Source organism: Hoplias malabaricus, chromosome Y (assembly GCF_029633855.1).
Source record: "Hoplias malabaricus isolate fHopMal1 chromosome Y, fHopMal1.hap1, whole genome shotgun sequence".
NCBI lineage: Eukaryota > Metazoa > Chordata > Actinopteri > Characiformes > Erythrinidae > Hoplias > Hoplias malabaricus.
Window position 1 is genome coordinate 5,069,815 of NC_089820.1, and position 143,768 is coordinate 5,213,582.

Here is a 143,768-nt window from a genome sequence, read left to right on the forward strand (position 1 = left end):
AGGGGCTCACATCGGGGGTCATTTAACATTGGGCTTTAGTTGAGTAAGGGGTAGAGAAGGTGGGGTTAGGCAAAACAAGTGTGTCTTGCTATGGTGGGCACTGTTATATTCTCTCAAAAATGCTTGTAAATATTTTATTTCAAATTTCAGGTATGTTTTTGTTTTTGTTTTTTTTTTGTTTTTTATTATATTTTAGTAATAAGTCCTGTGAGGTCATTATGAGGTCCTACTTCTAAGTGAACATCCAAGTTTGCATGCCCCCACTTACATAATGCAGGGTAATGAGTAATATGTCAGCAGTAATCATCCATTAGCGGTACCAGACCTTAGAATCAAAATGGCTGAATGCCATCAAATCCTCACATCACTGTCTAGTGTAATCTATTGTAAAGCCTTTCCAGAAGAGGTTTAAACAACTGTTTGAGCAATTGAACAGTTGTAAGCAATAGGTACCCAGCAAAGTATTTTTGTGTGTGTGTGTGTGTGTGCCGATTTTACATATGAATGTTAACCAAATATTAACATATTGGTTAATATATAAAACCACATACGGATCAAGAGGGTCCTTGGGAGGGTTCTATAAAGGGATTAAAATCATAATCAAGTGGATTTCTACACTAACCCAGACTCTCTAAATAAAAGTCCAGACCTCCCATTGTTGTTTAAAAAAAAAAAGGTGAAAGGTCACATCCATTACTGAGAGTCTGACAGCTATGAATAAAATATTATAAAAGTACAAGAGACTGTAGCTTTCAGATTCTTAACCCAAGAGATGAGAGAGAGGGAGAGGGGTGAGAGAGAGAAAATCCATTATACCTCACCCCCTGGAACAAGCACTATCACTTTCTAACTTGTTAAGACTTCACATCAGCTCCACCGACATACACACATCTTACACAGAGTAATGTGTCAGCGAATTGCCTGGTGGCCTGTAGCTAGGCAGATTAGATTCCATAGCGTTAAGGTGTACTTTTCACAGTGAACATGATGGACACAAACAGCTGTGGGTTTGCTCAGATCTGAAGCAAGCATGGAGCTTGATTTTCTACTCCCTCTCAAACGTAAACCCTATTCTTTACTGTTTGTTGTTGTCTATCAGGTCTTGCATGGTTATTAAAAGTTCCAAATGGACCTGTGCTCTGACAAACATGTTCTGTTTGATGGCGCTCCATAACTCATAGCCAATATTGGGGGGACAGTACCCATCCAGTTGATGTTTGGTATCGAGCATCATATGTAGATAGTTCAGCATATCCAGTTTTGTTTTTCTATGAAAGTTATAGGGGCTTTATGTGCACATTTGCACACCTGTGTCCACCTTAAAATATGAGTCCACTCATTATAAGAGAATGTCTAATGTGTGCATTATTGGCCCAAACAACATTTAGATCCTTAATAAAAGGTATGTTTGGGACTATTATTTCTGGCAGCCCAGTGAATGTAAATACCAGCAAGTGGCATTTTAATGGCATTTAATGTCAGATTATGGCATAGGCAATGCAACTATTTTGGGTAATGTTAAGTGCTGATTTGAAGCCTGACTGATGCCCTGTAGTGTGTGTGTGTTTGTGTGTGTGTGTATGTGAGGGAGTGTGTGAGTTTTGATCGCGCTGGTCAATGCACACGAGTCGCCATGACTTCATGCCCTGAAGACTGAGTCTAGACACAGCCAGCCAAACTGCCCCGCTGACCTACATCCTGCAGTTACTACACCACTTACCCCATTCATAGAGAGAGCGAGAGAGAGAGAGAGAGAGAGCGAGAGAAAGGCTGAGTGTGAGAGCGGAGAGAGAGGCAGTCAAACTTGAACAGAGTAAGCTACGGGGGAGGGGATGAGCACTGGCGTGTACTAGTCACGAAAAGGAAAAGCAAGCAAGTAAAAAAAGCACATTTTATATTAATATGAATTAATAAATAAAAATAAAGTACAAATCAAATATTTTATATAGATGAAATAAAGACATGAATGACACATTTACAGGCCTCTTTTTTTGCTTACCAACATAAACTGCATAGATGTGAATTGCAAATCAGTTTACACATTCATATAAGAATCCAATATGGCGGCTTTCAAGATGGCAGCTATGTCTCGAACATAGGTCCCCTCACCCATTACTTGCTGGGGAATCCAGATAAAAGTGTGTCCTGTCACTTTTGACTCACCCTGTATAACTCTAGATATATTAATATGCCATATCTTCAGTCTTCTAGTCTTTAAGACAAAGTGATCAATTAATAATTGAAATGGTATATGGTAGGTGGCACGGTGGTGCAGCAGATAGTGTCACTGTCACACAGCTCCAGAGACCTGGAGGGTGTGGGTTCGCTCTGGGTGACTGTGTGTGAGGAGTTTGGTGGGTTCTCCTCGTGTCTGTGTGGGTTTCCTCCGGGTGCTCCGATTTCCTCCCACGGTCCAAAAGCACACGTTGGTAGGTGGATTGGCGACTCAGAAGTGTCCATAGTTGTGAGTGTGAGTGTGTGTCACCCTGTGAAGGACTTATGCCCCCTCCAGGGTGTGTTTTTTTGTTTGTTTGTTTGTTTATGTTGGTTTTAAATTCATGTTTAATATAAGTATATATTCTGCTTTTTTTTTTGTTAATAATGCTACAGTGGAGGCTAACCTTTTAGCTGTTTATATGCTCCATCTCTGATGCCTGAAATGGTCAGGTTCTATATTTAGACAATATTAGAGTTTATAATAAGTCCGCACATAGGGCTGCATTTGGTTGCAATTTTGTTATATCGCAGTTAACTTAAATTTACTAGCATTGCCTATCTAGTTGTAGGAGAAAGTATTGGGGGTTTCTATTTGCATAATCATGCATATTCATAAAGCTTTGCATTCTTAATGAGTTTAACGGTTTAGAGGGGCTCCTATGGCATTTTTAATAGTTTAGTGAGTGTGACATGATGCATGACAAATGTAACTATTGAAATTAAATTATTATATATATATTATTGGAATTTTGGTGTGGATACATGTTGGGTACGCCAGCAACCATGCATTTTGTCCCAAAAATATTGTTACTTTCAAGCACTAGTAAGCCAGTCTATTCAGCATAACACAATCTTTTGGAAATTGCCCATCAATTACAATAAAAAGACAGGAAGTTGTTATAAAACTTAGCACAGCTCAAGATTATCCTTCAACTGATGATCTGGTTATTGAAAAAGCTGCCAGAAAACATTGTGGATATGAGTTAATTTACCACAGGGCCAGCTTGTACAACACTAGGTGTCTTGGGCAAATGGTTGAAATGGTTTAAAAAGGTATTTGTACCTCGCCCTTACCACAATCACCTACTACCCTTTCTAGCTAGGTTCCCAAAGTCGAGTAGGTTATATACTGTTGGCAACATTCTGAGCTTACTGCAGAAATGATTTAAAACATCAGCAGTACACAACCGATGAAGACATGCAGCTCCATAATGTTACAATGGTCATTAACCAAGCAAATCTGAGATAAAAAAAAAACAAAAAACATAATGAGTGGTCCTCCTGCTAGAAGAAAACAAATTTCCCCCTATCCCCATATACCAGGTTGTCCTGTTGTCTTTGTCTGATTAGGAATTTCAAGACTAGTTCGCAGTTTTTGTGACAAAAGCAGCACCTGAAGCTGTTGTGCTTGTGTCAATGTACGTATGTATGTGTTTATTTGTGTGTTTAGGAGCATATTCTAATTGCATCTAAAAGGTCATTACCACTGAACAGATTATAGTATTCTTCCTGCTGTCTTATGCTAAACTGCTTATGAGCATAATCTTGTACGTGTGGGGTAAGAATTGTTGCTTTTTGTGATGTTTGGATGGTGAGGAGCAGCGCTAATCCCACTCCTAGACTCAGGATTAAATCCAGCAAGAGCTGGGGGAGTAGAGAGGGGGAACAGGAGCTTTCATAACCCCCTGATATTGCCATACCCCCTCTCCATAAACACCCTCTCTCCCAGGCGTACAGTAAGGGCGTCATCTCTGCATTAAGGCGCTTAATAGCCTGTTGGTGGGTGGGTGGGTGTTAGGGAGGCATAAGAGGATAGAGCATGACCCTGGGGTCCTGGGGGGCACTATCTACCACGAGGATCCATCATCAGGGATCTACAGCAGACAGCAAAGGTCAAGGGGCAAAGCCTAAAAAGCAGAGTTTAAGTACAGCTGCTCTAGATTGGGTGCAAAGTAAAATCAAAACTATTATCATGAGCTTAGTTGTAGTACCATCTGATTCTGGCTCACATTTATTAAGTGTGACTGGAAAATGACATTGAACAAGACAAGAATCCTGTCCAATTACATTTTTACAATTACAGGATGAAAGGTGATTCCCCATTTCTGCCTATTCTTAGATATAATATTATCTGAGTTTAACTGTAATTATGATAGGGAAACCCAAGACACAACTTTCACACATACATTCCATTGAGTATTAAATGGAATGGTGCGAGCAGAGATATACATTCAGTGTCAGATTCAAATTTTCCCAGTTCTACCTTCTGAATGACAGTCAAAGAATATTTCCTCCTGAAAGGAATGTGCATGCAGTCATCTGGAAATCCAGACCCTCTTCTTCAAAGAAGGCATCTCAGACTGTTTATCATTTCCCAGTAATCCCGGAATCTACATACACGCTACTGTAACTTCTCCCCCAGTGCTGGCAACAATTTCCCCTTTGTTTCCTCTTTGGCTTGTAAGACAATCGGTCTGTAAGGCCGTCTACGCTCTCGCGGATGAACAATGGGGGAGCTATGGTGTGTCTTTTGTGTCTGGCTCTGCTTTGGCATTGTACTGCTGCCTTATTTGTCTTGGTACACTCACTCTCAGCTTGCATGGGCTGGATGCCCATCAATTCATTAACTTAATCTGGTATTCGCCAGGGAAAGGGCGGGGATGATGTGGCGGGTTTAAGTAGAAAAAGATTCTCTTGTTTGCCAACCTCCTAAAAACCTGTGGAGTGTACATTTAATGCCTAAATGTTTGTAGACATCTCTTCTAATGAGCAATTCAATCTGCATTAAGGTGCTCCCATTGCACACAGCTTGTATAGTCTCCACAGAAAAGCCTCGCCAATAGAATGAGCCTAATGCCTTCATTCCCAATGCCCAATGCATTGCATTGGCTAGAAGAGTATAAAGCCCACCAGCATAGCACTAAGCTGTGGAGTTGTGATCTCTATAGTGATGTAGTTCCATTTTATACCTTTATGATTATTTAGAGTGTCAGAACTATCTTGTGATTGCAATCAAATCCTCAATGCAGTGTTCCAACATTTAAAGCCAAGCCTTCCCAAAAAGAGTTGTGACCTAATAAACCCTTTCATATCTAAAAACATTTAGGCACATAGTGTATTGCTTTACTTCAACTATCTGTAGACTAAGAAGTAAAAGCCAGGTCAGGAGAGGTCAGGAGAAAGAGTAAAATGATAGGAGAGGGTTGATTAAAAGAAAGAATAAGATAGAAAACAAGGAGATAAAGGAGAGTGACAGAGAGAAAGAAAGAGAGAGCCTTGTTCCACACATCTTGTAAGAATGTGTGTGTGTGTGTGTTGTCAGTGGTTCTCTTAAGGACAAGGTGAATAATTCAGCTGGTGCCGACGCTTGTTCCATTACCTCATCTCGCTGCTTCAGTTCTAGAGACCCACAGGTTACTGCTGTTCACTTGCTCAGTACTAGAGGCCCCTAGATTACTGTTTCTACTGCATCCCAGCAAAAATTAGCAGGATTATAATGAGCAACTGTCTGAAAGAAGACCCCCATTTGCTAATCATGTCCTTAGAACATATACCTGGACCATGTGCTCCAACTCATACCCCATCGGCAGGTCCACCCATTAGGTTCCTCATCCCTAGCTTGGTTTTACAAACAAGAGCTGTGAAAAAGCCTACACTGATCAAATATGTAGGTGTAAATTATTAAGTGCAAATTTGTCATGAGATGAATAAGACATGGTGAGTTAATGGCAGCGTTCCACATGGGCCATGAGCTTCTGAGAAGAGCCTCTTGCTCTTTGAACTTGGGGTTATGTAGGGCAAAGAGTTTTGGCGGTAGTTCTGGTTTGGTGAGATTTGCTGAGTTCAAATCCTTTTTGTATCAGAAAGGCGACCATTGAATCCCGCCACCTGAAATGATCTTCCAAAGAAAACATGTAAAACATAACTATTAGGAGCTAGTGGAATTATTTCTATAATTAATTTTATGCCACAAGGGCCCTTCTCTGAGTTCCTTCAGGAGTTTTCTATCTTTCTATCAAATTTAGTAACACATACAGGTAAAGTAATACTTGTTGAAGATCTTGATGAAGCACAGGCTCCACTGAGAAAAGTATTCCTTTCAGTTACAGACTCAGTTGGCTTTATTCTAAATATAAACTTAGGGTGACCATATTTTGGTCTTCAAAAAATAGGCAGAATAGCAGAATTGAGCAGACGAACACCTGCAGCTGCACTGTCCCTACATTTGGCCCTGAAAAACAGAATAAAAAAAAGCAAACAGATCATTTTCTCAACCAGAAATAATATAAAGAACGGGGCATCACTGGGAACTAGACATTTATGTAGATTTTTTACATTTCATGGCTCATGGGTCACCTCCACATGCACTCAGAAAATTTGTCACTGTGGTGGTACCTTTTCTTGTCTCTGTGGTGGTACTCTCAAGGGCACATATGTGTACCTTTAATTAGGGAACATAATTGTACCTAAATTTATTATAATTGTAAATTTTAAAATTGTGTTGATTGATATGCCCCATTTTATCTCCAGGACTTTTATTATGTTTTTTTTTTTATATGACACTGTTCTATAAAGAAAGATTACAAACATTTATCTCTCCTTCCGGAGAAGAGAATTTAATGTACTTTTAAGGAAAAAAACTAGATTTTTAAACACAGTTTGTACCTTTATTGACTAATAATGTACCGCTACTGTACCTTTATTTCTGAGAGTGTGTGGAAAACAGATTGTAATAAATGAACCACTTTCAACATATTTCTGATTGATACTCTAGTAAAACACTGTAATGTTGAGCAGATCTCAGCTGAAAACCACAGTAAAAGGTGTTTAAGTAGTGATATACACAAGGCACATGAAGGAAAGTCCCAATTCTCATCAAACATCTTCAAAGTGCACACTTCAAGGAAGGATTTAGGCCTTAGGGCAGGAATTGAGAATGGGGGAAAGCCTGTGGACAGCAAAATGTCAGATATATTTGACAATTTGGAAATCCTGAATGGACACATTTTTTTAGCTTGGACTACGGACTACATTTTATTCAGAATATGTGCTCACCCACATAACCCATGTTCCAATAGTGAATCCCATTTCTTAAGTTTAACCCCTACCCCTTGTTTTCAAGTATCATCTTGACCCTTGGGGCTGATTTAAATGGTTTAGTGGTTATTATCTTCCCCTACAAAATGGGGTGGCCCTTCAAAAGACTGATAGGTCATCACAACAAATAGCTATTTGGCTATTAGTGGTGCGCTGTAGGCAGCTCTGCAATGGTCTGCAGTGATATTAGTGGAGCGCTGCAGGACTTTAGATACCTTTAGGGCCTTCAGAAACATTCAAATTCTTATATGATCGCCCACTGCTAACTCTTCTGTGATTTAAGATTAAATTCAGCTTTTTATTTAGCCAATTTTTTTTTAACTTCCAGTAACACCATAAATGTTGTAGTAGCCTCAGGTGCTAAAAGGTAATTGCTTCATTATTTAAGGTAGAACTGGAAATGAACTAGCAAATGAGACATCAGCATAGTACTAGAACTATACTGCTTTGTTATGGAATAAAGTGATGTAATACATTAAGACTATAAAAATAATATATTACAATGTTTATCATAGATTTTAAAAGAGAAAATACTGACATGTGTGGGTTTCTTCCATGGTCCACCTTGCAGATGTAAAGTGAGAGACAGTAGTCCATCTGTTGCTTCATAGTGTGTGCTGGTCATCTTTTAACCCTTTATCAGTGAACACAGGATGCTGTCGGCTACATATTTGTGGTTGGTGGACAATTAACAGTCCAGCAGTGACACTGAGGGTTTTAAACATTCTGTGTCTGATTCACTCATATCAGTGCATTACATACTAACACACCACCACCACGTTAGTGTCACTGCAGCACTGAGAATGATCCCACACCCAAATCGTACCTGCTCTGTGGTGGTCCTGTGCGTGTTCTGACCATTGGTGGAATGGGGTGCACAAAGTATGCAGAGCAAGAGATTCTGTTTGTAATTGTAGAACAACAAAGAATGGATTGTGAGTGTAGAAACAAGGAGGTAGTCATGAAGTTCATAAAGTTATGATTGATTGGTTTTGTATAATATTTGGCAAAACATAGTGTTTGTGGGTCTTGTTGTTGCATTGTAATATATGTTATATTAGCATGCTTGAATTGGGCCGATCTGTCTGGAGTCATTTACAACTTTAACTATGGTATAGCATTAAGAGTTGCTCAGGCTCATTAAACTGTACTATCATCCATTATCCTACACCAAAGGTCACTATTAAGGAAGCACTTAGCTAAGGAATGCTCTTTTAAAGAACACCCTCAGTGATGACCAGTATTTGTATGGTTTTTTTTTTTTTTCAATAAGAAACTGACCAGCTCTGATTAAACTGGGAATGTCCAGACAGTGCTTTTCGAAAGCAGCCCCCCAGAACATAAAAGCTCTGGGAGAGCCCGGATTTGATTTGTTCATGGATTCATCATCAACATTTATTAAGCTTTGCAAACTAAATCAGTGCTACGTTTATTTTGAGAACTTGCCTCAGGCCGCACAAGCATATTTTAATGTGTTTGAAAAAAAGGGGAAAAAGAAAAAAAAGAAACCTTCACCACACTCAAAGCAACAGTAATATCTTCATGGCCTCATTTGGAAAAAAAGAAGGGGGGTAAAAAAAAACTGTGAAAAAACATGGATTATGAAGAAATCCAATTATAATCAACTGATTGGCTGTCTGTAGTCATAATTTGATGAAGAGGAGGCAGTTCAATTTTGGAGTGATTGCCCTTATTAAAAAAAAGCTATGAGGAGAAGAATGCTTATTACTCTGTTTTGATACAGATGAGATGAGGAATCTATAACTTTATTAATTTCCCATAATATTAATAATAATCATGTTATCCCTCTCGGCTGCGCTGGGTTTGGTCTATTTGAGCTACTGGGACGAGCTACTAGAATTATTCCTTGATGAAAATATCCCACACTTGGGATTCCTAAAGGCAGTGCTATTTCCATGGTATAATCTGGGATTTTAGAGCAGGAATAGAAGGTTTTCACAGTTTGGACACCGCCATCTCTTTTTGATGTAACTTCCAAAGCTGTCACACATAGTCCAAATCACAGAACCGGATCTAGATGTCTAAACAATATCCAGTCATTTCAAAACAGTTCAATAGAGCGGGGTATATATTAGCTTGGGTATAAGGTTTCTAAAGCTGGAGTCTAAATGTTATTCTGTGTTCTGTTTACTTCATAAGTCAGATGTGCAATGTTCATGAATCTGGAGGAAAGTTTTTGGAAAGACCATTTTATATGTAAATTACACTCAAGTTTGCTTGTGTTTTTAAGAATGTTTCATGAATTAGGACCATTGTCACAGTCCACCACTGCATCAAGAATTGCAATGAGTTCTCTGAGCCTGAAGTCATCTCAGATTGACATTAAGACAGAAGAAATGTGTTCACAAGACCATGTTTTACTTTGTTTTGTTTTTGTTTTTTCGGGGTGGAAGGGGGGGGGGCAAAATGGATGCTGGGCTGTAGGTGCCAAAGATAAAATGTTTGGTACATACATGAAAAAAAAAGAATCAGAATTCTTACCAACTAAAAGTGCAAAAACTAGCTTCTGAGGGAGCAAATACTAGCATGGGGGGCATCAGTGCCCACCGTATCGGTGAGATCTGCAGGCATGTCAAGGTACTATGTTTATTTCAGCAGACCAATGGCAGGCCTCATTCTGTATGAACTACAAAATAAGCTTCATAGACAAAGAATGCATGCTTGACTTAAGTGACTGCAGTCCAGATCTGTCTCCTATTGAAAATGTATGGCACATCATGAAGAGGTTAATTAGACGCTGACAACCACAGACTGTTGAGTGGCTCAAGTCTTGTAAACAGCAAGAACAGGCAAAAATTCCACTGCAACAGTAAGTATCTTCAATTCCCAAACAAATAAAAAGTACTGTTAAAAGAAAAAGTGATATGACATTTTGTTTTTTGATAAACACATTTTTTTAATTTGTTTACATTTAAAAATACATTTAATTTCATAACTGAAAACACTGCAAATATTTGTCTATTGTTGTTTTGTCTGTTAAATAAATGTTTAAGTGAATCAAAAACTTACAGACTTTCATTTGTAGATAGTGCCCCAACTTTTCTGGATGTTAAGTTTGTAATAACATTTTCACTGATCACATTACTGTCAAGTTATTTTCTCCCATCTTGGCCATCCCTATAGGCAAAATGCTTTGTCTCTGTGATGTGATTGGTAATTACATTAGAGATTGAGCTTAGAGAACAATTTAAATTTTTGTAAATTTCAAAGTCACTGCTCATCCCAGTTTATACTTTTCCTAACATAAATAGAAGGTGAAATTTAATAGAGAACCATGATCATTTATCTGGCAATTCTTGTAATCGATTTTCAAGATGGTGATCTCAGCCAGTCTTCAACCACTACAAGAGAAGTTGATCATTCCCTGAGCCTGATTTTTAGAACACTGAAATTTTGCAATCCAATTTATTCAAAACCTTAAAAATACTGCTGTACAACAAGTGTAAAAAAGTGCAAGAGAGAACAGAATGATATGGAGACTCTTCAAGGGGAATTGGTTCAACACTGCAGCAGGAATTGCTCTGGCTCTGTTTTGGCATACAGATTAAAAATCCCAAATCACACTAACCAAGCCTCTGTTCCAAATAATAGACTGTTTTCTTCTTCCAAAATAGAGCTGGAGCAGCTGTGGCATAATGGCTACAGAATCGGGCTTGGGAACAGACAGTTGCAGATTCTATCCCCATGACTGGCAGGAAAATTGGGACAGGGAAATTGAAGGAACAGCCCTGTCTCCTTCCTCAAACCTTTTCTGAAGTGCCCTTGAGCAAGACACTCTACCCCTTACTGCTCCCTCGGCGTGGGAATGGCTGCCCACTGCTCCTAGTGTACCAGTATGTACATGGGGTTAATGCCACTGATGAGTTAAATGTGGATGACACATTTCATTGTACAGTAACAAATAAACACATGTTTACATTTCAAGGTAATATTTATCAGAATCTTCTTCAGCAATATGCATTTATTATCCTGGCAAAATATAACATCCTGTTGGCCATTTTGATACAGGACAATGCCGCTTGACACACTGCAAACCAAGTAAAACACATCCCTTAAGATGTTAACACTGAAATAATGAAATGGCAAGCCCAGAGTCATAAGTTGAACCTGGCAGAGAGTCTCAGGAAGACAACTTGCAAAAAAGTATTTCTACAGTTTCAGGAATGTGAGACTGGAAGTAAAGTGGGGAAAAAAGTGTTCCTGCAGGTGCAAATGTCAAAGCAAGATATTCTCCCTTATATATTTATTTCTGACAGCTGTAACCATCAGAAATTTTACTTGTAGAATATTTTTGTTTAAATTATCATATTTTCTTTTTTTTTAAATATTGTGATGTATAAAATATTATTTAAATTATTAAATATGCTTCACCCTCATCCCCTCTAATCGTTTAAAGATCATTTTAAACTATTCTATTGTTCTATTGTTTTCTCTGTTGTATTTGCTGGTGTGCAGATTTATAAATAATACACAGCAAAGAGTGTTACTGGATAAGTCCATGAAAGAAGACACATTATTTAATTGCTGTGTGAGTGTGTCTGAATGTGTAATTTGGTGATCTTTTCTTCTGCCATTTTTCAAGGTGACACCGCAGGGTCCTTCAGGGCTTTCTTTCCAATCCTACTCGGGATTGAAATTATGATGGAGTAATTTTTCCGCTGAAAATTGCCTCTGTCACTTGTGGTCGGTATCTCTCAATATAAATTTCTCAAGTGTATTTCTCTCTTTCTCTCTCACCCTCTCTCTCTCTCTCTCTCTCTCTCTCTCTCTCATGATCCCTGTCTACTCATTAAACCTCATTATGATATTTTGATTAATCATACCATGTACTAATTGTTTTTAGGCAGTATGGTGGTGCAGCAGGTAGTGTCGCTGTCACACCGCTCGCTCCAGGGTTCTGGAGTTGTGGGTTTGAGCCCTGCTCCAGGTGACTGTGAGGAGTTTGGTGTGTTCTCCATGAGTTTCCACCGGGTGCTCCGGTTTCCTCCCACAGTAGAAAAACACAGGATGGTCAAAAGTGTCCATAGGTGTGTGTGTGTGTAAGTGAGTGTGTGTCGCCTTGTGAAGGACTGGGGCACCCTCCTGGGTGTGTTCCCAGTAGATTCCGGGTAGGCTCCGTACCTACTGCGACCCTGAACTGGTTAAGCGGTTACGGACAATAAATGAATGAATGAGCGGCACGGTGGCGCAGTAGGTTAGTGTCGCAGTCACACAGCTCCAGGGACCTGGTGGCTGTGGGTTCGATTCCCACTCTGGGTTCAATTCCCACTCCGGGTGACTGTGAGGAGTTGGTGTGTTCTCCCCGTGTCCGCGTGGGTTTCCTCCGGGTGCTCCGGTTTCTTCCCACAGTCCAAAAACACACATTGGTAGGTGGATTGGCGACTCAAAAGTGACCGTAGATGTGAGTGTGTGAGTGAATGTGTGAGTGTGTGTGTTGCCCTGTGAAGGACTGGCGCCCCCTCCAGGGTGTGTTCACGCCTTGCGCCCAATGATTCCAGGTAGGCTCTGGACCCACCGTGACCCTGAACTGGATAAGCGGTTACAGATATTGGATGGATGTATGAATGATCTGGTTACCTCCCACAGTCCAAAAACACACACTGGTATGTGGATTGGCCATGCAAATCCAAAGGTGTGAGTGTGTGATGCATGGACTGGTGCCCTGTCCAGGGTGTGTTCCTGATTTGAGCCCAGTCTTCCAGACACACCATGACTGTGGGCAAGGCAGTAACTCACCCTGAACAGGATTCCAACCCATCACAGTGTGTCACACACTCACACCCATGGACACTTTTTGCTCCACCAACCCACCAACCAACATGTGCTTTTAGACTGCGGGAGGACACCAGAGCACCCAGGGGAAACCCACACAGACACAGAGAAACCACAGTCAGTCAAGGTGGGGTTTGAAAGAACAACCCCAGGATCCTACAGTCATGTGGCAGCTCAAGCACTGATATTGGATGATTACGTTCTGGCACTACAACTCATCCCAAAGGTATTGAATGGATTGACATCATTTTAGAAAACGCAGTTCCACAACTCCAGTGCCTAATTCTGAGGGGCTTTATACCCCTCTGATCAATGCTTGGCTTTAGGCATGGTGACTGTTGTGGCTCATGTGCAGCTCCTCTGTAGCATTCTATTTCATTCAGTCAGGTTTTATGTCAATTATAGAAGCCTGACACAAGTGTCCACAATATGTGCACCATAAAGAAGCTGCATTCAGTGATTGTAAGGGGGTAATATATAGAGAGTACTTGTTTATGGAGAAAAATAAACATTAATAGACTGGAGTCCTTGTTTACAAGCAGAAAATGTGCCATGTATGATACATCAAACCTCTCACTGTCACTGGAAAAAGCCTCACTTGCACAAACACCTGCTTGTTTCCAGAGTAAAATAAAAAGGCTGGTGTCATTGGAGAGTTAAGGGGAGGTCCCTCAGAGGAAATGTGCCCTAATTTCTTATTTTCAATAGAAACTTATCTAATTATATTGAAGTTAACTTCCTGATGCTTGTTTCAAGGGCAAAGGAATGACACAAATGTGGTTTAACCTTAAAAGCAGGGCTTCCTATAATAGTTCCTTCTATTTTTTACAACATAGTACTACACAGATTGAATAGATATTTAGAAACTATATCCAAAGATTTGTGGACACTTCTCCTTATGTGGAATTTCCACTACACAGTTTGTCCATAGAAAAGCATTGACCCTTAGAATCAGCTGCTGTAGAGCAGCCAGACAAGAGTCTAAAGTCACCATTCTCAGTGGGATAGAGGGGTATAAAGTCACCTAGTGTTATGGAACCCTGTTCTGTGGAGCAATGGAACTTCATCCATTATACAGACTATGGACAAATCACTGAATTCAGGTGTTTCATTCAGTCCCATTGCCACAGGTGGATAAAATAAAGCACCTGGACATGCAGTCTGCTTTTACAAACATTGTGAAAGAATGGGTCGTTCTAAATGGCTCACTGAATTCGAGCAAATTTCTTCCCTCCTGGACATTCGGTGAGCCACTGTGAGTGGCATAACTGAAATATGGAAGTTTAGGAACCACAGCAACTCGGCCATAGTTGCCTATGCTGACAAAGTAACTGCAGAGTTCCAAACTTCCTTGGCATTAACATCAGCAAACAAACTGTGTGCTACGTGCTTCATGCCATGGGTTTCTATGGCTGAGCATCTGAACAGAAGACTTACATCATAAAGCATAGTGCCAGATATTGGATGATATGAGGTAAAGCACACCACCACTGGCCTCGAAAGCATTGTTGGGTGAGTTTGGTATGGAACAACTTGACTGGACCACACTGAATCCTGACATCAACTCTATCAAATACCTTTGCCATGAGGTAGAATATAGATTGCAAGCCAGGTCTTCTCATCCCACATCAATGTCTGAACACACAAATGCTCTACTGGATGAATGGGCAAATATTCCTACAAAAATCTTTCAAAATTTTGTAATAAAGCTTTTCCAAAAAAAGCAGAAGCTGCAAAGGGGAGACCAACTCTATACTAATGCTTATGGATTTAGAGTGAGTGGTCATTAAAACTGCTGCAGATATATTGTGTAGGTGTCCCAAATCTTTTGCCCATATAGTTTATTTAGGTTTGGCTGAAACTGGCCTCACTAGTTTCTAAATGCTATCAGATCCTCACAGCAATGTACCTATTGCCATCAATTACCCGTTAGTTTTATATATTGAATGGTGTAGGCTGCTTTGCTTCTGCAGGACCTGTACCACTTGTCATAACAGATTATAGCAGGAATGATCAGAACATCCTTAAGGAGAATGCCTGCCCTTCAGTGACTTAAAGCGCCAGTGCAGTTGAGTCTTCCAGCAGGACATTGATCCAAATCATGTAAATCCACCTGTGAATTATTCAAAAGGTTTTGGAATGGCTGAGTCAACGTTCAGACTTTAGTGAGGCTCTAAATGTGAGGTTCTTGCCTGAAAAAGCCTCCGGTGTGACAGAAATTGAACAATTAGTTAAAACTCTTCCAGTCACACACTGCCACAAAGTGAGACCAGCTTTTCAAATTACACTACTGCAACATGATTGGATATTTCAACACACTAGGAGGAGAACACTAACTGCCATATCTTTTACGTCAACTAATAAACACTCACAATGGCTTGCATCCTGCTGAGGGCCTGCTACATAAATGATAAAATGATTTTAAATTAAGGTTATTAAAATGTAGTTACCCCTTTGCTGCAATAATTAGACTTCTTGAAAGCTTTTAGTGTAGATATTGGGACATTGCCTCTGAAGACCTTAGTGTGGTTAGCATTGGATTATGAGTTCTTTATCGAAGCACCATTTCAGCTCATATCAAAAGGACTGGTTGTATTTAAATCACTGCAGAGGATACAGAGTAAGGAAGAGAAGAGAAGAGAAGAGAAGAGGAAAAAACAAGAAGGGCAAGGATGAGATGTAAAGAGAAAAGATCAGAATAGGAAGGGTGAGAAAGAGAAGAGGAGAAAAGAGAAAACAAGTGAACAGACGTGAATAAGGGAATGGATGAGACAACCCCCCCTGCATTGATACACATGGTTTTACAGTACAGTAGGGCCCTGGGCCACAGCAGATTCCTTTCTGCTTGGGTGGCTTTTAGGCACCATATGGGCCTCAGCAATCTTTGAATCATTCATTTTCTAGCTGTAATTCTCTTTTGCATACAGAGCTCTGTACAAACACATTTTCATAACTCCCCCTAAAGTGTGGGCTTGTAAATATTAGCAGTTCCTCCCTGATCGCCTTGAGCTTGAGGCCTTTAAAGAAAAGCAACATGAATAGAGGATGCCACTTTGGATTCATAAAAATATAAAAATGACTGCAGACAATAACTATTCAACTTTACAGGTGAGGTGACACAGTTTTTTCCTTTAATGCCAAACCTCAGGCCTTGTGAATAAGGGGCAAACAAAAAAGCTTTTTTTTTTGCCCCCTATGCCCCTCCAATGTGAGACAAGTCTAGCCAGCATTAAGCATCCACAACGTCCATTTGACCGGTCAGGCTTATTGTCATTTGGTCATTACATCACAATTATGAGGCTGCTCTTGGAGGGAAAATAGGAAATTGAAAAAAGAGAAAAGACAGAAATGTAGGTCACTGGAGATGTGCTCGCGGCGATCCGTCTCTACCCCGGGATGGGTCCATAGCTCTGTCTCTCAACCCCCAACACTCTCTGTCTCTCTCTCTCACTCACACACACACACACACACACACACTTGGGAGATGGGTAAAGAGACACACCTCCATTTTCTCCTTTAACACAAGCTGTTTTTAATAAGACAAGGCAGGTTACCAATTATGGACAATGCACACAGATAATTACAATTTGATAATACATGCTTTCCTTCCCTATAGCCCTCAAGGCAGGGCTTAGCTGCTGTAAAAATGGGTGCTGTTTTACAGTAAGTTCTAGTATACTTTTTCAGAAACATACTCTATAAATTAGCAACATTTGGAATAATTATTACCCTTTCTTCTATAAGGTTCAGCTCACACGAGATAGTGCCTGAATTAAACGGTTTATGCTCCTTGGAAAGGGCCCTCTATGAAGGTGGCCATGTTTGAAATGGGTAAGTATGGATTATACACCCAGGTCACTATGTGTCAGTACAATGTTGATGTAAAGACATTGTTGAAAGACAAAGTCATTGGTGAAATCTGATTCTCCAATTGATTACTTCTTTAACATCAGGCTTTTTCATTTTGATTTTCTAAAAGTTATATTATGGTGACATAAAGTACAGTACCTGTGTTACAGTGCTTAGTGACTTGGCTTTGTCTTCTCTTGAATGATATACCACATTTCTCCCCTTTTATTACCCCTTTAAAGCAATGGACTTGACCAGTTACTGCTGCTTTAAAAGTCTGCCCAGCATTTGACTTGATACGAACGTGTACGTTCTAGAACTGTTCCTTATAGCTTACTCTGTTTGAGCATTTACATAATATTAATCATATTTTATAATGAAACTGCCTGTATAGGTTCTGACATTACAGAGTAATTAAGATCTGCCATTTATTAAAAATAATTGATGTTTTCATTTTTTTTAATGGTCACCTGAAACATAAACCATTTGATGTGTTACCCACACTGCAGCACTTCTCAGTGCAGACTAGAGTAAGATTTCTATTGCTAGGCAAATGAGAGACCTTGGGTAAGACTCCTAACATTTGTACATATGTAACATGATTGAAGCTGGATGTAACTCTAGAAAAAGCAAATATAGAGGCGACATATTCATTTCCAAGGAGAACCCTCCCTATGTTGTGCACTACGCTAATCATGAAATTACTGAATAGAGATCTTAATAGTGCGTTATATATTTCTAATACAGCATCATTTATATGTATTTATTTGTGGGAATGTGAAATATAGTGCTAGCTGCCTGTACATTGTAGTTTAATGATTATTGTACTATATAGGGAATGAGGAGATATTTGCATTTCAGCCATAAACAGGCTAGCACAAAATATCTGTTTTCTTTCATCCACAGGAAAATAGTGACAATGGCTTTTTCAAAGATCCCCAACCTGGAGAGCCCCACTTTGGAAACCTACATTTTCATTGACCTAAAACTTTTTTTTCATGTAGACAGGAGGCTAAAAGGCAGATCAAAACCATAGTTTTTTAAAATAAACATATCCCTGTGAACGGGGACTATATAACTCATATTTAGCAGGTTACCAATCACCATAAGGGGGCACTGTTAACATTAAATTAGGTTTGGGTGCTTTGCATTCTTATAAATGGGTGTGTTTGCAAATAAAAATGTGTTTTTCTGACTTTAAAAAATATTTGGGCTTTGAAACTTGAAATTGAAACAACCTGTTTGCTACCCGAGATCCAGCTGCAAGTGAATATCTGCCCCAAAAATGTTTAGTTGGTCAAATCATTGAGAATGTCTTGCGTGGCTTGCAGTCACACACTAAACTCAAGTATGTGTTTCCTCAGTCTGAGATGTAGTTCACAGATTCTCTTTTTCTCTGTTTCTTGTATTTTCATATTGTGATAAGCCATTATTTACATTGGTGCATATCTGCTTGGGAAATCTCACTTTTTACTTTTTTTTTTTTGCCTTTTTACAGTATTTTCTGTGATGATAATATTGAGATTATTGATAATTACCATTTATTTTATTATTAAAATGTTTGTAACTTAAGTAATTTATGTATTGATAAACATCAAAAGCCAAAGTTAGATGTCATGGCATAAAAAAATGATGGCTCTCCTTTCTCTTAATAATAATATTATACATACTGAGAATTTACCTTATTATTTTAATCAAGGGTTATATTTAATTATATAATTTTGTCTAGATGAATTTCCTTTCATTTGGAGCTCATTCAGATACTAGGCTTTATGAATATGGATGACCCTAAAATAAACAAATTCAATAAAACAAACAAACAAATAATAGCAACAGCAGCACAGAAATTCTGATTTGCTGATTCACTTGCAAAGAAAGAAATTAAGTGTAAGCACCCCTGGTTAACTTATGTAAGTGAAAATACGTTATTTCCTCTAAAGAGATTTTTTTTTTCTGCTACTGCATATTTATTTAGTTATTATATCATACTGTAACACACTACAACGTTTGCATAGACCACATTTTATATTTTGTTTTCCCCAATATGATAACAAAATCAAACAAACAGTAACTCTGTTTTTAAACGTACAGAAAACAAACAAACAAAACATATAAACAGATGTTCCAAAACATTTGCACGCGACTGTATTAAAATATTGTAAATATTAAACGCTGTGTAACGCTGAGGTGATTTCATCCGCATTTCCACTTCTACAGTGCTCTTGTACTGTCTGCCCAGGGGTTTCCGTCAGTCAATGGGCGGGGCCTACAGTCTCTGACCAATCCCAGCTCTTTGGTCAGCAGAAGTCGGCGGAGTTAAGATGATTCGTCCAATCGAGGCTCTCGGGGTCTCTCGTGGGCTCCGCCCAACGCCTGTGCCTCGCGCGAACGCTGAAAACCTCCGTTCAGGTCGCGTGAGAGTCCGCAAGCTTGCGCCGCGTTTACGGGATGATCACGCGCGCGAACCCAACGCGTGGGCCGTGAATAAGAGTTTGTTGTTATTGTTGTTGTTGTTGTTGTTGCTGTTGCCAGGGATCTTGTTGCTAACGCCACCGCTGCTGCGGCTGTTGTTTTTGTTATTGTTGTTGTTTATTTTTAACCCCTTGTTTGGGTTGGTTTTGTCTCTACATGACTGGGAGCGAGTCGCCACCACCAACACCATGCGAGGTAAGAGCACAACTGTTACTGACAGCCTTATTTGAATAATTAAATTCCTACAAAAAGCCATTGTGGCCGGTGCTTGCAAAAGATAGGTTTCTGATCCACAAATGGGACCTCAGATCGCGTAGGATTTCTCAGTTTAGCCACATCGTTTAAGGTTAAAGTCAACCTTGTCTAGCAGGAAAAGATCTGAGGGACATGCCTACTGAAAAATCTTCTGTTTGTGGTTTGAGTTTTATTATAAATAATCCTGCTTTGTAAAATCGTAGTAGGACTGACTCCAGGACTGAAGTGTTTGTGTCCCAGTGATATTCTCCCTATAAATATGTGTATGAAGTAAAAACAAAGCCTGTAAACACGAGAAAAGCGAATGTAAGTGCACGTTTCAGATCAATTATTTTACCCAAAACCTAGACCTCCACAACTAGGCTGGGAACTTTGAAATATGACCATACAATGTTTTTTTTTACAAATCTAATTATATTCCATCAGGATGCGCGTTACTTGAAAAGCCCAAAACTTATACAGTTATAAACTGAAATATATACAACAATTATTGCGTTGATACTGACTTCACTCAGGTGCTACCTGAGCGCAGTGAGATGAAATATTCAACAGGGATTTCCTACATATCACTAATATTTTCAGCCCCAATACCGTCAAAGAAGCACAAAACTTTGTAAAAAGTGATATGTATTTCCGGGGTTCACATATCTTTGAACTTTTTTGGGTAATTTAGTTATTCTAATTGCTACAAAATGCTACGAAATAACGATTTTTGGGTTTTTAAGAAGTGCAAGGCCAAAATGGCACCTCAGTACGGCAGAAAACGGCGCGCATTTCTGGATGTGTTTTGAGATGTAACTTACATTTATTTTTCTGATCGCCTCAGTCCTCCTGTTTGTGGGACATATTTATGTTGATGTGCCATTAAAAGCCATCTCACAAAAAGAGACCATCTTATGCAACTGTGGAATATTGACGAGATCGCAGTGTATTTTAACCTTGTATTTGCAAAAATCGAACTTTGGGACGCATTAGGTTCACGTGCACTTATTGCATTTGTATATAAGGAGTTCACTGTTGTGTAGCACAGGTGGGACTCAGTGTCATGCACACGCACGGGAGAATAAGAACGCTCGCGAATAGGAACATTTTCTGCATCAATCTTCTGCGTTAACGCGGGGCATGATTTTTTTTTTTTTTGGGCGGCGCGCTCTCCTCTGTCCGCTCCACTGACCCATTTCCGTCAGTCAGGCGCCGCTTCGCGCCCAAAGCGCCGAACTGCAGCATGCGGGAGAGCGCGAGACACGCTCCGCCGTGCAAAAGTTTACGCACCTTTGGTGAAATTAGCGCTGTGTTGATATTTTAAAACGCTCTGAAGGAACATACTTCTATACATTTTGATCCACAATTACGGTTAAGTTACTTACTTACCACTGGAAAATAAATATGTCCAGTGTAAAAGTTCTGGTACACGACAAACCTTTTATTTTATTACATACAGTATGTTAAACCCAGCAAGAGTTATTTAAGTTATGAACTAAACTTAACTGAAAGTTAACTGCGAAAATCGACAAAACAATTCAACACACTTTTACAAATGACTTTATTTAGTGCTGGGTTGAGAATTAAGCTGCTGTTCGTGACTTAAAAAAGCACCTACTGTACATTAACAGTTTTGTTTTGTGGTTGAATTTAATAATAAACTATTGGTTTATAAAAATGTCTCACATTTTTAAAATTCCTGTACTCAGGTAAATTTAATTACACTTTAATTAAATTAATTTGGGGAATCAGCCAATACCTTTCACAGACTGAAATTTTGCTAATGTAAAAGTGAAAAGATTAACTTGTATAAAACAAGAAATTCATAGCTTATATATAGTTTTACAGTTAATTTACAATCTGGCTCATTTTTACATCAGCAAACATGACTAAACAATCTGTCTAAGGACTCTGTTACACATGTTCACTATATATCCTGGCTAACATGCATCCCTTTGTTATGGATAAACGCCTCATCCACACTTAAATATTTTATGAATAAAGAGAACCTTACGTTTGTAAAAATGATCGAGAAATTATTCTGTATAATTTTGTGGCTAAAAAGTAGTTTACTGGCTAAATATATAGACTTTAGCGGCTCAATTGTGGCTATAAACAAGAGCAACTTCATACTTCGTCATAGCCCATTTACGCGTGACATCAGTCTGACGAAACGTGTGAGGTGAATATTGGATAAAAAAGGTAAACAAAATAATTCGAATTTTCTATGTAGCAGAAAACGTATCACATTGATCCTGATACACTTCACACCCCTCTACATCCCAACAGTCTCAGATCAAGACTAAATTAACGTTTAAAGGATATCTCAGTCAGGTTTCAGTTTTAATATCCGGTATCTGGGTTTCTTTGAAGTTATAATAATGCAATAATGTCAAGTTCATAATTTAGCTGAATTATTATAATTATACTTTACTAGTGGACCGACTTATCAACGAATTACAAAATCTTTTATAACGTTTTAGAAATGTGTGAACATTGGATTATTATTTGAACATGAATTATTAACTAAGTGGTGAAACACAGTTGGTTATAACAAGTGTGCTCAAGGTTTGGATGAATGTTATCGTTTTAACGGAATCCCTTACATTCACCTTAATAAATATTTAAAACAAGAAAGTGAGAGCTCAACAGTGGACTCTCAGTATGAAATGACAAGTGAATTAAATTCTTTTAAATCAAAGGATACAGATTTCCTTTCTCAGTTAAAAAATGTTTAGAATAATTACAATTACGTCATAATTAATGGTCAATGAAATCGTTTAGCACAGACTCGTTAAAATTGGACTACATATTTACTTTTTCTAAATAAAGAAATGTATATACGTTTTCAGAAATAGTTTCCCTTCCCTTCTTATTTTGACTATTAAATTATTATTACCTAGATGTTTTATGCTTATTTGGATCATCATTAACGATCATATTTTCTTTTCAGTTGTGAATAAGATTGCGCATGCCCACGGCAGAAAGTTCTCTTTCCCACCCGTTTTCCAAAATACCACGCCCCCTGTGTTGGGATTGGCCAGTCGTTTTATACTTACAGTCTAAACAAGAGCCACGGTCTAAACTGGCAACGCAAGGGAGGCGGGTTAATACACGAGTCAATCAAATCTCAGGAGGCGGGAGCTGTTAGAATTTAGGTGGGAAAACAACAACAGGCAGGTGGGAAACTAGTATCAGAAAGCCTTAAAGCTCCAATTTACCCTACTTACTGCTTATTATTTCACACTGGACCCTTGTTCTGATTCTGAAAATAGGTTTTAAATAATTACGGTCTATTTTAAGAGCATGAAACACAAATCACCAAAAGAAAAGGAGCCATATTTGTTGCATATTTTTATTAGCATGCTACACCATTTATCTGCTAATTATTTCTGACTGATAATACTTAATTACAGTAGGGTCTGGGCAAATGTTAATTTAAAGTTTCCTTAAAATAAGTGGATTTTTAAAATATTTTTAAGCCCAGACACAGTTTGTGACCCTAGTTCTGAAAAAAGTTGGACATTCTGGTTCGTATTTTTAATCTGTGTATTTGAAGTTATCCTGTGTTTGTTCCTGGACAAATGCATCTCAGTTTCATTTTGAAATATAACTTGGTAAATCTGGGAAACACGTGGCTTAGTCCTATTTACAGTTTCTGAATTGTATTTATTTATTTATTTATTTATATATTTATACATAATTTGGAAAAGCGATCTATCCTTTTCCTTAATATGTTAAAACATCATGACGAATGGACCAGGGACCATTATGAAATAATTACTTAGATAAACATCATGTGCCATCAACTCCCATTAAAAGATAGGAAGGTATTTCTCCCTTGTACGGTTTGTCCAACCCCTTGTCTGCTCTTTTTAAATAGTAATAAGTGGCTCTCAATCCACTGGTTTGTCATTTCTTTGTATGTGTTTTCACATTTAAAACAGAAACCTTAATAATTCAATAGTGGATTTGTCATTAAATGAAATATTTATTTTCCATATAGTCATATTGAAGCCCTACGTTTTTTTCCCCTACATGTGATGAGTTGAGGGTGTGTGTACGCATGTAAGTGAGCGTGTGTATGTTGTTACCTCAGTCAAAACATTTATCAGGTTGCCAGATTGATTAAAAAGTACCTACACCTTATCAAGCGTTCCAGCTCGCGGACCGTGGCACCCAGTCTAGTAACATTAGAAGTGATTGCTTTCCCAAGCTCTTTTACATGTCACCATCCTGTGATACACACACACACACACACGCATGCACACAGTGTTTTATACACAGTTAAGTACTTATATGTAATAAGATTTCCTATATGTATTAGGTATGTGTAGAATGTTATTGTTGCATATAATATATAAAAACATGATGTTTCTCTGTTATGTCATTTTTAAACATAATTTGAATGTGCCAGCTCGTATGTATACATGCAATTTATTAATGTAATCATTTTTATGTAATAAAATTATGTAAAAATCTGTATGTAGCTACGTAAACCTAACCATAAGTTAAGTGCAACTTCAGTAGCCAAACTATTTATGAATAGTATTTTTAAAAAAAGCCTTTTACAAAGATGATCTTGGCTTTGTGATTTACCTCTTAGTTTTCATTTATAAGGTACAATACCTGGATTCTTTTTCTCTGCTGAAACAAGTACACTTTCACATAGTGATATGAGAAACAGAGACCTAGCAAGCCAGAGAGAGAGAGAGGGAGAGAGAGAGAGAGAGAGAGAGAGAGAGAGAGAGAGAAGCAAACCTTACTTCTCCAGGCCTCAACTCTTGGACTCTTTGTCTCTGTTCAAAATGGCCATCTCTTGGGCTGAAAGTGAGTAGCTGCACTCATGGCCTCAGAACTCTGTCCGGCTCTTATTTCCACACCTCTCTTTCTCAGCTGCATGTCTTTGACCCCTGGAGTCCACACCATTACTTTAAGCCCAAGCTCAGCTTCTGAAACTCAAAGAAAAACACACAATGAGCCTGAGAGACAGGCACCTATCCACAGACCCAGTATCACTAAGTCTTGGAGATGCCACAGGTACAAAACCATGAAATTGCAGTAATGGCGCATTAATGGGTGTCTTACGCACTTTGCCATGATACTGGGTCTTGGTGGAAGCATGTGCTAACCTTCATTCTCAAAGCTTGGACACATTCAGTGAAATGAATGAAGATATTGGAGTCTTACTGTTTAGAAAAAAGTTTCCTTCTTGGAGTGTTTACAGTGATATATTTCACACTATTTACATATGTATGAAATTTTAGTTTTTACACAAAAGTTGTTCTTAGACAAAAATATTACAGCTTTATTTTGTAATAACAGCAAATAGAATGGAGGAAAGTGACATCTGACTCTACTGATTACTGTTTCACTAATGTTTTCGCCACTGGCATTTGGCATGAAGATTTATAATGTGGCTCAATCTGACTCAAATACTGATTCCACAAAATAATATACAGTTCTGTGTTACATTTTGGTGCTCTGCTTATTCCCCACCCCACCCCACCCCTACGGATAGCTGATTTAAAATGTAGAATGTTTGACAGAACATCAACAAAACTTGAGACTCAACCTGGAATCGAATGTCTTTTGCACACAATCACATATCAAAGAACGTGGCTTGCAGCACATATATGATTTGTAGCAATACATTATTTGACTCATGTTTCCCTCAATAAGTGAATAAGAACGACTTTCCTGGATGTAGCAAATCTGTTAATCAACTATTCTACAGCTTGTCCAAGCAGTAATCTCCATAGATTTAACTTGAGTGCACTTGGGTATGTACAGAATCTGACCTACTGTGATGGATGGGTAAAAGTGAACACATGACCAGCAATCACTTGAGTATTAATGTATTATCAGTACATAACTACACAGTTATTAGATGCAAAAAAATATCGTTTGCCCAGAGGTGTACAAAATAATGCTTGGACATTGCTTTACCCAAGTAGAAATATATTTACTTCAGTATGATCCCAACTAATGTCCCAGCCTCTGCAGTTTAATTTACTGATAGCATCACTGTGTTTTAGAGTGATTAAAAACCAATGATTAAATACCTTTATAAAAATCAAAAGGACAGAAAAGTCTGGTCATCCTTTCCCCTGAGGCTCAGTGAAGGATTAGTGCTTGTCATTTAGCTCTTTTTTTTGCCCTTGTTTGTTTCTTTTGCCATTTTTTTGACTAATAGCCTTTTGTTACATAATCAGGGGAATAAATAAATAAAGAAAAACTATGTGAAAGATTAAAAAGAAAAGAATATAAAAAATATGAAAGAAATGGATAAACGGAGAGAAAGAGGTTTTAAGAAAGACTGAGACATTGAGGTTTAACGTGGGAGAGAGAGAGAGAGAGAGAGAGAGAGAGAGAGAGAGAGAGAGAGAGAGGCTGTAAAGTGTGTATTTAGGGAGAATGACAGGAAATGAGGTATAACACACAGAGACAGATGGACTCTTGAGGCCATTTTAGTGCAGTAGCTTGGTGCCTTCTATATGATTGAAGCCAAAGGCTAAGCTATTACCATATAGCACAGAGAGAGAGAGAGAGAGAGAGAGAGAGAGAGAGAGAGAGAGAGAGAGCAAGAGAGTGAGAGAGATATACAATACTCTGTGATGTTATGATGTAATTTTTATTTATTTATTTACTTAATTAATTATGGGTCCATCTGAAACAACTGGTCACTAAACCAGTATTAATGCTTGACCCAATGAATGTTCTCATAGGTCAATACCATCAAATCCTCATAGAACTGTTCCAAAATCTAGTTTAAGGACTTCCTAGAAGGTGAGACAAAGGTGGGACAAAGCCTTACAGAGATCCTTCATTTCATAGACATTAATGAGCTATTTTTTACTGAGAAATGTACAGTCATGGATTGCATCATAGCAACATACAGCAGCTGATCAGCCTGGAATTCTACATCATTTAAAGAGTTTAGAATATATGCTAAGAGCATAATAAATGGCTGCTGATTTAGAGAACTCAGTGTAATGGTGCTGAGTGAAGTCTTCTAGATTCAATCTAAATCCATTAGATCATGCTAATGCTGCTGTACACATCATTACCATTATCTAACAATGAACTGCTCTGGATATTACAATTTTGTGTTTTATTTCCTAAACTATCATGATCTATTATGTAATATCTGTGTTTACGAAAGGTACTAAGGTCATTTTAGATAATGTTTGTGTGTAAGGGGTGGGTTGGGAGATTGCAGGGAGTGGGGGTGGGGGTGTGGTGTGGTTGGCCCACAACGGCTAGATATGACACTGTTGTACTGCCCTAAGGCAAGTGACTTACTAACCTACTTAAACAGTTTAAACAACACACACACACACACACACACAAACACAATGTGGCAACAAAATATATTAAACCTCCAAAGGCTAAAAATATTCTATTCATATTTGCCTAAAAAAACCCATACTGTTTATAATTAATATAGTGAATGATCATAATTCTGCTACACATAGATATATAGTCTATTTTGTGAAATCATATTTTTGCCATGATGCCCACCCATATTATTCTGAGTTTTGTCATGTCAATCAAAAATGCCAACTGTATATTAAATATGTAAATGCATTCCAACAGAATAATAACTGCTACACAGTTCCAGATTACCATATAGGGCTTTTTCTCTCTCTGGTGAATGGATAGTAATCAGTGCTGTATAAAAGATCCTGCCATAGTGACCAAAAATGAGGGTGAGAGATGGCATTTCATGGAGATCACATTGTGCCTCATTAGTTTTGAAAGTTCATGTTGTGAAAGTCAGGAAGGTGGTGGAGGTCGCGATCACCGAGATCATGGTTTGTTTCACCCAGAAACAGGTATCTCTCTATTACAACGTTAGTGTTATTATTACATTTGGAAAACCTGGCCCAGATTTACTTCTAAAAATTAGTGCTAGAAGGTTGTAGAGTAGTCGAAATCCAGGCATAATAAAAGTACTATTAATTAAAGGTATGCTTTCAATTAATTAAATAATTAAAAGGTGGCATTCTTATTCTCACGGATGAAAATAATAGAAACTGTAACTAATTTTGGGACGTAAATCCATATAAATTGGACCTAAATCCAAATACGCAGGTCATAATTAGGTACAAATATAAGTATACATGTCTTCAAAATGCCGGTCAGAAATTTGAGACGTATAATAAATATTACAAGCCATATATTTGCATATGCTCTCTATATACTGGATGCAATCCAATAGGAACCCTTCTGTTGGCTTAGTGAATCAGCCAATCGCTGTTCAGCGCCGGAGTCAGCCACAGCTGATGCCAGGTGCCTCTGGCCTTATTAGCGATTACCCATAATGCACCAAGCAGGAGCTGTATCTTATATGAATGCTTGCATACACACACATTTACATACACAGACACATAGATACACAGCCCAGTGAAGTATGCTGACGTACCACTCCAGCACACATACATGTGAATATATGGAGGGAGGGATATAAAGCAACTATAATACTTAATGATATGTTCTGTAGTATGTGTCAGAATGTTGATTCTGTAAAAGCTCATCTAAGCGCAGGCAGCTTCTGTGAAATGTAGCTCTAAATAAATTCCACTGAGTAAGTAAGTAATTAGAATGCAAAAAAATATAGTAAATACTAAGTGACAAAAATTATTCAAATTATTGCAGAAAAGAGTGGTAATAAGAAAAAGACATCTTAAGTATTTTGTGCTCTAAAACTACTTTAAACAAATACGTTGCAAAAAATAGACACCATATTTAACATTGTTTTGGAATTTCACTAGGTATGTTGGACAGTAAATACAATTTCTATTTTAGTGTTGTAGTCACTTTAATCCTTGGTGCTTATCACCACCACTGTAAATATATAGTTCATCATTTACAATCAAATTGGACTAAATTAATAATAATCCTCCATTTAAGCTTATACCGTTATTATGCTATGTAATAACCTCTACTTAGCTCTGTATTCAGCCCAACCTGAACCTCTTCTAGGGCCCAACTTGGATAACATGGTCTTCTTGATGCCTGAAGATACAACATAACAATGTGAACCCCCTACAGCAAGTGTCTGTGAGTCCTTTCCTTAAAGGCATGAATGTAAAATATGGATGAACACCACATGTACATACAGCCTGGGCCCTCTGGGCTTTCTTATACAACACCCCCATGAGGCCCTGGCATTTTGGACAAACTGCCACCTATTGGACTCAAGCTGTCAATTCAGTTCTGAGTGTGTCCTACCTACACTCTCTGTACACACAGCACTAATGGGTTTACTATTGGGAACTCTTGGCTTAGTGGAAAACCAAATTTACCTAATTTGCATTTTACCTAAATGGAGGCAGACAACTACAATTTTTTCTGACAATGTTACACTAGACAAAAGCACACTGCCAAGCTAAAATGCTAGTGGCAGCCATCTTGAAGCTTGATATGTTGAAATAGGCAAATAAAGAGAAATTCAAACACATACTCACTCATGCACACGCGCACACACACACACACTTATTCACTCACTCAATGACATTATTCAAAATGCTTCACTTTTCTGTGCTTTACATCAGGGACAATGTGTGTCCTAGTTATTATGGCAGTTATTTATGGCAATTTTATTCATATAAAGAACACTACAGTTGACCACAGCTGTCTTTGAAGAGAGAGGTGTGCATTTCTTTCACAAAAGAGAGTTGACAGACATCACTGCTTGCTGCAGCTCAAATAAGACTCACAACATTTCACACACTGAGAAACAGCATAAAACCAGTAACTTGATTATGCTAAGGAACAGATATCAAAAAGGCTTCTAAAGTAAGTCTGCAAGACAAAACACGGCAGAATATGGATTTGGGAGCTTGTAAAGGTCAAAATGAGATGGGCCACGCATTAGAAATTGTCAATTTTTACATGTGACTTTTTAAATTTTGTTTTGGTGTCATGTTCAGTGCATTTGTAATAGGTCTGTGCATACAGGAGACAGAAGTTCTTATAAGAAATAAATGAGACGTTTTATTGCATTTTATGTTAAAGTGGTCGGTGTTAAAGAGCTAAAATTATTTGGCTGATGAACTACATTTGAGAAAAAGACAAAACCTTCATCAATACCTTTTAAAAGGAGTTTTAGAACAGTGATAAACTAAACTGTGCAGTGCTATGTTTTTGTAGAACTGGATGGAGGAGTACTGATGCACACCAAAACACTGCATTTGCTTGCATTGCCTGGCCATAGCTGCCATGTTTAATTTGGCTTTGTGTGTGACGGAATGCTCCTCTATGAGGAACACAAATTCGACATGTTTGTTTGTTTGCGTGCACACTCACAGTGGAAATAATCTCTCGCCTACACAGCGCTCTACTGCCAGTGGAACGTCTGATTAGAATATTCATACATGGCTTTGGAATATCACATATCAGGCAGACGGCCAGATAACACAATGTAGGAATTAAATCCATAAAGATGTTAGAAAAACTCATAGCAAGTTTTAAATTCTCGCATTTTTAACATGTCCATACTTCAACAAATGTTTTTTATAGTCTTAATTTTTCATTCACCCTCATAAATGTTCTAGAATAATTAATGATTGGCAATAATGACTTTAGGAATGGGTTGCTTATTAGTATGCTAACATGTTAGCTTTCTGCTATGCATGTCCAAATACTTTTGCTTTAAACCCCCTTGTTTTTTCTACCCTGTTTAAGGATGTTCATTATTAACACTACTAACACTACATGATCAAAGGTTTTTGGACACTTACCTGTTCAAAAATTCTTCTAAAAATAATTGTGTCGTTTTTAGCATTGGGCAGGGTGACGATAAACACACATTTACCTGCTGTAGAGTGTCCCATTTTGTTTTTTATATTATTATCAGGAGATTATAGTAGCTCAATGCACTAATGATAATATATTTTATGCTAATTATTGCCATCATTGCTCCAGGATTTATGAAGAACTTGCTTGACGAATGATATGACACATGGTTTGAAACACTTTTTAGACACTTTTTCCTATTTTTATCAAATTTCTGGATGCTCTTAAGTTTCAGAAGTGCACTTAGCCACTTAATGGGTCTAATTAAAGAAATCTTTAGAGAGTAAGAGTCTCTCCTGAGACACAAGGCAGCCTCAAATCATTTTAAATCAATTACTACAGTCCACGTGCTTCCTCCCATTCCCCCACCTCTCTTACACACACACACACACACACACACACATATATATATATATATATATATATATATATATATATATACACACACACACACACACATATATATATATATATATATATATATATATATATATATATATATATATATATATTGTAACTGTGTTTTAATATTAGCAAGTCTTGCCTCTGCCCTGAGCCCCAGCAGGTTAGTGTCAATGCTAACATTAGAATTAGCTGGAATTGTGGTACTTTTTACAAGCCAATGGCTAGGCTAGCTGCTGCTGCAGTGGTATTATGGTGTCGTCCATCCTTGGCTAAGCCTGCAGGGCTGAGCTCGTATTAAGCATGGAATCGCCAGCGCTGCATTCCCTATCTTACATAACCCACGGATAACCCCAGCGCTCATGACTAACAGCAGCCCTCAGCATACTGTCGGCCTGGGGACATGCCTTTTTTCTCCCTATCACTGACTTTTACAGTGAAGTGCATGTAATCCGGCGTTCTACCTGCTCCACATGGCCTAATATTTTTTTTATGAAATCAGAGGTTGCTGTAAAAGCCTGTACAATTCTAGCAAGTCCTGATACTAGATGTAGGAACATTGCTGTGAGGATCTGATGGTATCCAGCCAGTACTGATTTTGACAGTTAGCACCTGCAATCTGACTCATTGTAGATAGATGTAGCCATTTCATTCCGTTGCTCCACAGCCTTATACTGGGGTCTTTATTCTCCTTCAGATGACTGAATTTAAGCTGAGATGCAACTACCCCAGAGCATCTCATTTAATTTCAGGCTTTTCCATGATGAATGTAGAAGCTGTGTATGTCTATAAATAAACTAAGAAAATGAATTAATACAATTTCTAGGACACACTAGGTCACAAACACCACTTGAAGAGGTCTCCCACAAGCTGTGGGATAATAAAGATATAACCCAGTCACTCAGTAGTTTGGTGTGAAATGGTTCACTGTAGAAAAACTTTGCACTGACTGGATTACATAGAATGTTGGAACATTTTTGGCAGGTGGGCAATTATTCATATTTGTGTGAGAATGTTTCAGCAAAAACAAGACACGGCAGGCATCACCGAGTGGAGACATTACTTTTCTTCTTTTTTGGGGTGGGGGGTGGGGGCAGTGGAGATGGGACATGATGACATCACATCCTGCTGCAATGTGACGACGGTGTGGATGATTTTTGTGACAGGCAGACTATACAGGCCTCCTACCCACAATCCCAGGGAGGCACTGGTCGCCCTGGCAACAGAGACACAGACACGGACGTCTCCTTATTTCTTATGACAGGTCTACGCATGTAGACCCTCCGGCCATTCTAACGCTCACGGACACACACACACACACACGCACACACTAATATTGAGGCTTCCACACTATTTGGCGTCCCTCTACCCAACGGCTCATATAAAACACTTCAGACTGGTTTTTAAAGTCCCCCCCCTCCCCACTTTCAAATGCTGTCCTGCCTCAAGGGAATGACAACCCTGACACTTCTGCAAAACACAGACCACAACATGGCTAGTAATAACATAATCTAGTTATATTTCCATAACTGTGTGTGTCCTCCTACAAACTGAATCCTGTAGATAGAAATTTAATTGATTGATTTATTTCCAGTGGTCTGGAGTCTTTTAGGCTTCTAGAGAAAGCCTGATTTACATACAGCCATTTTTAATTGATTTTCATTTTTAGTATTGTAGTAATAGTCTTGTGCCATGTCCAAGTTTCTTTAAAACTTTTTTAACTTCTTAAACTGCCCAATAGAAAATCAGATGCATATCAGTGTGTATTATATCTAAGAAGATGCAGCCAAGGCTGATCTCCTATGTCAGGCCATTAGGAACATGAAGTGGAGGCTAGATGTGTCAGATTTACAACAAATTAAGAACTGACAGTGGAGTCAATCGATCAAGTTTTTATTATCTATGGGGTAATCAAATTTGATGAGAAAACAATTAGGTCAGTAGAAATGGAAACCATCAGCAGCTCTAGGCCATGGCTCTTTATTAAAGGAGTTACTGTAAAACTGCTACTGTAAATACATTAATGACTTCTATAAGTTGCAAATTAATAAAAAATAATGATTTTGTACAAGCTTGAGAGAATTCCTAAAAATGCCAGTCTGAATGAGTTTGCTTAGCGCTAATTTAAAACTAGCATATTCATTAGCACAAATGGGTGTTATTAAAGAGTTTCTTGCTTTCTTTTGAACTGATTTTGACTATTTTTGGCCTTAAGTGGAAGCATAGATTGGTAACCATCCCACACTGCGGATTACAGCATCAGTGGATACAGACATGAAATCTATCAGCTATCAATACTGCTATGACCAGGCCTATGAGCGTCCTGCTTTTAGCAGGATAAAAATAGGAAGCTGGTTTTGCTTAACATGGTTATACACAACATTGCTGCATTTGTGTGTGTGTGTGTGTGTGTGTGTATACCTACCTTCCTTTCTGCTAGTTTGACCCAGTTTGACTTTGGCACAGGTTGAAATGGGTCAAAAGTGGATACAGTCCAGTGTTCCTTGACAGGGGCCAGTTGTACAGAGCTCACAGTCCTCTGCTACTGCTCTCTCACACAGACACTCATACAAAGTAATATACACATAACGTGTCCCACTTTTATTCTCATGGGCAAATACAAAGCCAGTACTTACTGACTGAAAGCATAAAGCATGCTAGATAAAAGTTTTAGCGTACACTACATGTATAGACTTGTTTCAAACCATGCCGAGTGTGTTATTATGTTTATATAACATAGTAGGAAACAGGGTTCAATACCCAGCTGAGACAGAAATACTGTACTGTCCCAAATATAATACATGGGCAAGACTCCTAATGATATTAGCTCATTATACACTTGCTTATGTCGTTTCTGACATTTATGACAATTATGTATTACTGTGTGTAAAAATAAGTTTTCCTAGATAAAATGTATTAGCAGCTAGCGTGGTCTGCCACATTGTCCATTTTGTTATCAGAAAGACATAAACAAGTCTGTCTAATATGAATTAACTCCATCTGCAATTCTGATTTTATCTCGCCCTTGTCCATTTCACCTCACAACTCCCCCTCAGAGTAATACCTTACACCATCTTCTGGGTTGTTCCATTTGTGTATGAACTGAAGTGGTGTGCTAGATTAGCTCTCAGAGGGGCAAGGGAACAAGTCAACACTGATGTCCACGTCAGAAACAGAACTTGCCTAGAATGCAATGTGACCTAATGCAATTTCCATAGCAACGGCAAATACAATCTTGGACAAAAGTAGTTTAGAAGTGTAAACATAAACAAACCAAATGCTTAAAATGTCAGAAAAATAATAATATATTATCACAAAATATTTTACAACATAGTTATATCATAAACATTAGAGAAAAAATACTCACTCTATGTTTACTTCTTGTGATCACTTTGAAATCTTGACCTTTTCCTTGAAATGACTGTGTAGACACTCCCTAGCAAACGTAATTTTTCAAATTACAAAAGAAGTCAGCTCAGCAGATGCATGTTTGTGTTTGATCCAATGGGTGAATATGTTCCGACTGAATGCAGCTAATTTATTAGCACATTTGAAACAAAGTTAAATATATGTAACAATTTCTACATCCTTTGCAAACAATATTTCCTCACATTTTACACTAATGCCATAGTGTCTCAAAATGATTTTATTTTATTTTATTTTGAATAAAATCTAATGTCTAAAGAAATACATCTTTATATAAAACTAGAGAAATCACCCTTCTGGTGATGCATCTTGACTGTAGAATCAAATAGAATTAAAGAGAATATCTAAATTGCTTTGAGATGGATATTAGTGTTGTGAGCTGTTTAAAATTATTGCCATATTGTTAACGCTAGATCTATAGATTTATTTATTAGATTAGGGGCCAGCAGTCAGGACTGGTCTGTATCACAGGGAAATCTAATGATGATGTATTTGAATTAAGCCTAAACATGAAAATCAGGAGCTCTGAAATGCCCATTTAACAAGGGGAAGGCTTGAAGAGATAAAAGTGGAGGTTGGCTGAGGCAGAGAATGGAACAGTATGAAAGAAACAATTTCCTCCCTCTCTAGACTTGTGCAGGGAGGTCTCATTAGAGGTCCGTCTCTAAGGGTCTAGTTGCACTAAAAAGATGTGACAAGTCAAGATACACAGACACAGACTCCCTACAAATCATCATACCGCGTGCGCTCGTCTCTGCATTTATGGAAAATCAATGGATGCTAGTGAAATACTCGTTAAATAGTCTCCTGAGAGGAAGGTCATTCTGGTCTGTTTACAATACAACTGCACTTACCAGTATTCTTCAGCAAGTAAAGGACATCAAAATAATTAAGCTAGACTTCTAGGACCAGGCGTTTTTTTAAAACAACCCATATGAAACAAACTCATGGGTGAACAACTTGCTTTAAAGTGCATACATGCAAGTGCAAATCTTCCTAAACACTGCAAGTGCAACTATACCGATTAAGAATAATAAGAATAAAGGTGATACAAAGGATTCTTTGTGCATTGCCATAGAAGAACCCCTTTTGGTTCCAAACATTTTTGATTAAGAGATAAGTTGAGTGTGAAAACTTTTTGAATGTTTAAAAATTCATCACTGGATCCTAAGGTTCTTTAACGCTTTTCAATGCGTTAGCAAAAATGGTTCTTTATGGAAGTGTTTTCCTATGGCATCGCTTAAAGAACCTTTTGTAGCACCTTTACTTTAAGAGTGTATGGATGTGGGGACAGCCCGTCTTAATGCAATAGCCATGGTCCTTTTAATGTACAAATATTTCGATAGAATATGGGGCTACAGGCAAATATGTAGAGCCTTAGCATGGATATAGGTTTGAATTATTTTGAAATCTTTTCCACATGAAAAACGTATATTACATCAACAGAGTTTTTAATAATATGTAATATGATATTATGTTAACAAAACACATTATATTTTGTTAATGCAGAAATTATGTAAACATTTGAATCAATAAATGAAAAATGTCATTTGAGCAGTAAAGGCTCTGTGTTTGAGATGATGGCCGACAGATGTCCATTTACCCAGGAGCAGTGGACTGAAGGTGACATTGCTATGGGAATGACCCCTAAGGGTCACAATGGGCAAACTCCCACCCCCACTATATATATACACACACACACACACACACACACACACATTCTGGGGAAGATTAAGCTGGAGCAGATTCAGTGAGAGAGAGACAGAGAGAAAGAGAGAGAGAGTACACAGGCACAACCACCACAGCTTAACAAGTTACACTGGACTTATGTATGTGTGTGTGTGTGTGTGTGTGTTAATCCCATTAAATTACTCTGTGTAAACATTTCTAAAACCCACACACATTTAATGCACAGTGCACTTGCACTTAAACCACCTTTTATGCAGCTCCTTTCCCTAAAATCTGATAATAGCTATGTTAAACTATACTGAGATCAGATTTTAGATTATTTGTTTTGGGTCCCAAAGCCACTCCAAATCATCCCAAACAAATAGACTGGAGCCCCACCACAGGACATAGCATCACTGCTCCACAGCCCAGTTTGACCCAGTGCTGGGCTTTATACTCCACAATTCAAAACTCAGCATTGACCATGGTAAGTTAGCTTCATGTACAGACTTTCCACAGCATCCTTTTTTTATTGTTCTATACTTTATTTCATGGAGATTATTCAAAATATTGGAAAATAAGTTGGAATAATTTGGAATATATTGGAAGCTGTAATAAAGGTATAGAATGTGCACAGAAATTCTGAAAACATTATGATACTCTCTGAAAATTAAATGAATAGGGAGTGCCTTGAACTTTGCACAGTACTACATACACACACACACACACACACACACACACACACACACACACTCACACACACACACTCACACAGAGCTTGTCTCTGCTCCAGCTAAGCCAGACTAGCCAGCCGTCCCAAGCATATATTCTCTCACACAGATTATCAGTGTGCTAATATACACCTGCGTACACACACACACACACACACACACAGGCACACACACATACACGCACACGCCTACTCTTGTGGAACATGAACACACACACACTTTCCTGCTAGGATCCCACTGTGTGCTTGTCTCGGGTGTGTGTGCGTGTGTGTGTGTGTGTGCGTGTGTTGTGCCGTCCACAGACAATGAAATCGGATGTTGTAGGTAAGAGAAGGGATTTTGTTTCTTGTCTTTTTTTGGCATGTTCCTTTGTTTAATTTGCAGTCTGCCCCATGAAGTGGCACCAGAAGTATTTAAACACTATTACTTTGGGTACATTTCTTACAGTCTTACATTTAGTGCCACTTTTAACATTTAGCGCTCTGTGTAAAACCCTGGAGAATTATTCCAACCAGACTTCACCGAGGCTACTCTACAGCGCAGTCTGGGGCTGCTTTCCTTACAGTGGCTTCTGTTCACTGAAGGGGTCATGAACTTAGATGCGTTTGAAGGTATTAATAATGGAAACTCAGAACTCTGAAAAGAAACTGAAAAGAGAAAAAAAGCTTTTTAATAAGGCAGCGACCTCCAGAATAATTTAATAAAATCAGACAATTTAATTTAAATAAATTTGCTGAATTGAACACAGGCGTGGCACAAACTTCTGACTACTGTGTGTATAAGGGATGCTTCATCATGATTATAGAGTGCTTCTTCCTCATAATTTTAAAGAGTAATTCTGTTTGGTCGTGGGTGCTTCTGGTCCTTCATCCTCATAATTGAAGGTTTTTTCACAAGTCTTGGTTCATCAAAGTGTTTCTTCCATATGTCTTTAGGGATTGTTTCCCACAATGATTCTCCTTTTATGCCTTGGTTCCTTTCAAAGACTTTTCCCTCATGATTTTCAAGAGTAGTCATTTTTGGTTGTTCTTCCTCATAAACTTGTTTTTTTATTATTATTATTATTTTGAGTCTTGGTTTCTCTGTGTTTCTTCTTTTGAGGCTAGGACCCTCTGAGTGTTTTTCTTAGGTTTTTTTTTTCTTATCATGATTTTAGGGCTGTTGGTTCCTCTCAGTCTGTTAGCATGTTGTCTTCAGCGTACTCATTAGGGTTGGACACCTCATTGCTTTTAGACAATGTCATTTGTAGAAAGCACTGAATATATTCAGATGCCTTAATACTTACTGAAGAAGTAAGAAGACCTTCTGAGTTGAAGTGGCATCAGAAGGATTTGAATGGCTCCGAGAAGACTTGGATAAGCTTACTCATAGTTCAGTTCTAGCTAACCCAGCCGAGAACCTCAGTACCACATTTTTTCCTTGCTTTTCTTGGTTCCTCTGCACTTAGGATGCTGGCACAGTGGAACGTGGGCTTCAGCGTGTAGAGATTAATTGTGAATTGCTGCATCAGATAAGCCAGTGTAGAGCAGGGGGAAGAGCGTGTGTAGAAATAATTTAGGATAAGATTGGGCGGCTAATCTCTTTATAGTGAGTGTGCAGTCTCAGCATGCAGACGAGTCTGAAGCGCACTCTCTCTCACTTTCCCTCTGTGGATCATTTCTCCTCATTTTAATTTCCATTTCATATTGAAACACAGCCCCTAGGACACACTTAGATAAGGCTTGCAAGTAGTGTATATTGTCACGTTCACCAAAGAATAATTGCAAATGTAGTTTTCCAAAGACTATCTTTCATACACGAATCTAAATCTGACCTTTGGCCTTTATAGTGCTCGGACATTTTACAGTTAAACAAGTGCCAATTTTGTTTTGTAATAACAATTCATAAAAACATCAAGTCATTTTCTGCTATATGATGGAATGGAAACCACCATTATGTACTTCCGTTACTCGTCACATTATAACAGAGGTCATCAAACCTGGCCTATAGATCCAGGTTCCAGGCCAGGATTTTAAATCTATACCTGCCCAGACAGGTACATTAGCAATTGCAGCTATAGTGTCATACTGCCATTTTAAAATGCTGGCCTGGGACCTGGATCTGAAGACTTCTGCTTTATAACACACCCCACCTTGTACTTTCACTCACTTGAACACTTTATTAGAAATCCAGCGTATGGGTCTGTACAATTATAGACTCTCTCCCATCTGTTGGAGCACATGCTGCACAATTCCCTGCGCTCAGAAACTGACGCCTGATGAAGCTGGTGAAGGTACCTAATACAATGTGTATAAACAGATGAGCTACACTCTTCCACTCTACAGAGATCTGTACGGTAGGGGGTTCTAATAAAGTGGACAACATTTTTAATTGTACATCAATAAAATGCACCCACAGTTAGGTTGAGCTCATAAAACAGACTATGAGTGGACATTTGTACAACAGAACTGATAAATCCACTCTGCTGCAACACACGTTGTACCCCCTTCATATCCTCATTATAACAGTGGTTAGGCTTATGCCATTCATGTGCACTCAGTTTCTTCCAAGTGTCAGACAGTGTCTGATGAATTATATTATGTTCTAGTAAAACTAAACAATGGAAGTCATCCAAAAACGTTATCACGCAACATCAGTATGTTTCTGTGGCTGAAATCCACACAGCAATGTTCCATAATCTAGCCTCAGGTCTTCCCAGAAGAGTAGGGGCTGTTTCTGCTACAAATGGAATAAACATATTATAGATATAGAAAATAAACATGTTTTCAAACAGTGTTAGCCATATATAGCTTTATCAAACTGGCATTAAGCATTAGATATTATGTGATAAGCGCATGTTAATACTCTGCTTCTTGTTGTGCTCAAGAATTTACACCGTATACAATCAATGCCTCAAGAATTAAATGTGATATGTTCAATTATATTTAAGAATAGTCACAAACATTTGTTTGGTCTTTCACTATGATAGCTTGTTGAAATAATGAAAAATACACTGTATGAATTTATATAAAAAAAATAATTAAGAGGGCAGTACATAATGCCATTCCCACTCATCCCAAAGGTTCCTCTGAACATAGTTCCTCTGCTTCACAGCCCAGTGCTGGGGGGCTTTATATCCTTTTGGTCAACAGCTACAACAAGCAAAACCCCAGACACCAAACCAGCTTGAGCCGATATATTTTTATATATTGTGATCATTGATTGACTATTTACAGATTTAGCCTTTTCTTAATGAAAGCATCTCATGCGAGTTGTAACAATATATTACATTAACCCTGGGTGCTTGTAACAAAGGCTGTTTTTTCCTTTGAGCAACACCAGTGTTAGAGAGGCAACATCACAACCCATGTCTGAGAGGCCTCAGAGGGGGTCCCGTATGAATGAAGCGTCCTTCATTATGTCATGTACAGTCTTTATCTGACAGTCTTCAACTGAATGATTGTGCAATTTGTCCTCTTATGTACTCTCTCTCTCTCTTTTTTTCTGCAGCCCAAATCGAAGTTATACCATGCAAAATCTGCGGAGACAAGTCCTCAGGGATCCACTACGGGGTCATTACATGCGAGGGGTGTAAGGTAAAAACAAACAGAGCTGACCTTTTCTAAGGCACTGTAGACAACACCCTGTCGGACACAACATAAACACAGTCTATGTTTTGGTTAGGACTGGTTTCCCAAACACCAGCCACTTCAGTCGTCACAGCAAGCTACAAATAAGTTTTAAAGCAGTTTTTTAGATACTGTTTAATCGTAATTAATAATTCAAACCTTCTCCCACCCTTTGTATAGTAACTGTTGCGTTACGTTAAAAATAACTTTTAATTTTATTTAAAACACAAAACCTAAAAGGCAAGTAGTTTGAAAATGGCAAGTGATGAGAATTTATTTGTCACTGCAATCATTATGCAAAAGCATGTGCATTTATTTAATCTTTTTTGGGGATAATACTGTATTGAAAAATATGTGTAAGTTTTGGCTTAAATGATTTAAAAATGTTGAAGTAGCAACTGTGGACATAGCTTATTAATTACTTAATATGTTTTTAGTATTTTTTTATATAAATTTAATACTACACAACAGTTACCTTGAAATTACAATAGAAAATGACAATGTTTTAATTTTGAATTACAATTATGTTACAAAAAAAAGTGTGTAATTTTAAAACTTATTTGTATGTCTTATAGATCTACATTTATATTTGTAGAATATTAAACTGCAATAGTACTGTAACTGTATGTTATAGTACTAGGCAAATATATCATTTTCGTAGTACCCACCCAAGCTGGGGATCAAATTTAAAGCTGAGAATTAAACTTAGGTGTAGTGATGTTATCTGTCTGCAAAGCTAGAATGTAACTGCTGCACCATTAAACGAGCAGTGGCCCCAGAATGTAACTGCCATAAAATTAAATGTGTTCCTTTAAGCAGTCCACGTTTTACTGAAGTAACAATATTATGACTTGAGTGTGAGTTTAGACAGTACATCTCTGGTGATAAATGAGGGATGTGTTTCCTATATCAATTAAACTTAGCCATTTACAACCAACATTTTAAGAAAGATTCAACTTAAAAAACACAAATTTAAGAGTGTTTTAAGTAGTTAGTTTTGGACTCCTCTGCATCTGCACATCAAAGGCACAACCAGTGGAAAACTGATGCACTGATTGACATACATTTTCACATTATGGTACCACAAAACTATCATTAGACAAATAACTATAAAAATACTAACAATCAAATAACTATTTGCACTATTTATTTTTAACTATTAATAACTATTAATAATAACTATTATAGCTATTAATTACAGTTATTATATAATAACTATTTATTTTAGTTTTGTTCCTTAAAGGTACAATACATTCTGTTCTCCAGAAGGAGAGGTGAATATTTAAGTTTTCAGAAATGTAAAGTCCTAGAATATGGTACAGTTATGTTCCCTAATTAAAAGGTACTAATTATGTACCCTTGAGTGAATATGTTCCACCACAGTGGCAGTTTTTCTGAGAGTGTACCTGTCGCATATCAAGCCTATAAATAGGCACGCGATTAACCTTCATATGTCAGGCCAGAATCAGCGCAAACAGAATTTCACCCAGGATGAACTCAGCAGTTCAACAAATAAATGGGTGAGTTTGCACAGCCACCATGTTCAGCACCTTTGGCTTACTGTGGGTTACTTATTTGTGTAAATGACTGGGCAGTCAACTGGATTGGTTAAGTGATCACAAGCATAGTAGGCCAATTTTCTCTTTCTTAGCAAAGAACACAGGTATTAATTTACTGCTACTACTCCCATTACACTGGAAAACTGGAAATACTTATGCACTGATATAAAACACTATATTTATTTATTCTCAATCAAACTAAGGATCTTCAACTGTGCTATTGCCGGGCACATTTATTTTTATACGAATATTAGCGCCCTCAGACATCTTTGAGGTAGAACTGCACAATGACAAGAAGTACTTAGTGAGTTACAAATGGGTCTGAATTCTCTTCACATATGACTGTGTTTAAGTAATATGTAAGATACAAAGGGTTTCTGGAAACACTCCTAATTTTAAGAATGTCCTTAACCGTGTCAATAAAGTTCAGAGCTCTAAAGAAAACTCGTATAAATGTTCACAATGTGTTTTTTCATCACATATCAGCACCATCCAATATTAGATTTTTGGGATGTCCATGTTTAGAGTTAATTTAAATAAAAAGCAGATGAATGACATACATATTTCTCCCACATAACTGTTGCTGGCTTTGTGCTGAATATTAGCATGTGTAGCTTTTTGGGAACAAACTTTTTTAGGTAGGTGAAATTTGTTAAGTCAAGGCATTTCATATCACCTCAAACACGGCTGAAAGGCCTCAGACTCCAGGGGGTTAAGTACAAGGTTATTTAAGTACTTAGCATTAAGAATGCTTTGGGAAACCCACCCCTGACCTGTTTGGTTTAGGACTGACAGCAGTTGGTAGTAGCTGGAGTTGATTGTTTATTAGTTTAATGTGCTGTGATTGCAGGGCTTTTTTAGGAGGAGTCAGCAGAATAATGCCTCATACTCCTGCCCTCGTCAGCGCAACTGTCTGATCGACAGAACCAACCGCAACCGATGCCAGCACTGTCGCCTGCAGAAATGCCTTGCCCTAGGCATGTCCCGTGACGGTGAGACTGCTTTCTTACATTTACTCTGAGCATAATCATAAAATATGCCATTTTTTATAAGATTTTGATTGATAATTTGTATTAAAACAATGGTTTATATTGCATAAATATATTTTTATGGATTATGGTCACAGCAACAAATCACAGTTGTTTTATTGGTTACGGTCCCTAACTTTTTAAACAAAGAGTATGAGTCATTTTCTCTCATAGTGATTTACTTCAGTTTATGAAACAGCCAATGTACTGACACCTAGTGGCCTGGAGGTGTCAGAGATTCACTATTAAGTCTATTTTAATGGGCATATATTAAGGAAACCTCACTTTTCTAGTACATGGGAACATTTGGGGATCTAAAGCCCCAACCTGCACAAAAACTGTGACTTAATGTTTTTGACTTTTGTGGTATTTTGACAAAAGAACATCACAGTCAAGACCCACTTGATGAAGCATGAACTGAATTCTCCAGGGACTGCAGATCAGTTAAATATTGGCACTTAAAAAAAACAAATTTTTGGTGGTAAAAATAACTGAATACTCCTTGTGTATGATGTTTGTCAGTGTAGCTGGCCTTACCCAAGCATATGGTCTTTTTTGCCCCTGTCCTGTAGCCGTGAAGTTTGGACGCATGTCTAAGAAGCAGCGGGACTCTCTGTACGCGGAAGTTCAGAAACACCAGCAGCGTCTCCAGGAGCAACGTCAGCAGCAGCAGCAGCAGCAGCAGCAGTCCAGCGAGGCCGAGGCCCTGGCCAGGGTTTACTCCACAGGACTGTCCTCCGGCCTCACGGGCCTCGGACACGACCTAAGCGCCGCTTATGCTAATGGACACATCATCGACATGCCCAAGGGCCAGAGCAATGGAGGCCCCACCCCTTATTACAGCATGGACTCCACACAGCACAGCCCTGACCAGTCCGGCCTGGACATGGCAGGCATCAAGCAGATCAAACAGGAACCCATCTATGACTTGACCCCAGTCCCCAACATCTTCCCCTACAGCTCTTATCAGGACAGCCAACTAGCTCCTGGAGTTTCCATGGGGGAGCTGGGTATGATTATAGCTCTATATTGTTGCAGAAATACAGAGTAACTCTCATTTTCACAATGCTGTGCTCCTATCAGTTAGTGTTCTCCTCCAAGCATGTTGAGGAACCATATTCTACCCTTCCTAATCCCAGTTTTCATCTCTATATTATTTAGGGAGACATAAGTAATGTATAAAATAATTATAGACAACTGTCGATCAAAATAGAACCTCCTATAAACACATTGAATCAATTCTAGATGACAGTCCACATAGTGCTTAATTGCTCTTTCCAATTTGTACAGCAGCTGTAGTCCTCGCATCGTTCTCAGCACTCTAAATAGGTTTAGGGTTTCGTGTAAATATGATCAGGCAGCTTGAATTATGATACACTGTGATTACGCTGTGGATATTACCACACTTGCTCATTATTTATGGACCAGTGGATATTTGAACTGTTGTGCTGTGGCTGGCTTGACTGACAGCTCTAATACAAAATGCATTGTACAAACTGCTTCCTAATCCCTTCATCTGGAACTATGGATAAATCAATGAGTAACAAACTAAAAAAAGCAACCAAAATTTTTTTTAAAGTTATTTAAAGCATTCTTTTGAATACTATTTGTCAATTAATATGAACCCAACAAAACATATTGTTTTTACATTGAAATTCTGTTCATTTATGGTCAAATTTTAGCAACAGATACTTGCACTTATACTGAAAGAATGCGACCAATTGCAGTTAGTTGCTTACATATCCCTAGTAGTTGTAACATAATCAAATTATTAGGCATATATAAGTTGTAAAGCATTTTTGTATGTATTTATAATTGTAATTCTAAATTCTAAGTTGAAGCATTCTCCCACTCTTATCATTTTGTGGTAACTGTTATGTAGTATTAAAAACACCAAATGTCATTTTATTCAACCAGAAAAAAAATTAAAAATTAAGTTTAAAATGTCAATCGAGAAAATGTATTTGTCATTTCTCATTCGTTATGAGTTCCTTGAAGGAAAAAGGACAGCAAAAGCATGTGCACTGATTTGTTCTGTTTTAGGGGATAATATTGTATCCAAAATTATTTATGTTTTGATTTAGATGATTTAAAGATGGTGATTTCAATGTTAGCGATCGTGAGCATGGCATGCTAACACACCATTTTTTTAAATGACTTTTTAAAATCATTTTTAACAACATGTTTAAAACATTAACCATAAAATGACAAAAACGCAGGAGAATGTTTGAATTACAATTATATGTTAAAATTTTACTTTACTTGTAAATGTAGATGTAAAATACTGACTACAGTAAAGCCCCAAAAACAGCTGAAATAGAACAAGTGTTTATCAAAGTAACTGCTCCATGTAGTTACCAACACTTTTCTTGTACTATACAACATTTAATTCCCACTGTACAAGCTGACTAGCTGAGAGGAGTTATGCCTGTCTTAATAACTGATACCCATAGGTGTTTTCATAATAATGACTCATTTAACACTGCAGCTAACCATTACTAATGTTCTAACAGTTATCTTCACCACATAAATAAACAGAACCTTTATTCTTTACATCTATTAGATAAAATTGGATTTTTTAGCTTCTGAGAAGCATGACAGGTTTAATCAAATTTTAATGCTGTTGTTAAATGCATGTCTTTGGTCTCTTTGCACTTTAGATCTACTCACTTGTCACTGGAGTTTGGCTCCATGCTGAACATTGTGTTGCATTTGTCATACTTTTTTGATTGAAGTGGCAGTATTAACATGTATTTGATAGAGTGCATGGAGCTTTGTAAAAATACATTTTCAGACCTATTCTATAAAGGGTTGGCAAGGTGGTGCAACCGGAAGTGTCTCTGTCACACAGATTCAGGGTTCTGTTGTTGTGCCAGGCTATGTAAACAGGAGAGACGCTTGCGGTTTTTTTTAGCAGGAACAGTTTTACTTTAGAGATGTTAACGTGCAAAATACACTGTAAAGAGAGAGCAGTCACAACAAAAAGGGGCAATCCAAAGAATAGTGAGGTACAGGCTGAGGTCAAAAACACAACGTATCAAACAATAGCAGTCCGGATCCAAAAAGACAGAGTCAAGAGAAACGTAAGAATGGGTCATACATGGGTTGGCTTTCATAAACAATGTTCGCTCAGTAAGTAACAAAGAGTTATCAAATACTTCGCAAGTGGCAGATGCAAAAGCCTGAGTTTCTATAGTAACTGAATGATTATGTCAAATACAAAACAGCTGTAAGTTAAAACTCAGGTGACCCGGAGCGCACCAAAGAGTTCTTATTGATTGAAGGAGTCATGTGACCATCCGTTGAATCATGGGAACTGAGGTTCCCAGAGTAATTCACAGACTCAAGTGGTAATCCGGCATGAAGAGAGGGAGGAAGCGAGGCGTCCACAGAGACAGGTGTGACAGGTTGTGAGTTCACACTCTGCCTCAGGTCACTGAGTGTGTGCCCAGTGATTCCAGTTGGGCTCCAGACCCACCGTGACCGAGAACTGGATAAAGCAGTTACAGAGAATTAAGAGAAATTAAATTAAATAAAACAAAACGAAACTATTCTATTATAGTAATAGAACACTCAGGGTCATAATTATATTAACAGATATGGACCTTCGTTTTGTAGGGTATTAAAACCACCTAATGCTACATTTTTCTAATTTCATAGGGCACATATGCAATATATTACTATATGCATATGTGTCCTATGAAATGTGTAAACTGTGGCATTTTTATAGCTTAAATAACTTTTAAATTGTTATTTCATTACATTTATTTCATTAATAACTTTAACAAAAAAATACACCATCTATTTTTTATTATTATTACTTATTATATATGATTATTATAATAACATAAGGTTTCATTATTATTATTACCTAAATAATAAACCAATAAAAATAATTAACACCCACAATTGTTCTGATTATTATTGTTGTTCACTATGATGAGAATATAATTAATATTTAAAAAGTTCTTTGCCCCCCATTCCGCACGCTCACAATCACGAGAAATGTATGCCACCGGCTCACAACTTTAAAGGGAATGAGAGGAGTTCATCTGCTTGGATACTGAGGCTGCTACCCACTAACCTAACTATCCACACATACTGATCATGTCTAAGTCTATGCCAACGTTTTTGTATTTTTGCCACCCTGCTCAAGATTAGTACACTTCGGCCGGTCAAAAAACATTTTGCCATTGGCAATACATGCCTGATTATACCTTTTTTTTCTCTGCTTGTTGTGTCCATGATGTTATTCATGAAACACATGCTCTATTTGCTTTACTGTTTAGTCCCAGAAGGATATAAGCTGTATGTCATGTTCAGTTAATGAAAAAACAAACACATTCCTATATCTTGAAATGTTTTTTTCTGTGTTTCAGACCGGATTGCGCAGAACATCATAAAGTCTCACCTGGAGACGTGTCAGTACACAACAGAGGAGCTGCAGCAGCTTGCCTGGCAGACACACTCGTATGAGGAGGTCAAAATGTACCAAAGCAAGGTAAGATTTGATCTAATTTATTCTCTTACCCGTCTCCATAAGCGAGGGCCATATGGCAAAACATTAACATCAGTAGATATCTTTATTTGAAAAGTCTCAGGTGTCTGCACTTCCAGAATTAAACATTCTGTACAGGTACATTATGGTTCACTGAAGTTAGAGCGTAAATTTGCCTTTAAAGGTACAACAGTAGTTTTAAAATCCAGCCGAGTCCCCTAAAGATACATTATATTCTCTTCTAAAGAAGGAGATGTGAATAGAACTGTGTCAAATAAAACAATAATATATTACTGCTGGAAATGTACTGGCATTTTTGTCGATTATTAATTTTCTACATCATTTGAAGACAGAAGTTGTCCTTCACATCGTGTGAACATTTCATAATGAATGGACCAATAGAAAATCTCCAAAATGATTTGGAAAAACTTTTTACATTCACTTCCATTAAAAGTTGAGAAAGGATTTTTTTCCTACTCCTGTAAAGCTACTATTTGGGAGATACAGTGACAACATGGTAGTTATGATCCCTAACTAAAAGTACTGAAAAGTACCCTTGAGGATACCACCACAGTTTTTCTGAGAATGTAATATAAAGTGGCCACTGAGTGAAAGTATGACATTAGAGTTTCTAATAAACTGGCCAGTGGATATACAATTAATTTCATTTCACATCAATTTCATTTCACATAGTGCTTTTCTGAATGTAAGCATGTGTATTTGTTAATGCTAATGAAAATGAGAAGGAAATATTGATATCAGTCTTATGTGTGAGGTCATTAGAGTATCTCTCATGGCTCAGGCTTAGCAAAACCCAACTAACTGATCTTATCCTGTAATAATCAGCTCTGATGAGAGAGAGAGAGAGAGAGAGAGAGAGAGAGAGAGAGAGAGAGAGAGAGAGAGAGAGAGAGAGAATCTAGCGGATTTAATAAACCACTCTAAGCAGAATCAGGGGAGGAGGACCAGAAACATCACAAGCCCTCTTCATTTCCCTGTGTCAAATGGATTATGGGTAATTACGGCGCAGCCCTTTGAAACATGGCCTGTGAAGATTCCTTAACAGGAGAATTGCCGAGCACACAAAAGCAATTTGCTGATGCTATAATTTTTCACTATTTGCTGTTCAGTCCTAATCATAATGGAAAACTTTATGAACTCTATTTTTACAAGGCTTTGCCATGAGGGAAGTGTCTTAAGTGTTAAGTTAAAGGTTGTGGTTTATTGCAAATAGTAAAAGACAAAACTAAACAAAATAGGAGTTTTCCTGAAATTTCTGTTGGATAGATCTCGCTGCTCAACGTGATGGATCAATCACAGTCGGGATGGGGCGTGGTCTCAGAATGAATGACATAGTGATTAGGACTAATCTCACTCTTAGAATGAATTTAGGATGAACAATGCACTGATTAGTGGTGCTTCCAAAAGCCCTAAAAGTTACTGTTTTTTCCTGCTGATACTCTCCTCTCCTGTGTGACCCGTAAACTGATTCTGTGACACCATCTTGTTGTCTGTCCAAATACTGGAGGAGACAAAAGAATCCACTTAAAGTCCCCAACAAAGCAGTTTCCAGTGAAGTATACATGAGAGTTTACTACTTAGGAAGTCCTTTAAGGATTTTTATAAGGACAACACTGCTTGCACGCCCAGAAAGTCACAAATACGCAGCAGGTATAAGCAGATAAGTAAATATAAGCAGATGATAAACATTCACAATTCAATTAAATGGACGGAATTGCCATGCTGGCTTTGTGCAGCAGCTGTGATTGGCTCTGGAGTTTTAGGGGTGTGCTGAAAACAAGTGTTGTGATAGGCTCAGGTCTTCAGTCAGTATCATAGTTGAAAAAGTTCAGCTGGCCCATTTCCCCAATTACTGCTCGTTCTCTCCATTCCTCCTGCTCCTTTGCTGGATGGAACGGACTCTAAATTCAGGAGACCGCTAATTGCATGAAACTAAACACAGACAGAAAGAAACATATCCACAAAACCAAGCAAATCGAGTTACCACTTTAAATTAAGAGTACAAATATCAAGGTTTATAAAAACCTGTGGAAAACATGGTATTTAATAAGGTTGTAAACACCTTAAATGTTATTAATAATCATTTGTAACAGAGATAGGAAGTGACAGTGACCTCTTTTTTTTTTGTCTAATACTGAAAGTGTCATAAAACTTCATGAAAATTTTAAGATTAAGAATAAGTGCAGACTTCAGACCTGATCACAGTCATTTAATTGTAAACAATCGTAAAGTGGTAATTGTAAACACTATATTACCACTGATATATAAAAAGACACTCTGTTGGTGGCTAATTCATTAAATTCATTCATTCATTCATTATCTGTAACCGCTTATCCAATTCAGGGTTGCGGTGGGTCCAGAGCCTACCTGGAATCATTGGGCGCAAGGCAGGGAATACATCCTGGAGGGGGCGCCAGTCCTTCACAGGGCAACACAGACACACACACATTCACTCACGGACACTTTTGAGTCGCCAATCCACCTACTAACGTGTGTTTTTGGACTGTGGGAGGAAACCCGGAGCACCCGGAGGAAACCCACGCAGACACGGGGAGAACACACCAACTCCTCACAGACAGTCACCCGGCACGGGAATCGAACCCACAACCTCCAGGTCCCTAGAGCTGTGTGACTGCGACACTACCTGCTGCGCCACCGTGCCGCCCTAATTCATTAAATGGTTAAACTTATTAACAAATATGTTCTGAGAGAGGGTTAATATTGACTGAAAGTGAGGTCAGTAATTGGCACCTGGGGTTTAACAGTGTAGATCGATGTGGGTTCACTATTTGGGAATTAACAGGTCACTGTTGCCTTTTCTATCTATGTGCTATACCTGATTATTAATGACTTTTAATGTATTAATATCATAATTAATCAATGTCAATAAATAGGTTTTAAACCATTTATAAACCTTTATATGAGTAGTCATTCTAGAGTGGTACCCAACTCGAGTTATAAAGGAGTTTCTGTGGTAATTCAAACCACGTACAAACAACAGTCGTTTTTCATTGAAACACACTGTTCCACCTTTAAAGATGTGGTGAATAGAACGTATACAAACCAGAGGGAACAGCATTTCCCCACAATCATAGATGTTGCCTTTAAAACTGTATGTTAAGAATAAATCAAAGAGAGTGATTATATTTTTGTTTTGGCTTGGTTTTAAGGAATCTATCCTTCAGCAGATATAGGGTCTAAAATTCTATACTTCTGCCAGAGCTGCTCTTCTCTGCTATGCTAAAAACTTTTCGAAAGCACAACAGCTATATTTATTTTTGGCTTTCTTCTGCCTCTACTGCTAGAGTCTTTCTGAATTGTGTTTGTTCTTGTGTGTGTGTGTGTTTCAGTCGAGGGAGGTGCTATGGCAGCAGTGTGCGATCCAGATAACCCATGCCATTCAGTATGTGGTGGAATTTGCCAAGCGCATCGCAGGCTTCATGGAACTTTGTCAAAACGACCAGATCCTTCTACTCAAATCAGGTTAGCACCTAATTTCAACCTCACCTTAGCTCCTTCAATTTGTTGAAACCTCTCTTTTACCAATGAAACTACACTCTATGACCCGCAGTTAATCAGTGAATTCAACAGCTTTATGGCACATTAATATTTTTGGTCACAGACATTCACTAGTTCTTTTTAGATAGGATAATCACAGTAAATGCTTGAAGGACAGGACACCATGCTCAATGCCAAGTGTCAGCTAATGAGGATATATATTGGCTTTGAAGCAGTGGAATGAGTTATGATTATGTCACACTACATCCTCATCCATGACGGTTATATTCGGTTCAGATGCTGGAAATGTGTTGGAAACAACAAAATTGCATCCAAATGGGGCTACATTTGTGTAGTGTGATACCAGCAGAGTGTAACAAGTGGTACCAGTGGTCACTAACACAGACCAGCCCCTTGAAATCTGAGTAACTGCTGGGATTGGACTGTATATGCTGCCTCTGGAGAGGTGATGGTTATCCCTCTGGGTTAAGCGTTTGGTTCATACGGAGTGTGAAGGTTTCCCACACTTAACGGCAACATTCTGAAGATGATCCTGACTACTGGCTAACTCTCCAGTCTGTCTGCATTCGTGCTTGAAACTGGGCTAATGTGTTTAAGGCCAGAGCACATAGACCAGACGAACATGAAGGAACACAAACAAGCATGCATATACGTTTGTGTTTGTTCAGACATTTAAGGTCGAATTTGATGTGTAAAATTTGTTTAAGTTCTGCAGTTGGCCATGACTTATAGATATTCCATGCCCAGCTGCGCATCCACTGCGTCCCCGATTACCATAGCGACCAGTTCCAAGTTCCATAGTTTAGCTTGTTTTACTTCTTGGCTGATATGTGGAAAGACATAATGGCGCTATATGACATTTAATATCAGCAGTTCTCAAACCAGAACTGTTGGTAAGTAACATTAGCCTCTATCTATCTTTATTAACCAGTTACATAGATTTTAAATAACACTAGCTACAGCAACAACAGAAGAAGAGTCTCAATGCCATCATCAATATCTATTTTTCTAGTAAAAGATCTGTCATTTTCTTCAGTTTTGTTTGTTTGGTGGCCACTGACAGTTATTTTACAAAACATTCTAAACATTAGAATCTTGGGCTTTGTCTTAAAATGTTTGGTTGGCGTGCTCCTGTCTTTAAAGCAAGGCTACCAGGTTCCTGGAGCTTCCCCTTATGAGATATCCCCACCTTTCGAATTCCAGCATTTCAGGAGTTCCTCACGGTGCCAGAACCTTCAGTAACCTTCAGTAACCGAACCTCATTAATCATCTTGAATTGAAATGAATGAAATCAGGCCTTCCCAGAAATATTCCATCATCTCCTCTAAAGCGTTCCCAGAAAAGTAAAGAGGGGCCAGACTCCATATTAGCACCCCAGATTGCAGTGTATTTATTGTCGCTAATTTTTGCATGCACTTTCTCAGGTTGCCTGGAGGTGGTGCTGGTGAGAATGTGCCGGGCGTTCAACCCCCTCAACAACACAGTTCTGTTTGAGGGGAAATACGGAGGCATGCAGATGTTCAAAGCACTTGGTAACAAAGCTGTTTTACTAACTACATTAAAATTTCTAAACAAGGTTTTCTTTTAATGATAGCTTTTCTCCAGTGTCTTACCATGATGCGTCTTTCACTTCCGTAGGTTGTGACGACCTTGTCAGTGCAGTGTTTGACTTTGCAAAGAGTTTGTGCTCGCTGCAGTTGACAGAAGAAGAAATCGCCCTGTTCTCCGCAGCTGTTCTCATCTCCACAGGTCAGTGGTCCATGCAGAGAAGCTACCGATCAGAATTCAGCTTTAACTTCATCCATCCAGAGATATAATTTGTTTTAGCTAGTCTCAGTTAAGAAAGCAGAGAAATAATCATGTATTTTTTTGTTGTTGCTGTTCAGATCGTCCTTGGTTAATGGAACCTAGGAAAGTACAGAAGCTACAGGAGAAAATCTACTTTGCTCTCCAGCACATTATGCAGAAGAACCACATGGACGAGGATGCACTTGCTAAGGTAGGACATGTCTTTCCTTTCCTGTGGGGTACTTCTTCCCATGGCCAGCTTCAAGGAGCAATTTGAGAATGTTACTTGGTAAAAGAGCTCAACAAATTAGTCTTTAGTTGTTGTGTTTCTGTGTCTTGGTTTAAAAGAGCAGAGCTTCTGAATGTAAACAAACCAGAGAGAACAGCATCTACCCACAATCAAAGACGTCTTAGTTGTGTGTTGTTACTGTTTTGAAAAAAGACATTCTTTGCTCCTCACACAAGGACAGCAGTGACATCAGGCAAGATGCTTCCACTGAACAAAATAGAGAAACTGCTCCTGTGTATTCCTCAGCTTGGTAAAATATAGAAGATATACATTTGTTTTCTTTTTGTTAAAACATTGTAGTTGATGTGACTACATGTGTTGATGTTGAAATAAATCACTAATACGTCATCAGAACACAAATAAAAAAACAGCTTCACTCCCTGGCTATTAGCAGCACTCTCTAACCAGCACGGCCAGTCTGCAGTGATATCAGAGGAGCACTGCTTGACTTTAGTTACATTTAGGGCATCATGCCTTCAGAAGGATTGGACAATCATATCAGCCACTCCTAACGCTTCTGTGATACTATTCAAACATCTTTTGTTCAAACATTCCAGTTCCACCTTAAATATTGCAATAGTGTCAGGCAAAAAAAAGTACAAACCGGATTCCAAAAAAGTTGGGACACTAAACAAATTGTGAATAAATATTGAATGCAATGATGTGGAGGTGCCAACATCTAATATTTTGTTCAGAATAGAACACAAATCACATATCAAACATTTAAACTGAAAGAATGTATCATTTTAAGGGAAAAACATGTTGATTCAAAATTTCATGGCGTCAACAAATCCCCAAAAAGTTGGGACAAGGCCATTTTTTACTACTGTGTGGCATCCCCCCTTCTTCTTACAACACTCAACAGACGTCTGGGGACAGAGGAGACCAGTTTCTCAAGTTTAGAAATAGGAATGCTCTCCCATTCATGTCTAATACAGGCCTCTAACTGTTCAATCGTCTTGGGCCTTCTTTGTCGCACCTTCCTCTTTAGGATGCGCCAAATGTTCTCTACAGGTGAAAGATCTGGACTGCAGGCTGCCATTTCAGTACCCGGATCCTTCTCCTACGTAGCCATGATGTTGTGATTGCTGCAGAATGTGGTCTGGCATTATCTTGTTGAAAAATGCAGGGTCTTCCCTGAAAGAGATGACGTCTAGATGGAAGCATATGTTGTTCTAGAACCTGAACATAGTTCTCTGCATTAATGGTGCCTTTCCAGACATGCAAGCTGCCCATGCCACAAGCACTCATGCAACCCCATACCATCAGTGATGCAGGCTTCTGAACGGAGCGTTGATAACAACTTGGGTTATCCTTGTCCTCTCTGGTCCGGATGACATGGCGTCCCAGTGTTCCATAAAGAACTTCAAATCGTGACTCATCTGACCACAGAACAGTCTTCCATTTTGCCACACTCCATTTTAAAAGACCCCTGGCCCAGTGCAGACATCTGAGCTTGTGGAGCTTGCTTAGAAATGGCTTCCTCTTTGCACTGTAGAGTTTCAGCTGGCAACGGCGGATGGCACGGTGGATTGTGTTCACTGACAATGCTTTCTGGAAGTATTCCTGAGCCCATTCTGTTATTTCCTTGACAGTGGCATTCCTGTTTGAGGTGCAGTGACGTTTAAGGGCCCGGAGATCACGAGCATCCAGTAGAGTTTTACGGCCTTGACCCTTACGCACAGCAATTGTTCCAGATTCTCTGAAACTTTTGATGATGTTATGCACGGTTGATGACGATAACTTAAAAGTCTTTGTTATTTTACGCTGGGTAAAACCATTCTGGTATCGCTGCACTATCTTTCTGCTCAACAATGGTGGAATTGGTGATCCTCTTACCATCTTGGCTTCAGAGAGACACTGACACTCTGAGAAGCTCTTTTTATACCCAATCATGTTGTCAATGGGGCGGCACGGTGGTGCAGCAGGTAGTGTTGCAGTCACACAGCTACAGGGGCCTGGAGGTTGTGGGTTCAATTCCCGCTCCGGGTGACTGTCTGTGAGAAGTTGGTGTGTTCTCCCGGTGTCCGCGTGGGTTTTCTCCGGGTGCTCCGGTTTCCTCCCACAGTCCAAAAACACACGTTGGTAGGTGGATTGGCGACTCAAAAGTGTCCGTAGGTGTGAATGTGTGTGTGTCTGTGTTGCCGTGTGAAGGACTGGCGCCCCCTCCAGGGTGTATTCCTGCCTTGTGCCCAATGATTCCAGGTAGGCTCTGGACCCTCTGCAACCCTGAACTGGATAAGCGGTTACAGATAATGAATGAATGAATGTTGTCAATTGACCTAATTAGTGTTAATTGGTCTTCCAGCTGTTCGTTATATGCTCAATTTCCTTTTTCCAGCCACTTATTGCTACTTGTCTCAACTTTTTTGGGATTTGATGACTCTGTGAAATTTTGAATCAACATATTTTTCCTTTAAAATGTTACATTTACTCAGATTAAACTTTTGATCTGTCATCTTTGTTCTATTACGAATAAAATATTGACATTTGCCATCTCCACCTCATTGCATTCAGTTTTTATTCACAATTTGTTTAGTGTCCCAACTTTTTGGAATCCGGTTTGTAGTTGCTTCACCATTTAAGGTGGAAATGGGCCTCTCCACAAAACCTACCTAGAGCTACCAGAAATGTCCCTCCTCTTAATAATCCTATAATCCTAATAATCCTAAGAGAATAATTAGACCATTTTATATCTAAGTGCTTATGCTCGCACTTGAACCCTATATTTCATCACTAAATGCCTCCTCCATCTCCTCCATTCTCAAGTAAACCTGCAAGAAATACTCCTTTACCCCAGGTATGACAAAATATTCCCCCACGTCAGTTCTATTTTTACTTTACCCCATGTCCACAGGTAAAACTTATCATGTGTGAAAAGGGCTTATGCACAGTGCATAGTTGTGCAGAAATTAAATGTTATTTGAATGCCAATCATTTTGACAAACCTAGTATAAATGCAGATGACTATTCTTATTGTCATTATATCAGATATGAAGCCCAACTTTATCATTTTACCTTGCTTTCTATTCCACAGCTGATTGGTCGGATCCCCACGTTGGCGGCGTTGTGTACCCTGCACACAGAGGAGCTTCAGGCTTTCCAGCAGCTACACCCGGAAACAGTCAATGTTCTATTTCCCCCACTTTACAAGGAGCTCTTTAACCCTGATGCTGCCAGTGTCATTCCCAAGTGACATCCACTGCCCTACACTCACACACATTTCCAAACTGGAAACACCCTCCTTTTGTGAATGGACAGGAATGTGGCTAATGGGAAGCTTCCCATGGCCAAAGGGGGAGCCTATCTACCTGGGTACCTCGATGATCGCACAATGTACAAGGCACTATCCGGCAAAAAAAAAAAAAAAAAAAACAACTACAACAGCAACTACAGGAATGTCCTGCACTTCATTAACAACGACAAATCTAATTTCACCGATTCAGTCAGAAGAATGTATATACGCACCCGTTAGAGTGGGTGTGCTCCAGGACTGACCAGAAATGTACAGACTTTGGGACTTTAGAGCAATTTTAAGCTGTCTTTTGATGGGTAAGTTCGTCCAGGTCTTTGACCTATATTTTTTTTCTTTTTTTTATAAATATATATATACAATATTGTAATATTTGAAAAAGGAAAAATGGGGCCGAGGGTCGGATTGGAAGACTTAGCAGTTCCCTAGTTTGGATCGTATTCCAGTATTAAATCTACTTCTCTTTATACTTTAGTCCTAATTTATAAACAGGACAGGAAATTTTGTCCATGTACATTTTTACTTTTTCTCTTTTTTTTTTTTTTTTTTTTTTTTGGTAGTTTGACTTGTGCATAATTTGTGAAAGCTTAGTTAAAGTGTACTAGGGGGAGCTTTTTCGCTTTTTTCTGGTATGTTTAAAAGCCTTGTCTGGGCCATGTAGATATGTACAGACGGTGCAATGAAGTTCACCATAGAAACTATGGAAATGTAAAGGATTTTTTAAGAAAAAAAAGAGTTGATTATGGGTTCCAGTTTTGTTTCTATATGAAATATAGATATATATATTTTACAAATGACTGATCACCAATCCTGTCACTCAGCAATGAAACTATTTTGTTTGTGGACAATGGACTGCTGTTGAACAATCTTTCAAATCCAAGGGATAGTCTGTAGAAGGGACTATTTACAGTTTTAACATCCCTCCCTCTCTTTCTCTTCCTATCCCTCAAAAGCCCCTCAGCATTACATCCAAAACCATCCACTTGTCTCCCTATTTAGTGGTAGCAAGTAAAACAAATCAGCCCAAATAATGTATAAAGTGTACAAATAAGTTTTAAAGCATTATAGTGCAAAATATAATTGTATGTCAAACTTCAAACATTCTCCCCCTCTTGTCATTTTATGCTGTTGCATAGTATTGAGAAAAAAAAAAAAAAAAGGGGTGCCCAAACTTTTTTCAAAGGCGGCCAAATTGGAACATATCAAAATTCTTAAGGGCCAGTCTCTCTTTCGCCGGTTTTCACTGATGATGTATTCTTAAAAGTGATGCCGTAGGCCAGTTAAGATTAAAAGCGCATTTTGCCCGGGTGCTGGACTTTTTTTGGACAACCCATATCTATATTCAGAAACATCAACGCTGGAATCACATCGTTAAATCGTTTCAAACTACATCATTTTTTTTTTGTTGACTACAATGAATATTGTCATTGTTAATCCTATCTAACCATAAAAGGACAAAAGAGCAGGGGAATGTTTGAATTCTGAATTATAATTATATTATACACAGAAAAACCTTAAAATGTATTTGTACATCTTATATTTTGTAGAATTCCTGTGTGAAAAATAAGTGAAGACTCACCTCTACAACACAACTAAACTTTTGCATATTTAATGCACTATATCTTGTACTGTATATGCTATTTCTAACAGACACTATATGGCAAAAAGTTGCTACCTGCTCAACACCTTGTTGAGATCAAGGTGGACATTATTGTGACCTTAGACTCTAGCTGCTCAATAGTGTCCCATTATACTGGCCAATCATGCACAAAGTTTATCATTATTTTCAGCAAATCAAAGTAATCACAAAGTCTTGTAGAGGTTGTGTGCTTACTGTCACATTAACAATCAGCTAAACCTGTAATTTGAGTGACTTTTTGCACCCTGCCATATCTCTCAATTTGAGAAAGAGACTTGGTATTCCCAGTCTACTCCCAACAGGTATTAAGATGTAAAGAAAGATGGTAGGGAAGAAGGCTTGGACATTGAAAGAGCTTTGCAATGACTGGCAACCCAAGAATTCACAATCAAGCTTCATGCAATACAGTTTGAATGGTTGAAGCATTCTAACACTGAATCTTGTTGAATTAATGGCAATACACTCCGCAATCAAGCTGTGAAAGACAATCATTTCACTTTGTATTTCTTTGAAACCAATAACACAGCACCAAACCAGTGCGGATTCCCTCAGCGTATTTTTCGAGTGAATTTTATTGCAATACTGAGGCGATGCTGCCGCTATTTTCGTGCTGACCTAGATCAGGATAGAACCCACAGGCCTCTGGTCTTCTTATTTCTCTCAGGCGAAGGTCCATACCTCAGAAAGGCTTAAAAAAAACAAAGTGACTCAATAACTATGTTTACATGCACACGGTAACTCAACAAGTGTCTTAATTTAAGGAACTAGATAAAAACCAAAACATTAGATTTGCTTCCGTAACAGCTTCAATACTTCTGAACAGTCTTTGCTCTAGATACTGGAAAGTGTCTGAAAAGATAAGTGAGACCTTAAGTCAGGTTCTGCCCACTCATCCCTACAGGTATAGTATGGAGGTCCATCACTGGCTTGGTTCATTAGCTGCCTCTGAGCACAGTGACCTTATGTATGGGCGTCCCTTTCAACAGATTTAACAAGGTGTGCATCATGGTCCTCACTGTGTACACTTTAAAATAGTAGACTCATTCACTCATTACATAGGGTATCTTCAAATATTTGGACATATACGATTTCACTGTCTAAGCTTAACTCAACGAAGGCTTTAGTTAGACACTGACCATTGTATATTGTTGTATACATGAGCATAGCTAAGTTAGACTAAATCAACTAAATCAAGCTATGGGGTTAAGTTGAGCCATTGTTGTGCATGTCAACATAGTTAATATCGTCTCACGCTACAATTTTAAGAACCGATCTTCTTTAGTGTAGTAAAAGTCTAGCCATTCACATACAGCTATAAATCCATGGTGACATAACACACATCACACAGCACTTAATCAATTAATAGTGGAAACTGTTAGTCCTGGTTTTTCCACTAGTATTAGTGTAAATTCCCACAAGCCCCAAAATACAATATTAATTATAAAAATATTAATATAAAAATAAAATGCTATAAACATCTTAAAACACGGATATTTGTGGTATACAGTATGTGAAAATGTGATTTTAGCATATTAATAGTCACAACTGACTGCTCTATTACAGTTCTAACCTACTCTTGCACTATTTCAACTTTTAAAGGCTTGTAATATGCAAAGCATTGAAAAACAGTAGCAACTTTTTAAACTTCTAAATCCCAATTATTTCTCCAAATAAAATTCTGTCTCTGTAATGGAGCTTATTTTTTAAGTTATTTGTAACTTTGTAACTGACTCCTGTCAAAATGCAGGGATCAGTATCACTTTATTCTGTATATACGACACTGACTCAATCATTGATCGGAAATCAACACCACCCTCTTGTGGACTGAGAAAACAATGCACCAACATTGTGGGTTTTCTGTCCAACAATAAGTTTGTTCAAATATTTAGAATTAAACAGTCTGTTATAGAAATTATCAAATGAAGCTACTGTTAAGTCTAAATATCATTGTTTTATTTTTATATTGTTTCTAGTAATCAGCAGTTTAAACATGAGGTTTGATTTCTTTCCCCTTGATATTTTATTACACTTTTACCAATCTTCAGATGAAATCACCCAAGCTCTGGAAAGTAAGGACTAACACAATGCACTGTTAATTAAAAATGTAGGTTATCGCACCATGGAAATACTACAGTCATGTGCAAAATCTTTAGCACCCCAAGTCAAATTGTTTATTTATTGCTTGTTTGTTTATTTTGTTAGAAGATTATAAGTTAAAATCAGCTACATTTCCTTTTTAAAATCCATTGAATTTTCTAAACTCAATAACTTAAATAAATTCAACAATATTTTCAGAAATATGGCAATTTAAGTTTTCACTTAGACAATCAGAACATTTGACCAGGGATGCCAATTGGGTCAGAACTGCACACTACAATAACTGGGCCCTAATCACCAACTGCAAGCTTCAGCGCAGTATCACGTGTCAATTTGAGATGAACTGTTTTGAACAGGGTACTAAGCCATAATATCAGCGTTCAGTTTTTTTTTTTATTTTACAGTGAGGGTGGGTCAAAAAAATTTGTAATGTACATTTTTTCCTTCCCTCCCTGTAACACGGCCTGGGAGTTTACATTCTCAGAAGACGCTCTGTGAGTTGTGCAATTGGAAACTAAACTTGGCAACACTTTATCAGAAGACTTACACAGAGACTTCAAAACATGCGTAAGCCCTTAGTAAAGTATTTATAAAGCAGTACTTAAATATTTATAACCCTAGATGTTATAATACAATAAGATTACTAAGAATAATATATGAAGTAAATAACAATACCATTGACATAAGGGACCTTAACCTAAGGTTTAGACTTGTTCCATTTAAAATACTGTTATTTAGCATCATTAACAAGTAATACACTTTACACAATTAACAACGAGTTAAGTTCTGTTGCTTGCTTTATATTTATGGGACTAATGAAATAATGCACTTCACTTTAATTTAAGGCTCCTTATGTCATCTTGCACTTAATTGTATAAGTTGTTCATAAGTACCCAAGTACTGTTTTATAACTATGTTATACAATGCTTACGCATATGTTATAGATTTGTCTACAAAAAGTAACCAAATAAAATCTTACCCTAAATTTGATGTGAAATTAAGAAACTTAATTTAAGGAAGAACTTACTCTAGACACCATATTTTTTAAGAACACTTCACAGACTACAAAGTTTCACCTTTTTTTTTTTTTTTTTCTTGATCAAGACAATCACTTCCAGATGCCACCTGAAAGCATCTGTCTCAGGGACTTTTTCACCATAGAAAGAGAGTACCTATTTTAAAAAGACGTGGGGGAGCAGGAGGGCAACAAATGCTAGTTTTTAGGGGTGTTTTGCCAAAATACTACCTTAAACAAGACTTACCCAGACAAGGCTTTGACATGTGTGTTTAAACGTGTTTGTATGTGTGTAAGCAGGAGAGATAGAGAGAGAAAACAGAGAGAATACCTGAGTGTGTGTGTTTGTGTAAATGCGTGTACTATAAATGTGAAAGGTTGTAATATGAATTCTGCAGTCTAAAGACTTTTGCTTGCAAAAGGCCCCCCCTGAGGAGACGCTGCATCTGTATATAATGGTATGCCTCAAAAGCACTAGCTAGGGAGAATCAGAGGTAAAATAATAATAATAAAAATAGAAAACTGTAATTATTATTGCATCTCCTACCATGAACCGGATCTTTATGTAAGTTAGATTATTTATAGAGTGTGCGATTACGCTGAATAAGCTCCCCGTCCTTTTCTATTGTAGAGGGACTATACGGTATAAATACATTAAATATTGAAGATGAAATGAAGGATTTCTTTGTGGTTTAGACTGTGAATCAAGGCCGGGAGAGGGGTCAACACTTTTAGATACTTTAGCAATAACCTGATGCATTTACTACTGTCATGTTTGCATTGTAAGATTTTATTTTTATTTTTTATTTGGTTATTATAATTATTATTAATTATTATACTAGCCTATTGTTGTTCAGTTATCCTTGCATGCTGTTTCACAACGATGAAAGAAGAAAAAAAAAATAATGGTGGGCTTTTTGTGTTTTGATCATGTGGTACTTATTTGGGGGAAGGGGGAGGGGAAGCGAGAGGGTTGGGACTTTATTGTGAATGTTACGTGTTCAGTGAGTGAGACTGAATACAGCTCACCTTGCTCATTCTACTGCCGTATATATACACTTACACACACACACACACACACACACCGGAAATTATGTGTAAAGAATATGACACCAAACATTCAAAGAAGCACTTGAAAACTTGGAGTGTTTTGCAGGATTTCAGAGGCTTGAACAATAATTACATTTTAGAATTTCTAATTCAAATGTAAACAGAATTTCCAGGCCGCATTCATGCCTAAGTCCTCCCACTACAACACACAGTACGCATTACACAACACAATCATTGGGAATCCCTGTGAGGTGAAACAATCTGGACTTACACACCACTTATGAAATCAAAGTGTGAAGAGAAAAGGAAAGGTCGGGGTGTTCTCTGCCCAAAAGGAAGCATTAAGTGCTTTGTTTGAGGGCTTGTTTACAAAATGTTTCATACAACTTTTATAGCAACAATGATTAACAAACCATGTACCGTCCAGTCCTGTAATGTAAGTTCCAAAACGGTTTTGGCAGCTATTTTTGTGATTCGTGCTTAGACACTTGGATGTTTCAGAGATGGTATTTTTGATACTAACATTCGTAAAAACACCAAAAGGCCGCAAAAGTCATGCTTCCTGCTCAGATATAGGTGGAGTCACCATGGTATCACTGACCACCAAACTCAGGTTCCAACTTGGAAATCTGTAACTCTACTGCCAACACACACACACACACAAATAAATAAATAAAATAAAAATTCCCAATGATTGTAATGTGCTTGACATTTCCGGCAAGTAAAATCAGTAACTCTAGCCAGAATGCAAAGTATTTCTCATTTGAAGATTAAAGTGAAGATAAGATTACTAAAACCTTTTATTGTATAGCATAGTGAACAACACAGATGCTTTTCATGTGGCAAGCTAGTGTTCAAGATTTAAGATGTGTTGACAATGCAATGTTTTGCGTTGCTTGTAAAGGGAGTTACTGTATGAACAATCCAGAAATGTAGTGCTGCTTTTTCTAATTCCAGATTAACTACACAAAACTTTCAAAGTGTGTGTGTGTGTGTGTGTGTGTGTGTGTTAGTGAATAAGATGTTTGGAGGCAAATTTGTTACTTTTCAAACATTGCTGATGCACAACACACACATGGACTGATATTTTATTTTATAATAATTATTTTTAATGAATTTATGATTTAGAATGTGTCTGCCTCCCTGATTAAAAATAAACAAAAATAATAAGTATTTGATAGCATTTGTTACCAAAACCTCATGGGTAACTGTGAAAGCTGAATCTTCTTCTGTAATGTAATAACAAATGCATCAAAGGGTTTGGTCTTGCTTTGCTTGAACCCTGCACTATAACACAGATATAACCATGTCATAAATATGTAATGACAATGTCATATGCAGTCTTGAGTCTACGTTGTCATTTTGTGTCATGCATAATGTCACTGAAGCTTGACACACTTGGAGAAAAACACTAAACACTGTGGAGCATGAGGGTGAGAGGGAGGGCTAATGGACTCCTGGCCTTATGGTCTCCTGCACGTGACAACTGACCTTACTACAACATATGCAATGACATGTTTATTACATTGCAATGCCAGTGTTATGAAGCAGGGGGTTCAGGAAAGTGTTACCAACTCTTTTTTGTTTTTCCAAGTGCCATAGCTTGGGTGAGGTGGAGCTGATCGGCGCTGAATGAGGAGTAGAACACTGAGAACATGTTGTTTACATGAGAACTAATTTAGTAACTGGAGAGCTGAAAAGAATACAGGGTTTGGATGCATCCTCATGGCCATGATGCTGCGAGAACAGAGTATGTAGCAGGGAGGGGTGGGAGCCCAGAAAAGAGGGGGATTTGCCAAGTGTGTATGTGCATGATCAAGTGAAAAAGGAGTGTGTAGCACTTTGTATGTGTGTGTGCGTGTGTGTGTTGTAGGGATTTGGGTTATCACTACAGCTTTGTGGAATGGAGGTGTGTGGACTTTCCAGTAAATTTGAGCTCTTGAGTTGTACATATAGCAGGCAAAGGACTTCAGTGATTTTTTTTTTTTGTTAAAGTCTATATTTTATCGCTTTTGTAGACATTTCTTTGTGGGAAAAAATAAAGAAAATTTTATGGATGCATTCTGTCACTCATATTTAATACACTCACACATTTTAAAATGAAATGATTTCCCTTTCAACCTGTATTTATAGCATCACATTAAATATGTTCCATATAAAGAGTGATACAACACATCAAAACACTGACAATGACAAACATCAACCAAACAATGTACCTGTAATTGCTGGGTATTACATACATCCCCACACTCACCTTTTCACTCTTTTGCTACAACAAAAATAAAACGAAATCTTTCTCCATATCTCATGTGTAGTCGATCAGTTGCTATATATCTGGGGTATCAACTATTGCACTTGAGCTTTGTGGTTAACATAGTTAATGTGATGAAGCCTATGGACCCAAACTAGCATTGCCTGCCTATCACACTTAAAAATGATGGTTCTACAAGGGTTCCGTATTAAAGAAAATGGTGCTATAGAGAACCCTGAATGCTCAAAGAACTTTTTGCAGTATTAAAATATTCTTTATAATGTGAAGAGGTTCTTCAGATTGATGGAGATTGTGCTATAGATGTGCTATATATAGGGTTGTATATAACAGTAGAAGAACCCTTTCTGGGACCTGTCTTTTCTAGACATTTTTATATAGAACTATCTATAAAACATTCTTGATCAATCTGAAGAACACCATTATGCAAAGAATTCTTCAATAATGCAAAGTTCTCTTTAATGCACATGGTTCTACAAAGAACCATTTCATTTAATAATCATCCAATCCTTTGACGTGGATAATTCATTTATGGTAACCACTTATCCAGTTCAGGGTTGCGGTGGGTCCAGAGCCTACTCAAAATCACTGGGCGCCAGTCCGTCACAGGGCGACACATTCACTCACACACTCACACCTACGGACACTTCTGAGTCGCCAATCCACCTACCAACGTGTGTTTTTGGACTGTGGGAGGAAACCCACACAGACACAGGGAGAACACACCAACTCCTCACAGACAGTCACCCGGAGGAAACCCACGCAGACACAGGGAGAACACACCACACTCCTCACAGACAGTCACCCGGAGTAAACCCACACAGACACAGAGAGAACACACCACACTCCTCACAGACAGTCACCCGGAGGAAACCCACACAGACACAGGGAGAACACACCAACTCCTCACAGACAGTCACCCGGAGCGGGAATCGAACCCACAACCTCCAGGTCCTAACTATGTAATAGACAGAGACAGAGAGAGTGTGTATATTATAAACAAAAGTACAATCCAAATTAAGGGGAGTATAATTTTTACAATTAACATTTTCACTGAGATCTGGATGCTATGAGGTCTATTTTCATGATGCACATTTTAAATTTTTTTATTAGAAAGTTTCCCAAATCGCCCAGAACATACCCGCAAAAACAATGAAGAACCTAGCACATCTGGAATCAGAGGTCAAACACAGCTGGTGTCCTCTTCTGAGCTGGAAGTGGACTTCTGAAGATCGTCCCTCTCCCTCAAATCTGATAAGCCAAACACAAGCAGTGGCAGAGGACATGAATAAATTATCATACGGAGACACGTTTCCTGAGATCCTGAATTAGCTGCGTAGATTCAGCATTAATAATTAGTTTTGATGTGAGGCGCTTCTTGGAAAGGATGCAAAGAAGAAACCACCTTTGAACCATCAAACAAGTGCAGCGCTGGTGTGTTTCACGTTTGTTTGTTTATTTGTTGTTGTGCTTTTTTTTTTTTTTTTGCTTTTTTTTGTCCACACTTCTGAGGAGAGGCCCTCCCTCCTGATACAGAGAAAAAAAAACAAGCATCCCCTCTCTTCCATGAGAGAGCAATTAATATCTAATCAAAGTCAACACTCTCCAACGCACAAAGAGCTATTAAATATGTAATCAAAGACAACTCTCGACATGCCACATAAGAAGCCCCGCCTCTGTCTCGCATGCCTTTGTTATCATGGCGATGCAATCATTTCCCACTCATTAAGGCTCTTTTTTCCATTCCCTGTTGTTGTTTTCTTTCCTTCTGGCGCAATTAGACGTTTTTTTCCCCACTGGTTGGTTTGAAGTTTGGGCTTCAACTAAAAGATGTAAAGTTCAAACCTGGTGTTACTCAAGATCTTCAATAAAGGCTGAGGTCAGATCAGTTAGTCTTTATGGCTCCGACAGTCATGCTGGAGCAGGGAAGGGTCTTCTCCAAACTACAGCCACAAAGTTTGAAGAATTGATTGGCTAAAAATGTCTTTGTGTGCTCTAGTGTTAACATTAACTTTTAGAGAAATCAATAGGTGTAGCCCAATCCCTGAAAACTGGGTTTGTTCTAATGAAGTGAGTATCTAATATCAATGTGAAAGGATAGAGTGTTAAATGATTATATAATGGTAATTACTAATTTTAGCAAATCTTATACCAAATCTTTCTCCCATAATTGACTCTTTTTTAGTTGGTCTAGTGATTAGTGTATTAGCGGTTTTATCTAGTGATGTAAACACTGTTGAGTTCAGAAGGTAGATTACGTTTTTTTTTATGCTGAAATATGTATTAAATATCATAACTCTCTTAACCTTCCTCCTCTCTCTTTCACTCATGTGCGCACACACACACACACACACACACACACACACACACAGAAAGACACTGGAAATTTAACCCACAAGCTGCACTGAAGCATTAATTTTCTATATTAAAGCTTCTGTGTCTGATGTTAAAGCGCACCCTGAAACTTTTACTCTGAAAATGAATAGACTCAAATTCAATACTCATCTAAACTTGAGCTAGTGTAATAAAGTGAAGAATGGTTTCCTCTCGCCAGGTTGTCATGTATTTCACACTATACATTTATCACTCTCCCAAAAATATAAGGAAGTGCTAGCATTTTAACTTAATTTTTGTGATTCCATTACATTAATCTATACACACTATTAATATAAATATAATTCCATTGTGATTTATTCTTTTATTTTACATTTAATACCCATTATTAAATGCTTAAGGGTCAATGGGATTAATTGCGATTAACCGCAGTTAACTGTGAGATTAATTAATTGTTTTTTTTCTTTTAATATATCAACAGCCCTAATATATACATAATTAGAGAGAAGTCGAGAGAGTGGGAGCTCACTTGAAAGGCCCAGTCTCTCGCAGCATGAGTTGCAGGTGTGTTTGTGGATGAAATTCTGGATTGCATCATTCCCTAGATTGGCCGGCCCAAACACCAGATCCTCAGATGAGCTGCAGAAAAGATAAACAGCTTTGTTTATTTTTGTCCTTTACTTCTGCAGAAGTAATAAATAAAATACAAAGACCTCGTCTTGAAGGTTTCGGTCATTCATTTGCGTGAAAACAACTGACGTGAAATAACTTTCTGCAGAAACTTATCTTAAACTTAATAATTATACAATAAACTTCAAATATATAGCAAGCTCACTTCAGCCTAATTTGTTAACATTTTTTTAAACCTACCTTTTATCATCTGCTCTGATCACAGAAGGGTCTGTGAGGTCTGTGCCAACCCCTGAGGGCAAAATACAAGTTATGCATGATGTAACAACCCAGTCAAAAGTTTGAAAACTCATAAGGTGCAGTTGAAATGACTGTTTTTTTTGTGGCATTTCAAACAAAAGTGTCAGCTTCTAAAATTTCAAAATACACTATTTGGGCAAAATATCTGGACCAGCTCATCCAATATTTCTTTTAAATATAAGAGTTTCTAAGAGTTTCAAATCTAAGGATTTGATGGTATTCAGCCACAAAAGGATTAATGAGAACATTTTTAATAGATGATGTTTGTCTAAGGAAACTATAGCATATATTTATGCAAAAGTGAATATATGTCCATTTGTTGTAAAACACTGATACAGAATGAATGGTCTGTCATGTTTTCAAATGATGTCAGCCCATACTAAGTTTTCCTCTGTATAAATCTATAACAAAATGTAAGCATTTCAGCAAAAATAGCTTGGTACCGGGGAAAAAAAAGGCTTTGTACTGGAAGGTTGCTGGATCGATACCCCAGGACCAGCAGGAACATCCACGGCTGAAGTGCCCTTGAGCAAGGCACTGGACCCCCAAAAGCTCCCCGCCGCTCTGGGTGTGTGTTCACAGCCACTAGCGCACTAGTGTGTGTGTGTGTGTGTTCACTGCCACAGATGGGTTAAAAGCGAAGACACATTTCATTGTACGTTGTACAATGACAATTAATTGCACATTATAATACCACTATTATTATATTACTATACTTATAACTGGTTCTATAATTCATTTTCAGTAAAGACAGTACAACTGGAAAACTTAATGCTGTTATAATGGGGAGAGAGTGTAAAGAAGACCTTGTAGGTCGAGGACTAGCAGCTCTTTGTGTGTGTACTCATATGTCCAGTGAGAGAACGCCAGCACTGCCTCCTCTAAGCCACAGGAGGGTGATATTTCTTCCCCCGTGTTATTGTTGTACTTCAAAAACTCTCCACTCATGTTCCCCTCAATGGTCAGCCACTGGCCTTCAGCCGGCCACCACAGTAGGGACACGTCCAGGAATCTATCAAAAGGACATGCACACACACAAACAAACGCATTTGCACTGAGAAGGAGTGTGAGACATGTCTCTATGTGTGTGTGTGAGTGTGTGATGATTTAACTGACCGCAGGGAGTAAGGAATGTTGCTGGGTTTGATCATATTAAAAATCTGCATCAACTTCTGGGCTGCTCTCTGCTGCTGAATTTCCTACAGGGGTTACAACAAAACACACTGTAAAAGTCTGTTAATTTAAAGTCAAATGCAGCCATTAAGTACAAGGATTTAATTTTAAGACATATTTTAAAGAAATAATTCACACCAAAATCTCCAACAACGTTTTTTGCATCATCAAGAAATTAGTAAAAATGTGTGAATACAGTACAGAGAACAGATAGATGTATTAATTTACAAATTACAGCTGATGTACACTATATTGCCAAAAGTATTCGCTCATTTGCCTTCGCACACATATGAACTTGAGTGACATCCCAGTGTTAATCTAAATATTTATTTATTTTTATTAATTTATTTAAGATTACACTTTTAAAGCGCCTTTCTAGAAACCCACGGAGGCTTTACCATCAACACTCAACATTTAATCCACACACACATTGGCTTAATAGGTTAAAACTTAATAGGTTTTAATATGTCAGCCCACCCATTGCAGCTGTAAGAGTTACAGTTTTCCTGGGAAGACTTTCTACAAGGTTTAGGAGTGTGTTTATGAGAATTTTCTACAATTATTCTGAGGTGCATTTGTGAGGTCAGACACTGATGTTGACCAAGAAGGCCTGGCTCACAGTCTCTGCTCTAATTCATCCCAAAGATGTCCTATCAGGCTGAGGCCAGTCAAGTTCTTCCATACCAATCTCGCTCATCCATGTCTTTATGACCTTGCTTTGTGCACTGGGGCACAGTTATGTTGGAACAGGAAGGGGTCATCCCCAAACTGTTCCCACAATGTTGGGAGCAAGAAATTGTCCAAAATCTCGTTACACTGAAGCATTAAGAGTTACTTTCATTGGAACTAAGGGGCCAAACCGAATTCCTGAAAAATATCCCCACACCATAATCCCTGCCTCTCCTCCAGAGTTTACACTTGACACAATGCTGTCAGACAAGTATCGTTCTCCTGGCGACCACCAAACCCAGACACATCCATTGGCTTGCCAAATGAAGAAGCATGATTCATCACTCACACGTCTCCAATGCTCTAGAGTCCAGTGGTGGTGTGCTTTACACCACTGCATTTGACGCTTTACATTGCTCTTGGTGATGTAAGGCTTGGATGGAGCTGCTTGGCCATGGGAATCCATTCCATGAAGTTCTTTACACAACGTTCTTGAGATAATCTGACAACATGAAGTCTGGAGATCTGTAGTGATTGACTGTAGCAATTTGCAGGACGTTGGTGACCCCTACGCACTATGCGCCTCAATGTCTGCTGACCCTGCTCTGTCATTTTATGTGGCCTACCATTTCATAGCTGAGTTGCTGTCATTTCCAGTCGCTTCCACTTTTCTATAACATCACTGACTGTTGACTGTGGAATATTTAATATTGTGGAAATTTCATGACTGGAGTTGTTGCACAGGTGGCATCTCATCACCATACCACGCTGGAACTAGCTGAGCTCTTGAGAGCGACCCATTCTTTCACAAATATTTGCAGAATCTGTCCGCATACCTAGGTACTTGGTTTATACACGTGGCCATGAAAGGGACTGGAATACTTGAATTCAATTATTTAAATGGGTGAGTGAATACTTTTGGTAATACAGTGTATGATCTAATGCTGAAATAATACATTTTGAGCAAAGGTATGTATTGCACACAACATGTAAATATTAAATATGTTATTATTTTAATACCCTTAAGCAGAGATGAAGGGAGGTGCTGCTGGGGAACTCTTTCTGCCAGGTCCGGACCACCTCTGGCCTAAAAGCCTTCACCACATAAACACAGCCTGCTTTCAGCACATCACCCTCAGCCCAGGTGCAAATCACCCTGAGGGCCCGGCGCAGACCCCCGTCTAGCATCTCTTGGTGAGGGAGAGGCTGCAGCATGGCTGTCTTGCTCCTCTGAGACCACGAGGAAGTGCTGGACAAGGTCCCATCAGTGTCAGACTCCTCCAGAGTGTAGATACACACTTCTTCTCCTCCTGAGAAAGTGACACAAGAACATTTACACATAAAAAGACGTGGAATTAGCACTGTCATGATTATGTAAAAATGATCTGATGATAAAGTGTTAAACAATTAAATGGTTAATTGCAATTTACTGTATACCATTAATTGCAATTAACCATTTAATTGGTTGTTTTTCCTCACTGACTGAAGCAAACTTAGTTTGCTAAATAATAAGGAAAACAATAAATAAATAAACAATACATTTGGAAGCATATAAGCTTAAAAAATTAATATATAGGAAAAATAGGAGATTAAAGCATCAAAAATTAATAAGTATACATGGATAGTGTATAAAATAAGTATACAGAAAAATCACCATTGAAAAAATATAAACCCCAGAAGACATTTCACTTTAATGCAGTAAAAACAAACATCTATGTTTTGTTGTTTTCATTGACGCGTTATTTATTGATTCTTTTATTCATTATCTGTAACCCTTATCCAGTTCAGGGTTGCGGTGGGTCCAGAGCCTACCTGGAATCATTGGGCGCAAGGCAGGAACACACCCTGGAGGGGGCGCCAGTCCTTCACAGGGAAACACACACACACACACACACACATTCACTCACACCTACAGACACTTTTGAGTCACCAATCAACCTACCAACGTGTGTTTTTGGACTGGGGGAGGAAACCAGAGCACCCGGAGGAAACCCTAGCGGACAAGGGGAGAACACACCAAACTCCTCACAGACAGTCACCCGGAGCGGGAATCGAACCCACAACCTCCAGGCCCCTGGAGCTGTGTGACTGCGACACCGCCTGCAGCATCACTGTGCCGCCCACACTTTATTTAAAAGATGAAAATACAAAAGAAAATATGTCCTATCATTCCACTGACCAGCACAATTGCATATTGTAAATTTAGAATTTGATGCTTGTGACACACACACACACACACACAAAGGTGGGACAGGGCCAGGGTCACCTCCGTTTACAGCGACTTTCCTTTTTTAATTACACTTCTTTCATTCGAGAACTGAGGACAAATACTAATTGCTGCAGTTTAGTAGGTAAACATTTTTTGTCCTATTTTATCATGATACATAACTTCAACTGCTCAGCAGACAGAGATGGACACTGTCTTATTCGATTCATGATGTATCATAGGAGAGGCAGGTCAGTCGAGCAGTCAGTCTGGGTTTATGAAGCCTTGTTGATGTAATATGTACAGAAAGAGCCATGGTATTTTCTTTCTCAAATAATCATAGACTTCAAAGGAAAAGACATCGCCTTGATGGTAGCACATGTGTCTTTAAAATCCCGATAAGCACCTTTACATCAACGGTACCTTCACACAAATTCAAGTGATCCATGCTGCGGGCACTGATACCCCATAATATGACAGATATGTGACTTTTGCACCTTCCACTGATACTCTGAATGGTCCAGTTTACCTTTGTCACAGAGAAATTCATTTTTTATTTTTCCTCAAAAACAAGCTAGAAAGTTGTCTCTTCTGACCACAGCACATTTACTCTGTCATTCAGAAAATCTTAGATGAAACTGGGCACAGAAAACTTAAAAAGGCAGAGGCCTGTATTAAGTAAAACATAACAGTTTTCCAAAGTACTCCCAAGTCAAAGTGGGTACATTTCTTTTCAATAGCATGACGGTTTCTCATGCAGTGCTGTCTGAGAGCTCGAAGGTCATGCTCATTCAACAGAGGGATGTTCTTTTTCAACTGTTAGACAACTCTCTGACAAGGTGTGGTACAAAATATAAGTGAGCCATAAACAATCTTTGCTTCAGATTCTTGTATTTACTGGATTTTACGAAAAAAATCCAAACATACAAATATTTCCAGAAATGGGATTTGCAAATGGGTGGCACGGTGGTGCAGCAGGTAGTGTCGCAATCACACAGCTCCAGGGACCTGGAGGTTGTGGGTTCGAGTCCCGCTCCGGGTGACTGTCTGTGAGGAGTGTGGTGTGTTCTCCCTGTGTCCGTGTGGGTTTCCTCCGGGTGACTGTCTGTGAGGAGTTGGTGTGTTCTCCCTGTGTCCGCGTGGGTTTCCTCCGGGTGACTGTCTGTGAGGAGTGTGGTGTGTTCTCCCCGTGTCTGCGTGGGTTTCCTCCAGGTGCTCCGGTTTCACAGTCCAAAAACACACGTTGGTAGGTGGATTGGCGACTCAAAAGTGTCCATAGGTGTGAGTGAATGTGTCTGTGTTGCCCTGTGAAGGACTGGCGCCCCCTCCAGGGTGTATTCCCGCCTTGCGCCCAATGATTCCAGGTAGGCTCTGGACCCACCGTGACCCTGAACTGGATAAGCGCTTACAGATAATGAATGAATGAAAAAAGCATTTGCAAATCTGATGTAAAGGGAATAGTTCTATTTTTATTCTTTCATATAAAGAAAAACGAATAATGGAAAACTGTGTTTGTTTGGTTTTTCTTTTTTTTTAAGATGCAGACTAATAAAATAACCATGCTTATGTCTGAATTTAGTCTACAAATGTGTCCATGTTTATAGATATGAATATCATACATGTAAAAAACTTACAGTGACATACAGTGTCAAAATTCTATTAGATAATTCTCAGTGTTTTATTTGTGCTTCTAAAAGACACTGAGAAGGTAAATCTCTAATTGTTTACACCCTCTTAGAATTACATGGAGATTAAGGAATTAAGGAGGGATCCCAAGTTAGCTTGTAATTTGATGAACATGCTATAGTGCAGCAATCCACTGGAGAGTCAGGATCGTGTGGTGGAACCAAACTAATGAGCACTCAGAAACTGTATTTGCAAAATGTCAGTAGCGTTCATTTATTTAGGACTGAAAATCAGCCCAGATCAGATCAACTCTGTCTTTCCACTAAAAACAGGTGCATTACTGTGGCCAAACAGCATGATGCTTAACTCACCCAGCAAGGAGAAAGGTGTGAACGGGATTGTGTGTGCCAGTCTCATGAGGTTGTTTCTCTCCATAGCTATAAAACCAAAAAGCAGATACACATACTGGTGTACAAGTTTCAAAAAAAGCTGACCTTATATTTAATACGTATACAACATATTTCATGTTTCAACTTATCAACTATGCTGATTTTACATGGTGTCCCAATTTATTGTTTTGGGGTTTTTTTGGTAACTGGGCTATGTGCAGTATAAGTAGACAGATATTGTAGAAAGCTCAACCTCTCAGTCAGACCAAAAGAATAAGCCATGTCATACGCACCTGAGTAGTGTGGGTCCAAATCTTCTGTGGGTTTAAACAAGGAACCTCTCACTAACAGTAAGAAAAAAAAATTAAACAGTGTATACAAAGGAATAGCATTGTAATTTAATGTGTATTTTAATAAATATATAAGCAAATAAAAAAGTATTGCCACTTACTCTCGCCTGTCACCCAGCTCTGGGCACTTCAGAAGTAACAGAGAAGCAGGAAAAATAAGAAAAATAAGAGCAGAATGAATAGAAATCACTCTCACTCTTAAGGAATTCCCGAGTGTATGTTTATATACTAATGTGCAGAAGTCTTAGGCACCTAAGATAATTATATTTATTTAAATTAATGCATTTTCAGTAAGTGTGGTGCTTGTATAAAGTTATATATAATCACAGTAAATACAAACAAGTAATAATATAAAATAAATAAGAAATATAAGATTTATTTTCCCATAAAGTAGTAGGTGTGAGTGAGTTTGAAGAACTGTGTTTTGTTCAGATTCTCTTTAATCGCAAGAATTTGTTCAATCAACAGCACACATTATTTAAAATCATTATTTAGTAATCGCTAAAACTAGGTATTGGATGATAACCTTAAATAATAATATGGACTGCCACGAGGAGAGATTTGGGAAAAGTTAAACCAACACATTCTCACACAGAATATAACACTTACTGGAATAATGTTATTTGGGCTTATTCTAATGTTACTTACAGCTCAGATAAATAGCTTTTTAAATCTCATAAACTCTGGTGCCTAAAACTTTTGCAGAGTACTGCATATTTTTACCCAATTTCCTTCCAGTGCCACTGATGTTGCTACTAATACGGGAGGGTGAAGCAGCGCATACTTTCATCAAGACGTGTCAAACACCAACCCGTCTTTTTGAATTGCTTCAATGTTATTAAACACCTCAACACATTTGGAAGAGTGTGCTACCTGTCAATGTGGGTAAATTATTTAATGCCAGTGTTACAAGAGGGAGAACTGAGGGTCTTGAATGAGATCCTTAAAGAAACTTACGAGGACCTGCCACTGACAGATCGAGCCCAGCTGCTCCAAGCTGATTGACTGGGGCTTCTGGGATTCTGGAGGAGAACAAATCACATTTAAGCGTAAAAAAGGCCTACATAAATGTCCTCTGTTATATGCAGTGCAATCAAGCTGGGAGGGGAAATGCAGCACATGCTAATCTAATATATGATAAACACAACTGCAGCCGTTGAATTGTCATTAACACAATATTTGTCTCAGCACACTTGGAGGAGAGCATTAACAAATATCTGCATTTGTGTGTGATGGGAGTGAGGGAGGGCCCAACTAGAATGAGCGAGGCTACAAAGACTCTCACCTGAAACAGTGTTTCTGATTTCTGTACAAAATCCACCTGATCATAATCTGCGGAAAATAAAGGCCTTTATTCACTACTTTCACTCATTATTTTTCCATCAAATACCCACTAATTGCTCATATGTGTCAGGTAGCGACTTACTTAGCTGGGTCAGACTGACGGACGACTGAAACCTGCGCCCGGCCAGGCCCCTCCTCTTCTTCATGCTTTTCCGGCTTGTATCAGGTACATTAGCATTCCTCCTGATCTGTTAGAACAGGAGAGGACCACTGATGTTCACAAAAATTTTCTGGAAAAGTGTATGCAACAGGAAATGATCTATATATCAAGAGGACAAAAGGTCCAAGTTTAAATAATTCAAGGCCTCACACTATTTGCTCGCCCTTCCTTGATTTTTACACACTTCCTGCCAAGTGAATGTTTTTCTTCCAGGTTTCTGGACAGCTCTGAGAGAGAGAAGAATAATAAACATTCAATTGTTTAATGCCTCATTATTAGCCCTAAGGCGGCCCATCAATGTCGGACCTTGATGAGTAGGAAGATGTTATTTGATGTTTGGTGGGTCACATGCAGAGAGGTAGAACAGGTCGTTCTCTCCCGCTCTGATTGTACCGTCCACCATGTTCATTACAAGATGCAGAAATGGAAAAATGAGAAAATGGAAATTCAGATTTGGAGGAGCAAAGATGAATTTGGAAACTGGAAAACCAAATAAAATCCCATTTCTTTTCTTACTATAATAAATTAAAAAAAATGTTTTATGCCCTATTTTATATTTGTCTATTTAGCCAGATCAGAAAAATGGTCAGAAAATTAAACAGATAAATGTTACACTGATTTTAAATGAAAAAATGAGAAAATGAAATATTAAACATAAAATGCGCCAACTATTGTACGTATATCCATGTTCCAAAAGCCAGTTTCAGTAACCGAGGATCAGAACGCCAGGGCCCCCGACCCCGACCGCCACCCGATCCACAATGCACCAGACCCGGATTACTACCTCTCCCACAGGTGGTGGGCCCATGGGAGAGTGGACCCATGTAACTCCTTCGGGCTAAGCCCGGCCAGACCCCATAGGTGAAAGTCCGGCCACCAGGCGCTCGCCAAGGAGCCCCTCCCCCAGGGGAGTACATATGCCAAATAAAAATCTGTAAAAATGCAATAAATCTGCAGTAAGTTCTCCAACCCAGTGTGTCTGTATTTTAGATCAGCAATGGAACAATTACTACCTTTCTGCCCCTGTTCAGTAGGGGGTGGTGTGTCTTTTCTCATGTCGCTGTGACCTGGCTCGTCTGCTGTGGGCATGGCCATGGTCTCGATGCTGGCGGAGAGAGAGCGGGTGTGTTCTAATTCTCTCTCCAAAGCTCTGTATGGCCACTTTTTGCCAAGCTGACTTCTCTGTGGCCTGGCTAAGTCACTATCCCCCAAGAATGCAGGGTTAACAACCCCCATCTTTCTTCTCCTCTTGCTCGGAGGAACGGGCAAGAGCAGAATGTGGCTGGAGGTCCTGGACGTGCTCAGTACATCATCGTCATTTTCCTCTTCTTCCTCCTCCTCCTCCTCCTCCTCCTCCATGGACTCATCCTGGCTAAGGAGGCGACGGGACTCCCGAGCCCAGAACACTGTTGGAGAGCTGGGGATGGATGAGTCAATGGAAGTTCTCTCCCTAAACTGTGCTCCAAAGAGGTGAGGCAGAGAGCCGTGTGAGAGGCGATAACCTGGAGAAACTTCACCTGAACCTCCAGCACTTCTCCGTCTGCCCTCAAGAACAAGGAAAATGTTGAGCTTACTTAAACATTCTATGCCATTTACAAGGGTGTATTTATACTACAGTCCTGTTCCCTTGGTATTATTCATTATTTAATCCTATGTAGTTCTAGTTATGGACTGTAGTCCACCTGTTTCTCTGCACACATTCTTATCCCCATTTCACCCTGCTTTTCAAATGGTCAGGGCCCCCACAGGACCACCACAGAGTGGGGATGATTTGGGTGGTGAATGAGTCTGTGGCCACTGATGAAGAACTAGAGGATGACCAACACAAACCTAGCAGCAACAGATAAGCTTCTGTCTCTGACTTTAAATCTGCAAGGTAGGTGTAACTAACAGTTTGGACAGTGAGTGGACACAGTGTTTAAAAACTCCAGAATCACTGCTGTGTCTGATCCACTTGTAGCAGTGTAACACACATTAACACACCACCACAATGTCAGTGTCACTGAAGGGCTGAGAATTATTCACCACCCAAATCTTACCTTCTCTGTTGGGGTTCTGTGGGGGTCCTGACCATTAAAGAGCAGGGTGAAATGGGGATAAAAAAAAGTATGCAGAGAAACAGGTCGATTACAGTCTGTAATTGTAGAACTACAAAGTGCTCCTGTATGGACTGTGGAGCTGAAGAAATGGACAAAGAATGTACATACAAGGTGGGTGTTCCTAACCCACCCACCAGTTCCATGTATAATCCAGAATGAATCATCTTATTTACACTATAAGACAAAAGTATTGGGACACATTACACATACAGGACCTTTTTTTTTAAAAAAAAATCCCATTCTAAAACCACAGGCATTAAAAATCTATAGTTAATTGGGTCAGCAGGGTATTGATGACTTTTGCGCAGAAGTCTGTGCTCCTCAACACTTTGTAACTTTATGCTGTCTGCCAATTTGTAGCTGAGTTGCTGTGGTTCCTAAATGCTTCCACTTTTTATTACTATAACTCCTAATTCGGGTTTCATCCAAAAATTTTATAAAATCCACTTTTGTGAATAATCCTCAGATGACAAACGTTCCCGTGGTCAGGGGCTGCAACATAACGAGCGAGATTGAGAAACCCGAGTGGGTTTTGCCTTGAAAGATTTTAACAATAATTTTTCTGCTCGTTTCGTTTCATTATTCAACCCTACTGACCAAACTAGATTGTCATTCTATACAAAAAATTTTTGTTTGATTTGGTGTTTTATGGTGTATGTTTACAATTGTAAATTGATGTCTGGTGTTGTTATTGGACACACACCTGGGGCAATTGGACTGAATGAAACACCAGTATTCTATTAGGTGGTCAATTACAAAGTCTGCTCAAATACTTTTGTCCACACAGTGTAATTACTATATCAAATGGAAATATATGTGAATGAATGAAATCAGAACAAACAGCAAGACTTCAAACTCAACGTAAAGCCTTCCCAGAAGAGTAGAAGCTATTACAGCCGTAGGGGAGGCAAACCACCTAATAATATCCTTATTTTTAGAAATAATGCTGTTAGCCCACACACTATTTCACAGGTCTACACATTTATATCTGCTGCACTACTTATTACAAGCATTTATTACTACAACAGAAAAGTTTATAACCAACAACGGAGCAATTAATGATTTCAGTGAGTTTTCCACCTCCAAGCGTCCCAGCACCCACCTCAGCCTGCTATCATAAAGTCCACCACTGCCCCCTGGTGGCCACTCAAAAGCTGGACGCATCTTGCCCGGCACCACTCCACAAAGCAGGGAGGGAGGAGTGCTACGATAGGGCTTTGGAGACAGGGGTGGGTAGGTGGGGGTCATGGTCCCTCCAACCCTAAGGCTCCAGCTATGAGACAGATGCTGGTAAGGGCTAGCAAGAGGCTGGCTGTGGCCGAGCAGGACAGCTTCCTGCTGCCTGTTGTCTGTCGCCGAGAGAAGATTGAGGGTGTCCACGGCTTGTGCAGACATGTCCTGCAGTCGACCCAGGTGACCGTCCAACATCTGGAGACTCTCCTGAATGAACTGGACTTTCTCTGACACCTCTGACAAAGTGTCCACCATCTCCTTTGCCCTGGGTAAACACACAAGCACACGCAGAGCATAAGGTAGTGGCTGTGACCAAAATTGATCTATTTGTATGTAGTATATCAACAAACCATGCAGGTTGACCTGGGGGCAACAAAATGATTGCATGCCATTGAATTAATTCAGTAAAATAAATGATTCTGTAAAAACTCTATAAATTCATTTTTGCATCATGACATATCCACCCACTAATTGTATTAACAAACCCAAATTAGTCGCTTGATTGAGGCTAATTTTGGTTTCCAATATGCAGCCTTCATAAACTGGGGATAGGGAGCAGGGAGTAAGTACAAACATTTGTAGCTACATATACAAATATATGTGAATAAATGTAAAAGAATTTCCAAGGTTACATTTACCAATTTAATTGCTTTTTTTATTGCTATATGCATATTCAATATTAGATGTCTGCAACACACTCCAATGAAGGGCGGCACGGTGGTGCAGCAGGTTAGTGTCGCAGTCACACAGCTCCAGGGACCTGAAGGTTGTGGGTTTGATTCCCGCTCCGGGTGACTGTCTGTGAGGAGTTGGTGTTGTCATGCCCTCGTCTCGTCACGTCTGTTTTCCCCGGTCATGTGCTCTTTTAGCACATGGCTATGTTTTGTTTATGTTCTTGTCTCTGCCCTTGTCCTGCCTTTGTTCCGCCTCCTCGTTATCTGTCCAGGTGTGTCTCGTCTGTGTTGTGTATTTAAGTCCCCTTTCCTCACTTCCTGTTGTTGTTCATTTTGTATTGTATTGTTACCCACTCAAATCATTTCGTTGTCCTTTCTAGTCATGTCGTGTTGTTTCTTTGTTTTGCATTGTTTGTTCCCTAGTTTTGTCGTTTAGTGCATTTCCTGTCTCAAGTAGTTTATAATCCCCGTCTTGTTGTTTCCTTTGTAGCTTGTCTGTGTTTTGTTATATGTTTTGTTATATTAAAACTCTCAGAGTTCTAGCAAGTGCGTCCGCCTCTGTCAGTCCGCCCCGTGATCCGTGACAGGTGTGCTCTCCCCATGGGTTTCCTCGGGTGCTCCGGTTTCCTCCCACAGTCCAAAAACACACGTTGGTAGGTGGATTGGCGACTCAAAAGTGTCCGTAGGTGTGAGTGTGTGAGTGAATGTGTGAGTGTGTGTGTTTCCCTGTGAAGGACTGGCGCCCCCTCCAGGGCGTATTCCCGCCTTGCGCCCAATGATTCCAGGTAGGCTCTTGACCCACCGCGACCCTGAACTGGATAAGGGTTACAGATAATGAATGAATGAATGAACACACTCCAATGAATTTAGCACGGCCTGTTTAACACAGTGTTACATTATATACAGTTTTTTATTGTTAAATGAAAATAATATTTGTTGTTTTGAAACTGCAATTTTTTGCTCAATACAAGAATTCTCCTGCTCAACAGGTTGCTATTTTCTGCTTCTCTCCTTCATGACATGCCAAAGAAGACAGACCTGGACTGCAGACACTGTTGTAACGTGCAGAATAAGGCTTAGCTAAAATAACAATGGAAAAAAAAAGATATCACCTTGTGGGCTGCATGTTTCTTTAAAATCCAAATTTATTCCTCCACATTAATGGTGCATTCACACAAATGCATGTCACCCATACCGTTGGCACTGCTGCAGCCCTACAGTGACAGATTTATTGTGTTTCTGCGTTGAACTGAACACAAAGTTTTCTCCCTGAGTCATAGGGTTTCAGGCAACATTTCTTAATGTAGCTACGGACTGAGTTAAGTGACAAGAGTTATCCAAAATACAACTGAATCCATGTGGCTATATTTAACAAAGTAACACAGCGGTTTTTTCATGCAGTGCCATCTGAAGGCTGAAAGGTCACACATTCAGTAGTGGTTTCTGGGCTTGCCCTAAATTGTGTGTGTTTTCTCTGGATTTCCTGAATCTTCTCACTATATTACGTAGATTGTGGAAAACATAAATCCTTCACAATCTTGCACTGTGATATGTTCTTTTTAAACGGCCTGACAATTATCTCAAAAGGTTTGGCACAAAAGTGGCAAGCCATGACTCATCTTTGCTTACAAAGACCTGTTTATATTGCAAATATATATTACAATATAGTGTAAATATATTGTTCTAAGTTCTATGAACTTCGTTCTGCTTTTGCCCATATCCTTCAAGATATGTCCATCACAAATTCATGACTTTTACTATTGTACTGAATGTCCCAGAAAGGTGCTTGTAATTATCAGTCCGTTATAAACAAGCAGTAAATTAAATAGAATGGTTTTCTTTTGACACAGTGTAACAAAGAGCTGATCATGCGAATGAAGATAAATAATGAATCAAAAATTATTGTAATGTGTAAACGTTTAGCAGAAAGTACATTTTTTCTAAATCAAAATCAAATCAACATCTCCACAGACCTACAGTAAGAAACTTAAAAACGGTACTAAAGAGGAAATGTACTTGTGAGCAGCAGAACGGATCCGGTTGAGCTGACTGCTGTTTTGGCTCTCATTTTTATCTCGAAAATAGCCAGCAACACACTTCTCTTCAAACTCATTAAGTTTCTTCAGATCATCGGGAGCCAGGAACAGCTCTTAAGGAGAGACAGAGACACATGGAAAATGATGGTATTTAACATTATAGAACATCATAATATTTAATGAAAATGTAAATTTTCCCCATATCCTAGATTCTATAAGTCTCCTGATACATATTTGAACAGAAGAAAACAAACAAACAAATAAAACTAAATTAAACTAAAGACAATATGCCACCTCCACCTACCTCAAGTTTTCTTTTTTTTTTTTTCTCAAGTCACTTAAACGTTTACAATTAACAAATGGAGGTTTCACTTGGCTACTGGCATATTCAACTCAGTTATTGGTATTTTTCACTCATTACCATATTTTACAAGTCAGCGCCATTATTCACACAGCTGTTCATACATTTTATTCAGTTACAAGTATATTTCCCTCAGGTATCTGCCTTTTTCACAAGCTGAATCACACGCTGAGAGAGGCAGTAATTTTATTCTAAAAATATTTTTTATGTTGTAGGTTCACTACTAACAATTTAAAAAAAAAAGATAAAAAAAAAGAATATGATTTGACATATTGTGTCCATTATATGTTCTGCAAAAAACAATGATAATTGCAAAGATTCAAGGGCAGGGTCTTTCAATTTCTATGATCAAGACCGCTGCTAAGATACTCACTAAGGCCGGAGTCCCTTTCATGTCCCAATGCTCCTTTATGCTTTCGCCAGGCTGCGCTGACACACAGGGTCATGTGATTGAGAATTATCAAAGGGGGAGGCAGCCATGGCTTCTTCTGATAGGTCATGATGTATCGGTAGCGATTGTACTTCCACAACTTGTTGGAAATGTTTTTCATGTGGATGTAAACATTGCTGTGGGATGGAGAGGGCACTTAAAGAGATATCCATATATATATTTTTATAACTGCATTTTTTTCTATTACTGACACAACTGCACTAGGCTAACTTACTGTTCAATGCACTGTTTGAACACTGTTATTTATTTAATTCATTGACCTGCTTCAGCTCTGTGCCTAATTATCATGAGCGCTTGTTGATATGGATGAGTTGTGATAAAGATGAGAGAAATCATTAACCTTCAGAGAGCTGTGGCCTTTGAAGCACCGTATGTGTCATATGTATATAATCACTACGTACTTGTAGAAGGCGATGAGGAGGTTGACCATGATAATGTACTGCATGAACAAGTAGACAGCTTGAAGCAACGGATTGAGGAAAGACCCCGGGGGACACTCTGGGTTATCCTCACAGGCTGTTCAAAACACAAAGACAAAAAAAATGTTAGTCACAGTCGCATACAAAAATTTAAATACCCCTACGCCATGTTTTGTTTGATTTTCAAACTGTAAATAAGTTAATACTTTTATAATTTTGGCTGAACAATCAAATATTTATCACAATATAAAATGTTTCCATAACAATTATTTGATTTTCAAGCAAATTTTAAATATATTGTTATACATTATTTATAACATCTGTCTTTGAACAACATTTATTACAGGGCGCTGCTGTCAGTTCTTTGCACTCCATTTTAAATGTAGTTTAAAATATTAATATTGGGTGGCACAGCAGGTAGGACCTGGAGGTTGTGGGTTTGAGCCCCGCTCCGGGCGACTGTCTGTGAGGAGTTTGGTGTGTTCTCACCGGCCTTTATTTCTCTATATAAACTAATGCCAGTAATAATAGTTTTTAACAAACGTCATTTTCCTTATGGTACTTTTTTTAACACAGAATGAAGCAGAGGGCTTATTCTGGTGTGACTGAATAAATAATAACACAGTATTAATATTATGATATAGTCAAGTCCTTGTTTGTATTTAATTTATTGCTGCTACCTACGGTTGATTTCTCCAGCGTACACTTCTCCAAACATCATGAAGTAGGGCTGAAACAACACATCCTTCAGCAGGTCCCAGGATGGCTCCTCATCGGGCTTCAGTATGGAGCCCCTGGGGGTCCCGAAACTCACCAGCACAATACCCATAATGATCACGATGTAGAACATGTTGCTCATCTGTAGGATACATGAAGAAAACAAAAAAAACAAAACAACAAAAGGCAAACAGACATTTAAAAAATACTTCACAAGAGTAAAACTCAAAAGGAATCTATGGCTTTTTTAAGGTGCATCCACAGTGGATTCCGTGCAAACACAGTTTGTATAATACTCCACAGTAAAAGACTGAATGGGATGCTCTGGAGCAGCAACATATGAGTTATAGGATAAGCATTTACTCTCAGAAAAAAATGTACACTACAGGTATATTGTTGGTCACTAAAGGTACAAAGAGTGTAAATGTACCGTCAATGGTACAACAGAGGTTTAAGCGGTTCTGTTCCATAAAGGTACATTACATTCTCTTTTCCAAAAGGGGAGGAGAATATTTATAATCTTTCATTATAGAACTGTGCAAAAATTAATAAAAGGATAAATGAAGGAATGAAGCAATGAAATCACACCATCTTGGTGATCATGGTCAGGTACGGTCCAGCTTTCTGGTTGATGGCCAACAGGTCTAGAACTCGGACGAACCAGAAGATAATGTCCAGGCAGTAAATGATGCGTCCAGCTGTGTGGACCAGACCTGTTTGCCAGCGGAGAGCCAGACCGGTGAAGAAGAGGAGGATGGCGATGAAGTCATGCATGTTCCAATACTCACTAAACCACACCTTCAACTTCTTCCTGAACTTCCTAGGCTCAGATACCAACACCTGCCGAGACAAAATGCAAGCTCTTCTAACAAAGGACAGGAATCAAGAGCCAGCTTCACTAAAGCTAGACATCAGCTAAGTTGTTATTATTATATAAAAAGCACTGCTGTGCTGATTTTGCTTAGCAACCAGATGACACCCACTTACAATACATGTATTTGGATATTCAAACTTAAATTAAACAATAGCATTCCACTTATACATTCCATTATACTATACATGATTGAATTAGTTAAAACATTATTATTATTTACAAACTTGTATCAGTGAAACAAATTATATAAGGTCCCTAATATGGAATTTGAGGCAGTGCAGTAGTACTATGGAGAGTCCAGAATGTGATGCATTGAGGAGCTCACCTCTCGAATCTTCTCCAGAGCTGTAGATAATATGTATACAATGATGAGCCACTCTGGAACGCTGGGCTCCTTCTCCATCCTCACCAGCACTGTGTAGCCGTAGAGCAGGAGAAACGCCAGATAGAACATCTTCACAGACCATATAATTATATTAGACAAAAGATGCTGTGAGAAGGACATAACATTCCTAAAATATTTATGCAAGCTGTGTATGCACATCATATACAGTCATATACAAAGGTAGTATATGGGATAAATTATATGTTTTATTGATATTGTGAATGAAATCAGGGAACATGCTGCATTTTTCTGCAAATTCTAATGCACAAAAGTTGACACAGTGGCGCAGCAGGTAGTGTCGCAGTCACGCAGCTCTAGGGACCTGGATGTTGTGGGTTCAAGTCTTGCTCCGGGTGACTGACTGTGAGAAGTTTGGTGTGTTCTCCCAATGTCCAAGTGGGTTTCCTCCCACGCTTCAAAAACACACGTTGGTAGGTGGATTGGTGACTCAAAAAAGTGTCCACAGGTGTGAATGAATGTGTGTGTGTGTGTGTGTGCGGCCCTGTGAAGGACTAGCGCCCCCTCCAGGGTGTGTTCCTGCCTTGCGCCCAGTGATTCCAGGTAGGCACGGTGACCCTGAACTGGATAAGTGGTTACAAATAATGAATGAATGATATCCATAAATGACCTATAAGTTTGGCACAGTCCAAAATGTATGTTAATTTTTCCCAGTATGTTACATTCAGCAAATAAACAGTAATGGTTCATTGAGTGTGCAACATAATAAGTGCTCACCGATTTTAACTTAGAAAATCCATAAAATATAGCTGTTAGGAGTTCATGTTTTGATAGTCTGTAACTCGTTTTAGACACAGAATTGAATTAAAACATTAACATCATTGCTGTACATTTGACAGTACATTACATTAACATTTACGCATCTACGACAACAGTAAAAACCTGTATCAATATTCTAATTGCTTTTGAACAAACAGGTTTAAATTATTTGACATCACTGACATTCCAAATCTTCCACTGTGACTCTGCTCAGTCCACAACCAAATCCCCTTCTGAATGAAATCACACTTTTACACACAAAACCATGTATGAAACAGTGGCTAAAGTCAACAATGCTGTCACCATCAGCACTGTCAGCAGCAGCATGTAAATGCAGCACTGGAAATCAGGAACAGTTTGGAGACTTACCGTGTGGAACCAAAATTTGACCACAGGCGCGTTGTAGAAATCATAGATCTTTCTGGCCCACGGCATCCACCGGGCACTGAGGTTTGACCTGCAAGCTATTCCAGTCCTCCCCATCTCTGCATCACTTTGATCCTTTAAAAACAAGTAAACAACAGTGATCCTGTTATACTGTATTACATCTGCTATAAAACACAGGCAATTTATACTCCAGGCCAAAGGTGCAAATGGTTTTAAAACAATTAAATCATTAAATGCAGTTTCTAACAAAAACGGTCTTGCCCTTTGCTGCAGTAACAGCTTCTACTTTTCAGGGAAGGATTTAGACTAGAATTTGGAATAGTTTGTTGAGGATTTGACAGTTTTCAGCCACAAACGTATCAGAGAGCTGAAATCCCAGAATGATGTTTGATGATGTTGGATGATAACTCAGGGCGGCACGGTGGCGCAGCAGGTAGTGTCGCAGTCACACAGCTCCAGGGGCCTGGAGGTTGTGGGTTCGATTCCCACTTTGGGTGACTGTCTGTGAGGAGTTGGTGTGTTCTCCCTGTGTCCGCGTGGGTTTCCTCCGGGTGCCCCCACAGTCCAAAAACACACGTTGCAGGTGGATTGGTGACTCGAAAGTATCCGTATGTGTGTGTGTCTGTGTTGCCCTGTGAAGGACTGGCGTCCCCTCCAGGGTGTATTCCCGCCTTGCGCCCGATGATTCCAGGTAGGCTCTGGACCCCCCGCGACCCTAAATTGGATAAGCGGTTACAGATAATGGATGGATGGATGATAATTCTAAAACACAAATGACACTCTAACTATTTTTGAGCGCCCAACTCTGATACGCACTTCCAGACTCCAGTAATTGTAATTCATCTATTCATGTAAATCTGCAACGTCATCTTAAACAAATCAAAGTAAAGTTACAAATCAACTTGACAGTGGAATTATTACAAGTTACATGAAGTATCCCACCCCCAATAGCTTTGCATCCCACCACCCTGCGCAGAGAGGGCGTGCTTTGAAAACAACTGCTCTAACTCATCCCAAAATTTTGGATAAAGCTCCATCACTCCATATAACGCAGTACCACTGCTCCACGGCCCAGTAAATATTGCATTCACGCATTTCTAAATAATGCTTATTATAGAGCATGGTGACTTAAGGCTTATGTGCAGCTTATCCAGTGCTTTCCTATGGTGTATTTAAAGCTGTGTTTACATAGTCGAATGTGGCCAACAAGCACCTTAAAGAAGCTGAATTCACTAACTTTAAATGGTTAAAAAATGTGTCCATATAGTGTATGTTAAATTCAGTACTGTAATGAATGTATAAATGGTGTAATAAAGTGATTATGGAAAAGCAAGTTGGCATTGAAAGTAATGTAAGCAATGTATAAAGGTATAGACATTCAAGAGGTTCTCTCACTGTTGGTGATGTTCCTCTAGGTTCTAAAGCTGCAGGGTTCTGTGTGTCTCTTCCGAACTGCAGAGCTTCCTGTGTCTGAGGGATGTGGGACATTTGGGCCTGGCTTTTAAACTCCAGCAGCTGAATGGCCGCAGGGAGAAAGATACTCACAATGATCTGAGCAGTCTGAAATAGAGGGACATTAAGAGGTTAAAAGTACAGTCAGAACAATTTGTTTATATATCAATTAAATATGAGCATTAGACTTGTCAAATATGTAATTATAATAATCAAAAAAAATTCATGCTCCATGCTTGCGTAGCTTAAACAGTAGTTGTTGCAGCAGTTGCATATTAAAAGGCATATTTTTTCTTGTCTATAAATAAAAGGATATCACACAGTGTCACAAAACACATACATTCTAATAGCACATGAGACATCCCACCTTCAGCCAGGAGTTCTTCCTCATGTTGAGGCGGCCCATCCACAGGTCGTTCAAGAGCATCTGGGTGCAGGAATGAGCCACAAAGGGTCTGAGGCCTGAGGCCACAGCCATCTGCAAACACGTGAAGTTACTCCAGTCAGTCATCTCTGAGGTCAGCAGCTTCATAGCCATGCACTCGTTCTCTTTGAAGGCCTTGTCCAAGAGATCCACAGCCAGCTGACCAAACTCTCTGGGCAAAACAGAGCACACTTTGTGTAGGTGGCACCCTAATGAACTTGATGGTCTCAAAGAGTATAGACCCTCCTTTAAATCTGCCACAAGGTGAGATCAGCACCATTCAAAATAGTAATGTCATTCTACCAATTTCATTATGTAGAGTACATTTGGGCTGTAATGTGGACGGTATCTCAAAGTGATTACGTGTAAGGTGTGTCCAGATTCTGTGTCTCAGTACAAGGCAAAATGTGGTCATTCGTGAGAGAGACAGGGAGGTATGGAGAGATATTAGTCTCAAAATACTTTACAAATGCATAAATGTTAATCCACAAATTAAACACAAGTCACAGATATGTTTCACTGTTCACACATGAATACATCCCAATCTGTGTCTCACAGACTGCAATTTGTACAAATACAGTTACATTCATAAATACGTTTTTGGTTTTCATAGATATATCATACTTTTATGAGAAAATAAAAACATTTGTTTAAATTTACATTGCATACATTTTTAAAGGTAGGGTGACCAGACGTCCTCTTTTACCCGGACATGTCCTCTTTTTTAGACTTAAAAAAAATGTCCAGGCGGAATTTTACAAACGTCCGGGATTTTGTTTTTCTAGAGCTTACATAGAATTTCGAGAAGCGTTTCATTCACAAACTAGTCCCGTGTCCTCTTTTTCACCATCTCAGATCTGTTCACCCTAGTAAAGTCCATCCATCCATCCATTATCTGTAACCGCTTATCCAATTTAGGGTCGCGGGGGGTCCAGAGCCTACCTGGAATCATCGGGCGCAAGGCGGGAATACACCCTGGAGGGGGCGCCAGTCCTTCACAGGGCCCCTAGTAAAGTCGAAGTCTCGAATTTAAAATTTATTTGTAGAATCTTCGTTTGTGGATGAAGTCACTCGCGTGTTTTTCGTGACGTGCATTTGTTAATTTCCTCTCGCGGGTGTTTGGATTTTGATATTTTCCTTTTGCATTTCACAAATGTGGCCAGCAGGCGAACATCCTACCGCTGGTTGGCACTGTTGTTTTAGGACGTGTGGGACCATCTTAAATGGAGACGCATTTGCGCAACATTTAATGTGGAAGATCTAACAAAAATCCACCCAAGTCGCTGAAATCAGCTTCACAGACAGATAAGAGCGGGTGATCACTGTGGAACACTTTTGAACGACGTTTAACGATGTTGAAGTCCAGCGGAACTTCCCTAATGTCAATGCAGACTAGGGTCGTCAAATAAAATACTTCAAAATCATCCCGTATTTGGACACTAAAAGCTGTGTTGCGTATTGGACTGATATGGGACACGTTCTGTTGCGTATTTTTGAGATTGGATTGTTAAGGCGGCTGATTTGTTTCAGAGAAATACTCTCCCTCAGAAACCCCACAGCTCCTAAACAGAATATGCGCTTCTTATTGATCATCACTTTAGTTTAACCAATCGGCTGCCAGACTCAGCTGTCCATCATTTACAGCGGCAGCCAATAGAGTCATAGTCCCGCCTACAGGGGGTTGTTTTGCAGAGGCCCTGAGAGCAACAGGTCAGTCCTAAAACACTGGGGGAAAACAACAGTGCCTCCTAGCGGTGGCTTGTTCACCTGCTGGCCACATTCGTGGATCAGGCTGCATTTGCTTTTGGATCGGGTGAAATGTGAATGGAGAGACACAAAATGCAAAAACCCGCGAGATGCAGATTCTACAATTTACAAATACATTTTTAATTCAAGACTTCGACTTTACATATATATGCAATGTAAATTTAAACAAATGTTTTTATTTTCGCATAAAATTGTGATATATATGAAAAGCAAAAACACGTATTTATAAATTTAACTGCAGACCGTGAGACACAGATTGGGACGTATTCATCTGTGAATTGTGAAACATTTTACCTTTACGCATTTGTCAAGTATTTTGAGACTAATGTCTTCATGAGAGTTTAGGTCATCGAAACATGCTCGACAAAAGAAGCCCGACAATGCAGCACATCCATGGTAATACTGTACACCATTTTGAGACTGTATAATGGTATGGAAAAAATAGAAAAAGCCTAATGTAGAGTCATTGCTTGTGGCCTATCAACGTGAAAAAACACGCACTAGGCTTCTTTTATTGTTATAATGTTAGATTGTGAGCTGTGAAGCTATACATGTCTCAAAGGAAGCATGTGATTGTGTTCACCCTCCCAGTTTGGTAGCATTGTGCAAATGATTGATCATCTCTGATATACATTATGTTCTGAGGCTCTTCCTTTTGTAAATATTTTCAAACTATATCTGAGTGCGAGTGAGTGAATCGCACCCTGGTTCCATGTTGTCCTCTTTTAAAGTTACCAAATACAAGTTTCATATTTACATATTTTTCTTTTAATAGAAAGACTGCCATGCAGACTTACAGTGAATATTTCTTTAATTCCTCAGCAGTGCTGTCCCCCATGTCACTTTCCTTGGCTTCTGTAGCCATGGCCCTGTAGAGTCTGCAGGCCACTACTGCTCGGGCCATGGCCTGCTCGCCGTGATGCCACAGGAAGAGCGCCATCTGCTGCCGGCGCTTCAGAACTGCCCACACGAACAGGTCATTAACGCTGTATATAAACAGAGACGAGTCACCGAGCTCCGCTGTAGCTTCTAGCTCTGAGTCATGTGGCACAGACGGCCTCTCCTGAATAGTAAAGCAAATAAAAAATAACCATGTAAATAATAATAATATGTAAATAAATAAATAAACAATAAATATCGTTTAGAGCTGTGTAGATGGACCACATTAGATCCTGACTTTCTTAGCGAAAATGGGTTAACAAGAGCCATAATGGATCTTCCAGGCAAATGTACATTACAAGTAAGTTAATGTCAAATTGACTTGTGTGTTTTCTGACACTATATGTCAGTGTTACAAACATATGTCTAATACAAGAGGTGTCAGACTTAGAAACACCTTATAATTAATAAATTCAGGCATCAGTTGTGCACACACACCTTGCATTATCTCCATAGAAAAGTGATATCATGTACTAAGAGCTCCATCCTATATTTTTGGGATGAATCGGAGTGTTGTTTGTGATCCAGAACTAATTACCCTATGTATCACTATCTGAGCTCGCATAGCTTTCATCATGAAGCGTGATCAATTATTCACAGCACATTTTCAATCACCTGGAAAACCATAGCTGTCATTTAACAGCACAATGGCAATTAAAAAAACTCTTTTTCAATTTATATATAACAGCATGACTGATGTGTAGCACCGGTGGTTTAACCTTCCATGGCTTGTTAACTTCATTCATTCATTCATTCATTCATCTGTAACCGCTTATCCAGTTCAGGGTCGCGGTGGGTCCGGAGGCTACCCAGAATCACTGGGCGCAAGGTGGGAACACACCCTGGAGGGGGCGCCAATCCTTCACAGAGCAGCACACATTCACTCACACACTCACACCTACTGACACTTTTGAGTCACCAATCCACCTACCAACTTGTGTTTTTGGATCGTGGGGGAAAAAAAACGTAGCACCTGGAGGAAACCCACACATACACAGGGAGAACACACCAAACTCCTCACAGACAGTCACCCGGAGCAGGACTTGAACCAAAACCCCAGGATCCTGGAGCTGTGTGACTGCGGCACTATCTGCTGCACCACCATGCCACCCTTGTTAACAACATTAGCTTCATCATTCCAGTAGAAAACTAAAGGAAAATGTTTAGACAATGTTTAGACAATTGGGCATATCTGACATTTTGGTGAACCCATTCATTAAATGAGTAAAAGAGAAAAATTAAATATGAGGAAATCATACAAGTTAAACAGGGAAACTTACTTCAGGGTTGAAAATTAATTCAAAGTCCATGAAATACACTACTAATTAGAGAGAGTATAATCAGAATTTAATAAAGCACCCTTCTTCTGTAAGGCTCTGCCGTCCTGAAGAAGTGGCCACGAGGTTGTCTGGACTCTGAAGGGTCGACGCTGGTCTTTCTGGACTTGGTCAAGGAGCCTGCTCTGTCCTGACGGCCTTCCTATGCAACATCATTAGAGGTCAGTAAAACAGACCTTATGTGACTAAGATATGATTCAAATTATAATGTAAGCTACATAAAACAACAGTGGACTATTAAAGAGTATTCAGTGGGACTCATAAGAGATAAAAACTGCTATTGCTTTGTATTTACTAAATTAATTAGTTTGTGCACCATAGAGAGGGTTCCCTTCATGGAAGTGGCCATTGTAAAATATGAGTATTTCAGAATCTCAGACATGAGGATAAACATTGTTCCACTTTTAAAGGCATGTCAAATGTGTACTATTTCCGTATATACATCAACAATGTACATAAGTGTGTACTGACACTTGGCCCAATTGATATCCTCCCCACTCCCCCGCTGGCCTGTGCTCACACTGCGTTTTAATGTTCCGAGCCCGAGCACGCTTACGTCATCAGTGGCTTTTATTTTGAAAAACTCTAAATTCAGGAAACTGCTAACTTCATGAAAGCAAATGCAGACTGAAACCACTACAAAACTAAACAGCTCAAGTTACAAATGAGTTTCTGTGGTAATTCATGTGGTAAATAAAAACTTACTGACACATTAAAATTCAGCCACGTACAAACAACAAGTCGTTTTTCTCCTCAAACATTCAGTCAAATGTTTGGACACGCCCCTCACGGAGGGTTTCCTTTGTTTTGGGCCATTTTCCACATATTGTGAACGTACAGTACCAGTCGAAAAATTTGGACATCTTCTCATTCAATGGTTTTTGTATGTTTTTTTTATTATTTTCTACATTGTAAATGTATTTTGAAGGAACACATGGTAATATGCAATATGCAGTAAACAAAAAAGTGTTAATCCAAGCAGAATATGTTTTATACTTTAGATTCTTCAAAGTAGCCCCCTTTTTCTTTGAAGACAGCTTTACACACACTGCGTTTTCTCAGTCAGATTCATGAGGTCGTCACCTGAAGTGGTTTTCAGTGAACTGCTGTGGCCTTCATTCATTCATTATCTGTAACAGATAATGAATGAATGAATGAATGCTGTGGCCTTGTTAAGAGTTAGTTTGTAGAACTGCTCGCGTTCTTCATGTGAGACCATGACTTGGGTTGTGCAGAGGTCGGGCTGGTACACAGTTCTGTTCAGTGAATAGCCCTATTCCACCAATGACTAATGAGAAGATGTCTCCAAACCTTTGGCGGGTACTGTACCTTTCCTTCTTAAAAGATGCATAGATTCTGAAAATACACAAACTAGACAGATCTGCAGTTCGCCACAATTGTAGACATCCCTTTAAGTGCTGTTAAACTGAGACCTGCTTAGCTGTGTCAGTACAACTAAAGGCCCACTTCAACATTTAGTGTTTATCCAATTCCAGCCTTAAATTCCAGATAATACAAAGCCAACAATTTATTGGTTACTTTTTTTTTTTTTACTTTTTCCATGATCATATTTATATATCTTTTGAACTGAACTGTGTAATAGCCACTGTGTGCCTTTGCACCCAGTGATTCTTGGTAGGCTCCGGACCCTACGTGACCCTAATCAGGAAGTAGTTACAGAACATAAATGAAGGAATGAATAGTCACTGAGTGCTTTTAACAAAACCCATTGGCTAGACAGGGTAAAAATTAATGTCTTAAATCCAACTAAAGACTTTGAAATACAAATGGGAGAGGGAGGACCATGCTATACATAAGGAGAGAATGTGCATAAGCCTGACCTTGCAGTTAATATAAGGCCCACTGCCTTACAGTTGCACAAACTAGTTTTCCATAGTGTATTTCTCTCAATAATAAAATACAAAAAAACAAACAAATAAGACTACTCTGCTGTCTTTGCAATAAAACATGAAGTTGTTCAATGTTCTTTATGTTCTTTATATATGTTGTCTTTAAACAACAACATTGAGCAAGGAACCAAGACTTATCTCTGTAAAGGTACAATATTGTTAACCTGACCCTCTAAGTTGAATCAGATTTAGTTTTAAATTAAACCAGCTCTGGATCATAAGCTGACACTAAAGACTAAGAGATGTACAGACCTTCAGTGCTGTATTAATGCGGTTGTAGACGGCTCTGAAGCTCTTGCGTCTGTATGTACTCCGATACGCTCCTCCAATAAGGCGCTCAATCACCATGCCCACATCAATCAGCGAGATTTTATGTCCCACAGGAAGACGACACTAGAGAAAAATACAGAATGACAACATAGATGTGAGTTACCGTAACAAAGGAAAGTCTTTCTTTAAACTAAATGATGCTATGTAATATGTTATTTACAGGCAAACGCATTTTCCCCCAGATTAAGTCATATCCAGTCCCTCCAACCTGCTAGGTCCCCTGTCACACCTTGGAGGGTCTTTTCAAACCGACAATGCCATTGGAAGGCTCCAAACACTTGGAGGAGAACACTAAATATTGTGTCACCAGTCATATCTATAAGCCAGTTTTCATTTCGCTTCTATACCTTTTTGGCATCTTCAACGATGTGATGTAAGAAATGATCAGAGGCGTCTTTCTGCTGCGAGGAGAAAAATAATATTCAATTTTAGAAAAAGAACATACTGCAGTGTATCAGAATGTACATAAAATCCCAGATATAAACTATCATCAGCTAAATTTTTATACACTTTATATACACTTCGATCATCCATGACACGTAAATTACCTCCTTGTTTCTACACTCACTGTCTATGAGCTCCACTTGCACTTTGTAGTTCTATATAATTTGTTAGCCTTATTTTCAGGCCAATGCCAATAGGACTACGACAGAACAAGTATTACTTGAGTGGTTGATCATTCTGAGCGTTGCAGTGACACTGAAGTCATGGTGGTGGTGTTTTAGTGTCTGTTGCACTGGCACATATGGATCAGACACAGCAGTGCTGCTGGAGTTTCTAAAGTACTGTGTCCACACACTGTCCATTCTATTAGACAGTGTATTATTGTGTTGGTCATTCTCTAGTCCATTTTGGGAATGTACAGGGGGAAGGTCACAATGATATACATTTTTTTGGGAGAAAAGACTGATTCACATTATTTAAATGAGAGGCAATCTAACATGCACATCTTGGTCAGCACCCCTGGTGGAAACAGTATGAGTATTTCTGCTTTCAGTCATCCAAATATGATGCAAAGAGGTCCCCACCATGTCAATATGTGACACAGGGGGCTCTTAATTTTGTTTTATTGAAGCAATTGAAGCGTTGACCAATATTTGGACTCAATTATTTTCACATGGGAAAAGGCATATTCCCATTGTTTAAATGAGGTGCAATCGACCAACATGCATGGTGCAATCGACTGGCCGATCCCAGAAAGAGAAAGAGAGTGGTAATGGAAAGTGAGTTTAGAAACAGAGAGGTCATTTGAATGTTTTAGCATGATCAAATGATGTTTTGATCACTTTTTTAAGAGTAATAATTCAACTTCCCTTCAAAGTTATGGATGTTTCTTACTTCTGTAAATATAAATGTTACCTTTTTCCCCAGGATTTTATGTACACTCATTTAATTCAGTCACTGTATTAGCAGTACTAGTAGTACAGTAGCACAAGGAGCATAATAACCACTTTAACAGGGAATGAACTGAGGTAAACTGTAAAATTAAATAGAACTCTTGGATGTTCCAAACAAGTATTAAAGCAAGACTAGGTACTATTTTCACCTTAAAATTACAGGTTCGAAATCATTGTGATGCTTCACTGACCTGTAATAGGGAGAATAGAGCCTCTGGTGCTTCTAATTTGGGCTCAGCACTGCAGAATCTGCACTATGTAACATTTGGAGGAGGGTAGGAACCCACACACCACCCAACCTTGATTTCAGGACAGTGCTCTAAAAGAAAATTGCATTCTTTGAAATTAGGGGCAAAACCCCTTACCTAGTGCTGCTTTAAATCTGGTTTGTATTATAATTTCTCTCTCCTTTTCAGAGATCTACTGTAAATGATAGCTCTTTTAAGTATGTTACTGTGTTGTAGAGCTCCTCCAGGCGAGACACGGTAAGGAAGTGTTTGAGAGTCATGCCGTTTTCTATCAGCAGCTTTACGAAGCTGACGCGGTCCATCATCAGAGCTTTGAGCATGGCCTGCTCCAGAGTCCCCACCTTTAACAAAAAATACACAGCATAAATGTATAGTAATACAGAAATAATTACACCCTATTCAAAACTATCTTCAGTATGTATGACTACTACAGTATGTAGCTTGTACAGTACTTTTAAAGTTTCTAATAATTGGGCATTTTAAATGACCATTTTCAAGGATTTACATTGCCCTTTTTACTATCCACCCACATTCAGTCTGTGTTTGCTTTCAGTTGCAGTTAGCTGTCTCCCAAATTTAGAGTGTTAATAATCAGAAACAGCAACAATAATCAATATTACACTCTTAGTATATTTTCTCTCATTATATATAAAATGCACAATGCTTAGTTCCTTGTTAGAAGCACTTAAGCTAATTATTAATTTGCTTAAACAAAGTATCTACAAAATGGATTATACACAGCTCTTGTTAAATCGTTGGCTATATCGTCATATTCATACCACACCTTCCATTGTTGTGTGTACACCAGTATGTGTTCCTGAGCAATGTCAGCCCTGTCCCAGGCCAAAGTAACACTTAACTTCTCTGCCGGAGTGCCTTATAACAGCACAGAGAACACAAGTCAACAAATTAATTCCAAAATATAAAACAAAACTTACTTTCTTCAAGAGCTGAGTTTCAGAACAGGGCGCTATACCTTTGAGTGAAGCCTTCAAAATGGCAACATCTGCTTCAAGAGGATCCTCAGATTCTGAGTCATAAATAGTAATCTGAAAAGAATACCAATGCATGGAATTTAATTTAAATGTAAAACTTTGATGCAAAAGTATCATGGATATTATGGATACTGTTTAACCTTCCTCTTGTGTTAGGGTTTAGAGTTTGTGTTTTGTCGAGTATACTCCAGTAAATAGAGATACTCCAGTTTACAGTATGCAACAATGAAAAATTAAAACCAATCCTTTCATGGATAAAGAAGCCTAACAAGGTAAACAAGAGGTAAGAAAGACATTTTTTGATAATTTATTGTTGTTAGGGTTATCTTACGGCTGATTTAAGACACAGGTCAAAACCGACCCATTTACATAAGAGATGGTAACAGAAAGCTAACACAGGAGGAAGGGTAAATGAGCCTGTAAAGAAATCAGAAACTCTTCTGGAACAGTGTAATGATGTCAGACAAAACAAAAATACAAACTTTTCTGCTCAAAATACAAATAATTCTGCTCATGTTTGGAGAAAGATTGTTTGACCGTTGTTTGTTTAAGTCCAACAACACCACACCTACAGTGAAGTATGGTGGTGGACATTTTGAGATACTGAGAGATACTGAGCTGCTTCTCCACCAGGGATGCTGGGGAGACAAAATATTATAATTGAAGAAGAAAATACATAGTACAACAACCTCAAACATAGCTTATTAAAAGCTTATTAGTTCTTTCTTATTACATGTTTAGTGGATTATATTTTTAAAACTTGCTGAAAGACTTTTACTGAAAACTTGTCTTTCTTTTAACAATTTTATTTATACCTGTGAATACATAGTTTACATATATGCGAATTTGAAGTGGGCAGAGGCATTGAAAGAACATTTTAAAATATACACCTTCGTACCAAAGATGTGAAGGCTATTTGCAGTTGTTCTCCTAAGTTGCTTCTCCTAGGTGTGCACATATGAGGTTTGGAGAGTGAGTGAGATCATGGGTGGAAGCGTAAAACTGAAAACACTGTTGTTGAAAGGGGGTCTATATGTTGTAGATGTCAGATGCAAATTACTTGTATGCAATTTAGCTGTTTTCCACAGCCAGGCTTAAGGAGCCACATAAGTAGATACAGGAGGAGAAACAGAGGTACAGAGGGGAAGTGATGTGTGATCAGTTACATGGTCACAACGTATGATCGTGTATTTTCATAAGAGAAAATGTCATAAAATCCTCACTTATCAAAGATAATATCAAAATATTCTGTGTTTACTGTGGCCATCCTTTGGTGCTGTTTTTAAAGACATCTACAGGGATATTTTTCCACACATCCTTAGTCCAGTCTTAAAAGCTGGTTGCATTTCAACTTGTGGAATTGTTCAAATCTGAAGCAAGAGCTTAAGTTTCTCTCTCTCTCTCTCTCTCTCTCTCTCTCTCTCTCTCTCTCTCTCTCTCTCTCTCTCTCTCTCTCTCTCTCTCAAAGGAAAATCTGAAATGCGGTTTATCTGACGAGGACAGTTTTGGTGACATCATCTGTTAGTAGTCTCATTTTCTCTATAGGTTTGAAATATTTTTGGAACACCTGTTTTGGAAACTCCTGTTTTTGCAGTAAATTCTGTTCTTTATGCAAGCAGATTATCTCATTTCTAATCTCTCCATGAGTTCATACACACATGCCCTATGGGATACCTTACACACACACACAACAGTTGTTGTTCATCAGCAAACATAAAGAAATGCAAAGCAAGGAAGACAGATAAGGACAGGAAAAGAAAAAAGAAAATAGCAGTGTAAGGGTAAGAAAGGGTCAAAGAGTGATAACCTTTCCTTGTTTTTAATACACTGATGCAAATCTCTGACATGGTTGATTGGACATGAGGGTTTAAGGAGGGGCAATAACTGTTTACAAGTGTAAGGGATTGTCCGGCTACAAGAAAGCGATATATCTGATCTAACGAATCAACACTCACAATACTTCTTACATGAATCAATATCTGGAGACTGTAATGTCTCTATTAACACCATAGAAAAGCGTTGGCTGTAGAGTGGAATGCTATCAATCAGGTGCAGGTCTGCTTAATCTCACCATGCTAAATACCAAGTGATGACTAGAGGGGAAAAAGGTACCACTGGGCTACGGAGCAACTGTTTTATGGAATGATGGAGCACTATCCATTACTTGTAGGATGAGTTGGAGTGGAACTAATCATCTGTATCTCGCTTCACTAATGTTAATGTGGCTTAAAGCAATCAAATCCTCATAGCTATGTTCAAATGCTCCAAAGTTCATTGAAAATCTATCATAGAGGAGGGAAAAAGTTAATTATTAATATCCAAAAGATCAATGTTCTGAAGAAAAAAAAGTGAGACCTCATAACCATAAAAATCTATAACTGCAAACAGGATCACTGTCATTTATATCAAGAGCTTCATAAAGAGAATATTTCCATATTTAACTACACATTTTGTATTTTACATTTATAAATAATCAGGTTTTGCTTGCTTATTGTCAGTTTGTGAGTTTTTGCCTCGATTTTGAAAGGGCACTGAGCACATATCTATTTATCTGAGCTTTCAGAGCTTTGGGTACTCACTGCCTCTCTGTACTCCATGCAATCAGCGAGCACGCTGAAGAGCTGAGATGCCTCAGGTCTTGCCACATCAAAAAAACTCTGAATGCGCTGCAGGAAATCCTCCTTAATAGCCCCTTCCACCTTCCTATAGGAAATAAATACAAACAGAGTCTATTAAGCAAAGAATGTAGAACAAGTGGAGCTTAAAAGAGAAAACTTGATGAGTATGGACCCCACATGACTCCAAATGGTAACCAATGCACATGATGGGTTTATTAGAGAAACAAGCGGTTTGTGTTCTCCTCCAAGTGTGTTGAGCTGTTCAGTGACATTATATTAACTGCTTGGTAACGTAGTGTGATGAGAGAGTCATAAAGATAAGGACAATTCAAAAATATTTTCCCTTTTCCCTGAAGGACAGAGTAATGGATGTTATAAAAAAGGAGTGCTTGCAGTTCTGATGAGTTCTGATGAGTATAATATAACTTTCAGCTCAGGTCACGTAGCCGAAAACCCCCACCTGTCCACTGCAGTTTGCTTGTGTATCAGTGCAAGCAGATCTGCAGCTCGGCCAGTGCCCTCGAACACAATAACGGGTACAGGAGGAGACCTGCTCACATAGTCCAGCACGGTGGAGAGGATCGAAGGACCCCCCTCTACCACGACACACACCACAGGAACTCTCTGAGCTAGTCCTGAGGATACACACACACACATACAGATCTATATGTGAATACTAACATTTTTTTTTACAAACTTCACATGTGCATTGTCAGTTCCTTGTGTCCTTTAAAGTGCAGGTACATTATTGTCACTAAAGTTAGAGACCGTGTAAATGTACCTTAATGTTGTGTTCATTACATTCTCTTCTCCAGAAAGAGAGGTGGAAACGTGTTATGGTTTGTATAAGATTTCATTATAGAACTGTGGAAAACTGTGTTCTCCCTGTGTCTATGTGGGTTTCCACTGGGTGCTCTGTTTTCATCCCACAATTCAAAACCACATTTTGGCAGGGGGATTAGCTGTGTGACGTTGTGTGAGTGAATGTGTGTTTGTATGGTGCACTGTGATGGACTGGTGCCCACCCTATCTAGTGAGTGTTCCTTCTTTGTGCTCAATAATCCTGGGCAGACTATGGGATTAATTTGGCATTGTTCCGCTACATTATACTAACTTTACTCTGCTATACTCGCTTTTTTGGCACATGGTCCCTGGTTGGTTTTCCACTCTGTCCCCCTCCCTGAAATGTAGCCTGTGACATTGCAAAACACCACCGCTAATAGGAACCTGGGCTTTGGAAACCACAACAACAGCAGTAAGGTGCAGTGTTGTTTACTCATCATATTTGTGTGCTGTTTTTGTTTTTGGGACTGAGCTCCCCACATGAGTAGTTTTTCCGTTTCTTATTGCACCATCCACCTCTCACTTGAGTCTTTCATCTGTCAAAACTCCAAGGAGTGTTTGTACCTCTTTAAAAGAAACACAGTGTAATTCAAATAAAGAGTCAGATAAAAACAAATGTGATCTACCAGAGCTTGGAGGACTTTACCATAGGATGTCTGCATTTCATCAAGATTTACAAGTCTCTCTGGCAAATAGCAAAATCAAAAAAAGCTGAGTAGAACCCATTAGAGAAGAGTAGGTACCATTCAGTGGAAAAGTGCCTATAGTCACCCCCATCAGAATGAAGCAGGTACAGAATATAAATGAATAAATTAATGAGTAGTTGTTTTAGTAACACACTGTAAAGAAAAAAAATACAGCGCTGTGTAAAAAGTCACATTCAGACCCTGAACCCACACTCACTGGGGTGGATCCTCTGCCTGTGGATATGCCTCTCCAGGTTCCTCCTCAGTTCCAGCTGGCCTCCTGATTTCCCAATAGTTCCATCATCCACTAAGAGGAAGTGGGAGTGAAGGCCGTTGAGACTAGATCGTTTACTCAGAGGATTACCCAGAGTCTGGTAGTGCCGCAACACCTGGATAAGCCAAAGGAATTAGACTTTTGGACACTTTAGGAATTAGGTTTTGGACACTTCCTAATTTAACATTCCTTTCAGTCAAAAACAACGAATTTCAGTACAGAAACTGTGTATGATAGAGCAAGGAGAGAGAAAATAAACTCACATCTCGTCCTATTAGATCGTTGTGATTCTCAATAAGCCCCCATGGGGTGATCCCAATGATGTTTCTCTTCCTCCGCTCGTAAGTCCCATGGACTTTCACAGCATCTCCAACATACAGAGAAACTCCTTCACAGAGTCAAGACAAAAAAAGAGTTACTGTTTCTGGCCTGTCCACATGGGTTTCCTCCGGGTGCTCCGGTTTCCTCCCACAGTCCAAAGACACACGTTGGTAGGTGGACTGGTGACTCAAAAGTGTCCGTAGGTGTGTTTCCCTGTGAAGGACTGGCGCCCCCTCCAGGGTGTGTTCCCGCCTTGCGCCCAATGATTCCAGGTAGGCTCTGGACCCACCGCGACCCTGAACTGGATAGCGGTTACAGAGAATGAATGAATGAATGAATGTTTCTGGCCTTATTAAAGTTGCACCGTCTAACTTTTGGGGGATTTGGAGACCTCTCTGGTGGAAATTTCTATCTAGGTGGAAAGAACATTGTGTAACGTGAGTTGTCCTTTGGGCTTCGTCCTCAAACCGATGAAAATTGCGAATTAATCTGATGATTTTATGAGCATTGAATGTTTTTTTTGTTTTGTTTTGTTTTTAAGAACTGGGTCAAAAACTAAAGAAGACGTATACTGAGCACACAGGTGAATGATCTACTTTTGATATTATGTCTTCATTTGTACGGTTTTGCATATATATATATATATATATATATATATATATATATATATATATATATATATATATATATATATATATATATATATATATATATATATATGCAATGCATATCCTCCAATATACTTTAAATTGTGATGTTAATTTTGCGTCTGAGATTGTAGCCAGGGGTGGTACGGTGGCGCAGCAGGTAGTGTCGCAGTCACACAGCTCCAGGGTCCTAGGGTTCTGAGTTTAAGTCCTGCTCCAGGTGACTGTCTGTGAGGAGTTTGGTGTGTTCTGTGTGTCAGCTTGTGCTTTGGTTTTCTCACACGATGCTAAAACACACGTTGGTAGGTGGATTGGTGACATGTGTGTGTGTGTGTGTGTGTCGCCCTGCGAAGGGCTGGTGCTCCAGGGTGCTCCGGATCGACTGCAACCCTGAATTGGATAAGCGGTTACAGACAATGAATGTAGCAAATTCTCAAATATCCAGCCATTTAAGCTGAAGCTGTGCATGTGACTTTAGTATGAATATGTATATAACGTAGACTCAAAAAACATTGTACAGGCCTGGCGTAACAGAGCCATTTTATACCTGTTTTTACAAATAAAATAATTACACTTTGAACAGTCAAACACACGCAAACACACACACCTGTATTAAACCCATCAGTGAGGATCCAGGCTCCAGTTGTCTCTGCAGCTCTGATGAGACCCTTGCTGAAAGCCTGTCCCACTCTGGGTGGCAGTGGGAAGTTCTCTGTGCCTCCATGCACTGATATGAGCAGTTTGGGCTGAACCATCTTCCACTCCTTCAGCATCAGACACAACAGCTGCTCAGACTTTGAGTCACAGGACAGACGCACAAACTGCAGACATAACGCAACCACAAATGAAAGAGATGCAAAACTGTAGCGAGAACATATCAAATAAAAACTCATGTCTGTATATTACAGGGATTTCCTCGTCCCAATTATATTTCCTTGAATCAAATTACATATTTAGTTTCTTTTTATTTATTTGCTGAACAGAAATAAAAGACTAAGTGCAATATCAATTTTGCATGAGCAGTGATTTATGGACTCGCTGCATTCATAAACGCAAATGCAAAGAAGAAATGATCAAGAAACTGGATCAAAAAATGCAGTCGCCTTCTCTGGGTCCAAGCTCATTTAAGGCAAGGCAAGGCAAGTTTATTTATAGAGCACCTTTTGTACACAATAGCAATTCAAATTGCTTTACAGAGCGATATAGAAAAATTACAGTAGAATTTAAAAAGTAAAAGAAAATAAAAACAATTAGAAATCATAAGGTAGAATTAAAACAGGATATATAATTTAAAAAATTCAAATGATTAAAAGCTATTCAGTAAAATTTAAAACAATAAAAACAGAGTAATAAAAAAGGACCGTTATTAAAATGGTACTAGAAATAAAATAAGTAAATCAATACTTTTAATTCAATCTAAGTGCAGCGCTACTCAAAGGCACGGGAAGGTCTCTAGTCTAGGTTTGAAGATGGTAATGTTTGGGGCAAATCTGATATCTTCCGGGAGTCTGTTCCAGATGCAGGCAGCATAGTGACTGAAAGCAGCATCCCCCTGTGTGGTTCTGACCTGGGGCACCACTAGCTGACCAGTCCCGAGTGATCTGAGGGGCCTACTGGGTTCATATACTTCTAGCACATCTGAAATATATTTTGGTCTGAGGCAGTTTATTGATTTATAAACAATTAATAACACTTTAAAATTGATTGTGTGTTTAATTGGCAGCCATTGCAGTGACCTGAGGACAGGAGTGATGTGCTCGGTTCTCTTGGTTCTGGTGAGAGTTCTAGCTGCTGCATTTTGAATAATCTATCTAACTGTGGACTTTAGAAGTCCAGTAAGGAGACCATTGCAGTAGTCCAGCCTGCTAGAGATGAATGCATGAATGAGTTTTTCTAAGTCTGGTTGTGACACATACCCTTTGAATTTCGATATGTTCTGAAGGTGATAAAATGCAGATTTTGTTGTTGTCTTTATTTGGCCATTAAAGTTAAGATTTAAGATTAAGACTGAGACAAAGTGGAAAAGTATCCTGTGGACTGACAAATCACAATTAATGGATGGTGCCTCGGCTTGTTATGAGTGGACATACTGCCTTTTTCAAGGTTGGCCTTGTCTATGTCACTAAGACGAGGCCAGTGCACACTCTGCATGCATTGCAACAGCAAGACTCTAATGGTGCTTTTCTATTGCATGGCGGTCACCAATCCAAGGTGAGTTTGGACCTTTTTAAAACACCACAGGGTAATTTTAAGAGCTGCTGTTGTGAGTTGGATAAAACAAACACACAAAATTCTGTTGTAGCTTGGAGATTTTACAAGTAGTTAATTTGTGCTGGATTTCTGCATTTTGCTGTGTAAACCAGTCTCTCTGACCAATCAGCTATCTGTAAGGTTTTCATGTCACATACAGTCCATACTCTTCTACTTGGCATGGACTAAAAAAGTACTCATTCCAGGGATCAGGTACCAGATTTGCCTAATGGAAAACAAAAGAGCTGACTCAAGTCGAGTAGTGGAAAAGTACCTTTAATTAAAGAGTCCAGACCTGCCACCCACTGAAAAGAGCTGGTAAGTTAAAAAACAAAAAACACTATAATGGAGGCCCCGAGCTATTGAGCAGTTGAAATTCCATAACAAGCAAACATGGGAAAATATTTCCCTTTCAAAAACTACAGCTATTGGTCTCCTTGTTTCCCAAATGTTTCCAGAGTGATGTTAAAAGTAGAAGGGATGTTACACAGTGGAGAACATGCCCCTGTCCCAAATTCTTTGAAACATGTTGCTGGCATCAAATTCAAAGGCAAAAACAATGAATATTCTGTTTCAACATCTAAAATGTTGTACTTATTTTCCATAACATTTAGGGTTAAAATAATTTGCACATCATTGCATTTTGTTTTTACTCACATTGTGCAGTGTCCCAACTTTTTTGAAATAGGGGTTTGTAGTTAAATGCCATCAGATCCTAACAGCATTTTCACTATCTAGTCTAAAGTCCTCCATGAAGAATAGAAGCTGTTACTGCAGTATTTTGAGACTAACATCCTATTTGTACAGTTGATTTCAGAAGCAAACCTTGATATGCCATGTAGTGTAGCTAGTTTACACTATTAGCTTATGGTTTCTGGTGATGTTTACAGTACTGTGCAAGGTCCCCCCTGATGTAGTTCTAAGAACCGATTAAAAGACTGTTTTACCGATTATAAGACTGATTCAAAATGCAGCTGCCAGAGTTCTCACTCGGAGCAAAAGAAGAGATCATATCACCCCCATCCTCAAATCCTTACACTGGATACCAGTCTGTTATAGAATAGACTTTAAGGTGTTATTACTGGTTTATAAATGTCTCAATGGGGTAGGACCAGCGTATTTATCAGATCTGCTACAGAGATATGAGCCGAGCAGAGATCTCAGATCTTTAGGAACTAGTCAGTTAGTCCTGCCTCGGGTCAAAACTAAACATGGAGAGGCAGCATTTAGCTACTATGCCACTTTTAAATGGAACCAGCTGTCTGAGAATATTAGAAGTGCCCCAACGTTAGACACATTTAAATCAAGACTTAAAACTCTCTTGTTTGAGCAGGCTTACAGCTCAGTTTAAAATATTCTGCACTTTTCTGTAACGGCATTTTATTTCTTTTATTTCTTTTCATTTATTGTCATTTTAAATTGTTTTAATCATTTTAATCATTTTACTCTTTTTATGTAATTGTCTTATTGGAATTTATGATTTTACTCTGGCTTTTAATGTAATTTCTTTTTCTGTAAAGCACTTTGAATTGCTTCTGTATGAAAGGTGCTCTATAAATAAACTTGCCTTGCCTTGCCTTGCCTTGCCTTGTTGGAAAAAAAAAAATAGTTTTTTGGGTATTTAATATATATACTCATTCTTACTGTCTGGATACTGACCTTGGCGCGGCAAGAGCGTTTTGTGCTCCCCTGGAAGTCGATGGAGCCAAAGGCATCAGTGGGGCTGGCCTTAGTGTGCCAGACAACTGACCACAGCTCCTCATCTGCTGAGGTAGAAAACACACCAGAAGAGTCCAGCTCTGTATGCTCTCCTATCAACCTCCCACAGTAGCATCTGAGAGGGAGTGAGAAAGTGAATCAGAGTCAGTAAAAGTGAGTGATGGAGAAAATACAAGTGGGGGATCTCTGGTGATGCCTCAGCTATCTCTCTGTGTATTTAGGATGACCCTGCATAACAAGCACATTGCTAGGCAGCTGTTAGCTGTCAATAAAAAATCTGGACATTTATCCTCCTCCAAGGGTAAGTTGAACTGTCTTGTGCCTCTGTGTTAGCAGCAGTTGGAAAAGAAGCCATAGGCTTCATGTGCCATGAGGAAGCATTCATTGTCTATGCTGGTGGCTCTGGAGAGAACTGGGGAAGTCTGGAAAAAAAATTAAATAAAACATTCTTAAAAAAACAACTCATACCTGACTAGGTTTTGGCAAACGTGACACACGGGAGAACACCTGAAACACACAGGAAGGATTATCATGAACATTTTTTTTAACTAATTTATTTTTTGTTATGATTAATAAACTGAGAAGGCAATGCATATAAAACACAATCAAGAAGCCCACCTGTGATGGTCCCGTGATGCCGGCAAAAACTTCACACACTCCCTCTTGTAGAAGGTTGCCTGGATCCATGACTTTCCAGACTGGAAGAGTAAAGAAGAGCCAATGGAAAAAAAAACATAATTCTTTCTTTGTCTTTTATCTTTGTTTCCCTCATTCCTACTGTTTCTTTGTGTCTTTATTTCATTCTATTTTCTGCTGCAAAATATTGAGTGGGACATATAATGAAAACTCACTTTGTTAATCTATTTTTAGTTCAGTTTTAGTGGCCTGCTCAATTCTAAAACATGGGATAAAATAAGTCATTCTTATTTCTCTGATTTTCCAGTGGAGAGATTCAGAGTAGTTTCATTCAAAATCCAGGGAAAACATATGTCCCATTGTAGCTGCTTTTCTTGCTTTGCGTTTTTTTTTTTTCAGGAACATATAGTCAAAAAATATTATTCAAGTTCCTACTGTCCCATAAAAGGCCATACATTTTAATGATTTCCTGCTCCCAAGGAGTTGAGCAAGAGAAGCTATAAAACGTGCAGGACGGTGGGCCACCCAGACCAGGTTAGAGAAAAACAGTATACATTGAAATTGTGTTAATTTGTACGACATACTATTACATATAATAACAAATGTCAGCGGTGTCAGTTTACTCTGCATAGCCAAAGTTTTGTGGAAACCTGTTCATCCAACATTTCTTCTAAAATAAAGGGTATTTACAGGGAGGTTGTTCGCTATATCCTGCAGTCAGAGCTTCTGCTCTTCTGGGAAGGCTTTACAATAGATGTTAGAACACTGCTGTGGGGATTTAGGCTCATGTGCAGCTCCTCCAGCGCCCCATTGGATTTGAAGCTTTCTTACCAAGATTATAAAAAATATGTTGTATATGTGCGCACAAATCAAGGTGTGTACTAGTGAAGAGTGTAGCTAATAGCAGCAGAAATCACTGTTAACACACACTAATCTTTTAGGATTAATTAAATTAAGAAAATTAAATAGATTTGGTTTTTATTACAGTCCTAAAAATGCTGAACAACCAACAAACACTTGCACAGATGTGGGACGTTCCTACAGCAATAAGATTCAAGCAAGCATGGTTCAGACATACGACTGGGCCAAGAGTTTTTTCCAGACCTCCAGGGGTTGGAGAATGCAGAAGGAAAAGGAGACAGTAGCCACAGTCTGAACACTGAAAATTAAACCAAAAATGTATAGCTTCATTTACTGCAGCCACAATCCCAGTTTTACTCTTCACATAGTGATTCTCATACCTGAATACCGGGTATTGGTCAATAGCATGTACTGATCCAATATTATTCGTTCATTCATTGCCTGCAATCGCTTTTTCCAGTTCAGGGTCACGGTGGGTCTGGAGCCTACCCGGAATCACTGGGCGTAGGTAGTGGCGCAGCAGGTAGTGTCGCAGTCACACAGCTCCAGGGTTTGAGTCCTGCTCTGGGTGACTGCCTGTTTGGTGTTTTCTTCCAGTGTCCGTGTGGGTTTCCTCTGGATTCCTCCCACGGTGCAAAAACACATGTTGTTAGTGTTGATTGGCTACTCAAAAGTGTCCGTGTGTGTGTGTGTGTGTGTGTGTGTTGCCCTGTGAGGGACTGGCGCCCCCTCCAGGGTGTATTCCCGCCTTGCGCCCAATGATTCCAGATAGGCTCTGGACCCACTGCGACCCTGAACTGGATAAGCGCTTACAGATAATGAATGACAAAATGAGCAAATTCATAACAATAAAAAACAAGAGTGAAATATTACACAAAACCTAATTTTTAATATGCTTCTATATAACACAACAGCAAACTAATAATTATAGTTACTCCAGTGTGAACGTTTCAGTGTTACAATAAAACTGCAAAATCTAAACATTTCATTAAAATAATGATATAAAATGTAATTTAGTAAATGGGCGAATAAAAATGAAGATAAATAAAAACAAACAAATCTCATGTTTATAATGTAATACGTATAATGCCACAATAACAAAAAAAAGCAGTAAACAAATAAATCCTTACATTCACTTACAAAAACTAAACATAATGTCAGGATTCAATTATAACTTTTTTAGAACACTAATAAAATTTCAAATAAATAAATGGCACAACTCATTTACTCAGCAACACACCTATAGAAATGAATAAACAAAGTACAATACAAACAACAGTAACAGAATTTCTTGCAGTTGCTCAGTTTGTCTTCTCATTCACATTGTGTGTGTGAATATGTAATATATATATATAAATAATCTTTCACTTTCACGGCTGTTGCAGGGAGCTCGGACCAATTTCAAAGAAGTCACTGTCTTTCCTTGTACTGAAATGGGCTGTAAGAGCAAGGAAATGTTTGCATTGATTGTTTGCATCTGATTGGTTCTGCTTGGCTCAACTGTTTCCATGCAGTTTTCTGCTGGTTCTGCTGCTGAGGCTGAGAGTCCCGTTCTCTTCATCTTCACTAGTGTTACCTTTTAGTGTCAAGGCCTCTTTTGGAGTCTTGGCATTGCTAGTAATTGTGGAGTATCTGGGACAAAAATAAGGCATAAAATATGTGATATACAGACCGCTTATCCTATGTTTAGTCTGTTATACATCATCAGACACATACAGAGCTTTACTTATTTGAAATGTTGGCTATTTTTTAATTACATTTTTATATGCTATAGAATATGTACAGAAAGTATTCATTGTGTTACTTCATTTCATTAATGTTTTTCTTTAACATATTAAGGTGCACACTCTTACCTGTCTTTGCACTGCAGACTGATTAAAGTGGCCACTGAGGTCGTTTACTCTGTTCCTGAATCGTCTGTTGACAACTTGTAGTAGAGCGCATTTCATAGATTTTATCCCTGAACCAGCATCACCCTCCCGAGATAGCAGACGGTTTAGAACATACGGCTGGAAAAACATCAGCAGTGGAGGAGCTCATATTTCTAGTAAGCTCCTCCAATGCTGCTCACATTATCGTTTTCTCCACCAATGGAAAATGGTCAGGAACATAGACGCAAGGTGGTCGTTTCTGTTCAAAGAGGCACTCAGTGATGTAGAAGGTGCTATTAAACCATGTCTGAACATCTTGATGCAGGCGGACAAGAGGCGTTTGCAACTTGGCTTGAATATCTTCTAAGTGGGAGAATGATATTTTCACTGGAATGACTAGAACCAGCAAATTTTGAAATTGGGTTGAGTGGGCATCTGCTTCTTAGCGTTTGAAGGGACAGGGACTCAAACTGGTGGTTCTGAATAGGGCTGTTTAGACAGGGAGAAAAGACTGATGTTTTTTTTTTTTAATGTATTACTATTTAAACAGCGGTTGTTTGTGTGATGAGACCTGCAAGGAGTGCACAGCACAGCCCAAGCTAGGAATAACAAGTAAGCTTTCACTTTCTTTGTGTGACAAACATTGCTAGTGTATAATCCTGAAATTCTGTAACATGTAGCACTGTACTCTGAAAAGCACATCAGGCTGTAAGATTAAGATTAAAACGAGACACAGCACACATCTAATCACATCTTTTACTTGCTTTGCAACTTGGTCAGATTCTCTAATATTAGAGATAGTTCAGGCAGCGCAACTACAGAAATAATTTCTTAGTTTCAAATGCTCAAACAGGTGGAGAAACGCCATGCTGTCTAGAACCAAAGGTATCAAAATACGTTACCCTGTGCACATAACAGATAATCTATATTTAACTGCTGAAACACCAACAGCCTTTACACAGCCTCAGGAACACACAGATCATAACTGAAACACAGAACACATGGAAGTTGACTCTCAAGGTGGACAAACATAGGAACAGTGGGAACACCTTACAATACACATCCACAATAAAACTATGTCTAAACAACACACCACAAAGCTAACTATAAAACAAAGTCTCTCCCCAGGGGAATACCGAGGCTTGCAGGAAGTCATTCCGCATGCCTCTACCCACCTTACAGTCCTTGGCAGGGTCATGAAGATACATTTTTGAGGCTTCTGTGTCATTTTCTGTGATTATTTCTTTGGTTGTTAAACAATGAATTTCTTGTACTCTTATTTTGTTCCACTCATGAGCCAAAGCAAGAGGAACGTATTCCTGACATAAGCTGTTCAAAAATGAACCCCTTTGGTACATCATTCACAGTCTATGTCATATAAAACCATTAGGACTTCTCCAGAATTTCAATGAACCCTTGCCAAAGACCTTAACATGAAGAATAGGATGTGAAGCACTGCCCTTTCCTGGCATTGAAGTAAAAATGGACACAACCTTCCTCCTCCCAAGACCAGCTTTTACTTTGAAGGTGGAAGGAAATAAATAAACTGAGCCTGATCAAAACCTTCCATTTACCAGACACACAGCTCTAAAGGCAAAGTTAAAGTCGGGACATAGCACTAAATCAATCGGAATCATGAAAATAACGCCAAAATACAGTGACAGACACCAATCCCTGATGTGAATCAAAATAATGTTGCTAACTAGGTTAGCAAAACAAGAAGAAAAAGTTTATGCTCGAACATATTCGACATTCTTCCTTCATTATTGATCGAATAAAGATTAAAAAAAGGTTAATAGGTACAAAACTGCTGCTACCAACAGAAACAATCCCCTACTAACGTCCTTTTCACTTCAGACGCGTTAGTTTTAATGCATCGCTGTAACGGTATCTAGGGACCGTCCACAAATTATACATTACTTTAACGGCAGGTGACGATAAAAGTTAACAACTTACAACAGTTTTTAAAGGGGACATGTATATGTTTGGGGGTGGGGGTGGGGGTGGAGTACACACAGCTACTAAAACCATTCTGAACATGTTAAAACAAGGTGAGAATAGTGTTGTCGTGTTTGATCTTTTTAATATTTTCATTATATACTTTATTTATATTGTGGTACACTCCAAGGGGAGAAAATTGGATATTTAGGGTTCCGAGCACGAAATGCAAGGAACCCTTTTGTAATTGTTTAGATTATTATTATTCCGCAATAAATTCTGCCTTAAAACGTATCGCACAGCTCAAACCGTAAGGCCTACAGACTTGATACTTGGTCAACTGTCCCTCTTAATTTTTTTAAATCAAGACCGCAGTTGAAAACTGGACATGATATGTGCTGTCATTATTAAGCTGTACATCACAATCATGTTAACCACATTCTAAAAGCAGCCAATGGATCACCGGTGCAAAATTTTGGAGGACATTTTGAGTCTTTCAGTGACAAAAGCAAGCATACATTATGTATATACTCACAGCAATGAAGAATTACACTGGATAAACTACCATCCTTTAAAATGAATGTTCTTGATTGTAGTCACAAAACACATTTCATAAAATTCAGAAAATATTTCATCCCCATTTGCTAGCTCTCCAGTCTGCTTGTGCGCTGGAAACAAGTCTAAAGTGTTTGTGAAGCCACAGTGTCAGTAAATGAGTGAGAAAACAAAGTGGCTCGGTCAGACATGCTCTAATCACAACAGAAAAATGGCAAACAGAGAACTGCAGCTCTTGGTATACCCTCCTGAAAATGTTACATAGTGCAGAGAGGCTCTGTACTCCCTATTACAGGTCAGTGGAGCATCACAATGATTTAGAAGTTGTAATTTTGAAAATAGTGTTGTTTAAAGCAAGATAATATATATATATATATTACAAATATATGCTGTAATGATGATGATGAAGTCGTGTGATAGTTAACGTATCTCATCTGGTCTTGACAGTTTGACAGTTTAACGGGGCTAAACAAGAAGTATTGTTCAAACCATAATAAATTTAAATAAATAAAAATCAAAATAAAAGTGTGTCATTGTTTTGAAAAAAAATTACAGTAATAATAAAGCACTGTGATAAATCAAAACAGAATGTATTCATCAAGTTTATACTATCATTTTGTGTATTTTACTTTGCTACATTCCTATGGATGAAGCACAGTTTAGAAAAGAAATTAACATAATTTAAAATCATGCCTTGTGCTTATATTTTTTGGGCTTGTTACTGCACTCTTTCACACAACACGATGGTACCACTTCACCAGTAAAAGGAAGCAAACAAAAAGAAAAGCTCAGAGCTTACTTACAGAACCACAGAACTAAACCACAGAATATCTCCAAAATGGTGGTGAAAACAAAGTTCACATAGGTCTTACACAAGTGGTCGGTGGACCTGAGAAAATGGAACGAGTACAACGACAAGGAAGCAATGTTATAAGAATTTTTTCCCCCTCAGTTTGTTAAAATGAGCAAAATGTACACCAAGTGGGCAGTTAAATGAGAAAACACAAAATGTAATTTGAGTGCAGTGCCCAAGCTTTTAGAATTCGACTGTAAAATTCAGACGGTCCCTAAATTCTCAACGGTTACGACAGAGCATCAGTGCCCTGTGAGGGTTACTAAACATGCAAAACAACAAATGTTTGACTAAAATACGTTATAAAAGTTTGCCTTGTCGCGAGGACTGAAGAAACAGCGCTGTCCTCCTCCCTCAATATCCACGGCTGAAGTGCCCTTGAGGAAGGCACCTAACCCCCCACTTCTCCCCGGACTGCCGCAGATGAGTTGCGGAAGACAAATGTCGTTGTATTTAATGGCAAATAAAAGCACGTTTACATATTAGTAACGCCCACATTTAAATGTTAAATTCCTTCATTTGGCACCCCTCGAATGTAACTATGCCAACAAACTCACCTCCTCCATCCTTCTCGCGCTTTCCTCAGCGGCTCGCGCCGGGTTTTTCTTATATTTTGAGAAAAATATATGAGGAGCGCAATTTTCCCCTTATTTACCCGAGTTTAATCGGTTTTAAGTTGCTTTACAGAGTCGTCCAGAGCCCGAGAGAGAGAGAGAGAGAGAGAGAGAGAGAGAGAGAGAGAGAGAGAGAGAGAGAGAGAGACATGAATGAGTAACAAAACGAGTAGCGAGTGTTCGTGTGTCTGAAAAAGGGGCGAAGGACAAACTCTCTGGAATGGACCGTTACACACGGAGAAAAGCGACAGCGCGTGACTGTAAACAAACCAACACTGCTTCAGTGTGTTCACATCACCTTTACACGTGTTACCACTGTCCTCTTCACTGACCAGTGGTCAGTGCAGTGACTGTTGAAAACGACTCTCTAACAGGTCCACAAACTGTTCATTTACCCGCTGACATTTAATCTCCATTAACATAGCCATGATCGAAATAATGGAGCAGCTGCCCATGGGTCTAAGGTCATCGTTCCCAGAGGGGTATTAAACCCTTGGCTGCGGGGCTGTGGAACTGTGTTCTCTGAAGTGACGGAGCTACATCCAGTGATGCAGAACTAATCATCAAACATCAGCACATGCCCTTGCTAATGTTGTCAAGGCTGAATGCCATCAAATTCTCCCATGTTCCAGAGTTCCAGCTACAAGTGTAATATCATTACAGAAGAGAAGAATCCGTTATTTAGGATTAGGCTTATAGTGCTTTTCTAGGTCTATACACTAATGAACCTATACTGTATGTTCCACATCTGAAATTCTAAAAGTTCTGCTTTCGTCATCGTCCATCCATCCATTATCTGTAACCGCTTATCCAATTTAGGGTCGCGGGGGGTCCAGAGCCTACCTGGAATCATCGGGCGCAAGGCGGGAATACACCCTGGAGGGGGCGCCAGTCCTTCACAGGGCAACACACACATTCACACCTACGGACACTTTCGAGTCGCCAATCCACCTACCAACGTGTGTTTTTGGACTGTGGGAGGAAACCGGAGCACCCGGAGTAAACCCATGCGGACACGGGGAGAACACACCAACTCCTTTACCATTATACCATTATAGTCAAAAATAATTATATATATACACACATTATCCACACCTTTACAAGCATTGGTAGCTTCACTGTATCACAAATTAAACTAAAATCTTTATAAATTACATCTTCAGCACTGTAGCAGCTTCATTCTGTGCAGTTTACAGTTTATGCCATCAGCACAAGTGACTTATGAGGTTGTAGTCCTCTCATTGGAATCATTTGTACATTGTACCACATTTGGTAGACGCTCATTAAAAACCAGACGCACTGTTTGTAACTCTGTAGTGTGAACAGCTGTGGTATCAACAGAAAAATGTGAACGTTTCTCTGGTAAACACATGACACTGATATCAGCTTTAAGAATCATTAGAAGCCACTCAGAAGGTGTTAATCATCAGTATGACGACTCTGCAATACATTTTGAAACCAAAACTGAAGGGGGTACCTTTGGAGGCCTTTTAATAGTTGCAATGTGTCTAGTATATTTTGGCGGTTTTCTTGATTTTAAGGAAGACTAGGTATGTTTTTTTTTGCTCCTGGGGCTCCCCCGAGTGTAAATCACTTTTCAGCACCGTACTGAAATCAATAGGGTGGGTGAGGGAGGGGTGGGAAACCACTTCCCACCCTCCTCCAATAGTCAAATAGTGCAGTTTTTGCGGTGCTGAGCCCAGAGTAGCAAAGACAGAGGCTCTATTCTCCCTATTACAGGTCAGTAAAGCATCACAGCGATTACAATGTTAATGCCGCCACTTTTCACAAGATTGGGTAAGTATATAGGTAACAAGGGTCTAGATCACAGCATCTACTAAACCTACACTGACACCTGTACGACACCAGCGGGTGGTTTCACAGACAGGGTTTAAGCTTAGTCATGAACTATACAGCATTTTGAATAAGGATTTTCCATTGAAAAAAGATATAGTCCAGAACCTTAACCCCTACATATCCAAATGATTTTAGAAGAGGGACAGACGTTAAGATGTTTAAACCTTGTGAAAGCTGCACATGCTGCTGAATATAGAGAGTTTGCAGATGGGTTAAGCAGTAGCTCTATTATTTGAACTAAATGATTGTGTAACATTTAAATCTTTTGTGACCCACAACTTAACATTGTACATCAGTGTCTGACCTGTTTCAAAATCTCGTCCAAAACTTTTCAAGAAGAGCAGAGTTGTAACGAGGTACAAACTCCATATTAATACTCTTGATTTCATAAGTGTTATATCAATATATCCAAGATTTGGCCATAGAGTCTACATATACTATTCAAACATGCACTGCAGAAGAAAAACAGGGAAATGAAAACCTCTGCTTACCATTTTAAGTCACACAGTAAAGTTACAGAAGCAGGTACCACGCACTTCATGGGTGATTTAACACTGGCTGTGACCAATTAAAAACAAAGCTCACACTCGGCTTTTGAGTCTTTACCTTTTACATGGTTCAAAGGTTCAGAGAGATTGAGACTTTGACTCCATCAGGTCAGAATTTTATTTCCTCATAAGAACGAAGCGTGTAGGTGTCATAAACTTACGTTACAGCCTGCAGAGCTGTACGAATGGGAAAAGCCAATAGTGTGGACATATATATATTTTCAGATATTATGATTATGCAGAATGGTCATAAATTTGAGTCATTATTTAAACCATGAATGTAATTTATAATATAATATAAAAAAAAGGTATAAGATTAAAATGATCTCCTTAATTTTTACACATTATCCATTCTCTCAGTTTCACTGACCATACACGAGCACTTTGTAGTTGTACAATTAGAGAGTGCAGTCCATCTGTCACATATTCAGATCACTTTAACTCTGTTCTTCAGTGGTCAAGACCACAGAGAGCCGGTATGATTGGGAGGTGGATCATTCTCAGCGTTGCAGTGACACTGATGTGATGGTGGCATGTTAGTGTGTGTTGTACTGGTACAAGTGGATCCGACACAGTGGGGCTGCTGGAGTTTTTAAGCACTTTTTGGTCCACTCTGTTAGGCACACTTCCCTTGGTGCACCTTGTAGATGTAAAGCCAAAGACAGTAGCTCACCTGTCGCTGCAGTGCATTGGTCGTCCTCTAGTCCTTTATCAGTGGACACAGGACACCACCCACAGGACAATGTTGGCTGGATATTTTGGTGATATTGAGGGCTTTAAAATCTCCAGCAGCAATGCTGTGTCTAATCCACCTATCACCAGCACAACACACACTAAGATGATGCAAATACCTGGGCATCTTCACTGAAGTGCAGCATAAAAACTTAGCACGTTATGGTGCAACAGAAACTCTAAATAAGAAAACATCTTCTCAAACATGTGCTAAGTGCACTTTGTAGCTGTAAAGGTTTCTTTTTCATAATTTAGTATACTTGATCATGACTGTTTCAAACGTTATGTTCATAACTAAGCTTTTTACATTTTTAAATGTACTTTAAAATGTGGTGCTTATTAAATGGCAACATGTGAACTTTATCCTAGTAAAACACTTGAAATAACCATCAGTCTTTAGAGCTATAAGTGTAGCCCAGTTGTGCAAAAAGTAATGTTGCTGTCTCACAGCTATCAGGGTTCAGTTAAAGGGAGGTCTACGATTGTGGGAAACGCTGTTCTCTAGTTTGTTTAAATTCAGAAGCGCCACATCTTTTGAGGTGGAACGGTATATTAACGGCATGCAAACTGCTTGGAGAGCAGCAAATGGTGAGGAAACATTCTCAGAATTTAAAAAAAAGTTGTTTTTGTTATTAAAATTCTGAATATTGCTTTGGTGTGTTCTCTCTGTGTCTGTGTGGGTTTCCTCCAGTAATCCAAAACCACACATTGGGACCTGGACTGGCTGTGTGAAACTGTCCATGTGTGTGAGTGACTTAGGGAGTGTGATATCTGCTAAAACCAAAATAAAATCTATCCTTTTAGGAACCACCATACAAGTGGAGCATTATATTTAGAAAAAAAAATTTTTTTATTGGAATAGGTGTATGCATAGTCACAACTTATAGTGGTCTATAACAGCACAACCATTCAGAGCATACATACAGTCTGACTCTAGATCAGCACTAAATGACAAGTTTTGAACATAATTAAAATATGTAATAAAACGTATGCACCTACAAATGTCATGGCATCTTTTATAGGTTTGAAAGCAATTTCCTTTGGGATGAAAACAGTGCCAGCTATCCATCCACACATCCAAAATGTAGCACTACTACTTTTTTAATATATATTTTTTTAATTAATATTTGTGGAAAAAATACCGAAGTGTGGTGTGTCTACATGATGCCTTATTGTCACTGAGAAAATCAACAAACTATGTAAATTGACACAGGGCACCCTATCTTTAACATATGACGGTATATTTGCTGAAAAACACTGAAAGCATTAAAAGTCAACACAAATGAACCCATAACAATTCAGATCGGCTAAAATGTTAGCAGTTAGAACACCTTATTTGACACTTTTACCTGACTAATTTTGATGAACTAACCATAAAGGAAATGTGCCATTGAAATAAACTCCAAGTAGAACATGTTTCTACAAAAAAAAACAATCTACATATGTATTATTTTTATATTTGTAGAGGGGAGAAAATAAGAAAAGAAACGTTACCTGTAAAATGGTCCCTATCGGTGAGATAAAAGAAACCAAAAATAAGCAACGGTATTACTTTCCATCAACATCAAAAAGATACCCATGACCGTTCACTCACACAAGCAGTCCCTCTAGGCCTTTAGTCCATCAATGCACAGAGTTACGACTCATCTGAAACAATCCTGAGCAAACTCTTTGGTACCTGTGGTCAAATGACATGTTTTGTTGGTTTTGTAACTGAAAATAAATGAATAAATCCTTTCCCGAGAACACACCAATTTCTGCCACTTTTACTGTGCATTTTCTACTTTTTGCTTTATTTTACTGAATACTGCCAAAAGACCTTCATGGCCCACAGCCCAAGTGGTTGACAAACAGTTTCAGAGGATGAATTCACTTATTTTCACGCTAGAAAAATCAACCTGATGCCATTTGACCAGATGTACCAAAACACTGGCACACAATTGCAAAGGCAGCACACGCTCATGTTCTGACTGGCGATTTCAGAGTTTTTTTGGGTTGTCTCATGTCTCCATGGCTTCTGTGGAGTCTTTGGTGCCGGAGTCTACACGAGGCTGAGGGTCCAGGAGGGAGAGGTCTAACTCTGGGAGAGGAGCTCTCCAGAACTGGAATGAGTTGAAGGCACAAAGTTGGTCTTCACTGACATCATCATTGCTCTCCATTACCTGGAAAGGTAGAGGTGAACAAGAGATAAATACCAAATTGATACACTGTACAAATACAGGACGGATCAGAATAATGAGCAACCTTGCTTTTTGGAAAAGACATATATGTCATTTGAAATCATTTCTGGGAAACTGTATAAGAATTATTGTTCCACACAGCAGCACAATATTAAACAAAAACATTTGAAAACAGAAATAAGGGGCTCCAAAATGGTGGTGGGTCTGGTGTTGGGTGTTCAATTTTCTCTCCTTAACCTCCTTATATATTGTATCATTACCCCTATTTCCCTCTGCCATCCTTGACCAGCAGTCCAGTGCCATATGCCACATATTAAACAAAGGGCTTCACGTGTGAGGATGAAGGAGGATGCAATGCCTGAAGGATAATCATAAACAGGCAGCATTGATCTTTGAGTCTCTGTGGGAAAATACTTTATGGACTGGTGAAACTTGAAAACAGTGCAGAAATATGATTTGTTTACAGACAAAAACGAAAGAAACCTCCCAGTGTCTGAAAGCTAAATGTGATTGAACAATATTTTGTCCTTCCGCGAGCCTATAACCCAAAACACACGTCCAAAAACACATAAGAAGGGTTAATTACGGACTGTGCTGAGCTGGCTGTGGTGCCCTGATCCCAGTCCAACTAAACACCTTTGTAAAGAGCTGAACTCTGCTGATTTTATGGAAGTATTTAACTATATACCTCAATATAAGTGCACCGCCCATAGTGAAATACGTTCTGGAGTGCCTGCACATGAGCCTAAGGTCACCATGTCCAATGCCAATTAGCTAGAGACTTGCGGCTCATGTTCTCTAGAACCCCAGTCAACACCTTCAAGATAAGCTGTTGTGCTAGAACCAATACATCAAGAGTACCTGACTTCATTAATGTTGTCGTGGCTGAATGCCATCCAATATTCACAGAAAGCTTCCAACATCTAATGTAAACCTTCCATTAAAGGAGGAGATGCTGATACATTAGCAAAAGGGACAATTAAGAACCTTTATTTCAAAAGATACCCTGGTATACCACAGGAAACAGTGTCATCACTCTGGATTTTCTTCAGGAAATGCGCTTTTCTAATTTTCTTTGTATTTATTATTATTATCATCATTATTTTATGTTCATTAATTCATTTTTCAGTAAACACTAAATTCTCTTCAGGGTCCCAGCGTGTCCTACCCAGAATCACTGGGCACAAGACAGGAACACACTCTGGACTGGCACCAGTCCATCACAAGCACGGCATACTTTATATGGCACCGAAAAAGGTTCTTCTATTGTTATAATGTCAAGCTTGTTACAACAGAAGAACCGTTTTTGGCGTCATAGAAAACCCATTTCTAAAAAGCGCAATATAGAGGCATCTATAGCACATTCATATAACATATATAACACACCCTTGCAGAACGATAAGTTTTAAGTGTGCACCTGTTGCACAACCATTACCTTATTATTAATATAATTTTATTTGTATATCATCTACATATTGTATGTTACTGTTACACAAATCTGCATTTTTCTCTCAGTTTAATTGGAAAGACAGTCTCAGTATCAAAAATACATGAGGCAAGAATGAAAGAAATTATACCAAAGCCAACAAAGCGAGGGGCACAGGGTTTGGTCACTTGTTCCCAAGAGCTTGTCACTCATTTACATTTCTGTTGTTTTAACATGACACAAGACACACACACACACACACACACACACACACACACACACACACAAATAGAAATGTTTAAAAATATGAAGCAAATAATATTAATACAATATAGCACACTATATAATAATATAATCAATTAATATGATTAATATTAATTCACTGTTGCACAGTTAGGGTTTGGATGGATTTGGTGTGGGTTTAAACAGATACAAAATGAGAAAAAGGGCTGTACAAATCAGCAGAGATCGATCTGTATTTCTCATCTCATTGTTCTCATTTTCTCATCAAATAAAAGGTCTTCTTGTTAAGAACATGTCAGCTTCAATTTTTAAATTAAATATCAAGGACTAAGCTCCAGATTTTTCATTAAATGTATGTTTAGAGTTTAAGACTTTACTAAAATATTTTTAAGGTGCACATATTTCATTAGGATTAAAGTCTATATTTAAATCTCAGTTGCACATTTTACATTGAGATTAGGTTTAGCACTGAGGCGTTGAGGTATTGTTGCTCCTGGGGCTCCCCCTATTTACAGCACTGTACTGAAAATGGGGAGGTGGAGGCAGTGGCGGGGGTTTCCTGCCCTCTTCCAAAATTTACATAGTGCAGTTTCAGCAGTGTTGAGCCCATAGTGACAATGACAGAGCGTCTATGCTCCCAATTACAAATTAGTGGCTCATTAGTTTCCCAGAAATGGATTAAGCCAAGCCTTGTACTACACAACATTGTGAACTGTGATTATTTTCTATTGATAGCACAGGACCAGGCTTAATCCCTGTCTGGAACCCCCCCCCTTAAAAATGAAAAGAAAACTAGAACCAGTTTGTTAGTCTGTGGCGCCATCTGTTGGTCAGACAGTGAATTGCACACTGTACTACACACCAGTTCGAAACGCATAATAATAATAATAATAATAATAATAACAACAAAACAACCCGCACTTTGTTCAGACCCGCGGCTCTGAGCTGTTCCCCTTGTTCCCGTGGCCGTTTACAGCGCTTCTCCTCAGGGTCCACACTCTGCCGCTCCTCCGCGGCGGTGCGGAGCAGACTGTCCGGGAGTTGGAGCTCGGGGAGCGCGTCCACCTGGCTCGATTTGAGTCTCTTCCTGCAGCGCGGCGGCGGGTCCGATGAGACGGGTGAAGCCGAGGACAGAGATTCAGGAGTCGGGGAAACCACGTTGTCGCAAGACGAGCTGCGGAGCCTCTTCTCTGGCACGGAGCACGACAGCTCCCCGCGGTCGGTTCTCCGCTTAGACCCTCGAAGGCAGGACTCCCCGACTAGCGCTGGAGGTTCTTGGAAACCCGAGGGGAACGGACACATTCCGGCGCACATTCTACACTCAACACGCACACACCTCCTTTCGGTGTTTGGGCTACGGCGAAAAGGTCTATACCGCCCCCATAAGGTTGGAAGACTGCATTTCAACAACAGAGCAACGAGGTGGAAGTGTCCTGTACCCAGTAGCAAAACAGGCCTTACTTTTAAATGACCCTTAAAAGGTGGCATTTAGTTGAATTCACAATACACCATTAGATTCCTATTTTTTCCTCTTAAATAATGCACAAATGTTATGTGTTTGAGCAAAGAAGCACATTCACTTTTGAAGACATTGGGTAATACACAAAGCAAGGTTTCTCTATACGTGCTTCAGTTCATTTCCCATTGGTCATACTTGACTTTGGGCTTACTAACACATTTCAGCTCTGGCATATTTAGCGGAATACATGAAAACATGTCTTTAGAGATTCCATCCTTGAGGGAGGGGAGAAAATTAAGTGAGTTAAAGTCTTATTTGATGCATTGCTGGTTTCTGAAATGTAGTAGACAAGGATGGATAAAGAATAATAAAAAAAAAGACATCTGCACTTCAGGACAAAACACAGATGTTTGTGTTCATTCGTTCACTGTGAGAAGACAAGAAAAGGAAGAAGTGAAGAAGTTTAAGCACTCCAGAGCTAAGCCCTCAACATTAGTGAACTGGCAGCAAACACAACAAACATTTTAGGCTAGACTTTGGAAGGTGGTGTTGAGAAATATTCCTGCAGATTTCTTTAATTAGAGGCAAGGCAAATGTTACACAATAAACACGGGCAATGTTTCTTTTCCTTATGCTCAAAAAAAGTACAATCTTCATTTTATTGCCCACTGGTCTCTGATTTTGTAAAATGCAGTATATTGATTAAGGAAAAAAAGAAAAAAAAAAGAGTAAAACCAAGTAAACTTGTGCTTTTTTATTATTATTAAAAGGCTTTCAGTGTTTATAAGATCAATTCAAGTCACATTTCAAGTTCTGAAAATAAGAACAAACTTTGTTATTGTAAAATGAGTGTGTTAATAGTAGATTTGTTAGCACACACAATTAGACACCAAGTTTAAAAGTATTTGTATACTAATAAGGGCTGTATTACTTGTCGATATTCAGAGAAGAGCTGAGTTTGCATTCTAAATAAAATCTTTTGTGATGAATTGCTGGTTGCTGAAACTCTCCAGAATTGTTGTAAGAAATCAAAGAAATACAAAAATACCTTTTCTTATTTTTCTTTTCGGTGAAAAGCTTTCTTTAAACATGCCACTGGCATTACGTCCATACACAAACGGCAAGCCAATCACTGAAAGCACAACAGCACCGAATACTTGACAAGTATTTGCCCAGATGCCACTCAGAGCCAAGTTAGAAATCGCATAACAATGGCAGCATCATGTAAGGATTTCTAAAATAATAATAACACTGAAAATGACCCTGGTCTGCTCTACTCCAGAGCACATAGGAATTAAGTGGAGCCATATGTTCTACTCCCTCTGTGTGTGTTAATTAGGAACCCAAACTGTTTGCAGTGCAGGTCATCAGAAATATACCTCAAAGATGGGTTTCTCAGTTTAGCTGGATAATTTGGCTTGAGGTGTGGGCTGTTCCGTTCAAGAAAAAAAACTCTGTCTCAAAAAAAACAACACACCTACATATTTCTGCTTTATCAAAAACTTCAGAAGAGCTGGATAAAACAATGAATTACAGAATAAGTACAGTGTCTTTTATACTCAGAACTGCAGCTAAGAATGGAATGAGGTCTAAGATCAAATAATTCATTCTTCTAGATTAAAAAAAAATACTCTTATGCCTTTAATGTCATTAAATGTGAGGCACTGCAATGAAGAGAAAGTTTCGGTCCTTCTGATGTCACGTTTTTGCTGCTGCTTCATTCTGTACACAGTCATCCAGCTGATTCTCTTTAGGGGACAGGGTTCCATTGGACAGGTGCTCCACAGGTTTCCGAACGACGAAAAAGACACAGTCATACAAATATCTGAGCATGGAGCGATCGTTTTCTGTGTATGTGGTGAGCACTGACTCTCTCTCCACCTAAAAACAGAAAAAGAACATTTCATATGGATAGCAAACTACGCTAATTAAGATATGTTTAGAGTCAGAAGTTTGTTTCTTTAGTTTTGTGCTGAAGTTATGGGGCTAAGTAAGAAATGTAAGCCTGTAAACAAAACATAATGTATGACAAAAAGACACTTTTTTGGTTCCTGGTATAAAGAAGATTATTAATAAGACAATCTGTCAAATGGCATTAAAAAATATAAATAGAAACCTCTAGACTGCCATTTACAGATTGGGTAAATTATGTAGAATGTTGTTCAGAATATTACTGTAAATAAATGACCTAACCCCATTAACAGAAAAGTTGGGATATTTATTAAAATGGATGATAACATGAATCTCAGATTTGTCTGAGATTTGACCAACTTAGTTGTATTTTGTTACGGCAGAGTTTTTGGGCCATGGCCTTGAGGGAGTGAAGATTAAAATAAATAAGTAAATAAATAAATCTTAGAATAAAATCAGAATTAAAATCTCTGAATAATTCTGACTTAAAAAATAATAACAATAATTCTGAGAATAAAGCCAGAATATTTAGAGAAACACTGTTTCGTTATTTATTATAATATGTAGACAGACAGACTGACAGTCTGTGCGCCACTGAGTGCGTTGTGAAAGAAGCAGTCAGTGAAGTGAACAGAATTATTTATTAAATCCATCCACACGACTTTTCAACTAAACCCCATCAGTGCAGCCTCTGACTGCGATGGCTTTAGTTTATTGTACAAATCCATGAGCTACAACATGATGGAGCGTGGGCACACCAGTGTTCCACTCGCTCTGGATCGATCATATTCGTGATCATTTGTATCCTGTGAAACTATACGCCCTCTTCTGAATACACAGGTTCTTGCACCGATTCAGGGTTTAAATACTAATCACAATCTGGTCCTGATGTGGCAGAGAACAGTGTTTATTCCTGAAATCTATACCATAGTATGACTTCAGCAACACATTGCATTCCTCAGTTACACTGTGGTTGTGTCTGCCCCATTATAGGTTTTGAGAATTGAGGATACCAATTGTTGCCGTTTTGAAATTGGATTTTTTTTTTTAACCTAGTCTTGGTTGAGAGTTCAGCTGCTCAACAGTTTGTGTTTGCCACTGCCTAATTCTTTGCCCTATAATGCACTGTGGGAGACAGAGCTGGACTGAATGTAGGCCAGTCAAGCTTGCTTACTTTGTGTCTGAAGCTACTCTGTTGTAGCACACCAGAAAGGGCTTTGCAACCTATTGGTAAAATTACCGTGAACAAAGCCATGGTGAGCTATGTCACATATTTACTTGCAATGACAGCCCTTTGGGGATGCTCATTTTATACATAATTATACATCATCTGTTACCAGTTCACATAGAGGAATGTTTCAATCAGTTTAACTTTGAACCTTTTTCTTTTATTTGCTCTCATCTAAATTTTTCTGTGTTCTTTACCCATCAGTTTCTACATTTATTTATATTTACACAATACAATTAACTTTGTCAGCTAAATATTTAAAGGAATTTATTTGTCCATTTTAAATATAAATAGAATACAGTTAAAAACAATCTTATTTATATTTTACTAAATGTCCCAACTACTACAATAAAGAGTTTTTATACTAATCTTTGTTGTGTTTCAGTGTTGTCTTACCTCCAGCTGAAATCCATATTTTAAAATAACATCTTTTATGTCTTCATAGCTCAGCTCAATAGACAGTTCATTGGCCATATTTTCAAAATGATACAGAAGAGGACCTTAAAATAAATGAAGGAATATATATATATACATATATAAAATGCTTTCAATATTACAATCTTCAGTACTGAAGTGTATATTACTATGGTTTATGCTGAATTGGATGTGTGGGGTTCTCACCCAGGTTGATCCAAACACCACCAGGTTTTAGAATATTCCATATGGTCTCTATATAATCAAGGACATTATGGGCAGTGTCGATAAAGAAGCAGGTAGCTACACAGTCCCAAGTGTCTACAGGAGACAACAAAATATTAGTTTCCACATAGGTCATTTTTCAATTTCTATTTCATAAACCTGACATGCACAGAAACTGATTAATTTGCCACCTGCTAAAGAGCCAGCTACAAGTGTTCCATGGAAGATACCATAAAGGCTTCCTAGCTAGCTTAGGTATAAAGTAATAATTCTTTACACAGCAATTAATACCAACCAATCTACATTACTTTTTATGTTGAGAAAAACGTTATTTTACTCTGTCTTAGAAAAGTAAAGAGTTTGCACACTGCAAATGCTTTAAAAGACACTTCAGTATCATTGAGCATAGGGCTGTGTGATATAACCAAAATTTTATATTCCAATACAGATTCATTCATATCCCAATAATGATAAATATCACGATATTACACGTTTTATGTAAATTCAGTGATTAAAAAAATAAATAAATAAAATGACCACATGGGGGATGAATAAATAAATAAATTAAATTAAATATTACTGTACGCTGAATAATATAACAATATTACACAATAGACAATAATATATATTTTCTCACATTTGTGTCTTCTTGTATTTAGAAATTCTGCAAAGTGTTACTTAAACATTACATGTACTTAAAATTTTCAACTGCAGTTGCAAGCAAAAATATTGTATATTAATAATATACACTAATTAGCCTCCAAAATATAAATAGCCCAAAATATCAAAAGCAAACATCTAATTGCTTTTTAACAGTAAAACTATGTCCATGTTTGTGTGTGCTGACTTAACGTGTCATCCAAACAACAAAAAGACTGCAGTAAAGCCTTTATTTAAGCAATAGAACACGAGGGAGTGTGTTATCACGAAATAACAGCACAGTTGTGATGGACACGTGAGCCGAAGGTGAGTGGTGTAGCCATCTCAGCCGTGCTGTTATTTCACGATAACACATCCATTAACAACGGTCTTTATTAAAAAACCCATGAATAACCATGTCCCAAATTCGGCAGAGGACTGATATTGGATAGAGTTTGCTTTTCAATCATGGCACGAATTCAGCACTGTTAACAACTGAAATGCAATCCCTGCTTTGCATTTTGCTTTGGCGCGTTCACAGCGCCACACAGTGGAATACAATACAGTTGAGCTGATTGCATTGTTCGGTGGTTTGTGTTCAATTCTGACATGAATTGAGCATTTAATTCTTTAAATGGTAATCGACACATTGTTTTTTTTCTGGTAAGGGACAGAGCAACATTAAATCAATGTAATGTCACAGGTCTGTGTTTAAAAGTAATCTCACGTGTATTGTATTTCAATGAAACACTTAGTAACACAAGTACCTTACAATGTAAAGCAATACAGTTGTGTACTAATTACATTTGGAGGTGACTGTATTCAATTCTGACACTAATTCAGCATGTAATTTTTATTGTTTTTCAGTAAAGAGGTCACAACGTGAAAACAACATAATAGCGGTTTTGCTTTTAATTTTGGCACGTGTTCTTCATGTTGGTTTGGAAAAGCAATGATGTGTGTGGATTGCATTTAACATCGTCCTATCGCAGTGATTGCTATTCAATTTGGCACCAATTCCTCTCCATATTAATGAAACCCAGTGTGCTCAGTCAAGCTGCAACTAACTAAAATATACGCATATTCCCTTTGTAGTAGACTGTAAGTAGGGAAGTAACTTGGTGGTTTCCACCAGCCAAACAGTGCATTATACATTATTCATATTGAACCAGGGTGGCATAACTTAATTTTAGACATTTTGTGCTAGGTTTTAAACCCACAGTCATGCCTAACATGTAATGTTAGTGCACTATGTAGGGAATGGGGATTGATTTGAGAGACACAATATGCGTCACAGCGACTGCATCTCTGAAGGGCTTTCGCTCCACTGGTTTCAGATGATAGAGCGCAATCTACAATAGACATTTTTCTATTGTCACGCGATATAAAAAAATAAATAAATAATAATAATAATAATGAATTTTATTTTTGGCACCTTTCAAGACTTGCAAGGTCACCATACATAAAGAAAAATCTAAGCAAGACAACATGTACAAAGAAAGCAAATTAAAGCTAGCTATATAAAAGAGATACATAAAATCAAGGGACTATGCTAATGACTGTATGCTGTCTTAAACAGGTGGGTTTTGAGGCGTGATTTAAAAATGTCCAGTGAGTGAATATTACAGATGTCCGGTGGGAGTTCCAAAAATGGGGGGCAGTGCGGCTAAAAGCTCTAAACCCCATGGTGGTCAGACGGGCTGGAGGGACAGTGAGACTGATGGATGAAGAGGATCTAAGAGTCCGGCAGTGTCTGTTTATGTGAAGGAGCTCTGTGAGGTACGGAGGGGCAAGGTGATGGATGGCCTTAAAAGTAAGCAATATGAGTTTAAAAATCAATACGAGATTTAACAGGGAGCCAGTTGAGCTGTTGAAGAACGGGGGTAATGTCATGAATGGATGGAGTTCTATTCAGGATACTGGCAGCATATATATATATATATATATCGTATAGCATATATAATATATCGTCATTTCACACAGCCCTAATGGAAAAAACATTGGAAAACAGTAAGACTTTGTACTGGACTGGAGGTCAATAAAAATAAATAAAGCATCAAAGTTCCAAATACGCCCATACTTGACCAAACAAAGATGCCAAGCCCTACAGAAATGCAACTATACATAAGCAGCATATCTAAATTCTGACTTTCTGAAGACTTTGCCCCCAAATGGATTAGAATATTCAGGATAATAAAATAATTGCATATTTTGGAGTTAGTTCAGTAAACAAATAAAGGGTAGGGGTGGGCGATATGGCCCTTAAATAATATCACGATATTTTAGGGTATTTTCACGATAACGATATCTTTGGGGATATGACGAAACAATGAAAAATACTTTTATTCATTTCAAGAACACACTATTACTATAACAACAAAACATGTTATATTACTATTAATTATATTAAATATATGTAGTATATTTACACTGTACTTCACTGTGCCTAAACGACTCATGTAAAGAAAGCATGCCATATTATGGCTAATTGTATGATGTCGTGAGGTAAACATGTTAGAATATCATGCATTCACAATATTGACTTTTTAAAATCGTTTTAAAAATGATGATATTATTGCGAACGATACGATATGGTACAGCCCTAATAAGGGGTAAATTCTCAAACATGGTCCTGGAACAATTATACATTCCCCTACTTCACCCACTTCAAACCAAAAGATATGTTAATGAACTGATTAGTGAGATCAGAAAAATGCATATACTCCAGGACCATAGTAATAAGCAACAACAAACGGACTCACCTGAATCAGTGTAGACTTCTAAGAAGTCCCCGGCCGTCATGGAGAAGTTGGAATCTGGTGGAAGACTCTGGGGATTGACATCTGGGAAGGAGATTGGTCTTGTCTGATCAGCAGACTGTTTGTTATTGCTGAACTGGTGAACCCAGGGGTATAAAGTCAGCGCATTCTCTTTTTCACACCTGAGAAGAGAGACAGGTGTTTTGGCTTCTGTTTGTAAACCATCTACACTAAACTTTACATAATTGATACATAAGCTTGTGGCATTTACATAATTTACCTGTGCTTTTTATATTAATACTAGAAGTGTGAGCCCACCATGCTGACAAACACACTTCGTACAAGACTCAAACCCTCATCTGCACTTTTAATAACTCGTTATTCACACTGTTTTTTATTTAAACCACATTGAGAAGTCTCCTGGATGTGGATTGGGTGAACATTTTAATGAGATTTTGGTGACACTTACTTCTAGTATGTATTAGTTAGTTTGTTCTAACGGTAAAATACATATATGCAAAATCTGAAGCAAACATGTCTTAGCTGACTATATGTAGATTAAGTTGAAAATTGCACACAATGCCATTACGATCACAGCATGCCTTGTACTGCTGTACTGAGCCCCAGGGAGGAGAGAAACACTTTTTTTATTTTAGTTATTATGAAATTAAACAGTATTTCCCAACCTTGATCTTTATACAGATCACATATTTCATAGCTATTCTACACGTATTTTTTGACTGCATAAGAAAAATACACTACGAGGAAGAGTCCAGCCCAATTTTCCATTTTCTGTCTAAAGCCTTTCATAGGAGATGTTATCACTTATCAAGTAACCATATGACATCAAAAGTTCCTCAACAAGGTTTCACCATTCATCTTTCCTGTGAAGTCCCAATACCTGTTCAGGACAAAGTTGGAGGAGAAGAGCATGAAGAAACTCCATTCATTTCCCTGGCAAGAGTATCCCAGTCGAGCGATTTCCCACGTCAGCCTACCCAGACCAGCTCCAGGAATCAGGACATTCACCTCAGACACGTCGCTGTAGAAAAAGTACAGCATATATTCCTTTTTACTTGTTCCATAATGTGACATATTTCTGTCATATACCACCATGCGCTGCATTATCAGCAAGCTTTTTTCATGACTACAGATGCATTTCCATTCTTAAAAACATTACAAATGATGTGATTATTGCTATGGGGGCAGCTTGGGTCTAAACACGTTTGCTGATTCAGGACACCAGAATGGAAAGAACAATGGGGTAAGTGAATGAAGGAACAGTGCCTTCTCTTCCTTCATATTTGTTTATTTATCTTTATGAGCTGGAAGTGCTGAACTGCATACCGACCGCTTCAAACAACTCAGTAAGAAATGTTGGTTACATCTAAATAAGCAGCTATCTGACTCCAACGGGACTTCAAGAAGAAAAATTGAGATTTAAACCTTTAGCCATAAAGTTGTACACCCATGATATATATGACATAAAATATGTATCTGGGACAGTACTTTTAATGCGCTCTGTGTATGCATTTCACCCACCACTGGTCAGGAGGGAACTGTTTTTGTATCTCATCTATGATAGGAGTGTAGCAAGAGTCCCGCTCAGCTTTGCCTGCCTCACTCCAGTCACGCACAAACTGCTTAATGGTGGATTTCAGCTTGTCCATGTCAAACGTTGAAGATGGTCCAACTTTCCTCAAGTTTTCCTGAGTGCACAAAAATAGAGAGAACAGTGAAATATCAGTATCTTGGAAGTTTTTCAGTGAAAATGTATGACTTAAAATATTTTATTATTATTATTTTAATATACAGTTTTATAAAATTACATAACATTATTAAAAATGATATAAAATTACATGCTGCAGCAGCTAGTATTGCGACCAGATCAGTAGTAAACTTTAATAGCTAAAAATTAATAGCTTAATGAATAGTATTTTTATTGCTATACCTTGCATGATTCGACGCACTAATTGTGTCTTCAATTATCTGTTTGAATTAGAAACCAAATGATTGTAGCCTAAACCACAATGCACTAGGCCTTCAGAATTACTGTAACGTGTACTAAATGATGAGAATAAGCTTCTGAAAATTTGAATAATCAATGCTATAAAATGCTGTTCGGGTCAACCCAACTAGTACTGGGTGATAAAGATTTTCTCTAACGCGATAATAAGCTTATGTCATTCAAATTCTGTAAAACTTCCACAATTGGGGACAGCAGGGAAAGGGAGTTCAGTTGGAGAGGTAGTGGGGTGTTTCAGATTGCCACACTAACCCCGGATGCGACGGGAAAGAGGGGAAAGCAAAGTAACAAACTGAGCCAAACACGTGTGTGTCGCTGTTCTTATTGCTCTGAATTTCATGCCCTAAGTAAATGTAAACGGATTAGAACTGTTTGTTAAGTGTGAAGCTTGCTTCGTACCTGGAGCTGTCAGATAATGTTTTTTAGTCTTAAGTTTCTTAGGCTTATTCTTTAGTCATTTTATCAGCATTGACACTTGGCACTCTCGAATGCTTTATACGTTTATTGATTATGCAGTATAGGTATTTTTGGACTGCATTTAAATGATTTTTGCAGAGGCAAATTTTCACAAATCTGACCAAACAATTCGAGCAAATACTGCATCTCAGAGTGATCGTCATGTTTGTTTGTGTGTGTTTTGACTGAAATGCCCATACCCAATAAAAAGGCCAGTATGGTAAGAATAGTGAACAACTACTTATTCAGCATTTCCTCTGAAATCAAGGGTATTAATAGGAGAAGTGACAATACAACAATACAAAATCAGCCCAAATTCACCTAAAATGTTCATAATCAGCTCATTAATATCTACACTGTAACAGAGCGTTTTATATTTCCCCTACTCACAGAGCTTCACTCACCTCCTCCCCATACTCAATGTTCTCGAACATGTGGATACAGTTTTGGACGATGGCCTGCAGCACCTCGTAGTTCTGGTCTACACAGCGGCGGATCTTGGCCAGGTTTGGCAGGAAACCAGAGAGAAGGCGCTGGTGTTTTTGAGGAAGACTGCGGAACTGCCGCTCGGTTCGGTTCACACGCTCCTGGACGTGGGTTCTGATCAGAGAGAGGGGCATGACAAACGGGAGGGCAAGGTTACAGTAGTATTAGGGGTGTAGCAATATTCTTTTCATGATTAATGCATATAATCTAAAGGCAACAATAAGACACCATCAGAAAAAAGTACATAGGCTACATGACTTAAAAGTAGACAACCATTTATCACATTTTTTTTTTTCTGAAACTTGGATTATTAACAGAAATTGACAGATGCTCCCCACACCAAACTTTACTGCAAAAACTGCCACTACTCTTCTAGAACAGCTGTAGACTAGATGCGGGAACATGTGTGTGAGGTGAGGTTTTGTCTGACTCACAACGGCAGCTCCCAAAATTATGCCGTGTTTGTTGAAACAATACAAATCCTCCTGAGACTGGGGCAACAAGGAACGAAAAACCTCTACTGATCTGTCTGAACTGGGGTGCAGAGACAGGTTTAGTCCCAAAACACAAAGACAACACTCAAATACACAAGTAAATATTGCTTAATGCTACCACCACTGTCGCTGTGGTTTCCAAAGCCCACGGCTCCTGTTTCCAACGTTATCTTACGATGTCACCAGCTTTATTTCAGTTGGAGCTGCTAGTGGAAACGTGACCAGGGACCATGGACCAAAAAGCAAGTACAACCTAGTAAAGTAAGTACCATGCAGTGGAAAAGACCACAGTAGAGAAGGTATGATTTGGGTGGTGGATAATTTTCAGAGCTGAAGTGGAGCTGTTAGAGTGTGTTGTGTTGGTCCACCTTCCATCCATCCATCCATTATCTGTAACCGCTTATCCAATTTAGGGTCGCGGGGGGTCCAGAGCCTACCTGGAATCATCGGGCACAAGGCGGGAATACACCCTGGAGGGGACGCCAGTCCTTCACAGGGCAACACAGACACACACACATTCACTCACACACTCACACCTACGGACACTTTCGAGTCGCCAATCCACCTGCAACGTGTGTGGGAGGAAACCGGAGCACCCGGAGGAAACCCACGCGGACATGGGGAGAACACACCAACTCCTCACAGACAGTCACCCGGAGCTGGAATCGAACCCACAACCTCCAGGCCCCTGGAGCTGTGTGACTGCGACACTACCTGCTGCACCACCGTGCCGCCCGTTGGTCCACCTTGCTGATGTAAAATCAGAGGCAATAGTTCATCTGTTTCTGTACAGTTTGTGTTGCTGTATCTGATCCCTGCATACTACAGCAGCACACACACTAACACGCCATCATCTCATCAGGGCTGCTGCTGTGCTGAGAATTATCCACCACACAAATCATACCTGTTCTTTGGTGGTCATGTGAGGGTCCTGACCAGGATAAAGAACAGGATAAAGGGGAGCAAAGAGTTGTGCGTTGCAACAGATAGAGAACAATCTGTAATTGTTGAGGCTGACAACGTTACTTTACTCACAGGGCACTGTGGCATTTAAGGTGGAAGGGGAATTTACCCACACCCCCATAAAAAGCTTCAGTTCACGATTCGGTTCTCGGTAGTATTCAGTACTATTATTAAACAGCATTTTAAGAACTATTTTACATTTACGGAAATAATATTCCATCAATATTTTATCATTTAACACGTTTTATCCATCCATTCAAGGCTTATTCCGTTAAAATGATTCCTGACTAGAAGCTAACTTATGTTATCACTTAGCTCCCCTATGCAATAAATTCATTATATGGATTCATTAGCGGATTTGTAAACCGTGCAGCTTTTGTTTGTAAAAACGCTAATTCTGGGCTAAAATGTGTTTAGTTAGTGTGGAGAGTTTGTGTAAGTTGTTTACATTTAGCGCGCTAAATCGCTAGCACCGAGCTTCAGTAACTGATCCATTCCCGAATAAAGCGGGAGTTACCTGTAATATCTGAAAGCGTCGATGATTTTCCAGAAATGTTGGCGCTCCAGACGGGCCTCCTCCTCCGGGGACAGCTTGGGTTTTCCTCGGTAAATGTGAGATTCCTCCTGGCCTGTGTCTGGAGCTCTGTCGCCCATTCTGTTGGCCGCCATGGACCACAGCCGGGAAAATAATAAACTCATCTTTTCAGAAGTAAAGTCCTTCGACCGCTCTGCCCCAGAAAATGAGGATCACTCAATATTTATATATATATATATATATATATATATATATATATATAAATATATATATATATATATATATATATATATATATATATATATATATATATATTATATATATAAATAAATATATATATAATTATTATATATATATATATAAATATATATAAATAAGGATTGCACATGATTTGCAAATATCTTAAAAAAATAAAAAAAGTTATGACGCAGAGAATGTGAAAATTACTAGTCTGAAACCACCAGAGGTTCAGCAGAGATGATAGCTTTTTTTATTTTCTTAAGATATTTGCATGAGTATTTAATTTATGTAAACATAAAGACAAATAATGAGAAATCTGCCTCAAGCAAATCATGTGCAATCCTTATTTAAAAATAATATATATATATATATATATATATATATATATATATATAAGCAAATATTTTAAAAAATAAAAAAGTTATGAAGCAGAGAATGTGAAAATTACTAGTCTGAGACTCATGTTCTCGAATGATAATAATTTTTGTACATTTTTTTCATATTTTAAGCAAATTGTTATAGCTTTATTGATTTAAAATTTTTAAAAAATGTAACAAAAATCAAGAATTTAATTTTATAGACAAACCAAAGGGTGTGCATGATTAGTGTGATTAATGTCTACACTGCACAGCTGATTTTAAACTTGTAAGTAACTTGGTTGAAAAGTTATTGAAAATTCAATTTTAAAAAATTCAATAAAAACCAAGAATTTAATTTTACAGAAAAACCAAAGGGTGTGCATGGTTAGTGTGATTAATGTCTACACTGCACAGCTGATTTTAAACTTGTAAGTAACTTGGTTGAAAAGTTATTGAAAATTTAATTTAAAAAAATTCAATAAAAACCAAAAATTTTATTTTATAGAAAAACCAAAGGGTGTGCATGGTTAGTGTGATTAATGTCTACAATGCACAGTTGAATTTATAGTCTTATGTAACTTGGTTGAAAAGTTATTGAAAATTCAATTTTAAAAAATTCAATAAAAACCAAGAATTTAATTTTACAGACTAACCAAACGGTGTGCATGGTTAGTGTGATTAATGTCTACAATGCACAGCTGTATTTTATGTCATATATAACTTTGTTGAAAAGTTATTGAACATTTAATTTTAAAAAATTCAATAAAAACCAAGAATTTAATTTTATAGACAAAGCAAAGGGTGTGCATGGTTAGTGTGATTAATGTCTATAATGCACAGCTGTATTTAAAGTCTTATGTAACTTGGTTGAAAAGTTATTGAAAATTAAAAATTAAAAAATTCAATAAAAACCAAGAATTTAATTTTATAGACAAACCAAAGGGTGTGCATGGTTAGTGTGATTAATGTTTACAATGCACAGTTGAATTTATAGTCTTATGTAACTTGGTTGAAAAGTTATTGAAAATTCAATTTTAAAAAATTCAATAAAAACCAAGAATTTAATTTTATAGACAAACCAAAGGGTGTGCATGGTTAGTGTGATTAATGTCTATAATGCACAGCTGTATTTAAAGTCTTATGTAACTTGTTTGAAAAATTATTGAAAATTAAAAATTAAAAAATTCAATAAAAACCAAGAATTTAATTTTATAGACAAACCAAAGGGTGTGCATGGTTAGTGTGATTAATGTTTACAATGCACAGTTGAATTTATAGTCTTATGTAACTTGGTTGAAAAGTTATTGAAAATTCAATTTTAAAAAATTCAATAAAAAATAATATTTTAATTTTACAGAAAAAACAAAGGGTGTGCATGGTTTGTGTGATTAATGTCTACAATGCACAGTTGAATTTAAAGTCTTATATAACTTTTTTGAAAAGTTATTGAAAATTAAAAATTAAAAAATTCAATAAAAACCAAGAATTTAATTTTATAGACAAACCAAAGGGTGTGCATGGTTAGTGTGATTAATGTTTACAATGCACAGTTGAATTTATTGTCTTATGTAACTTGGTTGAAAAGTTATTGAAAATTCAATTTTAAAAAATTCAATAAAAAATAAGATTTTAATTTTACAGAAAAAACAAAGGGTGTGCATGGTTAGTGTGATTAATGTCTACAATGCACAGTTGACTTTAAAGTCTTATATAACTTTTTTTGAAAAGTTATTGAAAATTAAAAGTTAAAAAATTCAATAAAAACCAAGAATTTAATTTTACAGACAAACCAAAGGGTGTGCATGGTTAGTGTGATTAATGTCTACAATGCACAGTTGAATTTAAAGTCTTATATAACTTGGTTGAAAAGTTATTGAAAATTAAAAATTAAAAAATTCAATAAAAACCAAGAATTTAATTTTACAGACAAACCAAAGGGTGTGCATGGTTAGTGTGATTAATGTCTACAATGCACAGTTGAATTTAAAGTCTTATATAACTTTTTTGAAAAGTTATTGAAAATTCAATTTTAAAAAATTCAATAAAAAATAAGAATTTAATTTTATAGACAAACCAAAGGGTGTTCGTGATTAGTGTGATTAATGTCTACAAGGCACAGTTGAATTTAAAGTCTTATATAACTTGACTGAAAAGTAATTGAAAATTCAATTTAAAAAAATTCAATAAAAATCAAGAATTTAATTTTATAGACAAACCAAAGGGTGTGCACGGTTAGTGTGATTAATGTCTGCAATGCACAGTTTAATTTAAAGTCTTATTTAACTTGGTTGAAAAGTTATTGAAAATTAAAATTTAAAAAATGCAATAAAAATATAAGAATTTAATTTTACAGACAAACCAAAGGGTGTTCGTGATTAGTGTGATTAATGTCTACAATACACAGCTGTATTTAAAGTCTTATGTAACTTGGTTGAAAAGTTATTAAAAAATAAATTTAAAAATTCATTAAAAAAAAGATTTTTCTATCCATCAATCATTTTATTGATAAAATAAATCATGTGCATGATATCAAACACAATGTACACTTTATATTAAAAAAAAATAAAGGCTTAACATGTAAAAGAACAAATTCCAAAAACAGAATTACAGTTAGAACTTTAACATTCTCTTTAAATAAAGCTTTCTGCTTCACTACTTCTCACAGTCTCTGGTATTCTTCACTGTGTCCACAGTCCTCACTACCTGACCCCTCCTGGGTGAATCAGATCAGACAGACAAACAGAGTGAGAGACAGACTGAGAGTGAGACAGACTGAGTGAGTGAGTGAGTGAGAGTGTGTGTGTGTGTGTGTGAGTGAGAGAGAGACAGAGAGAGAGAGAGAGAGAGAGAGAGACCTAAATTCTGAATTTAACTGTTAATGAGAGGTCAGTATGAAAACACATTTGGTGTGCATTCTTCCCCATCACTCCAAGTATCTAACACGGCCAATCTGATGTTTATAAACACAGTGAAAACGAAGCTATTGAAGATTGTCACCTGTTGTTAGCGGCGACAGGAAAGTACGTATTTAATCGTATTTAAGCAAATTAGGCTGAAAGACGATGGTGTGCATTGCTGTAGACAGTCTAGAAACGAATGCACTTTGTTGCGATGTCAAAAACGGTCTGTTTTTTAGCTATTGAAAGGAAAAGGAGCATATATCAAATGCACCGGAGCGTCCATAAAAACAGTGTGCATTGTTCTCCGTGTCCGTACCATTCAGAATATGTAACCCTCTGTCAGATATAACCTTAGTTTGAAAAGTTATTGACGCCGGAAAACCGAATATCGAAAATAAAACTAACTTTACCGTGGTTGAAAATGAAAGTTGAAAAGACGTCCAAACACATACGTTGAAAAGACGACTATTAGACGTATTTTGGACGTCCATTGACGTTAATAATTGGTCCCGAAATAAATTACTTGTATAAAACGCGTTTTTGGACGTCCACTGACGTTATCGATTGGTCACCACTTAACTAACTTATTAAGATGGATTTTGGACGTCCATTGACGTTTAAAATATGTCCTTGACGGACAGACTACTTTAGAACTATTTTGAACGTCCAGGGACGTTCCTTGTTTACTGGGTCTTAAATTATAAATGAATTTTTATTTTAAATATGAAGACTAAGTTGTCATCAAGACTTGGAAAAATAGACTGTAAGGGTACATAAATCATAAATCCCAAGAACTACACACAGACATTAACAAATAATTATTTTTATTTTTCATATTGAAAAAAAGCATAAAAATATACAAACATAATTAAATACACACAAAATCAGTCATAAAGTTATGACCACCTCGTCTGAGCACTCACTGTCCATTCTTTCAGCTCCACTGACAATACAAGAGCACTGTTTAATAATTATACAGGTAACACTTTAAATTACAGCCTGCTAATTACTTGTTAGGTACAGAGTAAGTACCTGTCAATTAAGCTATCAAATAAATAAGTACTGAGAAAGTAACACGTATGATACTAGAGACACGTGGTTATTACTGGGTATCTTACAAACACTTTACAAAAAATGCACGTAACTACATTTCGAATCCATTGAATTTCTAAGCATAATTATAGGTTATAAAATTTTATTAAAAGTATGACAGCTTATGCAAGTGACTATTACTGTCCTTTTTTTATAAATAATGGATGCAGCTACTATTTTGAATTCTGAATGTAATTATAGGTCATTTTAAATTATTTACAGTGCACATACAGAGAAGGACATGCTCAGCTACTTTCAGCACAGGCACTAGCAGAGTTTCATGGTGCATGGTACCAAAATACATGATAGGATATAAGAAAATAATCATCATCCCATTCTCTGGAGATATATTTCACTGTTTAGCCTTTATGTATTGAGGCATTATATGTACATAGCTGACTAATGATGAAATGGTTGTTTCTCTTCTGCTCACATGGGTACAGCAGGGAATATGCATCAGTGTTTCCTGCTTCCTCAGCTCAGAAGACTTACCTTTGGGTCTTCACTCAAGAGGTCAGTGGCATATATCATCAATATGAAGTCAGCAATAAATAGTCAATCATTCATTATCTGTAACCGCTTATCCAGTTCAGGGTCGCGGTGGGTCCGGAGCCTATCTGGAATCATTAGGCGCAAGGCAGGAATACACCCTGGAGGGGGTGCCAGTCCTTCACAGTTCAACACACACACACACACACACACATATTTGCTCACACACCCACACGTACAGACACCTTTGAGCAGCCAATCCACCTACCAACCTGTGTTTTTAGACCATGGGAGCACCTGGAGGAAACCCACACAGGCACAGAGAGAACACACCAAACTCCTTACAGACAGTCACCCAGAGCTGGACTTGAACCCACAACCTCAGGATTTTGGAGCTGTGTGACTGTGACACTATCTGTTGTGCCACCGTGCTGCCCTAAATAGTCATTAAATACTCATTAATTAATAATTTCTAATTTTATTAATTTTCCTATGATTGATCTGCTGAGTGGGCAGTGAGTCACACAACTCCAGGGGCCTGGAGGTTGTGGGTTCGATTCCCGCTCCGGGTGGCTGTCTGTGAGGAGTTTGGTGTGTTCTCCCTATGTCTGCGTGGGTTTCCTCCGGGTGGCTGTCTGTGAGGAGTGTGGTGTGTTCTCCCTGTGTCTGCATGGGTTTCCTCCGGGTGCTCCGGTTTACTCCCACAGTCCAAAAAACACACGTTGGTAGGGGGATTGGCGACTCAAAAGTGTCCGTAGGTGTGAGTGTGTGTCTGTGTTGCCCTGTGAAGGACTGGTGCCTCCTCCAGGGTGTATTCCTGCCTTGCGCCCAATGATTCCAAGTCCACCGCGACCCTGAACTGGATAAGCGGTTACAGATAATGAATGAATGAATGAATGATCTGCTGAGTGGGTAAAATAGGAAGGGCATCCTGAGTAAAAACTATGCCAGACCTGTGGGCAGAACGTGGTTGGTCCGCTGTGGTGACCCTGGACAGGAGCAACCAAAAGATGAAGATCTGCTGAGTGGGTAACAGATACAACTTTATTTAAGAATAAACTTGATTTAAGAGTGGGGTCTTTTTCTTGAATATACAGTTGATTTCAGTGAGCAAATTTCACAAATAAACATAGCACACTCATATAATATAGAAAAGTTTTTATTTTATTCATTTAGATAAACAATAAACAATCATATAATTAAATTAATTATTAAAGCTTCATAGACTGGGTTAATTGGCAAACCAAACCTCTCATTGGACCTGTAATAATGTGTAATAATGTAAAAATTCCAAGTGTAAAATTCCAAATGTAAAATTATGGACTTGGCATTCAACCCTGAAAATCACACTTGAGAAACTACCAGAATCCCCTAAGAATGAGCTTTTACAGCCAGATGAGGGTCTGGGTCTGAAGTGAAGGTCCTGGGCAATCATTCAGAAGTGTGGTCAGGAAATCTTAAGTACCGCCTCTCTCCGGGTTTCTCTCTCATAGCGCTGTGATTCCTGGTGATGAAGGATAAGTTGCACAAGCCTTTGGAGATGTTAGCAGTTCCCAAGTTGAGTGGGAGGTTCTTCGGCACTCTGGGTGGCAGATTCAGCGACTCGGTGTAGCACTTGTTCCTGCGTGAATGCCAACGTCCATAGTACTATAACTTCTGATCTATAAACTATCATCCCTGATCTCTGACGTGTCTACTTGCTTGGCCAAATCAAGTTTACAAGCCGCTGATCAGTTCTAATGTGGAAGTTTTGTTGAGCAACAAAAAACAAATGAACAAAGTAAAATAAAATAAAACAATTAACTCAAAAGTACTATTTCTTTCTGCAGAAGGTTCAATACTTAAAATAAAGTCTGTTCTTTTGGAGATTTCACTCTGTGAAATGAGTGTTTGAGCATTTCTGAGAAGAGTGAGTTGCCTTTGTTGAACACCCTGAAGTCGATTCATACTTAGTCGATCCTCCGTGCTTGAACTGAAGATCAGAACCTAACTCGAACTGAACTCCAAACTCTTACTCCTACTGAAGATGGACTGAAATGAAGATTAGTGATGTGTGGATCAATACTGAAATATCGATACCTTTGATACAAGATCTTTATGCCCTAAAATCGATTCTCAAATCGATTCTTTGGTGCCGCAGACAGACACTATCCAGGTACAGAGAGAGAATATGTGGGGCTTAAAGCAGTACTAAGAACTGTTGCTATTAGAGTTCAAATATACGAATGTAGTTAGGAAATATTTAATGAAATAATCACATGCTTCAACAAAGAGCTACATGAGCTCAGCTTGGATAATAATGTCTATCACTGAGATAATCTCTCAGACTTTGTGCTTATATATAGCAAGCTCATTTGTGAGCGAGAAGAAAGTTGGACAAAGAAAGACATTGCTTAATTGAACCCATAATGAGTGTGGATCTTGAATCCAGATTATAATTAAACTTTATACCTTTACATAACATTGTTCTAACTGTTCACTGAATGTCAAGTTTATCCTTTGTTTCCTTGAATGCTAGGATGTCAGCTTTTGGCGTTCTCAATGGGGTAACACTGTGTGGATGTCTCATGGAACTAAACAAAGTTTACGTACAGGAAGAGGTGCAGAGATTCACAAATGCAAACAGTATGAATTATATTTGCCCAGCATAATCATGTATTAAGTTGTCTTTGGTTTACATGTTTAATGCATATTTGTATGGATTTGTTTTTTAGATAGTTTATTACAAAGATTGGTGGTTCCAAATGAATTTTCCACAGATTACCAATAAAGAGTATGACTTATGCAGGTTGAATGCACACAGGATATAACCAGCACTGGCTTATCTATTACTGAAGAAAATGAGTGAGTACTCCCTGTAAGTTCACTGTTGTTACGCTACCTTTTTATGACAAAAAGTGGTGAAATTTCTTTTATCTGCATTTGATGCTTCTAGGGCTGATCTGAAGAAGCTGCTTTTTTGTCTTAGGACTAATGTTAAATTAGCAGTAAAACCAACAGCGGATCAAATAAACAGTTTTTGAATGTGCACTTAGTGCTTTTAGATGCAAAATATTTGACCTTCAAGAGAATTTCTCAGACTCCTTATGAGACATGCAAGTTATCATATTTTTGAAGGGCCTGATTTGAGTAAATCTCACAGTGTGTCAGCCCAAGGGCAGCTGCACTTTGGGCAATATCTCAGGGACTGGACTGATGGTCATATCGTGTTGCTGGGCCAAACTGGCATCTTGATGGAAATGCGATTTTGGAAGAAAGTATTACTTATAAACATTTAAAGCAGTAATAGCTGCTACGGGATGTGCACTACAGTACTATGAACAATGTCAATATGCTGTTTTTGTACATTAAAGCACATATCTGCAGTACACTTTTTTTTAGGTGGAGGATTGTTATTCATAGGTGCATGGCAATTGATTGCTTTTTAGATGCTGTGGCGAATTATGCAATACCTTTGAGGGTCAGGACAGATTGTGGGGGAGAGAACAATGCTGTCTGTTAATTCATGAACGTTTTCAGAGGCTGTGAGTGAAGAAGGGCTCCCAGAGGACCAAGCACACACAATAATCGCTTTGAGAGAATCTGGGGAGACCTTTGTCATGGATTAACCAATGTATACAATGACTTATTCAGCTTTTTTCAATATGAATGGAGTGTACCTATGTGCCCTACATTATGTTTATCTACCCAGGATAAACCGTGAGCCGACAGCATTCACCAAACAATGGAACCACCCTGGACTGGAGAATTGAAAGGCATCATACAGATCTTTGTCCATAGCCGTTTGGAACAGAAAGGTCTGTGAAAAACTGCAACGCAGCACATCTTTGAAGATGCGGCGACACAAACCAGAGGAAAGTTTTCAGCAGCACCACCAGTTCCAGAGGAGATTTCACCAACTTCATCGGAGGCTTCTTTTACAGAGGAGGAACAAGAGGTACCAGTATTAGTATCCATCGTGCTACCTCCAATTCAATACACTTTGGAAATTTTGCACATGGAAGAACTGTTTGCACAATTTAATCCACTTGGTGGCCCTAATGTGGATCTTGGACTATAGATTTACAATCATGTTTTGGCTAACCTTAAGTATTTTAGTTACTTAAAACCCGGCACAATTATTTTTAACCAGAATACTTTAGGCTAACCCCAGCTGTAGTCTTAAAGGTGTGGCTTTTCCCCCTCTCTCTCTTCACAGTTGTAAATGAACCCTACATGTTAGGCTTGCAGTATAAGTTAAAAAGCTTATGGACCAAGTTTCTGATCAGTCAGAGAATGACTGATATATACCTTTCTTAAAGTGGTTTGTGACCTTATTGACTTGAATACATCCCCTGCTGTACGGAAACATACAGAACTGTGAGGTCTGTACTACGGTCTTCAATGAATCGTGACTTTCTTTTAGTTTTAAACCACTAGTAGTTCCCAAACCAGGCAGTCATGCAGCTGCTCAGGACGCTCTCAATGATTCCTCTGTAAAATGTGGTCAGGATGGAAGGGGGGAGATGTGATTTCCTCCACCATCTGAGAAAGTAGACACTGCTAGGCGTTCCTGATTATGGAGCTGATGTTAAGACACCAGCTGAGATCCTCTTCACGTGAACACCAAGGAATTTCTTGCACCTGACCATCTCCACAATGGAGCCGTTGATCCTCAGTGGAGAGTGATCTCATCCTGCTTTTCAGAAGTCAACATCCTT

The 143,768-nt window shown here is 38.5% G+C and overlaps 3 protein-coding genes across 3 annotated transcripts; 1 reads left to right on the top strand and 2 right to left on the bottom strand.

Annotated features, from left to right (window-relative positions):
* Positions 1 to 19,273: 19,273 nt before the first annotated feature.
* LOC136678172 (nuclear receptor ROR-beta-like) lies at positions 19,274 to 56,336 on the top strand. Its single transcript, XM_066656098.1, has 10 exons — positions 19,274 to 19,623; positions 40,185 to 40,270; positions 42,713 to 42,854; positions 43,463 to 43,900; positions 47,270 to 47,391; positions 50,760 to 50,892; positions 52,353 to 52,460; positions 52,567 to 52,677; positions 52,815 to 52,927; positions 56,043 to 56,336. The coding sequence occupies exons 1-10, from the start codon at positions 19,278 to 19,280 to the stop codon at positions 56,199 to 56,201; spliced, it is 1,758 nt and encodes a 585-aa protein (XP_066512195.1). The 5' UTR covers positions 19,274 to 19,277; the 3' UTR covers positions 56,202 to 56,336.
* A 7,812-nt stretch (positions 56,337 to 64,148) lies between these two features.
* Positions 64,149 to 107,380, bottom strand: LOC136677863 (transient receptor potential cation channel subfamily M member 6-like). The gene is made up of 40 exons (XM_066655535.1): positions 107,366 to 107,380; positions 106,698 to 106,777; positions 106,548 to 106,586; positions 106,020 to 106,194; positions 102,718 to 102,931; positions 101,406 to 101,530; positions 101,086 to 101,257; positions 99,800 to 99,974; positions 99,301 to 99,424; positions 96,703 to 96,775; positions 96,511 to 96,602; positions 95,933 to 96,067; positions 94,429 to 94,482; positions 94,004 to 94,144; positions 91,864 to 91,983; positions 90,363 to 90,628; positions 87,742 to 87,970; positions 87,318 to 87,482; positions 85,905 to 86,036; positions 84,699 to 84,827; positions 84,088 to 84,339; positions 83,467 to 83,641; positions 82,765 to 82,879; positions 82,286 to 82,479; positions 81,532 to 81,664; positions 78,711 to 79,106; positions 76,523 to 77,049; positions 75,660 to 75,736; positions 75,432 to 75,537; positions 75,291 to 75,337; positions 74,963 to 75,027; positions 74,107 to 74,132; positions 73,949 to 73,999; positions 73,638 to 73,703; positions 70,455 to 70,744; positions 68,709 to 68,791; positions 68,399 to 68,604; positions 67,533 to 67,584; positions 67,192 to 67,301; positions 64,149 to 65,579 (listed from the first exon to the last, which is right to left on the bottom strand). The coding sequence occupies exons 1-40, from the start codon at positions 107,378 to 107,380 to the stop codon at positions 65,512 to 65,514; spliced, it is 5,694 nt and encodes a 1,897-aa protein (XP_066511632.1). The 3' UTR covers positions 64,149 to 65,511.
* Positions 107,381 to 122,604: 15,224 nt separating this feature from the next.
* LOC136679126 (carnosine N-methyltransferase-like) lies at positions 122,605 to 134,180 on the bottom strand. Its single transcript, XM_066657433.1, has 8 exons — positions 133,971 to 134,180; positions 131,915 to 132,110; positions 130,571 to 130,737; positions 129,930 to 130,070; positions 129,032 to 129,210; positions 125,613 to 125,726; positions 125,388 to 125,491; positions 122,605 to 123,733 (listed from the first exon to the last, which is right to left on the bottom strand). The coding sequence occupies exons 1-8, from the start codon at positions 134,150 to 134,152 to the stop codon at positions 123,551 to 123,553; spliced, it is 1,266 nt and encodes a 421-aa protein (XP_066513530.1). The 5' UTR covers positions 134,153 to 134,180; the 3' UTR covers positions 122,605 to 123,550.
* Positions 134,181 to 143,768: the final 9,588 nt, after the last annotated feature.

What these genes read in the sequence shown, in the direction of transcription:
- LOC136678172 (XM_066656098.1), top strand. Translation starts at nt 19,278, where the DNA reads ATGATTCGTCCAATCGAGGCTCTCGGGGTCTCTCGTGGGCTCCGCCCA. An exon ending in CCTAGGCATGTCCCGTGACG is followed by an intron (nt 42,855 to 43,462) that starts GTGAGACTGCTT and finishes CCTGTCCTGTAG; the next exon opens with CCGTGAAGTTTGGACGCATG. An exon ending in TCAAAATGTACCAAAGCAAG is followed by an intron (nt 47,392 to 50,759) that starts GTAAGATTTGAT and finishes TGTGTGTTTCAG; the next exon opens with TCGAGGGAGGTGCTATGGCA.
- LOC136677863 (XM_066655535.1), bottom strand. An exon ending in CACACCTTTCTCCTTGCTGG is followed by an intron (nt 70,745 to 73,637) that starts GTGAGTTAAGCA and finishes TCACTTTCTCAG; the next exon opens with GAGGAGAAGAAGTGTGTATC. An exon ending in GCTAGTCCTCGACCTACAAG is followed by an intron (nt 67,585 to 68,398) that starts GTCTTCTTTACA and finishes TTTTGCCCTCAG; the next exon opens with GGGTTGGCACAGACCTCACA.
- LOC136679126 (XM_066657433.1), bottom strand. Translation starts at nt 134,152, where the DNA reads ATGAGTTTATTATTTTCCCGGCTGTGGTCCATGGCGGCCAACAGAATG. An exon ending in ACATTGAGTATGGGGAGGAG is followed by an intron (nt 130,738 to 131,914) that starts GTGAGTGAAGCT and finishes TTGTGCACTCAG; the next exon opens with GAAAACTTGAGGAAAGTTGG. An exon ending in TGGTGTTTGGATCAACCTGG is followed by an intron (nt 125,492 to 125,612) that starts GTGAGAACCCCA and finishes ATTTATTTTAAG; the next exon opens with GTCCTCTTCTGTATCATTTT.